Genomic DNA, 144179 nt, shown 5'->3' on the forward strand with positions numbered 1-144179 from the left:
AAAACTCCACCTTGTTGCTGACGCCCTAGGTACACGTTTGCCGACTACTCTGTCTAAAACATCTATTCTTTGAGGAGAATTTGAAAAAAAATTAGTAATATCACTCAAATCTGAGAAAAAAATTCTTACATCTTGATTTTGACTCGCTGCTTGTGCTACAATAAATTGAGTTGATGTGCATAGCAATGCACAAAAAAAGCATGCTTATAGGTTTGTTGCACAATTGTCTGCACACCAGCATGTTGTCCACTCATCACATTTGCACCATCATAACTTTGAGAAATGAGTTTTTCTGGAATTGTTATGACAGTATCCAAACTTGAAAAAATACATTTTGCAATCGATTGTGAATCATGACCCTCAGGATTATCGAACTTCCAAAATCTCTCTACTGGTTGACCATTTGATAAAATATACCGAAAAACTAAAACTAACTGAAATGCAGACGAAATGTCAGTTGTCTCATCTGCTATTAGAGAAACATATTGAGCATTTTTAATCTCCTGTTTGATATTTTCTTGGCACACAGAAAGCATGCAGTCCAGCAATTCATTTTGAATGTCTTTGGAGGTGCCTTTGAAAACTGTAGCACTATTTAAATGTTCTTTCAAAGCCGAATCAAGCTCTGCAGTAAAATTCACAAGGCCTTTGAAAATTCCCGGATTTAAAGCATTGTCGTCCTCTCGATGACCCCTAAGAGCTAACTCAAAAGCACCACAAAATTTAATGCAGTCTATAAGTTTGGAAAGCACATACCTATTTTTGGTGACTTGCTCATTATGTTTTCTGATGCTCAAACGATAAGCACTATCAAGCTGTTGACGAACATCAATTTTACCAAGTAAATTGAAATCCAATGAAGCACTAATATGCGCATGTGAGTTTTCATGCTTTTTAATTTTTTGAGTCAAATGAGCTAAATCACACACACCGTTCTTAATCCATGCTGGATCGCCTTTTTCACGAGCAAACAACAAGCACAGAAAACAATAAAGTTTGTTAGTTTCTTCACAACCACACAGCCAAGATGTCTTTTCATATTGTTGGTCTTTGAAATCTCTCTTGTATGTCCTGGATTTCGATGTAGAAGTCTGATGTATATCAATTGTCGGTGTAGGCCTACCACTTTCCTTAATCAATATTTTTCCTCGATTGATAAATTAGAGAACACTATCTCTTTTAAATAGCTAACTGAAACCTTCTTGAACCCTCCATTCTCACTTTTCAAAACACAAGAAAGAATGAAACCATTTAAATTTTAGCTCGAAATATCACGTTCACCTTAGCGCTTAGCTACATAACAGCTGTTTCATGTTGACGGAGGATGACATTCAGTTGATGAGTATTTGCTATTCCCAAAACGAGATATTGCTCAGCAAACCACGCATGTGTGTAGATACGTGCTCGTTAATCGTCAAATATCTAAACGAATAGTTCCCTTAACGCCGAACATTCGCTGCTTGTCGAATGACACAACATGTCTGGAGCCGGCTTATTGCTAGTTGAAAGTTAATCAGTAGGAGAAAAAGACAACATACATTGAATGAGTTATGGAATCATCGTGAAAGTAATATTATAAATTACTTTTTCCTCCACCTACTGTCTAAAGTACTGTAAAATCTGACAAAGCATTTATTGGAACGGTTCCACTTGTTACTCGTTCCGTTACTACGTAGACATCATGTCGTCATTTTGTCCATCTGCGCTGTCCAGTGACATCACAGTCAAGGTTCCACGTCACTGCCCCAATCAAGTTGGTTTTCTATATTATTCATCATATTATTCATCGTTTCAATTTTAATATTTTTATTATTCAATTTTTTGGAATTTATTTTGTCCTTTAGGCATCTTACTTTCTAGATATTTGCTATTTTTTCATCAAACGTTTTACGTACGTTTCGAACATATCCGGCATGTCCCTTTTTCAGCCGAGCATTAGCTGTTTCCTTGTCTTTGATCAAGTATAGTCGGAGAGTGCAATTTCGCTCCAGGTCTAAACTTTTCATCCATATTCATCTGATCTACGGAACGTTTTTAAAAAGTGAATTATTCTTTCAAATTAATTCGTTTATTCTATTCTTCAATTGTGATTCAAATATTCATCGATTTCTTCACTTATTTACGCTGATAAACTTTGTCAAGATCACAACCTCGTGGTGGCGTCTATCGCCATTCTTCTAACAATTGGCTTCACTCAAACTTTCAAGTTCATCATCTCTACCGTTTGGAAATCAATCTAAAAATTCCACAACTTGAAATTCGGATTATTTGTTTGGAATTCTACATGTTCTTGCTCACATTTCCACTGGGGGATTCGCCTACTGTTGGACGCTTCCATTCTTGTCATTGCATGGCCAGATCACATTGTCGCTTGCTGATGTCCTGTTCTTTGGGTACCGTGGATTCCTTGCCTGTCTGCCTAGCTGCATCTCTTCTTCAAAATTTTATTCAGGTTACGTAAATCGTTTTAATCAATTTTCATTTACGCATGTATTACATAACTGAATGAAAATACTACAGCGTGTCTATACTGGACCACGTTCTCTATTTCTAATTCAAACATTTTAATGTGCATTCATATGATTTTTGTATCTATCATTCAACTTTTTTTCGGCAATTAAGAACATTTAATTGTCCATACCTTTGGCAATCAAGCCTATCTTCATGAATTCAATATGCTACAGTGCATGTCTCATTGAGAGCACTGTCCTACATAACGTCAAGGTTATAATATGTACTTCATTCAATTTTGTTGATAGCTACCCTTTGCTTGCAAGCATATCCTCATATTTGAGTTGTTCAAGTGATGTCTATCTTGACATTTAATTCATTGAAGGCCTATGTCGCCTGTATTGATAGCTACACTTGGCTTGCAAGCGTATCCTCATATTTGAGTTGTTCAATTGATGTCTAACTTGACATTCAATTCATTGAAGGCCTATGTCGCCTGTATTGATAGCTACACTTGGCTTGCAAGCGTGTTCTCATATTTGAGTTGTTCTATTAATGTCTAACTTGACATTTAATTCACTGAAGGCCTATGCCGCCTATATTAGTGTATTCTATATTAACAACTATTTCATTGTATTTGACAGCTACCTTTAGCTCGATAAGTGATATTTTAAGGCCACCGACGCCTATTGATTGTTCAATTGATGCCTAACTTGACATTAAATTCACTGAAGGCCTATGCCGCCTATATTAATGTATTCTATATTAACAACTATTTCAATGTATATGACATTGACCTTTGAACTTACTTGTGTTAATGCCGACCAAGGCATTTTCATTTTTTTGAACTTACTTACCTGTGCTATTGTCGACCGAGACATCCAATCATTCTAAGATTATTTTTGTTAGTATTAATCAACATTTAACCATTTCTATTTATCGAGCACTATCTACAGCTTATTATCATTTATTACTATTCCTTTTTAAAAATCATTAAGATTGAATTTTTCAGCAGTAACTTTATTATTGTAGCACTCAATTTATATTCTCAATGCAGGTATCATTAATAATACCTTTCGATTATTGTCAGGCTTCAATGGTCATTGCTTTCAATTCTGGTGACAACATTGCCATGTTTCTTTACGAGCCAGAGCATCCAATTACAGAAGGCTGTTACTGGAGTCTTAAAAAAGTGAGGATAGGCCTACTGTTGTTAGGGGAAGAATTGTGACGAAAAAGTCGACGTTTTTACAGAGCATAGATGAACAGTATATCATATTATATTTACTAATTTCTAAATAAAATGTCAATAATATAAGACACACAATTAATAATTGACGATCTTACCAATGTAGTACAGTATCTAAGTAATAATTCATTTTTTAGAAATAAATCCTTTCAGCCTGTCCGTCCATTTGTAATCTATTCAAAAATTCATGGATGTACAAGCCTATTGGTACACTGATCTCTTTTTGAAAGATTTTATGCTAAATATAGAATGCGCTGTAGTCCAGTAGTCCCACTGTCGTTTACATTATTGTAAAGTAGGCCTAATCCCAGAAAACATTTGAAAACAGAAAATTTCTAATTTAGATTGTTTACAAACCAAATTGAATTCCAAAATAACACTCACTAATCACTTAAAACTATAAAATAATGATTAACTTTGAAAATTATTAAGATATAGTCTAATTTAGAATGATATACCATTTCATGTCAACAAATCAGATTATTTTGATCAAGTCGATTTAAATTTCTAGATACTATTCTCGTGAGATAAGCTGATTGATTGTAAATTGTTTAACAGTTGAACATAATTCTGTCTCTCTTCCACGCAGGCACTCGCATCTTCTGTTATCGACACACGACGGAATTATCATGTGTTTTTCCAAGGATGAATTATTAATATCCTTTCCATGACCTTCAGCTATTTTTCCCAGGGATGAGACATAGTGCAATCGAATTCTTATATCATTAACCTACTATGTTCCAAATCTCGTGTAAATCGTTAGAGCCGTTTTTGAGATCTGTTGGACATAAATTGCCATATAAAAACCAATGAATAACCAAATATATAATATAGGACTTATTTTATCTGTGATAATATATAGAAATTGCTCGCTTAATATAATAGGATATTTAAAATTGAATATGATCGTAGATAAAGGTTATGAACATAGTAAATAAAATAACTTCCAATAGAGTAATGCTAGTTTCAAAAAGTTTTTATGATGAAACTATAAGCAAACACAAATCTCTTTATTGCTTCTTTTTCCGTGATTCTAGTTTCCTTGGCTGTTCCCATCTATTGCATTTTGTTGCTTGTCGAATGATACCGTATCACGGTGGTTTGTATCATGTTTGCTGCCAGCGCTATCTAGTGTCACTTTTTACAACTACATTAAGCTTTTCTCTACTCGATTTTCCGTTGCTGCAACTTTGATCACTGCTTTTCATCGAATTTGAAGATCATTTTTGAAAATTTGACTATCAAGAAACCTTCTTTGTTGCATGGAGTGCTTACAAAATGAATTTCAATGCAATTGGCGCAAAATATATCACTGTAACTGACTTTATAGGTGCTGCCTCTCGCCAGAGTTTTGTGCAAATGTTTGTATGGGAAGGCACTTCACTTTATTGTTGAACTATATTTATTTATATGTTTTATAAATTTTTTTGGAGGATCATTGTGATTTAGAGTAATTTATAATTACTTTCACGATGATTCCATAACCCAATCAATGTACGTCGTCTTTCTTGCTTTCTTCTCCTACTGATTAACTGATTAACTTTTAACTAGCAGTAAGCCGGCTCCAGACATGTTGTGTCATTCGAGTTCGGCGAACTTTTCATTTAGACATTTGATGATTGACGAGCACGCATCTACACACATGCGTGGTATGCTGAGCAATATCTCGTTTTGGGAATAGCAAATACTCATCAACTGAATGTCATCCTCCGTCAACATGAAACAGCTGTTATGTAGCTAAGGTGAACGTGATATTTTCGAGCTCAAAATTTAAGTGGTTTCATTCTTTATTTTGTGAATTTAAAGTTGTTTTATGTTTTTACAAAAGTTCCACTATCAATCTATCCAAATTTAAAATTGTTTGTTCTAATTTAATCTATATTCTCATATTGTGATTCGGTGTAGAAATTGAAATGGACATAACCTATGTATAATATTTGGAATATTTGAAACAAAATTAGGAAATTGGAAAAGTTTTAGGCAATAGCCTGTTTTTTCTTTCTTGATCATTGTATTGTTGTGTTAACCAAAAAAATAAATAAACATTGATCTCGATATTGAAGATGCTCTTCATGCGTATTCTGCTTTTATAATAAACCAAACTAATGCTGCATTTACACCGGAGTTAACATGAGTTATTAACAAAACGTTATTAACTTGACTGAATCATCAAACATTTATCTTGACAAAAGTTAATAGCTCATGTTTCTAACAGAAAATTCCTTGTTATTAACAAGATCTTGTTATCAATATAATTGATTTCCATATTATGATCTCATATAACGAGACTATTCATATAACAGCCAGAATAAAAAGCAAAAAATTGTCTTCAAATTTGAATTGAAACATGTATGTGATCATTTAAATAATGAACTTCATCTGATCTAATGTAAATAAATTATAATGCGTTTACACCAGAGTTTAAAACAAAAGTTTTCAACATAAGTTAATAACATTTCCTTTTGGCTGCTAGTTTTGTTATCAACAAAAGTTAATAACTTTGTCATGTGTTTTGTCTGCAGCTGTAGTTATTAGGGAACAGCTGTAGTTGTAGGTGTAGTTGCTGGGCAAGGGGATTGCGGGGAAGATAGTAACCTGTTATTAACAAAAGTTACCGACTCTCGATGGATAACTTAAATCTTGATAATAACAAGGAATTTTCGGTTGAAAACATGAGTTATCAACATTTTTCAAGAGAATTTTTTGTCGATTCAGTCAAGTTGACAACGTTTTATTAATAACTCATGTTATCAACTCCGGTGTAAACGCAACTCAACATGATGTTATTAACTTTTGTAATTAACATCAGTTGATAACAAAAATGTTAAAAACTTGTGTTATTAACTTCGGTGTAAACGCAGCTCAACCCTATGTACCCGGGTCAATAACTGTATAGGACATGTAAAGCCCTAGAATTTTAACTTCAATTGATTAAAAAAAATATATGTAGAAATATTTAAATAGCTCAGTAACCTGGACGGGAATGGCTATTATCTAGTTTTCATCAAGATTTGAATTATTCATTAACTAGCAGGTAACCCGTGCTCAGCAAGGGTCTATTTTAAAAGTTGACTAATTAAAAACATGATCGAGTAGAATCTTGAAGAGCTTGAAGTAGGCCTAAAACCATTTTCGGTTAATTATATGCAAAATTTCAAGTTAATTTCAGTCCAGTAGTTGAGACGTGATGATGCCTGAAACATTATTTTCCTTTCCCGTGCGTGTATAAGCCAGATTTTTTCTATATTATAATATAGATAAGTTCTTCAACTTGGTACTAACATACGTGGGCATACAAGGAAAATCCACTAAATCCATAAAAGTAAATTTCTCAGGAAATCAATTTCTAATTTCTAACATCAATCATAATTTCCTTATAGTGATTTTTCACAAAATAATATCATACTGCAACACATCACAATATCATCACACAACTTTCCTCGCTCATTGAACTGCAAGCCTCATTCTCAAACGAGAATAATTTAGGGGAATAACATAATGACGATTGGCGGCAACATATTTGCAACTACGATCAGACTACTGAATATGTGTATATTATAATTGTTTTCAGAGTACTTTTTCCTCTGTGTAAATTGTGAAATTCGATTATTTTTTTAAAAGTCGTCAAAACAATTGTTTTACAGATGAAATATCTTGACTATGACTGTGTTCTTTTTATAAACGGATGGGGTGGAACCCCCATTAGTTTCCCAGGAAAAAGACTCATGTCAGTTGATAGGGCTTATGAATAGCTATCCATGGTATGAATTTGAAGAAAATCGTTAGAGCCATTTTCGAGAAATCCGTGAAAAACATGGTTTTTTAGTCATTAACCGCCATTTTTCTCATGAATATTACGGAGCTCCTGAAATTTCCCCAGAAATGAGACTCATGCCAGTTGATAGGGCTTATGGATAGCTATCCATAGTGTAAATTTGAAGAAAATCGTTGAAGCCGTTTTTGAGAAAAACGTGAAAAACATGGTTTTTCAGTAACTATCCGCCATTTTTTCCGCCATCTTGAATTGAATTTTATTGAATTTCTTATTGTCGGATCCTCATGGTATAAGGACCTTAAGTTTAAAATTTCAAGTCAATCGGTTAATTAGAAATGGAGTTATCGTGTTCACAGACAAACACACACACACACACACACACACACACACCACACACACACACACCCAAAAATCATGTTTTTGGACTCAGGGGACCTTGAAACGTATAGAAAACTTGAAATTGGGGTACCTTAATTTTTTTTGGAAAGCAATACTTTCCTTACCTATGGTAGTAGGGCAAGGAAAGTAAAAAGGGTAGGTACTGAGATTTGTATTTCTATTTTTATTACAAGTAGCCCTAAATAGAAAAGATACTGTCTGACTAGATATGCATTGACAAAGAATAAAATCAAGAGTTTTCCATCAATATTTTTGAAGTGAAACTGAACTTCTCCAGCTGGACACTTATACTATATAGGAGACTCCTAAATACTCTATTGTCTCTCAGCGTTCGGCAGTGCTAGAAAACTGAAAGTTGCAACATTTTAATCCACTCGACCAGCGTGGCTAATTTAGGACCATTTGAAATACAGTACTTCAGTATGGTATCACGTACATTAGATCATATTGTTCCATATTAGCTACAAATTCAAATAAAATAGTACCACGGATACTAGAATACTGTATTCTAGTATCCGTGGATAGTACCCTTTTCTGAAATTATTATAAAATAATAGAGTGAAAATACAAATTAATACAACTGCTGCTAAAATAATTTACTTAAAGATGATATTTAAAATAACAAAATTATTACCTAATGAAACGTTTATTTGAAATGTATTTTTGAAAACCTGAAGATGATGTGGAACATCGAAACTGGTCGTTGTTTTAGTTTGTATTTTTAATCTATTATTTTATATTAATTTCAAAAAAGGTACAGTAATTTTATAAATAAAAATACCGTAAGTAGCCCTGATTACATACACTTGAAGAAAATTCAAATAAATTTATATATTGTTCATTTATAAATTGCCCCTCAGCCTCAGTTAAGTTACATGAATCCCAGATAGTTCAAAATACTATACATAGGTGGATCTGCTTAAATTCGTTTCATGATGTTGAAGAGTTTCTTCAGCTAGCAAAATCTAGCATATATTTATGTAAGCTGGGTTTACTCCAAAGTTATTAACAAAACGGAACTTAAGAAACCCATATGCTCATCATGTGTATGATAAGTTATGTTCAATCTAATAGAATCTATAAGGATTAAGTTATTAACATTTTGTTAATAGCTTTGGTGTAAACGCAGCTTTACACAATGTTCAGCTACCGCTGAAACCAGTTGGCAGACTAGCATGAATTGACTGACTGACCAAATTAACTAGGCCCCCGGATCAAGAACATATCTATCTATCAATTAATATAGAAATAGCATAGTACCCTTAAAAACTTGTTTATACAAACACTACTAGTTTATGCTTTTAAGCCATTTTCAAGTGTCATTTTTTGAAAGCTAAAACTAGAAGTGTTTATATTAAAAAGTTTTTAAAAAAGGGTTTTTATGCTATATCTATTTTAATCAACAATTCAAGTAGACCTAATAACATTTTTTATCATCTTTCTATCTAAACTCTATATTATATCATCTACAGTGAGGTCCACGTTATAATGGCAGTGTTTGATTAGCAATGCTATTGCTATCCTTGTCTATCATTAAACAAAGCGGATAGCGCTATCTCTTTCTTGCTTTGCTCTCTTGCCAGATCGCCTTTCAACAATGTAGAATTAATTATTAATTAACAAAATATGTTATTTTAATTATGAAAATTCATTATTAAATTATTGAAAAATATTATTTCTTGCTTAATAAAATATAATTGATTATTTTAAACGAGAAGGAACCGTTAATAAACCTGTATCAGCTACTGTCCATAGAAGTTATTGACAAGACAGAGGATCGGCAACGTTGTTCTCCTATCTTTCTCCACTGTCATTATAACGTGGACCTCACTAAACTAATTGTTATTAAACTATCGAGAAAAAATATTTCCACAAAGTGTGATAATTATTATTATTGGACTCCCAAATGAAGACATCAGGTATAGGTTATACTAGGACGTGAAAAACAGGTAGTCAACAGCAGGTCGTGTTAGATGGCCGTGATAGTTTTTTCAAGGATGGGAAGGTGAAAGATGAAGTTAAAAAAATGTGGAGTTCAGAGGAGAAGAGGAGGAGAGGTGATGGAAATAAAAAGAGAGAGACGTTTGGAATGTGGTGGAAGGAAAGCATTTCCATGTGATCAACGTAGATGAGATGAGTTGGGGGGAAAGGATAGGGATGCACCTACAAACGATTGATAGTATAAAAAGAACGAGAACTAGAGAAGAGAATGGGACAATAATTATGTAAAAACGTAGGGCATACTCAACTCTGATAGTGCGGCTCTGAAGGGTAGCCTCCATGCCGTGTTCAGATGATAATAAGTAGTCTCGAAGCTGTGGGAATGGATGCAAGGGAGCCCGATGTTTTTGAAAATGTCGATAGAAAAGCTGTCCGGTGGGTAACACGGGTGCCTAGTCGGAGGAGGGGCTTTTTTGCCCACAAATCTATTTCTTGTAGGACGTTTTCTTCAGGTGTGCGTGGGAGAGAGAGAGTGGATTACCAGACGGCGCTTGGCTGAAGCCTCTCTGTAGCTGTGATCCTGTGAAGACTGTGGCTTTGCATCTGAAGCAGTTGGTGGATAGAAGAGAAGAAGCGGACAAACCTGCAGCGGTCACAGAGTTGATGCCTTGTCGTTGCACTGCAGTCGACAGGAATCTGCAGATTGCGCCCAGCGGTCACACGAGTTGATGCCTTGTCGTTGCACTGCAGTCGACAGGAATCTGCAGATTGCGCCCAGCGGTCACAATGTGTTTAGCCACTCACATATTGTACGTAACAAAGTGAAAGTCCGTGACGTCATTTCGCTCTCACTAGCAGCCGACATTACGTTCCCCGATTGAAGGAGCGAAATTCAAATTCACTCCAGTATCCTAAGGAAGCTCCAAGCAAAACACTACTGTATAAGCCAAGTTAATGAGATACATATTTCTATCCTATAATTCCATTCTAATTGATATTGAAAGATTGGGCTAGAACCATGATTGTACGATCATTCATTAAGATACAGTCATCTTGAATGAATGATCTTTGTTAAATTGGTTCTAGCAAACACATCGTATCAATAATTTTTATTCTAATGATTTGACTTTTCATTTCTGAATTTGTTTTCTGACAAAGACAATGTGGGTGATAGATAGATATACATTTTGAAAACTTGTAACCTTCGAACACTAATAACTTTGAAGCTCCGTCACTCAGCATACATATCACCACTGTTCTTATTCTCACTCATGGTGAGAGACTGAAAGAGTCAATATGTGCTAATTAGTAATTATAGGAGAGTTGACGGAGTGGTGGGGTTATGACAAACCAGGGGATTCCCGGTTCAACATACTGTCGGTTTAGGTTTAAATTCATTTTGTAAAAATACTTTTAAACAAAAAATATTTTTTTGACATTGAGCTGGAGCCTCAATGTACTGTATTTATGGTTCCAAGACTCATCACTAGTCGAGATAAATTAATGAAACACTTTCAGAGTCGAAAAGGAAGGAATGGTCGTTATAAAGCAGATGGTTATTGGAAAGTATATAATAACATTATCTCTTCGACAGATAGCGGGAAAAATAATAATGGTGACTAGCAGTGATGACGTCACTACGTAAACAGTGTATGTGTGTAAGGGAGCTATGTATTACTTCTATTTGACCGCTGGGCGCAATCCGCGTATGTCCGCAGTCGACTAGGAGAAAGAAAGATCAAATTGATGAGAGAGTACAACAGAACTATCTGCAGTTGGAAAGAGAACGACACTGAGTGATGACTGGAGAAAGAAAACGTCGTGAGATCTCAGCGGGACTGATACGGACCATTATTTCTCTATCTCTCACACCAACAACAACAGCCTTTTATTTGTATTCTTTCTCAGTTTTTATTCGTTCTTAATTCAATGAAGCCGCTGCAACCTTTGTGAAAGGGCCACCTTGACGAAATGATGCCTCGTATTGATGTTCGAAAATTCTGGCCCACCTACCTAATTCTACATCTCTCTCTATCTAATCTGTCACTTACCTGTAGGTGAGCTATTAGTTGTGCTAAGGTGGGGTAGAAATGCTGTCGATAATTCAACTTCTTCATCATCAATCAAATGTAATTGGCAAAGTGAAGTGCTCAAATGCTAATGAATATATTATAATAATTGTTAATTGATAAATAAATTATTTCATAGTACCCTTTTTTCCAAAACTTTTTTAAATGAACACTTGAAAATTATGAAACGTTTTGGAATATGGAATTATTTTTTTCAACAATTCAAATAGTTCTCTTGAAATACTTTATTGGAATATGATAACTGGGCTACTGTATTTAACGAAAAACAAATAATATATTGATAGTTGACAGAAATTATTTGGTTTATAGTTTGTTGACAATTGAATTTGATTGAGTTTATCCATACTGTTACCTAGAAAGGATGAAAACAAATATAATTTTCAAAAAATTGGGAGAATTTTTAGAAAGTGAAAATTGTAGCTTACTCTAGTCAATTAGTAACCAAGAACACAAGAGCACCGATTATCCAGACATCGGTTATCCGGATGACTTCTAATCCGAACGCCCTCTGGGTGATATAAAACAATTAGAATTCCCTAAAAACCTAATCTATTCTATATTTCTAGCTGCTAATTGGTCTGCCGCAATCAAGGTTCAATACAATATTCTAATGAATAAAAGATTTGAGTTACTGTACCTCATTGAATTACACAACATGGTGTCCATTTACTAGAATGTGAATGAAAGATAAGTGTATACAAGATTATATAACATACAACACATAGGTAGGCAAATACTAAGCACAGTCCCCCAGAATTCAAAGTTTCTATTACGTCTACATTTAAGAGCTAGGGTAAGATTGAGCTAGAATCGATTATCCGGAATATCAGTTATCCGAACAATGTCACGCATCAATTAGTTCGGGTAATCGGTGCTCTACTGTAGGCCTAAAAGAAAATTAGAAAGTGGGGTATAGGATACTGATTTAAAGATTAATCTCTATAACCTATAATCTCAGTAGGATATAATAATTATATTTTCATAGTTGAATATAATGATTATCATTTGTATTTGCTAGTTGTGGAATAAGTATAGCTAGGTAACGCAAGGTAGATCAGAACGGTTGCGATTCAAAATAATGATTTCAGAATGAGGAGCGTTGGTTATTAAAGGAGAGTATTGGTGGTCATCAACTAGCTCTATAGTAAGGTCCACGTTATAATGGCAGTAAAGAAAGATAATAGAAAAACGTTGCCAATTCTCTCCATTTTGCCACTGACTGTACACAGCTGTTACTCAATTCATCCCATTAAATTTAATCCAATAATAATGATCATTTCCTTGATAAAATAATCAATTTAATGTCAAATTAATCAAGTAAATATATTTTTTCATAATTTGATTCAAAAATTTGCTTCCATAACTGAGATCAGATTTTTATTTTCATACAAACCTGAAATGGCGGCTAATTTAAAAAGCTGTGATACACCAATCTGAATTTCAAAACAACAGAAATTGAGTTATTTGGTAGGAATTCTATTCCATTTTTTTTAAAATAATAGAAAATAGAAATCCTTTTAAAAAATAAGTAATTTCAATGGATTAATTCTGAAATAACTTTTCAATGTTATTTATACCGGTACGAGTAGGTCTACCCTATACGGGTAGGCTAACTGAAGCATGGATGAAGTCTAGGATGGTTAATTATCAACTTTTAAAATGTACTCAAGTATTTCGATAGAATGAAGAAAAAAAGTGGCGGCTGAGAATTTTTTGTTCAGTTTTGTACAGTCACTGTCAAAAGTAAATATAAAATATTCTGGCAAATAGACAACATTGCAAAGCGAGAGAGAGATAGTGCTATCTGTTTTGTTGTATGATAGAAAAGGACAGCAACAGTATTGTCAATCGTACACTGCCATTATAATGTGGACCTCACTATTTATAGGAACCATTGACAAATTTAGATCGGTCTATCCAAGTGTGAAGAACAAAAAATCATGCTGTTCATATTCTTTGAATTAATGTGTAGTCTGGCAGAAGACGCAGAGGCCATCCAACAAGATCTGATTTGAAAGTGGAGTCGATGTTTTTGAATAAGAGAGTAGGTGATCCGGCAAGCAGCACGGTGACTACCGTGTGATTCCCACGCGGTCGCAACGTCCAGGCGCCGTCCTGTAAAAGAATCAAGTCACATGGATAATCGGTTTACACGATTTTGAGCACTTGGCTCGCCCTTGACGACTCTAATCCTGAGAACGAATCAACAATGTTCGAGTTTAATGTACCACGCACGTGGTCTACGCTCTTATTGGAGACGAAACTACTCTACAAAATAGTACCACGGAATAAGCATAAAGTTTCCTTGACTGTTCCCATCTATTGCATTTTGTTGCTTGTCGAATGATACCGTATCACGGTGGTTTGTATCATGTTTGCTGCCAGCGCCATCTAGTGTCACTTTCTAAAACCACATTAAGCTTTTCTCTACTCGATTTTCCGTTGCTACAACTTTTATCACTGCTTTTTATCGAATTTGAAGATAATTTTTGAAAATTTGACTATCAATAAACCTTCTTTGTTGCATGGAGTGCTTACAAAATGAATTTCAATGCAATCGGCGCAGAATATATCACTGTAACTGACTTTATAGGTGCTGCCTCTCGCCAGAGTTTTGTGCAAATGTTTGTATGGGAAGGCACTTCACTTTATATGTTACAATAAATGCTTTGTCAGATTTTACAATTTATTTATAAATTTTTTTGGAGGATCATTGTGATTTAGAGTAATTTATAATTACTTTCACGATGATTCCATAACCCAATCAAAGTATGTCGTCTTTCTTGTTTCTTCTCCTACTGATTAACTTTTAACTAGCATTAAGCCGGCTCCAGACATGTGTCATTCGACAAGCAGCGAATGTTCGGCGTTCGGTCGGCGAACTATTTGTCTAGATATTTGACGTTTGTTGAACTATATTTATTTATATGTTTTATAAATTTTTTTGGAGAATCATTGTGATTTAGAGTAATTTATAATTACTTTCATGATGATTCCATAACCCAATCAATGTATGTCGTCTTTCTTCTCCTACTGATTAACTTTTAACTAGCATTAAGCCGGCTCCAGACATGTGTCATTCGACAAGCAGCGAATGTTCGGCGTTCGGTCGGCGAACTATTTGTCTAGATATTTGACGATTAACGAGCACACATCCACACACATGCGTGGTTTGCTGAGCAATTGCTCGTTTTGGGCGTAGGGTCCCAATTGACAGAATCCCAAACGACCGAAACGCTGTATTTTACCAAACGGCCGAAAACTAGTCTTTTCCTAATTGGCAGAACGCTTTCTGTCATTTGCGACAAACTAGAGAAACTTTCTGTCGTTTGGGAAACCACGGAATAAGCATAAAGTGTTTCTTTTAGTGTTTCTTTCCTCTGTTATAGTACCATTCAATGTTGGTTGGTGAGGAATTAAAGAAATGCATGCATACCATATTTGTGAAGTCAAAATAACGTTTCTGTTTTGGAATAGAGACCTTGGCCTTCTTGCATGTTAAAATACAAGCCAATAACTGAATACTTTCCTATTCGAATGACCAGTAGCTGACTACTTGTATTATTAGTCTATATTTTATCATGCAATAGGTCATGGTAGTATGACATGAATTTTATAATTGAAATTTAAAACATCTTTAGGCTAGGCGCACTCCAGTTAGTCTAGACATGATCAGACACGTTTAGTCACAATATTTCGCATAGTTGCTTATGAAGCAACACACACCGATTAGTCATTGTAATTAGACATGTCTTCATAAGCAACTATGTGAAGTATTGTGACTAAACGTGACTAGTCTTGTCATGACTAACCGGTGTACGCCCAGCCTAATTCCCAATCATGAACAGATACAAAAGAACAGTGTCAATATTCATTGAGGCGAACAAAACTTGAGAAAAGCAATAATTGAGAACAGTCATGAAACTCCAGACAGATCTGTAAACACTAGAAGGGATGATACAAAAAAGACTAAAACCGATAGAATCAGTGCAATATGTATTGTGATTCATTAAAAGAATCAGTGCAATGTATTGTGATTCATTAATAGAATCAGTGCAATGTATTGTGATTCATTAATAGAATCAGTACAATGTATTGTGATTCATTAATAGAATCAGTGCAATGTATTGTGATACATTAATAGAATCAGTGCAATGTATTGTGATTCAATAATAGAATCAGTGCAATGTATTGTGATTCATTAAAAGAATCAGTGCAATGTATTGTGATTCATTAATAGAATCAGTGCAATGTATTGTGATTCATTAATAGAATCAGTGCAATGTATTGTGATTCATTAATAGAATCAGTTCAATGCATTGTGATTCATTAATAGAATCAGTGCAATGTATTGTGATTCAATAATAGAATCAGTACAATGTATTGTGATTCATTAAAAGAATCAGTGCAATGTATTGTGATTCATTAATAGAATCAGTGCAATGTATTGTGATTCAATAATAGAATCAGTGCAATGTATTGTGATTCATTAAAAGAATCAGTGCAATGTATTGTGATTCATTAATAGAATCAGTGCAATGTATTGTGATTCATTAATAGAATCAGTTCAATGCATTGTGATTCATTAATAGAATCAGTGCAATGTATTGTGATTCATTAATAGAATCAGTACAATGTATTGTGATTCATTAATAGAATCAGTACAACGTATTGTGCAGTAGGAGTGGGCTATTATTAAATGCAGTACCTTAATTTAACAATTAAAAAGCTTGAAGTAGTTTTGAAATTCGATACTTACCTAAAGAAACCTTTCATCCCCATTTAGATGGGTTCACTTGATCAAGGTCACAAAAAGGATCAACCGAAAAACTATGATAGAGGAGTGTGGGAACACTATGGAAGTATGATAGGGCGATATAGGTTCCCGGAAGCTACTTTGGAACAGGATGTAAGGAAGGTAAGGCCAGCCTCACACTATTTTTTGAAATGGCTCTTCAATGTCTACAAATATGGAAGTGTGGTGTAGCAACCACATAGTAACAGAAGGATAATACAAATAATGTATTGTTTATAATAAAAACCAATTGAAAGCATTTGTCTATTGTCTCTGTTGAGTAAATGAATGTTTCCAAATAGAAAATGCTTACTAATAATACATGTTTGTGAATAAGAGGTACGTACGGTAACCGTCTTATTTTTACGATAATTTATTACCGACGACAATACTATGAATAATTGCACATCTATAATATAATTTTAACATGAATGGGGATTGGAACTTTCAGAAAATTAAATTTGGATTTGGAGTTCAAAATCAAAGACTATTACACTAATACACTAATAATACAACGATAACTAGTCAATGAATTTAAGAAACATTCTTTCTTAGAAAGAATAATTTAATACATAAATCTTATCTATTCAGATAAATTCCTTCAAGGGAAGATATAAAGTTATGCCAGAGTATATTTTTACTTTCCTTGCCCTATTACCAAAGGTAAGGGAAGTATTGCTTTCCGAAAAAAATAAGGTACAATATCTACATTTATATTCGTTTCAAGGTCCCCTGAGTCCAAAAAAGTGGTTTTTGGGTATTTTGGTATGGGTATTTTTGGTTGATTGGTGTGTGTGTGTGTGTGGTGTGTGTGTGTGTGTGTGTGTGTGTGTGTGTGTGTGTGTATATGAGTGTATGTGCGTCGATATCTCATCTCCAAATTAACGGAATGACTTGAAATTTGGAACTTAAGGTCCTTACACTATAAGGATCCATCACGAAATTTCGATCAAATGCAATTCAAAATGGCGGCTAAAATGTTGTCAAAAACAGGGTTTTTCGCGATTTTCTAAAAAACGGCTCCAACGATTTTGATCAAATTCATACCTAGAAAAGTCATTGATAAGCTCTATCAACTGCCTTAAGTCTCATATCTGTAAAAATTTCAGGAGTCCTGCACCATCTATGCAAAGTTTGATTGTAGACTCTTAATTATAAGGCTTCAGGTACAATTTAAACAAAACATTTCAAGTGGAAAAGATTGAGCATAAAAATCTCTACAATTAATGTTCAGTAGTATTTTCACCTAAAATTGAAAATAAGCTCAAAATTAGAGAGAATAAGATTATTCAATTGCAAACTGTTGGCAACTGTTGATTCTATTAAATCATTCACTATGAAGAGATAGCAGACTTCGTGTGTCTGCAGCGCTATTGTCCTGTCACCAGCTGGCTCAGATCTCAGAAAAGTAGACTTGAGATGCGCGGGAACACTAGCGTCAGTTGATCAAATTCCATAACGGCAAGGAAAGTTGTGTGAGTGCACCACACCAGATTTTTGTTATTTGGTACAGTACTCGAACACGTATCTCTTTTTTCTGCTGAGGTTGATGCTCACATGATAATATAGGCTTGTGCGTGGGTAATGAGACGGATGATGATGAGAGATGAGTGGAGCTACAGCTTGAGGTGGGTTCTGAACCACCAGGAAGCGATTTATAAACTCGAAATGGCCATCCTTACAAACCAAACGGGATTGAAGCATATCTTATCTATAGCTTATCAGTGCGATTACGAAACCAATCGTTTGCCTTCTGTTTTATTGGTCTATTCAATTGGTAGCGTACTACGAGTTAATTGGTACGATTATTCAAAAACTTAATATCTGGAGCCCACTTTTTGGAACTACAGTACAGCTCAATATACTGTATATGGAAATTATTGTCAGTGTTTAACAATTACTGTACTTAGAAATGTTTAACAATAATTGAAACATTGGGTACGTACTTCATTTTTCAGCCACACCACACCATATGGATGTTCCGTTCATATTGTTACAGAATTAGTTACATTATAAGAAATTCAGGCCCGGTTGGACAAAAGGCTGTCAATTTTCAATAATGATTGAATGCCTCTAGAACCAATCAGAGAGGCTTTACCGAAAAAGAGTCTTCTCTGATTGGTTCTCATGAAATTTAATCACGATTAAAATTGAACAGGCTTTTGTGCAACCGGCACTCAATGATGAACTGATGAAAGTCATCTGGTGTTTGACTGAATTCATCCAATTTGACCAATTTGAATTACAAGACAAAGAAGGAAGCTGTACTCTTGTCTTGTTCGAGCAGTTCACTTGAAAGAATATAAATTTCAATTCAAGTTAATTGACCTTGGCTTCTTGAACCTTCTTGTAACTTACACTCACACTGTTTCATCACTGAGGCAAATACTCGCGCAAGAACCACTACTGTATCATATGACAGCAATATTAGAGACATTCTAAAAAAATATTAACTTCATACTAGAGAAATACTTCTTCTTCTTCTTCTTCTTCTTCTTCTTCTTCTTCTTCTTCTTGTTCTTCTTCTTCTTCTTCTTCTCCTTCTCCTCCTCCTCCTCTTCCTCCTCTTACTCCTCCTCCTGCTCCTTCTCATCCTCTTCTTTTCTTCATCATCCTTCTTTCCCTTCTCCTACTCTTTCTTCTCCTCCACCTTCTTCTCCTCCTTCTACTCCTCTTTCTTCTCCTCCTCCTCCTTCTTCTCCTTCTTTTCCTCCTCCTTCCCCTTCTTCTTTTCCACCTGTTTCTACTTCTTCTCCATCTGGTTCTCCTCCACCTCCTCCGTCTTCCTCTTCTTCTTCTTCATCATACTAGTACGCGCCGGGAGCTCGCTCGTTATTCAAGTCACACCCTCACAAAATATTCTTGTCTTGGAACTGGTTCGCACTCAACATTCTCACATTGCTCCCAATTTGCCAATAAAACCAGCATAATATCATTCGTTGCTGAGTTCTAAAGATAGAATGAGTTATATATATGACACTTGATGAGACTACTGTTAGCTTACTGAGTTAAGTTCAATAATGTCTGTGCAATTTGACTCCAAAATTATTCAGTGCCTTAATGAACAATGAAGGATATGAAATGTAAATTGTACAGATGTTCCAGAACTCCCCCCAGTATGAATGACGCTGTAGATAAAAAATATTGTATGAAATAGATCATCACATCAATAAGTAGGCTACATGAGATCGGGAAATGAATAGTTATTAAAAGTATTGATTAAGTTTTATTAAAGAAACGTTCAATTTGAAGTGTAGAATTTTTCATTTAATTTCATCGTTGTCAGCTACTTACATCGTTCATTAAAGAAACGTTTAATTTAAAGAGTAGAATTTTTACCCATCCATGTTTTCTCATTTTATAGTCCTGTCACCTACATTATAGCCTGTATAATTTTTTTCTGTTTGTTGGAAAATTCGAGACTAATTTAATTTTTTGTGTAATGATCCAGGGCTATTGGATCCAAAAAAATCTCAATGTTTTTCTGGAATTTCTAGCGAAAGTAGCAATTAGGCTACTGTACTGTCGATCTATCGGGAAGATAAAATAATGATCAAGGTTGGTTGAATTTTCTAAGTTGGTGGTTTTGACTTTTGAGAGGATAGATTCGCCGCTTGCGGGGTCATTGTGCATTTTTTTTATACCTACACTTCTGAGCAGGATCTTTAACAGAAGAGATAGATAGCAAACTCGAGCAATTGACCCAAAATTTATTCTCAATTACATACATGCCTACTCAGTTTTAGTTTTCTTTGTACTCTGTTAATCAGAACCTCCCCTCCCCACTGACTCAAAAATGACTACATTTACAACGTTCGTCGAACGAAAATATGTTTTTTTCCTTTTTGTAAACCATGTTTATATTATTTGAATTCTTTACTTTGTAGGCCCAACGTAGCATAAATCTATCTTCTGTGGCGTGCACCAGGGATGCCCACCTGGTTGATTGAAGCACGGGGGTTTTTCGTCCTTACCTTAAAATAATTTTCTTGTTGTTGTCGGGTCAAAATAAAAAATCTTGGTTGGCCAAAATATGAAATGGTCAGCAGTGTTTAAAATTATTACTATTGACGAATTTTTCTAGGTTTCCCAATAATTCATTATTGTTGTGCGGGGGGGAGTAGAAGCTGGTTTTTATTGCTAAATTTAGGGGGGTTTGTCCTTGTTCTTTGGGGGGTGTCACTCCTGAGTAAACGTACGGTAACGTAACGAATCTCTATGTAACTTCATAGCTTATCCATGTAACACGCAATTCAATAAGTTACTCTATTATAAGTTCACGCAATTCTATGTACGTTAAATAATTCTATGCTATTATTATAAGCTATTCTATTTTCTATTATAAGTTCACATAAATCTAATCTCTATATCTATAAAAGGCTAAGCCCCGACAAACTGAAATCACACCACAGCCCAAACTACTAAGCCTAAAAACTTGTAATTTTGCACAACTGTTCATGGTAGCCTCAAAACATTCACTAAGAAAGGATTTTCAGAAATTTGCCCCCCTGAGGGAGCTGGGGCCCCCCCAAGATTTTGTACTTTTTAACCGCTCATTTCACAGCAAAGTCATAAGGAACTTTTTTGTTCAGCTATGAAAAAAACTTAGATCTATGCAGAAAAATTCCGACCAGGAGCACATTGGGGTCCAGGAGAGGGTATTTTTCGAAAATTTTAATGGAAAATCACACTCTAGCCCAAACTACTTAGCCTACAGACTTAAAATTTCGCAAAAATATTCTTGAAACATGCTAGATGCACACTAAGAACGGATTTTGAGATATTTTGCCTCTAAGGGTTTCAAAGGATGAAAAAGGATCCAACTAAGTAAGCTTATTAACATGGTACGGTGAACGCTATATGGAAATGAGATAATTTATTTATTGACATGACTGTGATATTCTAACATATGTTGTAATCATTGAAAATAACAAAATAATATGATAGAAATTAAAAAATAACATCTGTTCTATTATTGCTTTCTACCTGATTCCACTTAACCTCAATAATAATTGTTCTGATAATATTGATAAATATGTTTAATAATATTATTATCATTGTTATTAATATAATAAAAGTACTGTTTTGATAATTAATTATTATGTTGAATATAATAATGGTATTGTTTTGGTAATCAATGAATATTTTTTATTTTCACAGACTCTGTATAATATAATGGTGAATGTGGAACAGCTGCATCAAAGAAATTATCTCAAAAACATATGTTCAGGAAAACCATAATTTTGAACTTCGTTTTCCTATCTCTTGCAGTCGTTAACTATATCTATAATAATTATATAAAGTGAAAAGCACGTCTGAACTACTGGACTAATCAACTTGAAATTTTGCATATAGATTCTTTATTAACCAAGGATGGTTATAGGCCTATTTTCAATTCTTCAAAATTTCATTACGTCAAGTTTTACAACAGATCCTTGCGAAGCACGGGTTCCTGCTAGTAAATTATTAAAGTTAGAATGGCTGTGATCTTAAAAAATCATGGTCGTAATTCCAAGAACAGCAATTTTCAGTTTTAGGAAACAAGGCCCTGTGGCGCAACGGATAACGCGTCTGACTACGGATCAGAAGATTCCAGGTTCGAATCCTGGCAGGGTCGATTTTTTTTGTTCCTCTGCTTCGTGCTCTTTTGCGCTGATTTACAAGAAACTAGGCTGCAGTAATGTACAGTGGTAATAATTTTCATATTTTTTACGTCACTTCTACACTTAAAAAATTTTCTATGAAACTTCTCTCTACTAGAAGTCGACATTTCAAGTTGCTCTAACATTAAACAAAATTTGTGCTTCCTTAACTTGGCAAGGATAGAAGATACGGGAACTGATAACTTCAATAATTTAAATGGTCTCAATCTCTCTGTTAGAACAAGCTGAATAAGGATATTGATGATGGAAACTACGAAAAGAGTCATCAGCATTGAAAATTCAAAATTGTCAGAATTTTATAGATTGCTTTTTAGTTACAGTGGGATATATCGGATTGATTCTACTACTAGAGTGTTTAGAATTAAACTATGATATTAGAATCATACTATATCTATACTATTCTAAACTATATTTAGAATCAAACTATGATATTCGAGAGAATCTTGTCATTATTGTACTCTTCTTATTATTGATAAATCTTCAAAAGCTTGAATCATGCATTTTTTGGCGACAAAATTTCGCCTTCCACCCTGTAATATATTTGCAGTGGACCTACACTATAATCATTCGAACAGTATTGTAGAATATTTTCAAAGCTTCAAAATGACATCTAGTTTGAGGCTGTAAGTCCATTTTCCACGACAGGAACGGCATCGGAAAAAGAGAGAAAAGTTTGCAGCGGAACACGTTTTTCATCAAATTCCAATATTGTAAAAGCGTAAATCTCATGACTCCTTGATGGTACAGACTTCGAAATGGTATCAATCTCTTCCTATCATGTCTAGAGGAATGAGGAAGAATATTTATGATGGCAATCTCAAAAATACTTGTCATCATGAAAAAACAAGATGACGGCATGAAAGTTGTAGATTTTCAATGAATCAATCGCCTGTAATATTCTATTGATAGTGGGGATATCGGATCAACTGAGCCATTTGGTGATTAAATACTAACTAATTAGACTACAATATTCGAAAGAAATATCTCTTTTCAACTACTTGTTTCATTATTCATCTGAGTTTCTTGGGGACTAAGTGCCGGTTGCAAAACAATCGGTTAAACTTTAACCGTGATTAATTCCACGAGAACCAATCAGAGAAGTATTTTCAAAAACGCCTTCTCTGATTGGTTCTCGTAGCATTAATCACGGTTGAAATTTAACCGGCTGTTGTGCAACCGGGCCTTAATCTTATTTTCCTCTCTGACTCTGTAAATATCTGTACAGTGGACAAAAAATAATATTATTGGCAGAGTATTGTAGTTTTGATTATGGATACGTTCCAACATCAATAATCAACATAATTATGTTGATAGTATGTTGTTTAATCAACGTATTAATTAACGTATCCATAAACAAAGGTTGCAGTCTATTCCATAAGCTTTGAAATAATGACTAGTTAAATATAAAAAACCATGGGCTTTGTGGTTGGGTGTGTTGGAGAAGAGAAAAAAGAGAGGAAGATACCTAGCCAACTATGGTTTCCCATGTAATAGGCAGGCAAAGAAGAGAAAAGAAGTAATGAGGGAAAAAGGTAAGGGAGAAATGGGGGGAAGGAAGAAAACAGAGGAATAGGTACTCAAAATAAAGGTAAGCGAGTCCACTGAAAGAAGAAAAAACAATGCTGGAGCAGAAATCTCGAGTCATATATCAAAATGGAAGAAGAAATTACTGTATGTCCAGTTTTTTATATCCAGTTTAATTTTTCCGCTGATCTTATTGTCCATGAGAAAGTGATTTGGAATGAGGTTTATTATTTTAGTACCTATGTAAATTAACTGCCTCCTTATACATTCAATATTAGTGTTATAGGTTACATATTTGTTAGCAGTGGCCCTTAGATTATAATAATTAAGTGTAGAGTTTATTGTGAGAGGGAAATCGGATTTTTTAATTTAAGAAAATAAAGAAAAACAGCGTTTGTTGGATTTCGGAAGGAAGATTTTTCCGATATTTTTGTGTCAAGAACAGTAGAATATTAAGGACAGTTATCCAAATACAGGCAATAAAAGAAAACTCTGAAGATTTTGACGGTCATCTTGTTTTTGAGGTGTTTGCCTGTGATTTCGACTTATCACCATTGTGATACTTATTATACTAGTCCTAACGGAGAATTAGAGATAAATCGTGCACAGTTGTTACCCAAAAATCTGGTGTGGCGCACTCACACAACTTTCCTTGCCGTTATGAAAATTGATCACCTGACGCTAGTGTTCCCGCGCATCTCAAGTCTACTATTCAAAGATTTGAGCCAGCTGGTGACAGGGAGATAACGCTGGAGATACACGAGTTATGCTATCTCTTCATAGTGAATGATTTAATAGAATCAACAGTTTGCAATATTGGATAATCAAATCACATTTTCTCGAATTTCGAGCTTATTTTTAATTTTAGGTGAAAATGTTACTGAACATTAATTGTAGAGATTCTCATGCTCAATCTTTTCCACTCGAAATATTCTGTTCAAATTGTATCTGAAGTCTGATAATTGATAATCTAAAATCAAACTTTGCATAGATGGGGCGGAGCTCCTAAAATTTTTACAGATATGGGACTTGTGGCAGTTGATAGAGCTTATCGATTACTATTGTAGGTATAACTTTAATCAAAATCGTTGGAGCCGTTTTCGAGAAAATCGCGAAAACCCCTGTTTTTGACAACATTTTTACCGCCATCTTGAATCGCATTTGATCGAAATTGTTCGTGTCGGATCCTTATATTGTAAGGACCTTACGTTCCAAATTTCAAGTCATTCTGTTAATTGGGAGATGAGATATCGTGTACACATACACTCATACACACACACACACACACAACACACACACACACACACACACATACAGACCAATACCCAAAAACCACTTTTTTGGACTCAGGGGACCTTGAAACGTATAGAAATTTAGAAATTGGGGTACCTTAATATTGTTTTCGGAAAGCAATACTTTACTTACCTATGGTAATAGGGCAAGGAAAGTAAAAATTACCACGGAATGCCTTTTAGTCCATTTGCGTCCAGACTATTATCTACTGTGTTACTTTAGTCACTGTAATATTGAGAGATACGGCAAGCGCTATCTAGCAGTGAAAGAAGAAACTACTACCGTAATCAGACAAAACTGTGAGGTCCTGGAAATTTCAACTGAATTCCAGAATTTGAATATTGTAGGTCTTTATTGAAGAAAAGATTTAGATACATAACTTAATTCAACGCATTACAATAAAGAAACGAATAATAGCATCAACGCATCATACTTTTTTTTGTCTTTGACATTACTATTTATTAAATTTTGAAGATGAACAGTTTTCACAGAGTTTTGGACTGAGTATGCTATCACTCTATCACTCACACTCTTTTTACCATCGTAAATACTGCTTGATAATAATTGACAAGTAATAGAAATGTTGGATTCAGTTATGTTGTTAGGAAGCTGAGACACTTGAGAGATAATTATTAATAAAATTGAATTAAACCGAAAAATTTGAGCCGAAAATTCACAATCACAAGCTTCATCATAACAGCTACTGATATTGGGGAAAATACAGAAAAATTATTATTATAAAAAATAGGTGCATTCTAGATTTTACAGCATAAAAAAATAGTGTTTTCACTAGCAAAAAATTAAGTATAGTATAATATCCTTCCATTCTCCTCTATATTCATTGTTCTAATCATGATTCATTTTTGTAGTAGACCTACCTATTTCAATTATGCAGTACATGATTTTCATCAATGAATTAAACTGGAGAGTTCCATTGAAAAAATCTTGTTCAATCAGTTGAATCATGAAAAATCAAACCACTGATCTTAATAAATTGGAAAGAGAATAATAATTGTTCTCTATTTATAACTTACAGTAAGGCACTGTACATAATAATTATGTCATCTCTCTAACTCTATAAAATATTATGTACGGTAGTCATTAACCACTTACCAATTTCATCGTTTCTCCCATTGGTTCTCATGGCATTGGGTACTTGTTGAATGACGTCTTTTAATAAAATTTAAATTTAACAGACGCACAAGCAAACGGCAAACTGTGAAATAGTAATAAAGAATAATATTTTTTTATTTTCAATAAAAGTATACAACAAAGAAATACAGTTTGAAAAACTTGGTAATTGTAGAGCATTCTATATTTTCAAGAATTAACAAAATACAGTTTATTCAATGAATAAATCATATTTTGGATTTTTTATTAGTACATATTATTATTAAATAATTTTTGTTGTTTTTTTTTGAAAGTAAAAATGAGTTATTTTATGTTGTGAAAGTAGATTTTTTTTAACATTCAAATCAGCTGTTTCAAAGGTTTCATGTAAACATTAATAGAACAATATTATCATGTTTATGTAGAAAGGTTAGAATAAGTGTTTTCGTTAAGTAGATGCTTTTTATTTTGGAGTTTTAATAACAAATTTGTGGCTATGGATGAATTTATTGAAAAATAATGTGATTATAGTCGGCATAGTTGATTAATTGTCTGTTTCTCATGTGCAATGTTTGAATACAGTAGGAGGCAGGCAACATGAACATGGGACAAAACATGAAATTATTTCATCAGCACACTACGACCACTGGCTTTGCTAAACGAGGACAGAAGACAGGACAGGACACAAAACGTTGCCCGGTAGGAGGCTAGAATGAGGGGAACGGTAGGAGGGATGAGTGAGCGTCCCCTCCTTGCTGCATTCTAACCCCACCACCACCAGAACACCAGTTTACGTCGCTGCTTCAGAACAAAGTCTCAACTGAAGCCAGTCGTCTGAGTTGCTGACTGGGTAGCGCTATATCGAACGTTTTCTGTGTTTGTGATTCTAGTGTTTAGCCACCATGTTTGACGTTTTCGGCTCCGTCAAGGGGCTGTTGAAAATAGACTCAGTTTGTATCGATAATAATGTTTTCCGTTTACATTACAAAGCAACAGTTGTAATATTAGTAGCTTTCTCGTTGTTGGTGACATCAAGACAGTACATTGGCGACCCGATCGACTGCATCGTCGATGAAATTCCTCCAAATGTTATGGATACGTACTGTTGGATTTACTCGACGTTCACGATTCCGAATCGACTCGCTGGAACAATTGGTAAAGACATTATCCAGCCTGGTGTAGCTAGTCACGTTGAAGGTGAGGATGAAGTCAAATATCATAAATACTATCAGTGGGTATGCTTCGTATTGTTTTTCCAAGCCATGTTGTTTATGTTCCACGCTACCTTTGGAAAACGTGGGAAGGTGGTCGAATCAAGATGCTTGTAATGGATTTGAACTGCCCCGTTGTTACTGAAGAATGTAAAACTGATCGTAAGAAATTGTTGGTGGATTACTTTGCTCAGAACTTACGCACACAAAATTTCTATGCATTCCGATTTTTCATTTGTGAAATATTGAATTTCATCAATGTCATCGCACAAATATACTTCATGGACGTCTTCCTTGAGGGTGAATTCAGTACCTACGGTGCAGATGTCGTGAGATTTACTGAAATGGAACCTGAAGAACGTGAGGATCCCATGTCGAGAGTGTTTCCAAAAGTGACCAAGTGCACATTCTTCAAGTATGGTCCTTCAGGATCTGTACAAAAGTTTGACGGCCTGTGTGTTCTTCCACTGAATATTGTGAACGAAAAAATCTACGTTTTCCTGTGGTTTTGGTTCATCATCTTGACTGTGCTTACTGCTGTCTCACTGGTCTACCGTGCAGCTGTTGTGTTTGGCCCCAACATTCGTCTGTACCTGCTGCGTGCTCGCTCAAGGCTGTCTCCACAGGATCAAATTGAAACGATAGCAAAGAAGTGTCAAATTGGCGATTGGTTTGTACTGTATCAACTTGGTAAGAATATTGAACCTATCGTTTTCAAAGAATTAATTGCAGATTTAGCTAAGAAACTGGAAGGTAAAGAAACAGTTTGAAAGTAGAGTCGTGCCTTCAAATCAACTGAACAAGTCTCTTGTCTTGTTCAATCCAATCATTTGGAAATGTGTTCATTCAATGCCAGTTGCTGGAGTTATTCGATTTGGCATAAATATATAAACTTCAATCTATTCATTCCTAGATTATGATTAAGTTAGGAAAGCAGATACCTAACCTCAACTACGTGCCCGCATTCAACATTCCCTTTTTCCATTGATAGCTTACTTGGGAGGTAAGCTTTTACATTGCAATACATTTTAAAATAAAGAACTGCCCTTTTATCAAATGCAATTTATGATATATTGCATTTTCTTTTGATATTAAAACAAGTACCGTACCATACTCATTATTGTACTGTCTATGTGATGTAATAAGACTGGTTTATGTGGGAATTGAAATGAAAATTTTGGTAGGATTAGAGATTCTACAATCTGACAGTGCTTCCAAATCTTTCATAGGCTATAATATATTTTTTTTGGAAGAAATCATGTATTTTTATAAAAGCGTTGGTTTGTCAAGTAATTTTCAAGATGAGAATTCAAAATATGCTTCTCGTGTACATAATGTTTATGAAAGGTTATTTATAGCTAAATGGAGAATGATCAATATTTGTGATGATAGTGTCAATCATCTTTCCTCATAGCATAGATAATATAGGTTAGAAACAAGGTTGTTCAATAATTTTCATAACTCGATTTTCCCAATTCCCGTAAGGAATTCTGCTGTACATCGATCCTTATGATTAAGTGGTTTCAGAACAATTATTAAGGTTATTATCATAAAGCTATTAGTTTATTATTGATATGTTAGACACCCATTTGTATGTTGGGTTTTATTAGCCGCTTAATTTGTGTTACTTTTATGGCATTCTACATTTTAAAGTAGCATCTATCTCATATTTCAAGATATTATTTTTGAGTAGGGCACAGAAATGCTTTGCTAATTACCAAAAAGGGGGGCTTTTATCACAGTTAACACCTGTGCTGGCTAAAATTCTAGAGTTTTGGTTCTACATTCTAAATTACTTTTGATTTCAATTAGGCCCTGCTCAATATTAAATTGGTACAGTAACTTGATAGCCATTCAGCTCAATTTTGAAGATAAATGCACAACAATTTGAACTTGAAGCAATATTTTGGAAATCTATTCAATATTCAACTTGTATTTATGGATGCAATACCGATAGCATGCCCATCCAAGTTGAATAAATTGAGTGCATGTATTGAATGCTTGAGGGTGCGTGATGTTGGTGTTAGATTGTGTGTATTTTAATTTAGAATTATGGAAATATTGTGATCATAGATTATTTAGTTTAAATTGAATTGAATGATTATCTAATATATAAATATATTTAATTATTATGTGTAAATTAATTTCGCCAACTAGAAACTCATAATAAATTTGGCTTTCACAATTTATTGCTGCTAATAGTAATATTATTTCTGTATGTGTAGGTATCCTCCTATGCATGGTAATAGTAGTGATTTAGCGAATCAAGATTATGTGTAGTCAATCTTTCTCATGCCATAATAATCAACTATTATCTCGTTTTCTTTGCCATACTTATTAGCAAGAAGTGTTACATAGGTGAATCAACTTCCCATGTTATTTTTCTTGATTCAGTTCAGTTCATTGTCATAATAAACTTACATATTGATTCTACAGTAACTTACAATTAAACTAACTCACTTAACGTTGGATTGATATTTCTTTTTCTCTTGATATTAAAGAAAATAATTAATTTCGACTAAAAGTAGTAGTTGTTATCTAACAGTCTTTACTTCAATAACATACCTAATTTTAACAAATAATTTATTTTCTAAAATTGTTGAATATCCAGGCGATTGCCAATAGTTAATTGTTAAATTATTGAAAAAGCCTTTCATCTAGTTAGATAGTTTTGTTTGTTTTTTCTTTGATTCCTTGTGACAAAAGCAGTCTATAGGTAGAGTTTGTTAATTTAAAAAGTAAATATTGATCTTGTATAAAGGAATATTGTTGATGATCGATTTGTACATAGATTTATGGAATTGAGTGCCTTGAAATGTAATTACTCAAGTAAGGAGGGGGGAGGGGGTTTGCACAATCTGGTACTCTTTAAATAATTGATTCCAAATGAAAATTTCTTACTCCATGCATTCCTCATTGGGACCAACCCTAATTTAATTGAAGTACTTTTCAATTTACTGACAGCATTAAATATTTTTTTCTCCTTAGCACATTACTTCTGAACTTGTAATTCCGTATTCAATTATTCTATCTGCTATCGGTATCCATTTTTTCATGCTTTTAAATGTTCATTGTACCAAGACTTTTAGAATTGAGGCTTTTACTTGAATGATAAGGCAACACAATTATTATTTTACATTTGCACTGAATATTCGAAGACAGCCCAATCCTATCAAAGCAACAAGTTTGAATATAGATTTTAAACATTCCGCTGAGAAAGCAATGATCTCAAAATATAACTCATAAACTCATTGGGAATATTGTGAACATGAGTCGAAATCTACTAATTGAAGAAAATGCATTGATTTTATTGTGCTGTTCCACTTCCATTTTTTCCAATTGTAATAGCAAGAATATTATTTTAATTATGCGTCAGTGTTGAATAGTTATCTTTATCAAATTAGATATCATTCCAACCCAATAAATTTGTCAAAAAAATGTTGCAATAATTAATTGAATTACTGTATCAAGTAGAGGACTTTGTGTATGAAATGTTCTTTGAAATATGTCAGTAAACGTTCTGTTCATATCACATTCGAGTTGTTACACATTCAACTGCCAATATGTTTTTGAATGTACATTCCTTTTGTAAGCCTATTTGACAGATGTTTGTATACTGAATAATGTGGCACTATTCCATTTTTGAAGATTTTTATATAAATTTGTACAAACATTTATGAAGGAAAGTACCTTCCAATCTTTTGTAAAATATACATTATATACAATAAATTTACATTGCTTATCAATTTTGTTATTAATTTGTTCATACCAAGAAGTCATTTGTAAACTAATTTCAGTCCCTTCAAGGGCAAAAATGGTTACGTCTAAAATTATCCTAGTATGAAACTATTTCAACCCAAGAATAGATCAGTAGAGCATTTTCAAATTCATTCTAAAGTGTCATTTGAATTAGATTTTACAGAAGTGTACTTTTAAATTGATGTAAATGTATGGTTTGGTATGATTACTATGCAATGTTGGAAAATATGTTCAGCTTTCTGTTCAGATTTGGATTTTGAAACTTGTACACACATTTTGTCAACTCAACTAATCACAAGAACTATCAATGACTAGTTTTTGGGATATGAGTTGAATAGAAAGTGACATAATAGAAATTGAGTAGAAATTGTTGACAATTCATGATTCAATCTGATAGTTCATACCTGGCTAGTGTAGAGATAATTCTATTTCACATTCATTCTCATTTTATTGCTAATTTTATGGAAGTGCTACTGAGTTATGTTATTGAGTAATTTATAAGTGATTGAGACGATCCCAAGATATAACGAAAAATCAATCTTGCCATACATTTACACCGATTTAACTTTATGCATTTATTTCTGTAACTTCTGATTTTTAATGCCACCGATTAAAATTTGATTCACTATGCTCCTAATAATATTTTATGAGTATTCAACACAATGTATTGTTCCATGGATTCGTTGGCTGGTTGATTTATACGCTCATTCCATTTGCACAAACGTGGTAACAGACTTGCACAAATTAATAATTATTGTAAAAATGTGGATGCTTCAAGTTTGCACAAGATAAACAAGTTTGTGTGAAAGTTGTCCTATACAGGAGTTTTTCTCGTGGTTTGTGTATGGAATGAACGTATAAATGCTGGACAAACCTCAAATGAACAATAATTATTGAGAACAGATGTTATGTTCATACATTATGATCATTGAGAAAAATTAGGCTAGGCTCACACCAGTTAGACAAGACAAGACATGATCAGACACGTTCAGTCACAATACTTCACATATTTGCTTATGAAGATATGTCTAATTGCAATGACTAATCACTGTGGGTTGCGTCATGAGCAACTATGTGAAGTATTGTGACTAAACATGTCTGATCATGTATTGTCTTTACTAACTGGTGAGCGCCTAGCCATAGGTCTCTATTCTTATTCTATGGCATGATGCAAATACATTGGTTCTACAGTCTACCTAATAAAGTTGAGGAAAGTCTGTCTCTTCATTATATAGTGAGGTCCACGTTATAATGACAGTATTTGATCAACTTTGGTTTTGCTATCATTCGACAAAGCCAGTGGTACTATCCTTTTCTAGGTCCACAATCATGCCAATTATGTTTTTGACAGTGTAGGAATATGATTAAATAATGTCTTCTATCTTCATCCACTGTCATTATAACGTGGACCTCACTAATAGTCTAACTTTATTAGTTAAAAAATAATTCCATAGTACCCTTTAAGAAACTGTTTACTTAAAATACAATCACAACTACTAGTCCAATAGAAAAAAGTTTATTTTAAGAGAAATTAAAAATGGATTGAACATTCCAAAACTAGTTATTTATTTTATAAAAAAAAGTTTTTTAAAAAAGCGTTTTATGGAATTATCTTTTAATTAACAAATCAAGCAGCCCTAATGAAATAAATTAATAGGTTAAATTTCCAGTGTGGCGTTGAAGATAAAGAGCCATGACGTGATATCTTTATCAATTTTCATGAATTGAACAATGAATCAAATTTTTTAATTGGTACATCCATAGAATAAACAATCTATAGATTGTTTTTCTATGGTACAACGTTCATACAATGATTCAAAAAATAAAAGTACTGTCTACTACCTATACTTTATGAAGAGATAGATCTCAGGTGAACTCGCTTCTTGCTATCAAGTGCTGAATACCTACGTGAATTGCTGTAAAGTGTTGGTTTCTAAATTATTCCTTCTGAAACATTATTATTTGCATAATATATTTCTCCACTTATTCGTCTGAGAATAGATCCATCATTTGTCACATCCGCTTATGAATACGTACCAAATGAGAATACTTCAAATTTGCTCGTCATGAAGCGAGATGTGAAAAATGTCTTGCAGTTCTGACTTGAAGACAATAATTGTCAGCTGTCAGGTATTTACAATTTATTAAATACTTTCAATTGCTTTCCAATAAATTACTTGATAGCTTTTTAATATTTTTAATTGCTTTTCCAAGTACAGTGACTGAACTTGGGAAAATAATAAGACGTGAGTGCTGTGTAACTGATTGTCATGATAAATTTCAAAAAAATTGGGGAGCCACACTTTTACATAATGTTAAGCAACATTTTCTTTAATGAAACCTATTTAAAAAAATCTGGTGTGGTACACTCACACAACTTTCCTTGCTCATTGATCTATAAGCCTCATTAACGAGGATAATTTAGGGAATAATATTATGCCGATTGGCGGCTAAATAATTAAAACTACGATTATACTATTGTGATTGTGTTCAGAGTACATTTTCCTTTGTTTGAATTATGAAATTTGAGGATTTTTTAAAAGTTGTCAAAACAGCTGTTCTACAAGTAAAATATCGACATGTGTTCTTTTGAATAAACTGCTCTACCTACCTACCTCACGCACGAGAAGGAGGTTACAAAGTAAATTTCTCAAGGATGGGGTGGACCACCTGTTAATTTCTCAGGGAGGAGACTCATGCCAGTTAATAGAGCTGATATATAACTATTCAGGGTATGAATTTGAAAAAAATCGGTCGTCATTTTTGAGAAAATCGTGATAGAAATTTAACAAAATTCATTCTTCTCAGGAATATTACGGAGCTCCTGCAATTTTCCCAGAAATGAGACTCATGTCAGTTGATAGGGCTTATAAATAGCTATCTAGGGTATAAATTTGAAGAAAATCGTTAGAGCCGTTTTCGAGAAAAACGTGGTTTTTAGCCATTATCCGCCATTTTGAATGGAATTTTATTGAATTTCTTATTGTCTGATTCTCATGGTATAAGGACCTTAAGTTTAAAATTTCAAGTCAATCGGTTAATTAGGAATGGAGTTATAGTGCTCACAGACACACACACACACACAGACCAACACCCAAAAATCATGTTTTTGGACTCAGGGGACCTTGAAACGTATGGAAAACATGATATTAGGGTACCTTAAATTTTTTTGGAAAGCAATACTTTCCTTACCTATGGTAATAGGGCAAGGAAAGTAATAAGTGGGGTGTGATTGTCCTGAGCTCCTGACAGTCGGAGGCAGGGGTGCCCATCCCCTCCAATGGTCCATGTCGCAAAATTCCCCCCCAAATTCTTAAAATTTGGTATCCATTAAGGTACTTGAAAAATGTATATTGAAAAATCCCCCCCAAAATTCAGCCTCATGTCGCAACTTGCAACATCAGAACATGCTGTGGGCAAACTGGGCACCCCTGGTCGGAGGCAAGGTAAATTCATATTGATTGACATCAGTACACTGTTATTGGTTATCCCGTTTGAACTGTAAGCTTGAGTCCATTATCTGCTAACGTAGCCTACAGTTTATATGACGTGAAAAATCGATTTACAATGGTTTGGAATCCACCCAAACTAAAACTGTACTTGGTTTTTATTATTCCAGGTTTAATATGTTGTTATTAACCTATTACTCACGTATAAGTCTATGATTCACTGTTAAATTCTCAGTGGAATACTCTTCTGTATCATTCAATCATTCAGAATTACACTACTAATAGAAAAGTACCACTGGCAAAAATACCTTCTATAGACGGTAGCTGATACAGGCTTATTGATGTAGTATTAACGGTTCATTCTCGTTTAAAATAATCAATTGCAACCAAACGGTTCCAATTCTAATTTATACAACAGTTCAAATGTACACTATACCATTCGTTGAATATGGAGAATAAATAAATCAGGAATACATTTGCAGGACATTCCATGCCATTATCTATAATGAGTTATACAGTACGGTAGGCCTACTGGATGCATTTATTAAGAAATGGAGATAATACAGTAGATAAGACTATTGTGGGTGTTGGGTTATTCCAGACCTATACAAATCATAAGGAAACTTACAATATAGAAATCAGGTACCTAAATATAGTGAAATCCATTTGAAACTGTCATCAATTCTTATGAATAACAACAATGCTCCCCAATCAACCAGTGCTCTGACAGTTATAAATGAATCCTACCTCCTCAATTTTAGTTCTGGTTGAATGCATTGCCAGTTGCCAGCTTTCTCTGACTCTGTAACTGTGATCAATAACTTTGGTTTCCGGAAATTTCCAAGTGAACGATCATCGGGTCAACCACCCTTCAGTTATTAATATCATTAACAGTACTTCGTCCTGTTCAAAAGTTAGGAATGCAATTCTTAGAAGTGACATTACACCTGTAGTGAGGTCCACGTTATGATGGCAGTGGAGAAAGATAGGAGAAAAACGTTATCTTGTCAATCAATGCCTTCTATAGACGGTAGCTGATACAGGTTTATTGATGTAATATTAACGGTTCATTCTCGTTTAAAATATTCAATTATATTTTATTAAGCAGGGAATTATATTTTCAATAATTTCATAATTAAAATGAAATATTTTGTTAATTAATTATTAATTCTACATTGTTAAAAGTCGATCTGGCAACAGAGCAAAGCGAGGAAGAGATAGCGCTATCCACATTGTTGAATGATGGACAAGGATAGCAATACCATTGCCAATCAAACACTGCCATTATAACGTGAACCTCACTGTAGGCACAACTCTTGTACTCTTGTTCATAATGAATATCAAAATCGAATCACATTGATTACAAGTCAAATTAATTATGATCAACCGAATGAACTACCAAAAATTATTCATCAACAATAATTGACCGAGCGAAGTGAGGTCTAAGATTCAAGTCGACGGTTTGGCATTTCTCTTAATGTTTAAATGTTTGAATGTTTTTATGTTGCGCATTTATGGCGGAACGCGGTAAATAGATTTTCTTGAAATTTGACAGGTGCGCCAAATTGCGCGTCGACGTATATACAAGGTTTTTGAAAATTTTGCATTTCAAGGATAATATAAAAGGAAAAAGGAGCCTCCTTCATACGCCAATATTACCGTAAAAATCAGACTATAGAATATTATTCATCATAATTCAGCTGTCTAGTGGACTATAATACTACCCGCTCAAAAACATGGAACATCTTGAAAATGTATCTTTCCATTAACGTTAGTAGACATTTGACTATAATACTACCCGTTCAAAAACATCGAACATCTTGAAAATTGTATCTTTCCATCAACGTTGTAGACAGTTGCAGCCAGACCTGATAACGCTCACACTCACATTCCGGGACGACACGTCACGGTACGATATAGGACAGAAAGCTCTATGTTTATTTAGGACTTTTTCTAGACATTTTTAATTGATAAATTATTTATTAATTTTTGAGAAAACATAACAACAGGTCAATGTAACTCACTGAGCGCGAGGTCTACTGTTCACAGAACTACTAGTATAATAATTGATATTTCAGAAAAATGATAATTTTTTCTCAAGTCATTTCATAAAATACCGTTTGCTCTATTGTGCAAACACAACACCATTGTACCGATTTGATGATTACTCTCATCACAGTGGATTTTAAATTGATTGAACTTCCTATCCAAAATGGTGATACATTATACGCTAAATTCTCTGTAGAATTCCAATATTTCACAGGAATAAATGCTACTTTTTATGGGAATGAAATTTTATAACCCGAGTAGTGATAGCTTATTCAAGTTGCGAGGTGAAATGACAAAAAATTGTGGCTCGTCTCGGTTGAAATTTTTGAATAAATTGGGAAAATATACAGCAAGCAATAGCAAACTTCCACGGAGTCTCACGTTCCTTTGGAATGGCGTTCTGATTTTATTAATGAATAGGTCGAATAGAATTGTGCAATCTACTGATGTTGCAATATTCCTAGATAGATAAAAACTGCTTTGTCAGTCATTTTATGGAAATAATAAAATTGGCGAGTGTGTCTAAATCACAATTTAGAAGATCGCCTTTAAAAATTTCAATTAAATTTCAAACTTAACCTAGTTACATAAATATTCAAATATTATAAAACGGATGTTTCTTTCGAAATGATCGGCTACAAACAGACAATCGTTGTAATAATATCTACAAGGGAAAGGGGACTTCAGAATTGGAAGATAACACTAGGTACCTATTCTACATTGTTATATATTATTTTTTTAGGTCTCAGTAGTTACCAATAGCTTGTCTTCTGCTCGCGGTAAAAGTAGTCAGAGCGAAAACATAAAATTAGATTTCAAGCTAATTTCTTGATTCACTATTATGTACCGTATAATATGCACTATTTTTCCAAAGAATTTGAAAGCATTCTACTTCCAGAAAATGATTTTAAAATTAACCAACCATAATTATTCAATCTTGATTTTCATATTTCACACTTTGAAGTATGGTCCATCATTTTTATTCTCTCGAGGATTCATTCTTTAGTTATCTACAATGTTCATTCATTCCGATAATATCCTTGCTAAAAATAATCGATATGAAGTTAATGCTCATTAAGGTTGTGCACCATTCATGAAATTTCAAGGATACATTATATTGATCAAGGTATTGTTTATCAGATGACATACTTGATTGCTCAGAATATCAATTTTACATAAAATTATTCCAGTTAGGTATAACTCGAATTGAGTTATTTTCAAATGTGATAGATTTCCCTAGAAATAATGTTCTGAGAAATCAAGTACTGATAAACAATACCTTGAAGAATGCATATTTAAAATGTCACGGATTTATCTGCTACCAAATCTGAAATTATTTCAACTATCTAATTTCAGATATTCCAACATTCTCTCAGAATTACCTGGGTCATCAAAGGATGACCTGAAGTTTTCTAGTTTTTCATAGTATAAGATTTGTAGTAAAATAAAAATTAATAGTTAGTTCTTGAGGCTAGTTTTAATGACAATCAAAATTGAAAAAATATTTCGAGTTATCTCGAAAAGTAGAATTTTTAAAAAGAAGCTCCTCCTTGTATTGGGATTGGGAATTTATTTAATTTTGGTAACTTGATAGATAATCGTATCCAAATTGAACAACTTCAACAAATTTTTACTGCCACCAGTTAAAAGATTTACTGGCATATATTTTTAAAAATCTCGAAAAAAATTTTTTTAAAGAAATTCCTCCTTGGGAATTTATTTTATTTTGATAACTAGATAGATGATCGTATCCAAATTGTACAACTTGAACTTCTGCCACCAGTAAAAAGTTTCCAAAAGCGTGGCGTGATTAGTACTGTGAATCATAACCATTATACAAGACACAGTATTTTAATCGATAATGTGAAGCAATATTATTATCATTCAGACCAACAGAACGATAACACTAGCGATAAGCAGCAGGACATTTTTATAATCAGAATACCGTAACTATGTCTAGTCTAGAAACTGGAATTTATAATTGAAACAATTCAGCGATTCTGTCTATTTTCAGAAAATCAGAACACTGATAAGACTAATATTGTTATTTACATTACATGACTCATCGGCCTCATTACTTCCACTGTGCAGGATGTCTGGATCTATTACTGTAATCACTAAGCTTATACATAACAGTAGAATTGGTCAATTAATTAAAACATTCTTCATGAATGAGTTGAGTTTTATTCATTTCATCGAATTTGATAAATTCATAATACAGACGTCGTTATTATTCATCTGCCATTATGTTTAGTATTGTGTGTGGAGCGTATTGTAAGTGAGGCATTTTTCAAGTTTGAATGATTCGAATGCAATTGAATGCTTTTCAACTATAGGCACTCATGTATGAAATCTTTCATTCGCTTATTGATGATCTGAAGTCCGTGATGAAGCTGATAAAACAAGTTGTACCAGTACAAAATAAAAGTAGTATAGAATCTAATTTGCATTCATTTTCTCATGCGAGGAATAAATACAATCATCAGCGAACAAACTAGAAAGTATGAAGGTCATCCTTTTTTAGGTAGCTGACTACCACGCGTAGTGCTAGCTGCGAAACATCTGTCAGACATGTGAAGACTTGACTCAAACTAAAATTAATTTCCTTTGATTATTTATAATCTTTTCTCTGCATGCATTTCATAAATGATCTGTTAACACTGATAAATTCCCATCAATCAAAATTATTGTCCTATGCTATAATAGGTAGACTACTGACACAGATTATTGCAATGAATAATCGTTTGTACTTGTAGGTGTATAATGATAATTTATTTTTCATTGTTCTTAGTTCGCACCTACAGTACAGTATACATATACATGAACTTTGAGTAATGTGGATTAGTGGCAAGATTCCTGATAATGATTGTAATTAAAATTAAATGGTTTTTGAAATACAGTATGATGAACAGCGCTCCAGAGGTAGTTGACATTAATTTACTTTTACATAAAATTTGCTAGTAAAGTAAATTCAATCTATATAGTAATAAATAATGTAAACCGTCATTGATCTAGAGTAGATGTTTATTTCTACTCTTTCATCAAAGTATCTGCAGTCATTACACTGAAAATAAGGGAAGGTTTCCGAGCTCGGGATTCAGCTAAATTCTAGACTTTAAACAGCTGGAGTCAGAAAACTGGCTTTCCGAAACGGGGCGTAGTTGCAGTCCACGTTTATATAATATTTTCGAAAAACTAGAAAATTGAACACAAAATAAAATGAAGAGAAATAAAGTTTCAGCTATTTTGAATTATTTAGAAATGTTTCATTTCGTCAAGGAAATACGTTTCCAATTATAGAAATGAGAAAATAATGATCATCATAGAAATTGCGACTACGCCCCGTTTTGGAAAGCCAATTTTCTGACTTCAGCTGTTTAAAGTCTAGAACTTAGCTAAATCCCGAACTCGGAAACCGTCCCCAAGTGTAATTGGGTTGTAAATACAGTAGTAAATACTTTGCTACATATTATGGCCTAATGATCTTATGGCCCTTCTTGCAGTTTTCTCAGCTGAAATAATAGATTTTCCGGTATGAAATTATTGCATAATGTGAAATGTTGGTGGTGACCCTCTATAATCAACAGTGCACTGTTCAAACAGCCCCTATATGTTATCAAATGCAGTTGCAAGTGATGTTTACTCTCTGCAATTTAGACCTCTTGATAAATTTATCCTTGAACAAATAAATGGCAAAGGGGACATACACTAGCACACAGAGAGAATGTCGTGGAATGTCAGTGAGAGAGAAAGAGGGTTGGCGTGTTAGTATGTAAAGAGAGAGTGAGTGAGAGATAGGGAATGATAGAATGAGTTGAGAAATGAGAATGATCCCTCTCCCTCACTCTGGTGACGACTTAATTCACCTTGACAATGAAACTAATCTGCAACACCAGCAGACCCCCCACCACATTTACAATGAATCAAGTAGGCCTAGTCAATATTCCAAAAAATTATCCAACTTACTTGCTCCTATGAACAGTACGAGATCAGAAGGAAGATTCAAAATTACAATTATTTGAATAATTTCATTTTTTTTTGTTATTGAATGTTTTTTGTCAAATCACTTTTTTGAATAATGTAATTGAAACAAAGTGTGAATTATCCTTTTTTTATTTATCAGCTTTACTCACTGTAGCAAAGATCAAAGATAATCATTTGTTATCTGTACAAATAGAGTTGTATTTTGGGCTACTTATATAACCTCAACGATTGAAGGTAACGAATGAATCTGTAGCAGTAGCTACACCGAGGCACGGAAAACTTTACAACAGTATTATGATGATGTATTTGTATGCAGGTATCACTTAAATCTCTTGAATATATCAAGATAATTTACGTAGATCGGACTACATTTATTCAAGGATAATTCACCTTCTAGCCTCAACAGGGAAAACTTGGAGGTAGATGATGTTTTAAGGAAGATTCTGGTGTTCATCTTGAACCAAAATACAACTTACAATATATCCAATATCCATATCTCTAAACTGGTTTTGTTCAAAACACTCAGCGCAGTTACTTCTTATTTTCACAATGGTAGAAACGGGATACATGATATCAGGGCGTCGTAGAGGGAAACATAACATTTTAATGGATTTTTCTTGTACTCCATGTTGAGTTTGTATCTGTATTACTCTTTCAGATGGTAATCGGAAACATGAGAAAATACTTGTGCTGCTATTTCTAACTAAGAATCACTTGAGAACTGCTTTGAAATTCATGAAAATAATCTTATTTTGATAATTGAAGAGCAGTACATTACTCACAATTTTTTCTTGATATTACTTCATCATTAAAATTCGCAGAAAACAAATAGATAACAGGCGATTGCATTACATACCATTATCATTCTGTATTCTATCATTACTGCTATTACGATACGAGTAGCAGAGATAAGTATGACTTGAAAATAATAATTACAAGATCTAATAATGTCCCATCTATTATGCCCGGCGTAATTGTGAACATGAAAATAAATTGTATTATCCATGTTGTCAGTCGTTGTAATGTAGTATTTGATGGATTATGGTTTTGTCTTTTGTCACATCACAGAGTTACATAAACAGTAACGTGATTAGGCTCTTATAAAAGCTGCAGGAAATCTACAGGAATGCTGCAGGAGAGCTACAGGAGAGCTACAGGAAAGCTGCAAGAAAAGCATGAAACCACAGCTCGTACAACACACGATGGGAAGAGAGCAAGGCAGGTAGACAATTTCTTTGCATGGGAAACAATGAATATAAACTTTTAGTACGGGAATCATGCAAATACCACAGATTTATCAATTGCACATAATGCCTCATTAAAAATATTTGATCGCTGATACCGTTGCTTGTCAAATATCTATAATATATCTATATATAAGACAGTCTAAATAGTGTGTTTGTCTTTTCGGTCTCAAAATTTTATAGTTTTTCAAAGTTTGGAATTTTCTATTAATTGTGATTGATTTAATTTAATTTAGAAGTATTTTTTAATTTAAAAATGATTTTTGTGTGTTTTGAATTGTAAATTGAGTGTGTAATTGAAGAATGTTAGGTGACACCCATAACCTAGCTACATTTGGACTGTTGTATAAATTAGAATTGGAACCGTTTTGGGCTTATAAGCCTGTGGTACTTTTCTGTAAGTGTGTAATTCTGAATGAGTAAATAAATAAATAAATAATAAGAACAACCAATATTTATACTAACTTGGAATTTGTAGTTTAGCAATCAACAAAGCAACACAAAATTCTACAATATATATCAGCTCAGAAGAGCTTCTTCGACGGTGGAATTGATTGAGTACTTTATTTATGTAGATTACAATATATACTGGCTTATACACTTATATACAATAGCTTACAATACAGCAAAATTATAGATGAATTTTCAAAATATAAATTAAGAAAATAATTATTGAGCTGTATATGATATGAAAAAATCAATTTGTAATAACTATAGATAAAATAGATAATATTGTTATGCATGTACATAAATTGGCAGAGCTTTGGACATATCAATGTCCATTCTTCGGAAAGAATATTCAAAGTATCCTTCCCACTAACTCTCTACCAAAATGGAAGTGAGAAGTATTGATGCAGTGAGGCAAATCGTTTGAGTAATTCTGATAATTTTCTTTATTTTGATTATTGAATATATAAAGTATCATTGTGTAGAAGGAAAAATCAAAATACACATTGTCATTTTTCACTCTTCTCTCTTTAACTTGTTACATAAGACTCATGTATGCATACTTGGTTTGCAGCTCGTTTAGTGGAAGCAAAAAGAGGTCGACTTTATCTTTCCTTGGAGTTCTCTAATAAAACTAATGACTAGTATATTGGTATAAGGCCTACAGTTAAAGTAGTTTAAAACTACTCAATTAGTGCTCCACTAATTGGTTTTCTACTTATTGGAGTTTTACCCTATATATCGTTTGTAGAGTTCCACTCAAACACTTACTAATAATGCCAACATTAGAAAAAGATAACAAGTTTCTTGTCTTTGGTAATAAACTATTTATATCAGAGACAAACTTTGACAATTACTACTTAAATCTTATACAATTGGAGAAGTGATTGAACCATCAGATGGTGTGATATCTAATCACTCAGTGATAAGTTAGGTACAGTAACTTGTTCTCGGTAGACTTGTTCAAAAAATGGCCTGGTCTACCAATGGTTTCAAACTAGCTTCACGGTGAATTTTAAGTTTCAACTTGAAAGTCCTTTCATCTCTCATTATCAAACAAGTAGCCTATCATTGTTATCTACCTACATCTGCATACTGTAAATCTTTGAAAATATGATACCCAGTACAATCATAACCTTCATCTCTTCTCTCCATTCATGAAATCATTATGAATTAAACGTCTGTGTTATCATTCTTTCCCTCATCATCACTCAGACTTTAAATACTTATAGGAAGTGGCCTTTTTTTAAATAAATAAATAGATTGATAGGATTTCTAATCATTATGATCCCGCCCATTATACTTGAACTAGTCTGGGACTTTGACTTATTGGAGTATCATCCTTAGCTACTCATAGATAGATAGATAAATAAATGACTTTTATTTCCACTTTACAACATTACAAAAAGTGATGTGGGCGAAGTTGAGACAATGAGAGCCCCTTCTTACACTTAACCCACAAAGCCAAATCATAGTCAGATGAGTACTTTAAAATGTCAGCATTTTTATTGAATGAAGGATTCAAGTTTTGTTTCTAAGGACAGCAGATTTAGAGGAATCATACAAAATTCTAGGAATATTCTACATACTTCTTATTCAATGAGTGGACAGGAATTGAAGTTGAAAACTATCAACCGTGCATTTGGCTGTAAAAAGGCTTTCACATCGGACATCTCTACCCAAATTCTAACGGATAATATGTCGTATCTTTGCCCGTGGGGTCCCATCTGACCGAATCCCAAAAGGTCGAAGAGTATACTTTCCCATATGGTCGAATCCTATCTAGCCGATGAGATTCGATCAATTGCGACGAACTACAACATTTTTCTATCAAATGGGATTCGACTGTTTGAGAATCGGTCAGATGGGAAAATCAAATCTTTGACCTTTTGTGCGACAGTTGAGATTTTCGGCGAAATGGGATTACTATTAAAACTTTTCGATCATTTGGGATTCGACCATTTGGGAAAGTAAAAGTTTCAATTCTATCATTTGGGATTCTTCAATTTTCGATCTTTTGCGACAAAATAATAATTTTGACCAAATGGGAATCGGTCATTTGGCATGCCACCTCTTTGCCAGCCATTGGACAAGGGAGGCAATACTACAGTGAGATTCACTGAAACGGTCAGCGCTGAAACATTGATGTTTTGTATGAGGAGTAGGCCTACTGATCGTTTGATGTTAATATCTCTGATGACGATACTACAGTGAGGTTCTCTTGAAACGGCTAGGATTGGTTGTATGGGAAGCACTGATGCTATGCATTAGAAGCGCTGCGCTGACGGTGAGGAGTGTAGCTGGTTGTGGCACAGCGAAGGCAGGGCATCTCGTTGACCGCGAGGCATGCAGTAGTCCGCTAACCTGTTGAAGCCTGCAGCAAGATGAACCGAGCAGAAGGGTTGGTCTGTCCGTGCACCAGAACAAGAAGAAGCCACCAGCCACATCCGGTCGCAGATTCGCGGCTACGGGGACCGCCACCCAGCTACAGGCTGACCTTGGTCTCAGGGACCCCCTTTCCACAAAAACTCTCTCCACTCACTTCCTTTCTCTCCATTCTCTCTCTTTCCAGCATCTGCACCACCGCGACTAGCTGCATATCTGCACGTGTTACGTCACACGCCCCTCTCATACCCTCCCCCAACCAAGCACTAGCAACTTGTCGAACCCCCTCTTCCCCCCAAACCACCGGTCGCAGTGTTGCAAACTTGCAAAGCATTTCAGCTTCCAACCAGTCGACGTTGATTGTAAAATTGGCTTCAAAACTATTGTTGGGCGATTGGACTTTCAAATAAGCTATAATCAACACCTATTATTATTTTGATGCCGAGAATTCAATTGGATAGTATTTTGTATACACAGTATTATATTAGGCTACTGTTCAAATACATAATTTACTTATACTATGAATATTATAAAATTTCTACTTCATTTGGCTATACAAATAATATACAGAGTGAGTCATATGCAACCCCTCATTTCTTTAAAAACTGAAACTTCAATCAGCCGCCATTTTGGATACAGATAATAAAGAAAAATTTTATTAGTGCCATTTTTCTTGTTTTGAAAAGGCATTTGAAATGATGATTCACACAATGGGTGTTTACATTATAAGCAATAATAATATAAGCAATTCAAGTAGCCCCATTGGAATACTTTATTAGAAAATATATTCAAATATCCAACTTATGTAAGAGTTATTATCTTGTTTGTTGGACAATTGAAAATGAGATCAGCATGGTTAGCGATCTGAAGAAAGACGGTATCAAAATAGAATACTCTTCAACTTTTCAAGTAAAACACTGTTGGAATTCGTTTTCCATGTCTACATAAATTGTTGGTAGGTTTCTAACACAAATTGGATTTCTGTAAATAAATAAGGACTATTCATTCTCGAAATCTGTGTTTTAAAATTGAAAAACTAACTGCAACAATACTAGAATTACTCTGGTTAGCGACCTGCACAAGTTGATGGTACAGTGCTTCTGTTATCATTGTCCAATGGTCACTAACATTCTATGTTACATTCTATACTCACTGTGGTCACATTCACAATATTTATAGCTTCTGAACTTTGTCGAATTGTTCGACACTTGAAAGCATGTACCACATTTACCGTTACAACGCCTTTTAGTAGCTGTTAAGTGTGTTGACAGTTGGAAAAAGCCAATAAAATTGTCACTTCATGTCCATGTGCATTACCGTCTGCCGAGTTAAAACAATCAACTTGTTACACCTTCGTTCTAATTGTTTAATGCCAGGCAACGGTGTTGGAACTTATTTTCCAATTACTCAGTTGTTGAAACAATCTGACTTATCCAAAGAGTAATTTGTTAAACACTGTTTCGCAACATTAAACACCAATTTGCTACTTAACAAGTAGGTTTCTGTTATGAACTGTTTTGGCGATAAATGTCGAATCATGAAGCTAAAGCAAAAGTTTTTGAGTGTAGTAGCCTATCTTGTACATAAAGTCAAACCAAATGATTGTTTCCTGATTCACACTCATTTATCAAACTGTAACCATTACAGAAGATCTTCTGTTATTCTATTATTGTTTGTGACTATTTCAAACTTGATCAGACTATCTTGAGGAACAATTATAATTTTTTCCCTTGCAAATAAGATAACATCCAATAGAATGTGGCTCGAATACTGAGCAGAATCAGTGTATTTACACTGACACAATTTACACTTTCACAATAAATTCTACGTTGTGAGCCTTTTGGCCTTTAACATTATTTATCAATCAGCCTTGTCAAATTGATATAATGCAGAGTTTTTCATTATGCATGATGAATATTTCCTATCTCTTTCAAATTAAGCCTTTTTCAAGTTTTTTTTCCAAAATTATCTTTTTTGCCTTGTTTTATAACAAAACAATTTTTATTGAAAAAAGCTTGAAAATGGCTTGAAAGCCGAAACTAGTTGTATTAATATAAAATGTTTTTAAAAAAGGGTACGATGAAATTATTTCTTTATTAACAATTAAAGTAGCACTATTGGAATACTTCATTATAAAATATATTCAAATATCCAACTTATATATATTGTTTGTTGGACAATTTAAATGAGATCATGGTTAGCGTCCAAAGGATGGATAGCTATAAAGCTCCTAGCTCACTCGTAAATTAATACAATTTTTTCATAATATCAAGAGCCTCATTTTTATCTAATGTTATTCAATGATCCTTTAAATGAAGTGCATTTGAGAAACAATGGTGTGAGTTATTAGTGAACCATCAATAGGTGGATTCCTATAGTCCGTACAAAATTACTTCTGACTTGGGGGAATATGCGGTGCAGAGAAATGGAGGTGGATCAGCCAATTACAGTGGTTAATAGACCCATAGGTAAAAGTGCAGTTGCCAATTGTCAGTCGTCTGACTGCTTTCAGATAGGAAACTTCGCATATGTAGCATGAGCACATGAACAGTCACTAGAAAATGGAGAACGCTAACCGCTTCAAAATGGCAACATCGCGCCTCTGTATCCCTCCCGCTGTGTGCCTTCTCTGCTGCGCATGTCCATCCCAAGTAAGAAGTAATTTTGTACAGAGTATAGGCGCAACGTGAAGTGATTTGCAGTTCATGACTGTTTGTTCTCAAACCTAACCCCAAACAGACAATTCTTCATTTCAAAAGTAATCTTCCTTCAGCAGACTGTGGTTTGCGTATGCGATATTATTGTACCCGCGAGGAACCATTCCCCTTATTGCTGTGTCATAAACGTTCAATTTGGCAATGATAATGTTCAATAGTGAATAGATCAATAATACAAAACAAATTTGATAGAAACGCGATTTTTACACTCATGAATCAACGATTAGGCAAAGAAAAGTGGTCATCGAATACAAAATTGTTGCTGGCAAATCTTGTTTGCATGATTATTTATTTATTTACTTTTCTCTATCATGTCCAATTATCAGTGAAATACAATATAATAATATTCTACATTATATTAATATAAACACCTAGAACAATTATTATTAAACGAAAATCCAAATTAAATGCTGTAATTCACCCCGAAGACATCTGCTACTGCAAATATTGACAACAGGGTAAACAGCTAGATGGAAATTCGATTTAATTTGGATTTTCGTTTAATAATAATTTTTAATTCATTAGCATTTGAATAATTGCAATATCTCAGTAATTTCCATCTGTAAACACCTAGAACTTGAATTTCTATATAACACTGTTTAGGCTTAGTTATACGAAAACTGAGTCTGAAATAATAACACATCACTGAAAACGTTCTAAGCCAAGGATTGCTAACCAGGTACTATATTGTTCTGAACTTCCTTTTATTGTTTGCAAGCTAACCAAAGCTCACTTGGGTGAATACATTTTCAAACGGGGCCCTACACTTTATTGTTCTATAAAAATATTCCCCGGTTTTTAGCACGTGCAAATCACGATCAAGTCTCCCTGCCCATTTCTCGCTTCATGAATTTCTTTGTTCGATCGTTGATGGCTGCTCGGCGGTAAGCTTGGATCGGCTTGACGTTGACGTGGATAATTTAGTGGAAGGAGTCAACCAGAGCGGCCATGGTCAGACTAATGAGATGGAGGACATACAAGACAGGAGAGCCAGTTGCAACCTGATACAGGTCACCCCGCTTCATGAAGCAGACAGACAGCCAGCTTCTGTCAGACAGAGAGAGGAACAAGACGTGGTCATGGGACACCGCGGGTCCGTCCCAGTGCAGGGTCCCCGCCCGGTGTCATATGACACCCGACACAGCAAAACCCACATCTAGACGCTACATCACCACTTTTTCCATTTTTTTTTCATAATTTTATTATTATTTTATTTAGTCTGCTTACGCTTCGCTGGCGAGAGCAGCGCCCAAGTTACCGCCGCTCTTCCAAACTCCGTCAAAGGTGGTACACTTTGTCAAAGTCTATTGAGAAGTCACATTGAATAACTTGTGGCCAATCATAGTATGCCTAGAGCCTACTATAATATTAGTAGCCTGGAGTTACAAGAGTAGGAATTCGTCGTTCAATAATGCTTGTTTAGAATTCTGTATTCATTTATCTACTCTACTTTCTACAATTAATGAAATCAATTGAGAGCTTCACAAATTTTCTAACAATCTTGCTTGTTTGATAAAAAATCACATTGACATGTGACAGGAGTAGCAAAAGCTAATAATTATATTCTAAGAGCAAAGATACGTCACTAACCGACAGAAGATAAGACACTCTGAAAACATACTTATGATATAATATAAAGAGAGCAGTGCAATTGCACAATATTAGTGATATTGAAGCAGTGTAAGAGTAAATGAATGTAGCAGTGTAATTCTACACCCTATACTCTCTGGTTAGACCTCCTTCTTGAAAAATAATCCGCCCTTGATCCTTTGTATTATGGTTTTATTATTATCATTTTCTACAAAATTTCACATTTCACGTTCTTTGGAAATTATGAATGATTTTCTCCATAAGTCAAATTAATAAACAATCATTTCAATTTTCCCATTTGAATGATTTGTTTTCTCATTGATGATTGAGTAAATGAAGGTGAATTTTTAAGTGTAGCTATATAAATAATGTGAGCTATCATTTTCAATTTTGTTTTACGTTTGTGAGGAAACTTTTGAACAGCTATGAACTCATTACACCCCTGTAATATAGCAATCTCCCATCCAACAATTCAACCAAATGTCTTTTCAGTTTTTACCTCTTTCTAATCTTTATGAGATGTGTCGAAGCTTTTTTCTCTCCCTGCATCACAGAACATATTCATTTCCAATCCTAGCTCTCTTCAGGCCCTCTGTGCTCTCTCCAGAAAAATACCAATATGAATACGCGTTGAGAAGCATGCCCATGAATAAGCAAACCTACTAAGTGGCGGTCTCACGCCTCATGCATGATAAGAATAGAAAAATATTTGAACAAGAAAGCTTTGAGCTCCAGTTGAACATTCCTTCGAGAGCGATGTGTTTTTAAAGATGGAGTTTTTTCGGAGAACATGAATTATATTTTCTTAGTCTACTAGAACACCATCTTGTTCAGTTACCAAATTTGAGCAGAGAGAAGTTAGTACTTCTAAGGGAAGATCTTCCCTTATCTCTGGTATGAATCCTAACCTACTACCACAGAGATGGGATAGGTTCTCTGCAGTAGATGAACATATTAATATTATTCTATGCTACTAAACTTAATTATATCAATATCATACAATGTACGGCTATATTCACTAGGCTTCATGATATTCCCTCATAAGTTATAAACTAGAATGTTTACCTCGGTTGTTGACCGTTCTTCGAATTACTGTCAAAAACTCATTTTTCCAGCTCTTTTCGTTCTCAGCTTCTATTTTGAATTCTCAGCTAATTCGATCTATTAAATGAAGATAATCATTATCTTTATTGAAATTTGAACTTAATAAACTCTTGAAAAAATTAAAATCACTCACAATCTAGAATTCCAGACACTTATTACAATTGAACATAGTTCACTAAGATAAAATACATATTATTCATGCTGAAAAAAATTTGACTCGACTAGATTTATTACGCAAGATGTACATTCTGTATTTCCTTATTTGCGTCAGAACTACTTTTAACAATGAAATTTGAATCGCCAACAGCGGTGTGCTCTGACTTACGTAACACAGTAGAGTTGATTTTAAAATTTATGAAGTTGGATCGAGGAAAATTTCACAATTTATACGCAGCTCGAAACTTCTGGGCATGATGTGAGGAACGTGAGATTTTTATCACTTGCCGACGCCATTGTTCCAGATGGGAACTTGGAATTTGCATTCCATCCTATTCGCATACAACCAGTTGGTAGTCATTTCATACGTGCAAATCACCGGCATATTGGCACTCGAGAATCAAAAATACTGAACAAAATATAAAAATTCCATTGTGTGAGAAGTGTGCTTCTATGAAAATACGAATAATACCTTATGATAGAAGGAGTTATAAAGTGGGAGATGTTGACTTGAAACTACAATAATAAGTATCTCATTGTGATGGTATTGAATTGCTGCCTTTATTCAATTCTAGGAGGGCAAATTCTAGGGCGCAGTTTTTACACTTAACCCCCCAATACAATACTGATTCAAAAGCTAAAACATTGGGCCATATGAATAAAGTTGAGCATTTGCTTATACTTCTAAAATATGGAGCATTTGCTTCATTTTCTATGAATAAACGTGAGCAAAACATTTTGCTCATGCTCATCAAAAAAATAGTTTGAGCTTTTGCTCAAAATTGTATGAATAAACTAGAGCATTTGCTCAACTTTTGAAGCAAATGCTTCAAAAAAGGTGAGTCTAGTCTAGAGCAGCTTATCATCTTTTGCTCATTGTAAAACTATACCAGAAACTATACCAGATACGATCACAACCAATAGTTGAGAACTATAAAACTCTTATTAGATTCAACCATGATATAATATCACCATTATCTCTACAAAAGAATAAATACAAAAGATAGCTACCTGTTATAAAGATAGCCATCACAAAATTGGGGATAGGCATTTAAGAAGATGAGAGTGTGGACGATTATAAGAAGGCTATTGATATTATAAGAATATGCTGCAGATTATTATAGAGATGACATTTTTTCACGCTATTATTTCAAAATTCTAAACTCAACTAACCTACCAAAAACTCTATTCATAAATAGAAAACAGAGCAGACGACGCAAACACAAGCGGTGCACCCTACTTGCATATTTAGCGCTTCCGTGAGCTATAAAAACAAACCAAGGCTACAAAAGCGAATCAGCTGATGAAAAATCTCTAAAATACGTGAGCATTTGCTCCAGAGTTCAGGAGCATAAGGTAAGAGTATAAGGTAAAGCTTATAAATATAAAAATGAGCAAATGCTTTTGCTTCTACCTTTTGCTCATGAGCAAAACCTTATGCTCCATGCTCTTGCTCATGAGCATTTGCTCTGGTTTTATTCATATGGACCAATATATCACAAACTTCATCAACGAAGTTGAATTAATGAAGTATAAACACATATTTATATACACATACACACATGTTCCGAGTTAGGCAGCGTTCCTGACAAGCACACCACCTCTGATCCACCGCAAGACAGCTGCGCCGAACCGACGATGTCCCTCAATTAGTCTCAGATCAGTAGGCAGAGAATTCCATGAGCCAATAGTGGTCACAAGGAAAGATTTAATAAACATAACAGTCCAGTGAGCTGGGACAGCCAGTAGATGGGATCCGTGCCGTGTTCCACCACGACCAAAATCACTCATTATAGCGATACTCAACTGCGATATATATTCTGGGGTTTAGTTTTTCAAGATTTTATGCATTTTATCTACAATGAAAATGCATCAGAATATCTTGAAACAGGTTACAACTTTATTAGCACTGTATTTGAATAATTCGAAAGGAGAGAGATTTTATACTTGTTTACAAGAATGTTTATGAGGAATTCCCTTCAACACAATTTTGTCATGATGGGAAGGGTGGGAACAGCCCCCGCACCGTTCCAAACATTCCCAGAATTGAGGATATTGGGGTCATGGATTGTGCTATTAAATAGATTTTCCTCTTGTAATTGCGTCACATTTTCTCTTTCTCCAGTACCTCTCCCATCAACATTCTCCTATATACTCTATCTATGTTAAGAACGGAATGAAATCCTTCCTTATGTGAATGTGATAATCTAGATTCTTTGTTGATGTTGGAAATATTTCATCAAAGAATCGTTATTTACCTCTAAATAGTATAAAAATATGGTTGTCATATAAGTGGAAATAAATAGTCAAAATTCACACCCACTTCATTTCCATTCTCTATGAAAAGTTACAAATCATGATACAAATAACCAATATAAACCTTAACCCATCCAGATACTCAACTTAGCTAACTCTTGTATAGATATAGAATACGAAATCTATAGGGACTAATCTTCATAAGGAAAATCTCATTATCAAGCTTTTTTTACAAAAGAAAAAGAGCTTTGCAACTTTGTTCTCGGGCACCGCAACTGAAAACAAGTTTAGTTTTGAAGTGCTGTGTCGAGACAGTCATTTAAGAAACATTTAACTCGTTTGCCCGTTCTTTCTCTGTACTGTACTAGTCAAAGATCTCTTCCGACCATTGTACTGCATGGCATATTATACCCCCAGTAAACCTGAGCGGTAAGCGCTGTGCCAGACCGTGCAAAACGAAGCATACCAAAACGATTGACTCTCGGACGCGCTGGCTCAGTTTTTGCGAGAGTTTTCATCGCTGTTGGCGGGGTTTTACGAGCAAAACCCACCTACTAAGATGTGCCGACTCTTCCAGGGCAGGTTCACGTAAGTCGGCAGGTTGGAGTTCTCCCTGATTTACAACTCCCAGACTGTTGGAGAACGAAACTGAACGCCAGCCATATAATCTTCGGCATTTTTCAGAATCTGGATAATTGTGTAGATGGTACATCTTTGCCTCTTATGAATTGCTGGAATCATGTCTACTTTGAAGGTAGATAATCTTTTCAAAAACACTCTTTGTTCTTTCAGTTCAAGAGTGGACTGTCTAAATAATTCTATAACAACACCAGCTCAGTTCAGAACTCAAACCTTTATGGACTGGAGGTTTGTTTCAATGCTTCCTCAACTTCTTCCCCCTGCACAGGATTTTTCATAGCTTAGTATGGTAACCACATAAACAATATCATTTGGTTTAGTCTCCCTACACAGAATTTTTTCGTAGCTTGATATGATAACCACATAAACAATATCATTTGGTTTATTTCCCCTGCACAGGATCTTTTCTGTGCCTTAGTATGATTACCTCATAAACTAAATGATATGGTTTATGCAGGTTTATTTCCCCTGCACAGGATCTTTTCTGTGCCTTAGTATGATTACCTCATAAACCATATCATTTAGTTTACGTTAGGGCTCCAGGTAATGTGAGACTGAGAAATGATGGTAGACAATGTATAAGGGCTGTTCCGAATGTTAGGCCTAAGGTTGTTACCGAACCACCGCGAACCTATTTTGAAGCTTTCCAATATAGAGGAGCTTTCGTCATAGGTTCTGTATTAGTTACAGCTGACAGGATAAACTATTTCAAGTGTTAAACGGAATCACACACAGTTTCACGGTTCTAGGAACTTTAGGACCAGTACTTTTTGGGACCAATACCTTTTGGGACCAATGGGTTCCGACAAACAAAGGAGGGGTCTTCGCTGGTAGAATCGGGTGTTTCCAATATGTGGTTGGACATTGAACTTTAACACAAAGGCCTTGAGCACAAAATTTGTGAGTCAAGTAAGTTGCAGGCCTATTCAACTATATATAAATATTTATTCAATATACTTTATTTATTAGATTTTAAAGTTGAATTATCATTTCCGATAATTGATAAGGAGAATATAAATTTCTAGTTTTTATTAGATCAAGAAAATTGGATCTAATTACAAGTTGGAAAAAAGACCTTCTGAAGATGTCTGTGATAAAAATAGATTGTTAATCTACTCAGTACAAGGAACTATTTCTAAAAATGAATGTAAGAATGATTTTCATTCAGTGACAGAAGCGTGTGATCCTGTCGTAAGGGCCAACTATTGTTTGCTAATCACCTCACAGGTAGAGACCCCAGGCCTGGTCCCAAAATTCCTCTTTTCCCTTGTTGGTCCCAAAATTCCAGGTCTCAAAGTTCCTGTCACCCAGTTGGTTTCACTATCAGATTTACAAGTTCCATTGCTTCATGGAATCATGTAATCATACTGCCTTAAATTTACCACGCGTATTACAATACTGCAAAAAAATTGATTGAATATTTCAATGAAGAGAAAAAATATAAACCTACAAAGCTTATTGATAAATTATAACTAACAAGAAGTCACCTATTCTAAAAATAAAGTAGGCTATTATTATGTAAGTAGAAGAAATCACTTTATTTGTCAACTTCCTGGACTTATTACTATCAATTTCCTCATAGTAGGATGAGGCATGAATGAGTTTCATAAAAAGTATTCTGATAGTAAAATAATAATAATATAATAATAAATTTGACTTTATTTCTGCGTGAAAAAAATACAAAACATGTGAAAATTAAGAGTAATAGAAAACTAAGCATGCAGTATTATCATTCTGTTCCACTGTAGAAATACAATGAGGAAAAAAACAAAACAAAGAAGCAAAAAAAAAAAACAATACAGCAAATGGCTTACTCTACTAGAGCGAACGAAAAATACATCAAAAAGACTACTCTACTAGAGATACAATAAAATAACAGTGGACAGCAACTCAAGATAGAGATTCACAAGTTACAAAGATTATACAATTAGATTATCATTTTTTATGAAGGGAAAAACTGTGTACCTACAAGATATAACTATCATTATGAAATATGTTAGTATTAATGAAATATAAAACTAACAAATGAAATATAACTAACAAGAAGTCACCTATTCTAAAAATAAAATAGGCTATAATAATGTAAGTAGAAGTAATCACTTTGTTTGTCAACTTCCTGGAGTTATTACTATCAATTTCCTCGTAGTAGGATGAGGCATGAATGAGTTTCATAAAAAGTATTCTGATAGTAAAATGTACTGTTAAGCAAATAGGCTATTCCAATTAGCGTTCAAGCCAGTCGTTTCTGTCGCCTTTTATTTGCTCATATTCGCGGCAATAACGAGTCATTTCTTTTAATCACACCGGATACGGTTTGTCTGATTGAATAAATTTCCAGAACAGCGGAAGTTGAAAATGCAAGGAGATTCCGCCAGGTGCTGGAGAACCGACAAAGGCTTGCCTCCAGTGCTCCAGTCTGGATCCTCTGAAACAGAATGTTTGCCTAATGAGCATGTTTTTCACACATCACTTCTCTAATAAAAGGTGAGTCATTCAAACTTCATTTCTTATATGGATAAAGGTACTGAACGGATGGAAAGTGATATTAATGAGACTTGAAGAACAGTTCGAGAAGCTTATTCGAATTTTGCACTTCCTTTAGAAGCATGATAACTTTTGATTGAACAAGACTTGTCCCAGACAGGCTTCAAGTTTTTTACGAACTAATTCATAACAATCAAGAACTGGGCAAACAATATTGGGGACTCCACATCAATCTCAATTAATTTCATTTTTTCTTGAGAGAGCAATTCTAGAAGCAATTGGTAGGTACCGGGTTCGATTCCCGGGCTGGCAACTAATTTTTGGATAGTAGTTCTCATCGAATTTCCATCTAGGTGTTAACCCTGTTTTCAATGTCTGCAGTAGCAGAAGTCTTCGGGGTGATTTGCAGCATTTATTTAGGATTTTCGTTAAATAATAATTATATATTTATTAGCATTTGAATAAATATATTCTCTATTTAATTCCATCTGTAAACCACGAGTGGTAGTAATGACAACACACATGATCATGTCTGATCAGAAAGAAACTACAATAACATTGCGATTGATTATGAGTAAACAATTGAGTAAACAATGAGTTTAATGATCAAACAAATAATGAATTTATATAGGTTAGCTCAATATCCACAAGGGGATAGTCTTTGTTCCTGTCTTCTATCCATCTTCCTTCTTCAAATTAACATCAGTTGATACAATTTAAATAGTTTTATAGATAACTTGGTCTGTCTGTGATAGAAACGAAAATAGATAACTGTCAACAGTACTGTTCTTCAATGTTTGTTTCCATTACGAACTGCTTGTTGATAATCACTTTTGAACAATTAAATTACGACATAGCAGTCTGATATTTATAAATAAAAGCTATTAGCTTCTACCAGAGAAAACTCCTATAATTAATTCTGTGCTATTATTAATTCTGTGCTTCTACTCACATTTGTGGAGCGCTTTCGGACACTAGGCCCTTCCTCAACACAGGTTGACACTTCTGTTGTGGAATTCACAGTGTTTTAATTAATAGCGTTTTAATTATACTAGTAGTTCTGTGAACAGTAGACCTCACGCAGTATTCTCATCCACAAGTACCTGATTGAAACTATAGACCTTATGGAAATACAGCAATAGACTGGCTTCTCCACACATCTGTGTAATCACTTGTCAGCTGATTTATGATGAATAATTATAGAGTCTGATTTTTACTCTAATATTGGCGTATGAAGGAGGCTCCTTTTTCATTTATATCATTCTTGAAATGCAAAATTTCCAAAAACCTTGTATATACGTCGACGCGCAATTAAAAAAGGAACATACCTGTCAAATGTCATGAAAATCTATTATCGCGTTTCGCCGTAAATGCGCAACATATAATCATTTAAACATTCAAACATTTAAACATTAAGAGAAATTCCACACCGTCGACTTGATTCTTAGACTCAATTCGCTCGGTCAATTAACATATCAAAAGAGACCCCCACAACATCCTTAATGAACAAACAAATTTCAAATCCCACAGCCTCTTCAACCTTCTACTCCAATAACCTACAAATTCAAACATTCCCGCCACCCCCGCCGCCAACCATTCAAATAATCCCGTCACTCCTATACAACCCACGCTCCTTACTATATGTGAATCCCACAACGGAAGTGTCAACCAGTGTTGAGGAAGGGCCTAGTGTCCGATAGCACTCCACGAATATGCGTAGAAGCTTTTATTTATAAATATCAGATTGCTATGTCGTAATTTAATTTTTCAAAAGTGAACAGTACTGTATTTGATATTGGTTACTGATGATGGTTACTTGAGTTTTGTGAGGAAATTCTTGAATTTTGATCGACCTATGGAACCATTTGATTCGGCCATTTCCTCTTTCATACTCAAGACATCTCCTTCTCCGCCATATAGGTGACACAAAGCAATTGGCACATATTCATCCTCAAACCTCGCAGGATTGTGTTTCAAGCCCTTCATGCCTAACCTGAGTTTCTTTTATTTATTTTAATTATTATTATTTATCTTATGCTTTTAGACTTTTCTACTTTCTATTTAATGTTGTTAAATCGTTAGTTCAGATAGCTCACGAGAAGATGAAGTATTCTGAGTCGGGTACTTGTGCTATGTGAATCGTCGTTGATACAGTCTGACTATTTAACATATTTTTTATAGGCTAAACTTGAATTAATATAATATTTTATTTCTTATCTAAGCTTGAGTTATTGATTGTAGTTTTTACACTATTGTTACATGTATAGATTAGGTACTCTTTCCCCGCGCACGGATCAGCAGTCCATGCGAGAAATAGTTATTCCATGATTATTCTATTTTATTTTGTACAGTGTTTTATAATGGAAGAAAGAAATTGAATTGAATTGAATTCTATATGCCGGCTCCGCGACGGAGATTGGCGATCATCAATGCAATCTGGATTCTACTGACTGCAGCTTGGAACACGGATGCTGAATCAATGTGGAACCACTCACTCAGGTTTTTTAACCAGGATGCTCTCCTTCTGCCGGGCCGGCGTCTTCCTTTAATCTTGCCCTCCATGATACAGAGAAACTATATCTACACTGAATAATTGTTGTGTAGATTTAGTTACTTAAATAATTCATTTTAAGATTTAGCATGTATTTCTGGAGTTTGTTTGATTTCTGCATAAGTTGTTTTTGTTTTTCTTATTATTCTTTATTATTTTGTGTGGAGTGCGGTTTTGGGCAGTGTGCCTGTCGCATCCACACTGATTAACTACATTCACTACAATGTATCTTTTTTTCAATAAATTGAAATTGAAATTGTACTTTAATTATTATTTATTCATTTGAGTAAATTATCAAAATGATAGGGAAAGGAAAAATAAGGTAACTTTGTGCTATTCTTCTCCCAAATTTGGATAACACTTAGTCCGAAATAGGTTAAGTCTTGTAGTTCTTCATTTCACAAAATTTTCAGTCCTCAAGTATTTTCACAAAGTAGGTTTTCAAATCTAGATGCTTCAAAACTAAACATAGAAGAAATATTTCACATTTACTTCAGAGTATTGTTTGGGAAAAAGTGAAGAATTATAATCAATTCAAGTTTCACCATTGCCATTATTAGTTCACAATCGAACAATGGACTGAGCTAGGAGCAGCCAGCTAGTTTGTGCAGAATTTACGATTCGGGCTGTGAGGTGAGCCAATCGGCGGCAAAGGATCGGTAGGTAACTCAGTAGCTGGATTCGAAAACGAAAAATAAGTATTTGGTTGTCTGGCAGCGGCCTGTTTTGTATTGGGACAAGTTACGGCTTTGCACGAGAGCTGAAGCCAGTATGAAATTCTCTTTTAATAGGCAAAATGAAAAATGGCTACTACTTGACAAACTGGAACAGGGCCATAAATTAGTTGATTAGGCTCTTCTCCTCTTGACCACTCCTCATCCCATTTAACAACAATCTCTCCCTTCCCCTCCTACACAATCCCCCCCTAGTCATCATCAACCCGATTCCAACAACCGACATTCCACTGATCAAGCTCGCTGCTCCATCACATGATAGTGATGATGATGACGATGGAGATGATGATGATGGTGGTGATGGTGATAATGATGACGATTTTATCATCACAAGAAGTGGAAGGCTGACTGGCTTCTGTCCACAGTCCCCACTGCTCCTGTTTATAAATGAGCCGAATAATCATCAGGCTGACTTGAATCTTTAATCCGATTATCAAGAATTTGCTTCACACAACAAAAGTATTTTTTCACACTTGAACTTATGGTTATATGGTTACAATAGTGACAAAAGCAGATTATGTCTGGAATTTGTCAATTATTGTTGTCACAGAAAATAGATGATAGCTTGACCATTCCCTTGCACCCTATGTTACTTACAATCTTTGTGCTTTTTTGCTCCTTGTCAATGACAAGTGTCTTTCGTGCATACTTTTTCAAATCTATTCATTGCAAACTTTAAAAGATTAATACTTTTTGAGACTTTTAATAAATTCTTGAAGCTCATTTATCATTTTATAATATGATATTGTTATCAAGAAAACAAATCTATATAGGTTGTCTATATAGGTATTGGTATCCTTTTGAAAATTTTTGACTCAACATGTTTCAACATTAATGTAATTTTCAAGTGAGATTTTCAAGTTTTAGTACCGATTGCACAAAAGCCGGTTAAATTTTTATCGTGATTAATCCCACGAGAACCAATCACAGAAGCCGTGCTATCAAAAAGGCCTTCTCTGATTGGTTCTCGTGAAATTAATCACGGTTAAAATTTAACCGGAGTTTGTGCAACCGGGCCTTAATTTTCAAACATGTTATGAGTAAAATTTTTCAAAAAGGGTAGACTACTTGATTTTTATATTTATTGATAATGAGTACCCCTAATCAAAAAGTTAATATGATATTGTTGTATTATAGACACGTATAATGTCACCAACTGGTTCCATTCTTCCATGAATAAAATCGAATAATATCTTGAACAACAATTTTCCATGTTTGAATTGTTTTCATGATTATGAACGATCCAGTACCACAATCATAATAGTAGAATAAAATAATTTGAAGAAATATTTTGTCAAACAGAGGTTATCAGTATGTATGAGTATGTATATATCATCTGTACCCGTAGATAGTCTAAATTGACGAGAAGTCGCATAACTACGTTTGAAAGTTAACAATGAAGGTCATATTACAATGACTTATCATCCATAAAAATTCTATCGCTTCACAAGCACTTCTATTAGGCTTTTCATTCAAGGTTCAAGGTTCACTGATAATAGCTCATTGTTTTTAGCTGTTATCATTTTCATATCAACTTTTCTACAAAAATACAGAATAGTACTTATAAAGAAATAATTTATTTTATTTATTTTGAAATTCAGTTGAAACTGATATAATTATTCTTGTGAGAAAAATTTTCAAATAAAACATTCAATATGAGAAATTTGATGATGTAATAATTTTCTGTTGAAGTGTGCGTTGTCATTTGAGTTTGGGGTTATTTGAATCATGTGGAATTTGAGTTGCTTTTGTGCTTCATGAACCACCAACACAAAGATACAAATACTATAAAATACTGTATTATAGGAATGGAGGGAAATGGATTGCTTTTGAATGTACTAACTATCAGATTATTTCTATTTATTTAATGGACAAAACACAATTCATTTAAATGGAAGGACCAACAGACACCGTCCAAATTGTTCCTTCCCTGAATCTCGATTCATATTATTTATCTCTCCATTAGAATACACAAAACTGAACGGTACTTTCTCCATATAACTACCAAATTCCATTCAAACGAACAAGAATTGATGAGTCATCCTGATTATTCATAGAGGAATCAGAAAGTCCCGACGCAAGAAAACTTTTATCTCTGGAATAGAATGTAGTAGATCAATCATTATAGACAGAAATTTGCTGAGAAGTAAGAACAATTCTTTCCCAATTCAATTACTTCTACTTCATTCCATACAAAATCACGGATGTCTCTCTTTGTGAGGGCAGATCACGTAATACAATAATAATAATTATTCATAATTGAGACTCCTGTTGAAATCGAATCAATGCAACCAAGAAGTAGTTATAGTTTTGTTGCTTATACATCCAGTAGCCTGTTGCCCAAATTACGGTGTATTGCAAGATAATGAAATGAAAGTATGCCAGATTCCAGATTATTCTGTTTTTCCCACCCAGACGGGATTCTGTAGACTAGTATACAACAACTGCTTACAACAACAAAAATTAAAAAGGGTAGAAAATATGGGTAGGTTTTTTATTTCTTGATAATTAAGAGTAGCCCTAACCAAGAAGTTAATGCTAACAGCACAGTTTGAATCACTGTAGCATAGTTCTGGAGTATATAGAAATAGATTTGACGATTCGTTACAAAGCTCTACTAAACAGGTAACATAGTTGTATTCTTCACAAGTAAAGAGAGTTTCTCATCATATGACAAACAAAAATATACAAACAAGTAACAAGTAGTTCATGGTGTAATAGAAGCACTGATTTTTTTATTGTGCTTAGAAGAGCTTAAATCCTTTAATTAGCTCGTAGTACGGTAATTATTCATCCATCTATTTTGTTTCAGAGTATTCTAGCTTTGATTATGGATACGTTAAGTTATTTGATGTATCCATAATCAAAGATTCTAGTTACATCGCTCCAAAGATTGTAAACTGCATCCCGAACAAGCTCATCGGTGTACCTATTAAGTTTGTTCCAATAAATATTAAAAACTGGATACTTCACAACTATTACTTCCATCTTAATATTTTATGAGTTCAAATTTTTTTCTGCTTTTAAAACTATTCATTATTGTCAGGATCAATTCACAATTGATAGCATTTATTTTAAATATACTTAACTTACCATTAGTTTGGATAAAAGGATTCCATTTTAAATTATTAGTTTAAGATTTAGAAACAGCTAAGTCTCTACTCCTACTGGCGAACAAGTGTTTCACTTATGCCAGTAGTTCTTCACCTCCAGCCGTATTTTTCAGATAATTGATATAGATATTTAGAATAATAATTATTGTTTTTTTCTGATTGTCACATCTTTGAACTGTTTTCTGTGTTTTGGTGAAATAAATTGAATTAAAAAAAACTACTAAAATATAGATTGGTGTATGTTAATAACTATCAATTTATTAAAAAAGAAATAATTTCATAGTACCCTATGGTTTTCACTACTTTTTTATATAAAACATAACTAGTTTCGGCGTTCATTGTTTTGTTTTATATAGAAAAGTTTTGTGAACAAAATGGTACAATGAAATAATTTATTTAATAATCAACAAATCAGGTAGCCCTATATTGAAATACTTTATTAGGAACTATCAAATCACTTACTGAAAGTCTGATCATATCAAAAGGGTGTCTGTATGGGATGAAGAGAGGTGCATTGACGAAACAGAAATAAGAAAATGTCAAAATTCATAAATGCTGAAACATAAATGAATAATAAAACATGAACGAGAGTGGAAGAATGGTAATATTAAACTGAAATAGAGAGGCAGATTAACCACTCTACACTTTTCAAAGTTTTCCTCACTCACTAACAACTCAAAATTGCTTGTCCAAGTCGGTTCTTGCGAAATCTATCCTAAAATATTTCGACATAATACAAAATGCTTCACAGGTAGGGATCTCTCTTTTCAGGTTAATCCTGCAACAGACACTTTGGTATAAACAGATGCTCATAAGTAACATTTATGGAAGGCTGTCTGGCTCAACATGAGTTATATAATTATGTATTTGATTACTGCAGTACAAAGTGTTTGAACCTTATTGTGATAGGGAACAATTTGATCGGTGGTTGTATGGAAAATACCACTTGCTTGAGACGCTGTAGGCAAGGGGCAATTTTCCAACATGGAATAAACTGCGGCTTGCCCTATCACATTTGCATATAATGAGCATACTTTATTACATTGAGCTCCATACAATGACCTGTTGTCACCTGGTGCCAGAGCTGTAAACGATATAGATAACTTATGGCTGGTAAGTAATAATCAATACATGGTACAACTACTTCGCCTCCAGAATGGTCAATAGAAATTGGAACTGATTTTCAACCAACTCGACTACTCAATAGGTAAAATATTTCAATGTTCGAGAGGAGATGGAATGCAGAGGTTTGCGAGAGGATGACAGGAGAGATAAGGAGCAATGGCGGAGGGATGCGATTCTAGTTGCAAAAACTTGCAAAGAAAAAATATTGCAGATAAAATTCAATAAATGCAAAATTTTGAACTTGACGACAAAGCAAGAATTCGTTAGGATTGCGAATTTGATTAAAAATGCGCTTTCTACGGTGTTCAACAAACCAGAAAATCCAAATTATATTATCAAGATCCTAGATGAAAAAAGCAGATTGATATTCGGTAAAACTCTGGAATAATATGATGAGATAAGATTAATGGCTTCTTTGACAGTTGAACACAGTTGATCAACAATCATGATTCCAATTTCAGTTTCAGTTAATACACAAGATCAACAGTGAACGGTGTTCAACTGTTCAAATCATACTCGGATTCCTTGAAAGGAAACTTAGTAGAGAATAGAAAGAAAAATAAAAATCTATTAAGTGATAAAACAATTCAAAAAGGGTACTGAGATTTTTATTTTTCTTCCTATTTATATTACTGAGTAAAGAACTATGGTGCACAAGATCAAGATCCAAGATCGCAATATGTATTCTCTCTTCAATGATACAGAATGTAAAATATATTTAAAATATATAATGCTTCACTAGTTGATTGCACAAAATGACTTTTCTGAGGTCTTGGGACTTGAAATATCAATATTATATTATTCCATAGATTTTTTTCTTTTTTCGGAGATGGTGACTGAAGAATCAATACCATTTTAATGTACCTCTAGAAAATAATTTGAAAATTATTGTTTACCATTTTACTGCATCTCTAGAAAATTGTTTTTTTTTTAATTTAAAATACATCATCATTTGCAGAAATCTGACGTTTGTTATGGGCATGCTTCATTATGACTCATCTTGCACTACCTCGTGCTCCACAACAATGTTGCTGATTCCAGCTCACTGTGGCTCAATTCGTTTGCGAGACGTTCTAATCTGGAAAAGTTGTGACCGGTCGAAAGTTATGTGCTAAGTGGACGTTGCAGTGGAACGAGTAAGTGGCTGCTTGGAATCTGCCGCGCAAGTCGAAGGGAATAAATATCTCAATCCGATCAGCACAGGCAAAAGAAAGAGGGATTATTCTTTGCCGATCCCAGCCAATCCCGGCTGCTCCTCGGGAGTAGTGGTCACGGCATAGAGGGGCGGTTGACCAGCATGAGAAGATTCTCTACTCCTTCTTTTTCTTCTTCTCCTACTTCTCTTTCTCCTTCTTCTTCTCTTCAGGGACGCCCGCCTGGATTACCTGTCTGGCTGGGCAGCTAACTGGAAAGAATGAAGGGCCATCTTCTCTTTCTTCTCCTCCTTCATCCTCATCCTCTTCTTCTTCTTCTTCTTCTTCTTCTTCTTCTTCTTCTCCTCCTTCTACTTCTTCATCTTCTTCATCCTCACTTTGCGAGCGCGTCATCCCCTATCTTCATCCTCCTCCAACTCGTGCTCTTTCCCTCTTCTTATTTCGCTCTCTCTGGTCGAATAGCGGCTGCACGGTAGCAACTGGAAGGCAAGTACACGTTCCTCCTCCTACAAACGCGAAAGGATCCGCTCCAAGAGCTTCACTCCAGCGAGACCTCTTCAACTGCAAGTCAAGCTACTTCCACAACATGGCACTTTGCCTCCTGTGTCTGACCATTATCTGTTTTTTTTCTATGGTTCCATTGTACACTTGAATCCCATATCTTTGCTCAATATAGGTGCAATATTACAAATAATGATTGAAATTGGTAATTGATCCATTAAAATCAAATTTTTATCAAAATTGTACACGTGAAATTCTAACCTTATTTCGGACTTTTTCACCTATAAATTTGGAAGAAAAATAGCACAAGGACTATCTTATTATTTCATCTTTCAATGTTATTACATTAGTGTCATTTGCATTGTAAATAAATAAATAAATAAAAATCGTTTATCCTAAAAAAACATTTAAAATGTTATAAAAACATCAATTCGATAGTCAATTAGTTCTATTCCAGAAGTCACTCAAGACGTCACAGTGGTCCTTCATATTAATTGGATTATTACTTTATTATGTAGTATTCTTAAGTTTTGTTTTTTCTGAGTTTTTAAGATTTTTGTATTTTAGGTGTAATACTTTCTCCAGCATTATCCAATTTAAATTGTATATCTCTAATTGAAGAGACTTGAAATGTTGTCAAAATCCACTTTATTTGAATAAAAATTATATTTTAAATATTATCCCTGTAAAATAAAAATTAATATTTTAAATTTTATCCCTGTGAAATATTAATTTTTATTTAAATAAAGTGGATTTTTGACAACATTTCAAGTCTCTTCAATTATGGAAAAGTTCCACAATATCAACATTCACGCTACAAACTTTTATATCTCTACTTGACTAGAATTGAAACATAATAAGTTAACTGCAACTCATTTCCAATACGCAAGGAATTTTATGTTGGCAGTGCCAAATATTACATTGATAACTATTGTTATGCAAGTGTCAATCAATATTTGTAGGTAATTATACAGTGTATACTTCGGTAATTGTATTGTACAGATATGTATTTGTAATTTATGGCAATAAATTCAATTCAATTCCGTCAATTGTTCAATTCTATATGATAATTGAAAAGTCATACTACATTCTTTATAATTTATTATTACAATTAGTACATCATTGAAATGATAGGTGGAGGAAAAATAACGTAACTTTGTACTATCCCTACACATAGTAGCCTGAGTACCGGTAAATGGAAATAGATATCTCAATTCGATCAGCAACGGCACATGAAAGATATTATTATTATTTAGACGTGATTCGGATGGACACGTTAAGTGGTCGGTCCCTGCTGCCTAAGAAGCGGTTGTTAGGTTATGTAGGATGCCCTGAAATTGATCAGTTGTGACCTGAAAACTCTGACATCAGACCTGAGCCAGTCAGGTCTCTCGATATTATTAAATTATTATTATTTGGAAAAATTATTTCATTATTCCTCATTTAGATACTAACCATTCCCAATGTACTCTTTCTTTCAGTGTGTGTGTGTGTGTGTGTGCTCGGTAAGGCTGTTTGGAATAACTTGGATAATGTAGATTATGGAAATAGTCACAAATAATATTTTTTTTCAACCACAGTTCAATAGATGTGTGTGATGCCATGGAATGGACGGTCTAATATCAGCAATTGCACGGTAGTTTGTACAGCATTACCAAGCATATCACGATTTACCTGGAAAAGAGTGTTATTAGTATTGTTGATACTGTAATCACGAAATAGACCAGCCAAACTTTTGTATAGAAAATGACATATTCGTTCGTATGGAAAATGACTGTTAGTAGGAACAGTGATTAGTATTTTCATTGTCAATGTCATTGCATGAGTGGAATCATGGTTCTACGACCTCTAAACTCTACTGTACTCTGCTGAGTTTCAGTACATGGCTGTCTAGTACCTAATTTCATAGCCTTGAACATGCATACCACCCTCTGTTACTGTGAACTTTGGGAAAAAGAAACTTTCTACATTAATTTGATTTTGTACTTGTGTGAATAAATGAAATGACATGTGAGTATCAATGCTTTGAAGCTGTTTTTTTGACAATTGTGAAGAAGAATCAATCATATTATCCTTCAAATTATTCTTATCATTCTATCATAAAGTGGGGCTTCAATTGCTACTGCTATTGGTTGCTAATTGCAATCGAATTGGCCAGGATCATTTATAATGCATTGTCAATCCAAATTCCAACTGAATACAATTCAGTACCCCCAATTCTGTAACTTAATAATGTTGAGTAAGCTGTAATACGTGAGAGTACATACAGAAGATTAAAGCTCATGAAAGGATTACTTAATAAGTGTGAATAAGAGTTATTCAAATGTTGTAATCCTATTTTGTGGTAGACTGGACAACAACGGTGATGAAGCACAAGATTGATTCAGTGGTCATATGGAGGTGCTAATGAGCAGAAGGCGAAGAATAAGAAACTGCAAGTTGTATCAATACAAGAAGAAGAAGGAGCAGGAGAAAGAGGAAGAGAAAGATGAGGAGGAAAAGAAGAAGGAAAAGGAAATGGAGAAGGAGGAGGAGTAGGTGGCGAAGAAGGAGAAGAAGAAGGGAAAAAAGAAGACTAAGAAGATGATGATAATGATGATGAGGAGCAGGAGGAGGAAAAGAATAAGGAAAAGGAGGAGGAGGAGAATGAAGGGGGTGAAGGAGGAGGAGGAGGTGGAAGAGGAGGAGTAGGTGCCGAAGAAGGAGAAGCATAAGGAGAAGAAGAATAAAAAAGGAGGAGGAGGAGGAGGAGGAGGAGGAGAAGGAGAAGGAGAAGGAGAAGGAGAAGAAGAAGAAGAAGAAGAAGAAGAAGAAGAAGAAGAAGAAGAAGAAGAAGAAGAGAAGAAGAAGAAGAAGAAGAAGAAGACGACGAAGAAGAAGAAGAAGAAGTAGGAGAAGAAGAGGAAAAGTTGGATCTGAAGTAGAGCCAAGTTTGAAGCACAGACATGCTTGCTTGCCTGTTCACCACCTCACCTGACCAAGTGCAGTTGGCCCTTAACAATGTCATTAATCAACCTCCCCTAGCCCCACCACCCCTCATCCTGGAATGCAGTCGCCAGCCGCACTATCAGATATGCTCCTCAAGGGAAAAGGGAAAAGGGAAATTCCCTCCCGCCTCCTCGATAAACTGAACAAAAGATTTTCAAACACTAATGGACGACTCATTGCTGGACAAAGGCCACCTCACCTTCACACATGTCAGTAATGAACAAGAACAAGTCCACTGCATGATTTGGACTATGCAGACACTATTTGTGGAGATGTGAAGATGATGTTATGTTACTAGGAGAGCTGATAAATAGTCTATAGAGAATTATTTGAAGTTCAATTTGATAATTATTTCTTTTGATGTTGAATTAGTTTGGATTTTCAATAATATTTATTGTAATAGTGCTTTAATTCTGAACAGAATGGCGGTCTTGTTGAGGGGTTCAGTTTGTGTTGCCATTTATGGGTGAACGAGAGACCTAGAATTTCTACCACTAATATACTAGACAGATACTACCAATGTACATAAAATTCAATGTACGTAGAATGCAATGTATTCTAGGTACCTTGCTGAAATACATTCTAGGTATACTTCTATCATAAGCTGAAATCAGCAGTATGTAACCTTACATTTCAAGAATTAGGCTATACCACTTTGATTCTCATCCTTCCAAAAAAAAAAAAAAATATTTTCTTGTCAGTAGGCCACGAAGGCAATAGTCAACGAATGTACATTGAAATAAATAAACAGTACCTGACAGTTACGTAATACTATAATCTCCGTATATATTCATAACACTCTAATCTCCGACAAGAAGATGAATCAAGAAACACTCATTTTTCTCGCAAATAGCTCGTCACAATATAATTTGATCCATATTGAATTGGTTTCGATTATTAATAATACAATAGTACTTATTGTAATAGTGCTGTGTTGGAAGAATATGAGTAACGTCATTTGTGTTCATAATCATACAGTAGGCCTATCATGAATTCAAAAGAATTCTACACTATTAATAAATTGATGAGGATGTAAAATTGTCCAATCAATCAATCATAACAATCGATCATTCAAAGTAATCAATCATACTTCATGGACTTCATACTTCATTCGTACAGTATTTCTATCACTGCTAATGCTGATTTTTCTCATTTCAAAGTGAGTAGCATTTTAATGTTGATGGGATAAAATCAAGACATTGCAGCAGCAAGTGGTTTTATTAGAAATAAATTAGAAATCCATTTCAGAAACTATTATTGAGAAAGAGTAACGTTTTCCCAAGAAATGGTCAGGGAATATTATTCTTTTAAATCTAGCTTGTTCAAAGTTTGCTCATTTCTCATGCACGTCTAGAGATTGGATACATAATGAAGACGTTAACAGAAACGGTAAACAGCCGATGAGTGTGTTTCTGAGAATCTCAGATTCATTTTCGAAGAGGTGAAATATTGGACAAGCATTGATGACAAGCACTGCTGCATACTACACTCATACCGAAGCGGTGAGTATCTGTCCAACATTAAAATTCTCCGACATGACAAGTTACCGACTTGTTGTTCACTGATGGAACAGTGGAAGTGCTGGCATACGATTCACAATGTGACCCTCATAAGATTGAGACATTTCAATGTGAGTTTTTTCAGAAATAAAAAGAAAAGCTCACCGATTCAACCTCTCCCAAACAACTCCACAGAAATGTCCCGGGATTTTTCCCCTCGTCTATGAATAAATTATCTTCTTCTTTACTTTGTCTCTGTTTATAATTCCATTAGTCCGTGCCTTGTTCAACCTTGAAATATTTTCAAGTTCACATTTGGAGATTGTTGACACAGTCAATGGAGCTGAAAAAGTTTTGTCTGGAGCTGCAGCCTAAGCACCTTCATCGATAGCACATTATCGATATTTACTCGTGCATGCCTTTCAGATCGGCTTCTATAGCGATCAACAGTCTGTGCAACCAAAGGTCCGTTTGCACAATAGCCTGTTCAATTTTAATCATGATTAAATTTCACGGACACCAATCAGAGATGGTTTTTTGAGAAGAAGACTTCTCTGATTGGTTCTCGTGGCATTAAATCGAGATTAAAAGATAACATACTTCTGTGCAACCGGGTGTTTGTCTAGTTAAACACACATAGATTTTTGCACGTACGATTTTTTTCATCCTTATAAATTTCTTTAGATCAAACATAACTTGGCAATCATAATTATTATGAATATCAGGGCCGAGCTTCGCTCTGGAGTACAAAAGCATAAAAACTTTATTACGAAAGAAGAAATAATAGTCTAATACGGTAACATTTATAGTTCATACAGAAATTTTCTATCTAATCACAGTAAATTTAAATCAATTCCCAGAGGAAGCAAAAATTTCCCTCATAGAAAAAGCCGATAAAATTTTAATCTTGATTAATTTCACGTGAACCAAAACAGGGAAGACCATTTCAAGAAAAGTAAATTCGTATGGCTTTTGTTGGTGGGGAGTCCCTTGCGGGAAGGTCCCACCGCCTGAATATATAATTTAAGCCGTCAATGGGCCTTACGACTGTCATACTTCAGCCGGGACCGACTGTTTAACGTGCCCATCCGATAACACGGGAGTGATCTGGTTAAAAAACGTTTGGTTGTTAGAGGGTTTGAACCCGGGATCTCTATGCTGCTACGCAAGCACTCTATCCACTAGCCCACGGATCACTCCATCATTTCAAAAAGATGGATACTAGAATTAATCAGGATTGAAAATAACCCGGCTTTTCTGCAACCGGCACTAAGTACCTGATTGAATGATTACGAAAGTTCAACAGCTGAGTCATAATTTTGACACAGTCCCACACACATGAGCTCGCTCGCTCACTCACTTCCATCATCAACAGATTATTATCAGCTGTTTTTCCAAGGATGAATAATAATTATCCTTCTAATGTCCATCAGCAAGTTTTCCAAGGGATGAGACCTAGTGCAGTCGAATTTTCATATTATAAACCTACTATGTTCTGAAATTCGTGAGAATCGTTAGAGCCGTTTTCGAGATCCGGTGGAGTACAAACATAAAAACAGAAATTGCTTGTTTAATAGTAAAGGATGTATATCTGAACACATTGTTTGTCAAGATCCATTCAATCGAATTTATTCGACGGCAAAAAATCGTACGACCAAAAATCGATGTGTGTGTAACTGACTTGAATGTTCTAAGGGATCAACTAAAATTGGTTTGAAACATTCAAATATGATAGTAGATAAACAATTTCTAATACAGTGTTCTACTTATAACATTTGGATGCCCACTATCCAGAACAATACTAGTCCAAGTCAGTCCTTGATTTTAAGATTTATTTATTTAATCATTCAGAATCACACAACATACAGAAAGATTCAGAGGAGTCCTTGTTTCAGTATTCAGAGGGGTATTTTCTTAAAATATGAATTATATTCCACTGAGAGTATATGACAAAATTGATGTATTCTTCAAATTTCTCAACTCTAGATTGAAAAACTTGCAGTTCCCACACTGTTCCACTCTGAAGATAACCTCATCACATGAATTACTCTTGTATTCCACTGAGAGTATATGGAAAAATTGATGTTTTTTTTTCAAATTTCTCAACTCAAGCTTCAAAAACTTACCGTTCCCATACTGTTTCACTCTCAGGATAACCTCATTACATGAATTACTCTTGAATCTTCAACTTGACTTCCAGACAGTAAGCATAGAGCGACTAAAGTAAGTAGTAAAAATTCTATTTGATTTACCTTTGAAATCTAGTTGCTGTCGAATTGATTCCATGCATTCAACATTGTTCTAAAAACTTCAATCAATTTATCTCCGATGTTCTCATACGTCGATTCATCAAACCGTTCATATTGAACGCAGGTGGGTGGCGTGGCATGGTTTCACTGATTAGAGTGGGTTGTATAAGTTGGAGCAGTATAAGAAGAGAGAGAGAAGAGATTAGTGAGTCAGTGTGTGAGGAAGCAGGAAAGGAAGAGGATGCAAGGCAAATTAGACTGCCCATTTATTTAGGTGGAATGTTGTCGGCCTGTGCTGGCACTAGCTGTATAGTTATTCTATCATCAGTAACACTGTGAGAACCGCTCATCACATGACTAGGCATTGCTTCTCTCTTTGTACGCCTGTGAAGGTGGAGCAGTCTACTTTCGACCTTATATTGGAGCTTTTGATACAGTTTGTCGTTCGATACCATGTTTGAGGTTTGAGTTGGGATTATTATAGCTCATTCTAGAATAATAACTTTCATTAATTAGTGAGCATATACGTTTCTATTAAGTAGATTTCCAATAATTTGATGTGATTATATATATATAACTGAGTGAAGAATACATTAGACTAATTAAAATGAGGATTGTGTTTGAAATATTGTTTCTCATCCTACAATAATAGCTTTCAATAGTTAGCAGAAGATATACTTTCCTACTGAGTAGATTTTCTATTATTTGTTGGAGAAATATATGTAACTGAGGGGATTTTCTATACATCTAAAGATATGGACTAATCAGAAAATCCCTAGTTGTTCGGTCCGGGGGCGGCGGAAGTTGAAATAAGGCAACTGTCCATGCCTGACTGCTGTATCCCTTGAGGTGCGTACAGATTTACGCGCCGCGAACATGAGCAATTCACTTTTAATCAGCTGATGCCAAGCTTTTTATATATGTATCTTACCGTTTCTGTAAAAATACAGATATAATAAGCTGATTAAAAGTGAATTGCTCATGTTCGCGGCGCGTATATCTGTACGTACCTTTATTATGAAATTACGGCATGCTAGGCTCTTGACTCAAATAGCTGGCGAAACCTCAGCTGATTGATAAACTGTTTTTGCTGTGCATAGTATTGTCTTAATGCTATGGAAAGTGTAAATAGATCCAGGGAGCAAGCTGTGAGTCCATGACTGAAGTGGAGCAATTATTGTACATTAGTGAAATTATAAGGAGGCAACAGAGATACCTTGATTGAAGAATAAATTTTCTGTGAAATAAATGACATCATGTGGACATTTTTCACAATAAATTTGCCAAAGAAGTGAACAGAATCTTGAACATAATTGAAGACCTGAGTGTAGACAATGCTCTATTGAATGAGCTTCCATGAGCCTCGTTTTGACTTATTCTTCAGTTTTCTGCAATTTATCCTCTTCCAACGAATATTTCATATTGATAGAAGATTTCATCTTGTGTCACTAGTTTAAAAATCGTTATGTCCTCCTTCATCATCAATCTCTAATTTGTCATCTTTCAATGAATATCCTATATTGATTGAAAATTTTATCATGTGTGACTTCTTTTAGAATGTTTTTATCACCGTGCGAGTATGTTACTTTGAATCTCGAAGGGTTTTATTACTGATCATTTGTTCCATCCCTTGCGCCTCCTTGTTTGTCTCTTTGAGACTTGTGTCAGAGCTCAGAGAGCTCCTCAAGGTCTATGTCTAGAGGTATCTATCTGCTATTGTCCAATGACCGCTGTCCTTATGGTGAGACCTCTCATATGATACAAAGACGTATTTTCAGATCAACAGGCAGCAGATCATCCACGATTGAAACCATGCTTCCTGTTTTCAGAGCAAACTACTGACAGATGCAGATAGAAAACATGTTGATTGTGTTGAAAACCACCCTTGGCCGTAGACCCAACATCTGCTCTGCTCCAGGGTTATTCAGATAAATATTGCAGGTGAAGGGATTCAAATTAGTTGAAAAGGGCAGCTGTTGCTTCTGGTTCAAGGGGAGGAAAATATACCTCACCCTTTTTACAAACCCTATTGGACTGTCGCGTGCTATTTTGTCTGGTTGGAAACATAGTTGCATGTGTGTATTACAGTCATCTTGTATGTTTTAACATGGAAAAAAATACAAAGAGATTATCATATCCTCTTTGGTTTCGATTCAATTTGTGTATTTTATACATGCAGAAGCTCTGGACAAACTGAGAAAAAATATCTAAGTTATTCTCTATACTAAAACAATATATGTCCAGTCCAATTATAATACATTGATAAATGTATTCAATAACAAATTTATTTGTCAAGTACTAGTACTGTAGTTATCATTGCTAGAATGGTTCATTTGCTATCAGGGAATGTATTTTACTCACAAGAGAATCTAGCTCCATTTCATACAAGGAGCACATTCTAAACCATTTATATAGCTAGTAATGATGACATTATTGGAGACTATAGTCTGTAGTTTATTGACCGAGCGAAGCGAGGTCTATGATTCAAGTCGACGGTTTGGTATTTCTCTTAATGTTTATATGTTTTTATGTTGCGCATTTCCGGCGAAACGCGGTAGTAGATATTCATGAAATTTGACAGGTGTGTTCCTTTTTTAATTGCGCGTCGACGTATATACAAGGTTTATAAAGGATAATATAAAAGGAAAAAGGAACTTCCTTCATACGCCAATATTAGGGTAAAAATCAGACTATAGAATTATTCATCATGAATCAGGTATTTGTGGATGAGAATACTGCGTGAGATCTACTGTTCACAGAACTACTAGTATAGCTAGGAATTATGACATTATAGGAGACTATAGTTTCTGTAATTTATTATACTGTATTATAGTTTACAGTTCACATATAACTTCAGTACTTAAAAAGATACAGTATATAGTTTCAGTATATTTATAACTTCAGTACAAGAAGAGAGAGAGTTATTATTTAATACATTTTAAAATCACTCTGAACATTCTGAAGTGGGATGAGGGGGCAAAAAACGTTCAATACTCAAAGATGTCTAACCATTTTTTATTCGATTTTCATTAATTTGAATTGATATGAAGAGACTGAATCAGTTTTAGAGCACTGAATCCACCTGATGTAATCTGAAATTAATAGCAGAAGGCAGTAAGCATTAGTTCCATGCAATTTATCGTCTGAAACATTAACTCCAGACCACCCGTGCATACTACACTAATTCCACCGCTTACCTCATTCCATGCATTGAGAAGTCCTGACTCGTTCCCCTTTGTATTTATAACTAATTGACCAGTCCAATGATTTTTTTATAATATAATATCCATGTTCAAATTGCTCCTGTGAATAATCAATATAATTTTATTACAAGTAATACGTATGTTAATTCTTCATGTTTCATTTCAGAATTTTGACTGTAAATATTTATTGGATTTCGTAGAGGGTAAAATGAAGCTCACAGATAGTTTAATAGGAGGAAAGCTAAGCTGGAGTTGGATGGAATTTTTCGTTCAAAGATATCATACAGCGTTTCATCCATCATTAGAAGTGATTAAATACAAGAATTCAACATCCCAAAGTACTATTTTTATTTATATTTAATTCAAATCATACATGATTTGTATTACTGTATTAATCTCGAGTTTAATATACCCAAGTACTACTGTTATTTATATTTAACTCAAATCATACATGAATTGTATTACTGTATTAATCTCAAGTAGAATTATTAATTTGGACTGAATACTGTATACTTTTGTAATTCCAGTAGGTTATTAATTTGCTAGAATATTGATATACTCTTCAGTGTTAACCATCATCGTTTGGATTCGTAGACTGATCCTGTGCACTACAACGTAAATGAGCTTCAAGAAGGAATTAAAACTCACCAAATAGAAAGTTTCGATTTTTCAATTTCTAACATTGATCAAAAATGAATATTGATTTTCCCAGTTTCTAGTAAAAACAGTAAAACTTATTTTGGATGTTGTATATAAGCGATAAATCCAGTAGAACTCACACTGGATGAGAGGTGACTCATTCTACACTTAAAGCAATTATTATTACTGCTGTCGGTAAAGTCTTTGGCATGGAGTAAAAATGAAAAAAATCCTGCCATATTGAACACCCGATGAATTATGGAAAGGAACATTGTAATAGTCATTAATTGATCGATAATAACGCATTATAGTTTCCACCTTCAGTGTTTTCAGCATGCACGGCTTGAAAACAGCGTAAATTGGTTGCAAATCACAAACAACGCTTCAATAACACAAAAGAAAAGACGACAACCTCCATATATAAGTGCAGGATAATATGTATAGGTATATGTTATCCACAATATAGGTATGAAAACCATAACAACCGCTCCGAGGACCTGACATCATAATGATATCCTTTGCAAGAATGCTCCTGACTCGCGGCTTACAGCTATCAATTAAATATCAATACAGCGAACAGCTTTTCGATTAGGTGCTGTAATAAGCCGCATTAGTCCAGTCCAAATGCTGAATCATACGATTAAATTATATGATCCACTAACAAACAATTGAAACTGCTTGTTGATTTATTTGCTCTTCCATTCTCAACAATTTGTGATTGAATTTTCATTCTTTGGTTATAGCACAGAGAATAGAAACATTTTGTTGGTCCTTACCCTGTGGTTATAAAGACGAGAGATCTATAGGAAGAAAAATGAAAATCTCAGAACCCTTTTTGAATTATTCAATCACAACATGTTTCGGACATTGATGCCATTTTCAAGTCAGAAATCTATATATATGAGTGATCCTCTATTCGGTAACCGGTATTTTTTATTGGAAAACTCATTAAAACTAATGAATAGACCTACTCATTGACGCCCACATACAGTACTTCGTACAAATATATCATATGTTAACACAGATAACTGATAGGGATTGAACACAATCCAAGAGTTATCTTAATTCCTTTTCCTCCTTGAACTCAAAAGAATGATACGAATATTATTCAAACAGTATTAAAGTGAGGATGCAATGTGCGAATGTGGAATGACTAAAAACTATGAACACCTCATGACTTGACCAAATATGGAAATACATTTTACGATGAAGGATATTATTTTAGAGAATGACAAAGCATTTTCTGCGGCTAAATTTTGGAATAGTATTTGACTCTGTGTGTCCCCAGACACGAAAGAAGAAGAGAAGTATTAAATTCCCCAGACACGAAAGAAGAAGAAGTATTAAATTCCCCAGACACGAAAGAAGAAGAAGAAGTATTAAATTTATTAATAATAATTGTAGGCCTATTCATTATTTTGTTTTTCGGGAGTTGGGTCACTGCACCTCTGGTAAATTACTAAATACAAAAATAAGAGAGACGAACTGAATCAAGCATCATTTCCAAAAATTATGAATCAATCCAAGCAATGATTTCAGTTAATGAGAATGACGAATAGACGAGCAATGTAAGGAAATATGACACGGGTGGAAATAGCTGAGCCATGAGTCGAGTGTCGAGTGCAAGCATATGCCAACGTTTAGTTGGAGTTCAAGGCCAATCGTCGCCAGGACAGCGTCGACTGTGATTGGCAAATATCTGCGGACAATGAGCCACTGCGATTCGATCGATAGCTTCGGAAATAATTAGCTGAAAAAAGTTGCAATGACTGAAACAAAAGCTTCTCTATCAGCTGCGCACAAATTAAGTCTTTGGAATGAGGCGGCCTCCTGCTGATTGTGATTGCAAGGGCCAGACGAGGCCAATGCTTCTAGCCCAGTCAATGAAGGCAAAAAATAGGCATTTGTCGGAACTAATTAGTGAAAAGCTGAAACTTTGCCCAATGTTACATTAGTATAAGAGAAGTTCCCCTACAAAAGTCCCCGACCCTACCCCTCTTGCTTCCCCCCCCACCCCCTTTTTAAGTTAAAATGTCGATGTTTACTGGAAGCTCGATATCTCAGTACCAATCATCGAATAGAGTTGAATTTTTTTTAGAAAGGTTGCTAATATAATGGTCTACAATAATGGGTCTATGCTTTTTCACGATAAAAATGATAGTTATCCTGATATAAACAAAAACATCTAAAAAAATGAACTTTTTTCAACTAGACTCATTTTTGTTTCCCAATTTACTTATTTGTAAGCAATTTTATCGAAAAAAACTTGAATGAAAGTTTAAGATCTATTCTTTCTCAATCCAACGATATAAATCTTGCTTACAAAAAATCGGAAATGTCGCTCTGGGAGGGGGAATAGCAACGCGCTACACTTTTACGCTACGAGCTACACGGTCCCCTCACATCAAGCTCGCACAAGCCATGCGTCTATTTGAAAAAACGAGAGATTCTCAGTTATATTTTATTCTTCAATACTCATAGTTCAGATTGATAGAATAGTTTTTATGTTCAATAGAAAAGTAGCTTGTTTTTGTGGCTTTAAGTTCATAAAATTATATTGTTAGATTTTAAGAGAACCATTGTGACTAGATGTTGTATAGAATGCATAATATGGATATTTTTGAAGATACAAATGCAGAGTGAGGCTCATAGCATAACTATATAACATATAACTATATTATATACAAAAGACTAAGTATTTTGTATGCTACATTTTGACAATACAGTGGTGAGCTGGGCCCATAGAAATAGATGACATCTATTATTATGGCTGGGCCGGGCAGTAGGGGTGCGGCGCTAACGTTGCTCCTCTCAATATTGTTTTTGTTGCTAAATAAAGAAAAGAAACTCGTTCTTTGCATTCTCGTATGAGTGGCATTCTCATCCCTCATGTCAGTTTCAGAGGGAAGTTTGCCAAGTTCGGACGTGCGTGGTAGACTTTTCGTAGTGAAGCACGTGGTAGATTTTTCGTAATTTTTCGTTGTGAAGCACGTGGTAGATTTTTCGTAATTTTTCGTAGTGAAGCACGTGGTAGATTTTTCGTAATTTTTCGTAGTGAAACACGTGGTAGATTTTTCGTAATTTTTCGTAGTGAAGCACATGGTAGATTTTTCGTAATTTTTCATAGTGAAACACGTGGTAGATTTTTCGTAATTTTTCATAGTGAAACACGTGTAGATTTTTCGTAGTTAGTGCATTGATGGTGACAATTTTTTCACACAGTTCGATTATGAATTTATTTATTTGTGATCCCTTCTGAGTGATTACACACAAAAATATAGTTTTGTAGAAATATCAGTTCGGCGTGATGTGCTCCTGTTACTCCAAACAAGTTTGAAACAATTAGTGATGGATGAATCGGACTTAAATTGTTTAATTTGTGGTAACAAACTAGATGACAATATTGTAGTTGTAAAGAATGGAATCAATGCTATTTCTGAAGCCAGCAAAAAAGAAGAGACAGTTTACATGAAAAACTACGAGGAAAGAGTACTATTAAATTACACAAGTTATGTAGGCAACAATACACAGACCTTCGAGTATTCAAGCAGCTATAAAGACACTAGATGAACAAAATGAACCCAGTACATCAACCACTGGAGTTACTCGTAGAACCCATCAGGACAATTTTGATTTTAAGTTGTGTTGTTTTATTTGTGGAAAATCAGCAAATTACAGCTCTAAAATTCCAACTCAATATAGAAAACCATTTCACGAAGTAACGACGATCGAGTTCAAAGAAAGTTTTTTACAAAAGTGCAACGTTAGGAGTGACATATGGGGTGAAAATGTAAAAGCCCGACTTCTAAGTGCAATAGACTTAGTAGCAGCAGAAGCGCGCTATCACAAACATTGCTACACAGAATTTACTAAATCCAAACCGATTGAAACACAAAAAGGTAGACCTCAAACCAAATTAGCTTCTACATTTACCAAAGTATGTAACTATATAGAAAACAATGATGAGTGCCAATATACTATAAAAGAAGTTCAGGATATTTTTAAATCTTTAGCTGATGATGATGCTGCTTATTCTGACAAACACTTAGGAAAGCTTCTCCAAGAGCATTTCAAAGAGAGACTAACATTAAGAAATGTTTCTGGTAAAAAGAATGTTTTCTGCCTTACTGACAATGTGCATAAATTGTGGACAATTGGTATAGAAACAGGGTTCTTGATCTAGAAGAAGAGAAGAAGAGGATTGTTTCAGCTGCTGCCTCAATAATAAGAGAAGACATACAAAGGAAAACCTATGACTTCAATTCGTATCCAGATTTGGAAACAATTAAATCAGGTGGAAAAAATCTCATCCCCGAGACTCTTGAAATGTTCATGTCACAGGTTACAAAGAAGAGGAATTCAATTGAATCACAAAAAGTCAATAAGAAATGTATTGTTATAAGTCATGCTATAATATCTGCTGTGAGACCAAGATCATTCCTTTCACCTATACAGACAAGCCTAGCTTTGACTTTACATCGACTGTATGGTTCTAAACATTCAATAAACATGTTGTCTTCAATGGGAGTGTGTGCATCATACAACGAAGCTTCGACTTACATAACGTCACTAGTCAGTGCTGGCTCCCCAATTATTGAACCTGATGGATTTCTTCAACACGTTTTTGGCAATGCCGACGTAAATATTCGAACCTTAGATGGACTAGGAACTTTTCATTCCATGGGAGGCATTCAGTGCATCACACCAGGTTCTTGTGTCCAAACTCAAACTACTGTGAAGAGGATTTCAAGTGGATCATTTCAAAACATTGAAAGTATTCGTGAGTATGTGTATCCAATGAAGAAAAGAAATGCTGGTCTGTCTAACATGATCATTGAAGACTTGGATAAACTGAAAGAAGTTGGAAGTGTGTCATGTTTACCTTCAGAATATTTGCATCCCCTCAACTTCGTATGGCTTTCTCATGTACACTCACAGCCTGGGTGGAGTGGATTTATGACCAACCTAATGACAAACTCAGCAGAATGTCAAACGACATACATTATGGCAGTACCATTTATTAATTTGGATCCCAGCAATATGTCAACCATCTACACAGCATTGCTTTTTGCAGCTGACCAAAGTAAGAAACAAAATCAAACCTGTATTGTTACATTTGATCAGCCTCTTTTCTTAAAAGCTATGGATATAGTAGGTGCCTCTGATAAAGACAGTAAAATATCGAAAACTGTTTTGATAGGAACACAAAATGCTTAACATCAAAGGAAGAATTTTTAGGCAACAGAAGAAACAAGAAGAAGCTTATATTTTCAGTTTCTGAAGAGCTTATAAGTTCAAATATCAATACAATTGTTGCAAAAGACGATGCTGATATTTCCATTGTGACGACTGGAATAGAGGAGCTGAAGAGACACAAACTGTTATGTTGTATGGTACAGACACTGATTTGTTGATACTGTTGATAGCTCTTGCCCCTGAGAATCAAGAAATCTACTTCTGCAAACAGATAACAGGAAGATTGCATGGAAAAGTGTTCTACAGCATTTCAAAGATAATAGATAAGGTGAAAAATACAAGGAAGCTTTTACTGTTTGCTTATGCAATATCAGGCTGTGATACAACTTCTTCTTTTTTCGGCCTTGGAAAAATAAAATCTTTAGAAATTGTTCAAAAATCAGAAGAAGCTCAAAGACAAGCATCAGTGTTCATTTGTGAAAATTCATCTAAAGAAGAACTGAAAAGAAATGGTGAAGATTTTATTCTGAATTTGTATGGCCAGAAAAAGCACACAAGCCTCAATGAAGCACGTTACTTCATGTTTACAAAACTAGCAAGAAAATCAAAACTCAGATCTAATTTTGATCTTGCTAAGCTTCATCCAACGTCTGAAGCTGCACATCAACATATATTTAGAGTGTATTTGCAAGTGCAGACATGGCTTGGAAATAGAATGGATGCTACAGATTGGGGCTGGAAGATGGAAATGGTGAAGAAAAATGGTGATCACAAGAAAAGTTTAAAACCGGTACAAAGCACCAAACCCTTTGCACCTGATGACCTTCTGCACCTTGTGTCTTGTAGCTGTAAGACATCATGTCTTAAATATTGTGGGTGTCGGAAAGTGGGACTTGATTGCTCTGCCATGTGTGAGCACTGTGATGGTCTTTCTTAGTCCTAATATTGATTGATCACGATATTGAATTGGATTGTCAAGAACAGTAAAAGAAGGAAGAGAAGAAGAAGAAGAAGAAGAGAAGAAGAAGAAGAAGAGAAGAAGAAGAAGAAGAAGAAAAGAAGAAGAAGAAGAAGAAGAAGAAGAAGAAAAGAAGAAGAAGAAGAAGAAGAAAAGGAAATGAGGAGGAGGAGGAAGAAGAGAAGAGGAAGAAGAGGAGGAGGGGAGAAGAAGAGGAGGAGGGGAGGAGAAGGAAAAAAAGGGAGAGTGATTTTGAGAGAATGACTATTGTATATAGTGTGAATATTAATTTAAGTGGTGGGTGGGCGGTACGTGATGGTGTTTGACACCTGCCGGTTTGAGCCAGTCCGGGACACGGCGGGTCCATAGGTGGTGGATGATGGAACAACCCTAAATGAGGGTTAGGAATAATCCCCCGAACCAAAACTGGCTCTCTTTATATGCTTTTGAAATGCTTCTACTGCCAAACACTGAGATCTAATTTTGGGGGTTGAGGGACCCCCTCTACCCCCTTCTTCATGGTTTAATGAGCTTGGTAGTATCAAATTTGAGCTAAGCGCCCAAAAATACATATAAAACAACTGAAGAAAGATTTTCCGTCCGAGTGAATGTGTTAATCATATAACATGCAATAATAATGATGATAATGAAGGGTCGCGTCAAAGCGTAGCGCGTTGCTATTCCCCCTCCTAACGCAATATTTCTTATCGTTGGTATGCTAAATTATACATCGTTGGATTGAGACAGAATAGATCTATAACCTTTGTTGGAGGCTTTTCTCGATAAAATGGCATACAAGAAAGTTAATTGAGAAATAATAAAAAATTTAGTTGTAAAAATGCAATTTTTTTAGATATATTTATTTTTATCAGGATAACTGTTGGGTTATCGTGAAAGTGAATAAAATCATTATTTTAGACTATTATATTACCAACCATTTGAAAAAAAAATCAACTCTATCCGATGATTGGTACCTGAGATATCGCGTTTGTAGTAACTACCTGTTTTTTCCAACTTCAAAGGGGGGTGGGGGGGGAAGCAAGAGGGGGAACTTTGGGACTTTTGTGTACAAACTTCTCTTATACCAATATAACATTGGGTAAAGTTTCAGCTTTTCACTAATTAGTTCCGACACAAAACCTTTATTGACTGGGCTATTCCTTCATGTGGATGATGATGATGATGTTGATATTTATGATGATATTGATGTTGATGTAGATATGATGACGATGATGTTGATGGTGAATTTGATGTTGATGTTGATGATATTACTATTCCCACTTGGCTCTTCTTGAAACGAACAAGCAAATAACATGCCAAACACTCTGAAACAAATTCAACTCTTCATTATCATAGCAGAGTGTTGATTTAATAGTCTCATTTAGAAAGATTTGGTGGTTTCAAATTACCACGTGACAAGATTAATACGTAATTAAAATCGTGATCCCAAGAAGTATAAAAACTACTGGGAGGAACTGGGAAGCATCTAGGTTTTTTTACAGAATAAATCTTTACATAATAACTACTGCAAACACAGTTTTCATAGAAATAACAGTTATTCAAATTGAAATGAAACATTGAAAAATCTGGAAATCGAAATAATTAAAGTGTGTTAAATGACACACCTCCAAGATGGAACTGTAGGTTTTTGTTATTAATAATTTTTCCCCGAAGAAATTATGATAGTCTCTCTAGATTCCAGAGGTTAATTATTATAATTTTCTGTAAATCGTCAAGTGATAGGTTACTATAGTGATAGTGATGCACGAACAGCGCGGTAATAATTGTTCTGTTCAAGCACTTTCCTTCCTAAAACAAATTTTATTAGTTTTGATTGGAAACGTCAGTATTTAATGAAGAAGTTCACAACATACTCAACCAAACGTAGCCTTCGTTATCCTGATTCTTCACGGATATTCCCAAAGGATAACAGGAAACGGAACTCTACCATAGACCCACTTCTTGAGATGAAAGGATGCTGTATTTTTACTACATCATTCTCAATAGAATTCTCAACAAAGGAGCAAGTAGTGTATTGTTACGCTTTTTCTAGATTGCTGCCGTGTTGGCAGGTGCGAATATCGGTAGTCTACGTTTACACAGACGAGATGAGAAACGTCTATACTACAATCATGTTTCGTTATGAAGGCCTATTCAGTGACCACGTGATTTAGCAGGTAACTGAAAGAAAAAACTGTGTAACAGGGGAGCGGCTACCCGGCTACCATCTACAACTACAATTATTTACAATCTACACATGCGAACGTATGCTGCGGTTACTGTGAATCACTGAGTGGCAGAAGCTGAAACCCATGAAAAAAAATCCAACCATCGCGTGCCTAACCCCGGTATGCTCTACATTTCCATGAGAAAATCAATCCAAAACTATGATAATAACACATATTTGAACAGTACCAGAATTGATGGTGAACTACCATCTGTTGTGAGGCCAACTAGTGAACTGTGGCAAGCATTTATATGCCATCTAGCCCGGGGTCAAAAAGCAACGCATGGGTTACCCTGATGTTACCAATTATTCCCAGCGCTATCCAGTAAAGTACTCTGCCTTGAAATTTGGCGCATCACGCGAGTTCTGGCGCTCTGGGCGAAATGAAAATCTCAAGCAACACGAGAGATTGGTGACTGATTGAGCAAAGTAAAACACAATTGGCCAGCTGGTTGGCTGTTTACTTTGTAAACGAGTTCTATGACTATGGAAATCGGTTCTGTTTTCTGCCTGTGATAATTATTGTTGAAGGAGATTTTCCAACTCTGGTTGTGAAAATGTTTTAAGCTTCAGGGTGAGTTGACACTGTAATTAGAACAAGATTTTCCAGTTTTGGAAATGTCATCTTCAGCTAAATTAGGCCTACTTGAGACATTTTTAAGTATTGTGAAATAGAAGTAGCAGCCTTGAAGAAATTATCTGATTTCAGCGATATCTGTTTGGTTATGAAGCCAATTCTTGTAAGATTTTTGCTTTTCATTTATTGCATCTCTGATTTCACTATTCCAAATATTCAATCCTTTCCGGTTTTGACGCTTATCTTATCGACGCTGATGTATATCAGCGATATCGTTGTGAAATAACTAATGTTTGAATCATGAGCAAAAAAAAAACAAACAAAAAATAAATATGAGTGTGATATACTCGTAAAAACAAGAAATGTACATTGTAAAGAGGAATCATAGATAGAAGAACAATTTGGTTCAAATTTGATTCAAGAAGAAAAATGTGAAGAATGTTTCAAGCTAAAAATTGAATTGGGTATTACGACAGAGAAAATATAGCATCTATATGCTTATATGCTGATATTACTTGAGTGAAAGAAAAATCAAGGTATTGACTATCACAATGAATATTAAAAAGCTGATCTGACAAATTTCATTTTGATGAAGAAAGTACAGTATGTTTTAGGTGTAGCTGCACATCACATATTATAGAAAAAGGCAAACTAATTAGATCAACCAAGTGGAATTCGGCTTTGTATAAATAAAATAGATATACTGTATTAATTATCTTGAAAAATCAGGAAGTTGAAGAATTGAGTGAGAGAATCAGTGAAGTAGATCAGGAGATGAACTTCATATTGGTTAGAAAAATGAAATGAATACATCCTTTATCAGGCGGAGTTGGGAAAGGTGGGTGGTAAATGATAGAGGAATACCGGTAGTGACTGACTGACCATTTATCCATTGAGAGATCCATGAATAATTGTATGAAATCCCAATCTTCGTTGTCCCCTTTATAGTGGTGATAGATACTGGCCTTGGATGGGAAACGGTAACAATGGGATAAAACTACAAAGAAGTATTTGCCAATAAAACGAAAATATGTCAGTAGGAACTGGAACACTTCTCAAGGCTTTGATTGATCGCGTTTTTGTGAAATCTCCTTGAGTATTAAATAGAGCGTTTTATTGTAAATCAACTTCCCTTTTGTTATTCTTCAATGATTGTTTAGCTGCAGGGAAATTCATTCACATCCAATATCAGATGAAGTTCTGGGGAGTTCTGTATCTTCATATTAGGAAAGATAGACTTAAAAATAGGATATTATCCTATCCCCTTGTTTTTCTTCAACTGTCTTCTTCTTCTTCTGTGGAGAAGACACTTCAGTGAAGAAAATTCACTTCAATGGATTCGGCTAATATTCGTCAATGAGGAATTGCAGAATATTGTCTCATCCTAGTTGTATAGTCGTGCATTTTGATCTCGTATAGCAGCATCTTGGTCATCATCGCAAGACATCGTGAAGGAATATTATGGAACTAGCCGTCAGGCTCGCTTCGCTCGCCATATCCGTCTAGGGCTCCGCCCCCTGGTCTCCCGACTGGATCGTTCAAAAATGAGATCAGCGGGCTCGCTTCACTCGCCTGCATGTAGACCTCAGCGGAACCTCTGTACCGAATTCTGGACCCCCGACTGGATTGTCCAAAAATGAGATCAGCGATTTCGCTTCGCTCGTCTGCATGTAGACCTCATCGGAACCTCTGTACAGAATATGAACATATTATGTCAATTTGATCTCGAATTAACACCTGTTACTATATCGGCGTATCTATCTATATCTTTGGCAAATAAAATTCTTCCACCTCAGTTAAACCTGTGTACTGAATTTATTTTAATATATTTCCATCAATTATTGAAAAAGGTGAGAAAACGCAGAAAAGCTGAGAAAACTCTAATTTTGGCTAATTGGATAAATTGGTATTTAGGAGGTCCTGGATAAATGCATTTCAATCTTCAACTTGGTGCCAACCTAACAAAGTCAACTCAACTTAATGCCAACCTGACAAAATTTTTAATTTAGTTACCAGAACAACTGTTTCGAAGAGGTACTCTCTCTAGATTATAGTTCTATATTAACATTAGGTATGGACATTTCAATTATCATAATTTTAAGATATTGGAATAAGAAGAATATACATGCTAAAATAACTTTAAACCCTTAAAAACCACCCTTAGAGTTAAAATATCGCCAAAAGATTTCTTAGTGCGCCTCTAAAGGGCCAACTGAATATACCTACCAAATTTGAACGTTTTTGGTCCGGTAGATTTTTAGTTCTGCGAGTGAGTGAGTGAGTGAGTCAGTCAGTCAGTAAGTCAGTGAGTGAGTGCCATTTCGCTTTTATATATATAGATATGGTTTCAATATTTGGATGTGGGTAACTCATCATTTTTTATTATGTCTGTCTAACATCATAATGCATTGATGATAATTATTGTTGGACTAAGATATGTAAAGGTGCCAATAGAGCAAACAAGTCGCGATAAAGATCGATGCCACGAACTGCTAAAAAGAATGGAGTAATTGATATAGATATATTCATATGATAGACATAGATATAGAAGGTCGATAGTGGGCTGAAATCTACATATCAAACTGACCGTTCTGTACGTAGGGTAGGCTACCCTAAGACTATTTTCTCCTTCGTTAACTCGTTAACAATCGTAATTGTAACTTAATCTAATCTAATCGTAATACTCTAATTCATCGTAATTGTAGCAAGTATTCTAGTACAAACATGAAGTATGTTTCTTTCACTAATTATGATTGAAAAACTTGAATGAAATGACACGTGAAAGTAATCACAAATCTTCAATTTTATTCTCGATTCAAGGTTGGCTTCACAAGTGCAATTACAATTGACTAAGCAAGTAGCATTTGCTCTAATCATAAGGCACATTCAAGTATTCTTGAAACGTAATTTCAAATAAGAGTAATCAACTTCATTTGCAATGCTCTCTAATTTACTGTGGGAACGAGAGCGAACATTACTATTTTTGAAGAGAAGCTGTGAGAAAATGTGAGAGTGATAAACTGTGGTAGTAAGAGAGATGAATATACTGCATCTCAAATTCTCAAATGATAATAAGGAAAGGTCACTGTCCGGTCGAATTATTCAAATCTATTCCCACTGCTTCTCATTTCTACAGCTCTCCCAAGTGTATGCTGCTGGTATCTTGTATCAACTGCAAAAAGAAAGAAGTGTGCAGACTAAGTAGATTGGTAGGTTTTCTTATTACTTCACTTTTTGAATAACTAGAAGCAAGACAAATATCATTTCAATCCATGTGAATTAATATGCTTAGCAATTATGAATGAAAAATCAAACCAAAAATTAAGATCCTGTAATTCAGTTGGATTATATGCTCATCAGCCGACATCTGATATATTAGATTTTAGATTATTACTCCTATTATAGGAGGCACATATTATAGTATATTATAATACTCCTATAATAGGAGTGATAATCTAAAATCTAATATCAGATGTCGGCTGATGAGTATATAATCCAACTGAAGGAGTAATAATCTAAAATCTAATATCAGATGTCGGCTGATGAGTATAATTATAATCCAACTGAATTACAGGATCTTAATTTTTGGTTTGATTTTTCATTCATAATTTGATAATTTGTTCATTGAGCTTATTCATTTTTACTTTCTCATCTGTGGTCTACGATTTTTAAAGTAAATATGAAAGCTCCATATTGCAAAATGTGAGAATATGATTATTTATTTTGCTGAATATATTTTATGTGTTTGATACTCTTCTGAATATATTACTGTATTATTATTTTTTTAAATCTCAACTCATTGCTAGCGAGCAGACTAATTGTCTATGCTAGCAATGTCATTAAAATAATTGAAAGTCTCCTGCAATTTTAATTAAATGTAGATTTACTTTTTTTTGACTGTACGACATGAATTAGCTAGCGCCCAAGTTTATACTTATGAGAGCCACAGAAAATATATTTGACTTTTGTAAACAATGTAAATAGCATTATATAATAAACAATCATTAAGATGATTTTTGATTGGAGAAGAACTTCTTGAATATCTTCATAAACCACCCACTTGTCCATTAATAGACTGGTAATTTAATGTTTCAAATAAATTGTAGTATCATTTTAATCTATATTGAATTAGATTTTATTTTTTCCAGGCTTGCGCGTAGCTAATGTGAGGAATGGAAATGAAACGACTGCTAAGGTGGGTTCCAAACTACCGAGAAGCGACTCACAAACTGATATATTAAGATCATATTATTTAGCGGAATATCCTCTGAGAGTAGTCACATGTCCAACGAGGATAGCAAGCCATACCTCCTAACCTATCTTATTAACATTATAGAACATTTTGAAATGTAGAAATGTACTTCCATTCATTTATTAATAATCATCACATTACATCAAAGTTTTGGGAATAATCCCATTTGATAAGTAGTTTGCCAGTACTAATAATAATATTTTTACAATCACAAAATGAAATATTTAGTCAGGTAGTGTCAAGTATATTTTGATGTATATTACATTCCAGTTCCAGTTGACTATTAAATTCAAATCGTTGATAAAGGAGATGTAGATTTATGATTTCCAATTCACCAATAAATTTCCAGTTTTAAAAATATCCAATTTAATATTGAGGGAGTTGGTGCAGGCTTACGCGTAGGTAGCCTACAATACTTGTACCCCTCAACCAATTCTATCTTCATGGAACGCACTAGGCTCGAACAACAGTAGTCAACTGAAAAAGAAATGCTTGAAATAATATTTTGATTACTGATAATCAAAATAATCGTTGTAATTTGTGAGAATGGAAGGTTCCTATCTGCAAGCAGCAGGCTATTAGCCGGCTAGCTAAATATATCCTGCACTGCACAATGTGGCAACGTTGCTAAGGTACCAGTCCAGTCGGCAACAAGTTTGGCCTAATGTGAGATATGGCCAAAGGGCATGTGAAAAGGGTTAGGCTGCAATCCTCCACTCTCTAGTCTCTACTCTAGTACACTATGGAAGCAAGACAGGACCACAACAGGCCACCTGTATTCGCACCTGTGTTACGCAGCTACCCAAATTTAAAATCCAATATTTTTTTGTTTTCTCTTCTCGGAACTACCTAGTCACCAACATTAGCATCAGAATAAGTCCCCACTACAACACCATCCACGACTATGCTTTGTCCTTTTTTTAAAATATGTAATCTCTTTTTTCACTCCATAGCGTCGCTTCACGTTCTCAGGATGTTATTTCTTTATTTGGTCAAAGCTGTAAAAGGATTAGTCATTTTTCTTCCATCTTCTACCTTACAAAAACATTCTTTCAATATACATTTTTTGTTCGAAGCTTCGAAGTTGTAGAGCTATTTATCAAACTTCCTTATGTATTACGGCCTTGGAAGACTCTTGCAGCTTTTCACTGTAAACTGTACAGTACTGAATGCATCGTAATGCTCAACAATAGGTTGTAATCCACCTGAAATTAACTTTGCAGCTATCTCCTACCATTAGAGATTTTACAATGTAATATAACTGCGGTGCATCATTAAAGTTTTACTTCCCCTTTATCGTAAAGAGTTAATTTTATAGTTCAATCATTGTTTATAGCAGTATTTTGAATTATCATCTTATTCAGAGAGCTGAGTCATACTTTGGAATAAGACCCTTTCGACATTTTGATTGTGTTTTATCAATTAACAGTTTTACTATCCAGCAATTATGTTGTCCTGGATTTTCATCTCCTAGAATTTATAATTTTTCTAGTGTCTATCCAAGAATGAAGAGATGCTATTCAGATGACTGATAAACAGTGAGCCACAACTACTGTGCATCACAATAATGTCCTACCACTAGATCATTGTTATTCACTTATAGTGGTCCATCACTCAATACTATATTATATATTTAGAGGTGCACACTGCACACAACCAACCCCCTACCATGGAAGCATCCTCCACTAAATCTATTAAAAATTCAGCTTTTATCCCCCCTATACAAGCCCCCCCCCCTGTGGGCACTCCTTATGAATTCGTCCTCATGCAACATGAAATGTCAACAAAGAGATCTTTCTCAAGTACCTCGATGTCATCAATGTTCATTTTGCCTGGTTATTATATTTTGTATTGAAGTGTGGCGAAATAGGAAACATCAGTATTTTATACAATATTATTTAACAATATAATTCTATCGCTAATCTACATCTCCTGTGCTATTATCGTGGAATCATTTTTACTTCATTCATTTAATCCATTGATAATAACAAATCATTATATTATACGATAATATGATTGGGAGAAGACAACAGACATTGCCTAGAACTGTCTTTCTCCCAAATTTTGAATAAATATACAAGTTTCGAATAAAGAATGAGGTTATGTTTTCACGTTTCTCTTTCAAGTACAATTTTCACTCCAAAACTAACGACTAAACTAGAAATTTTAAACTTTGATTATTGAAAACATCTAGGTTTCATCAGATTCCGCTGGATTTGTGATGATATCCTGATGTCACAATGTTGTGGCTAGATGAGAATTGAATAGTGCCCAGTATCCTTCAGGTTCTCACCATTGAAACGTACATCCCCATCTCTGGCTTTGTGTGATATGCAGTGTGGAATGGTGGAGGAGTATGGAACAGGCGTAGCTGGAAGAGGGTGAGAGCTGAAAAGACAAGAAAGCAGTGCTGCAGAAGAGACAGCAAGTAAAAAGAAGTCATCAACGAAGAGAAGAGATGAATTGTACATCGAAATGAAGAGAATGGTTCGGTTAGGTGTAGAGGGAGGGAGGAGGAGGAGGAATATGTTTTTGGAGTGACTTGTACCCATCGATGGTAGACTTGGCTGCCTGCAAAGAAAAGAAAAGCAGGAGAAGAGTGAGAAGTGATGAAGAGGAGTGGAGAAGAAGAATGAGAAGACCATTGTCTGCAGGATGCCACCTGCATACAGTACATGATGCAGTGTTGCCAACCCAGTCAGCGGTGGATGGGCCAGCAGCAGCTCACCTTTTAAACAACGCCAGGTTGGCTCTTTCTCTTTGGCTTTGGTTTGACTTTGACTCAACTATCAAACCAGCTGGTAATGCTCCTTCTTTCCATCTCAGCCACACCACAACCCACAACCAGCTGGATTTTGCCCTTCCCTCACTATCATACACGCTGCACTGGCATCAAATATTATTAACTGTTCTTGTCACACTCAACTCAACACGTAATTTCAATTCTTGCTGCAATCAAGAGATAAGATTTTCGTTGAATGTTGAGTTACATAAATTTATCCATTCACAGTACGATGGCCTCAGCTCCCATCGTCATGGAATGTGATGATAATATTATTTGAATCACAGCGCTCATGATGCATGTTGCATGATATATTCTGTGTATTATTTTTCGTTTCAATTGGTAAACAATATTATTTGTCTTCTGGTGTAATTCTGAATTAGTAGCTCATCATACATCATCATAGCAAGGTTCTTGATCCATTCAAAGAGGATCAATTTCGAATATGATCACAAATTAATAGTTCATTGTAGGAAACTGAATGACTATATTATCATTATATTTTCTATCTCATATTATTTGTGTCATTCCACTTTACTTGTTTTATCAAGCGATGATCTTTCTTTCTTGAATAGGGAATAATTTCCACAGAAATATAGTAGAACTGTAGTTCCCAAAAATAATATTTTCCATAATGCAACTAAGCAAAAAACTATGCCACTAAGCACTATTCATTGTCCAGAGTCACTGATAACAACCAGAATGGAAGCTACCAATGAAACAGCTGCAGAAAGATCATCAGCTGTTGAATCCCTTCCCTTTGCTTCTGCATCAGTTTCCACTTGTCCACTTAGTTTCGCTCTCCTGTTCTAGTAGTACACAAGTACTATAGTTGTAAGTTGCAACTCCTATAGTACCTATAGTGCTATATAAGTTCACTTCCAGTTTAACACTGATTAAAACTGTACAGTTAACTCTCCAGGTAACTCTTCACCAGGTTATTCCTTTCACAGGTTATTTTAAAGAAATTGATTCAATGAGTCTAAATGATTGACTGCACTAAATGAATGCAGTCGATGCTTTTTCACAAACGCTGTGTAATATTTAATTTGTAACTTAGTGCTACTACTGAGATACTCTTTCACTGAAATATATATAAAATCCCGTTTGATTTTTTTATTTCAGTAGAAATTATAAACACTGTATAACTACAAATTCGTATTAATTCATTCCAAACACCAATATAAATTTACTAGAACCAAGATCTGTTTCAGTAAATTTACATCAGTCAAAATTTCATTATATTGCATCAGTCAATCAAAGGTTGAAAGGGCCTTATCTAACTGTGTCACCACGGTCGTCACTCATCAGCTTCTATAATCCTTTAAAAATTAATTGTTTACATTATAAATTGATTTTAAGAATGAATTGATTGCCACTTGAGAAATATTACAGATTTTACAATAATTTCATAGTTGGATGCAATGTAATTGCAATGGTGCAAGAGAGCGTCTTGACCACAGATGAATGACGTCACAAACCGCACCTGTTCTGTTGGATGTGAATGTCCCAGCGCTAGGACTGTACCGAGTGGCATGAAGCTTGACCTGTAGTCTTTCCCCTTCCCGTCGCGGGTCGCGGTACAGGGTGCATTCTTTGGCCTATTAATCACATACACGGACTCGAGACCCCCGGCAACCCGGAGGACCAGTCTGCCCCCCGTGACTCCCCCACCCCTTGACCACCGATCGACCGTATTTCGGAGGCAACTCAATAAACGATGGCATTCACCATTCTGCTCGCCTCTCAACTCACGAAGCCCGTTCCCGATTCCCATGAGGATCCAAAGCACAAGCATCAAGCTCTCAAGCCTCAACTTGATGCTCTCTTTAGCAGCACCGCCCACTAGCGCTGCCAACGTCTGCCCTCTGAACTACCGAACACTTAATCTGTAATTGGCAGTGTGCGCCAGTTTCTGTTTCCTTTTCTCCACTCTTTACAACACTAATAGCTGCTGCATTTGTGCACTCTTCAGTATTTCAGCACCCAAATCATTGTTATTTTATCAACGTTCTATGAAAATACATGTCACGATGAATGATCATCGCTACAAATTGTAAAATTTTGCTCTTCCCCGTCATTTTTTTCAACTCCCGCAGATATTAATACGTCATAGTTAGATCCTATGGGAGGTTTTTCATTTGCTTTCCCCTTCAATTGAAATAAATTCAGTGACTACATATTTCGCGTCTCTTCACCTCAAGATATAACCGAGTATAACTCTACAATTGAATGATCATCGCTAAAAATTGTAAAATTCCTTATACTGTAATGTGTTTTATTCAAATCTTCACGATCGGTACATACAGGCATTGATAATACATACTTTCAGGCATTGATCATCTAAATCCTTTCATGTGAAATTCTATGATTAGCTGAGAATGCATCTAGAATATTCTTTGCATTTCATAATTCACGATTGAAAAGATTGACAGCCCAAATTACTATCTTCTGAACTTACTACCTAATTATATAAATATTCTCTAAGAAGATCGGAATTGGATTTTTCCCTTGTTAGTAGTCATAATGGGCTTGCTTTCCATAATTACATTAGATAAAACAAGTAGGCCTACATGTATTCATCAGTCAGATACTGCACTGATGTTTTTTAAACACAGGATTTTCGTTCCAGAACAGAAAAAGTTACTTTTTTCAAGAAATTTTCCTCCTTGATTATTCCTGTCAGTTTTCATTATTTTTGAAACTGATACATCCATCTCGGAAATTGTTGATAGTGTGAATACATTATTTTTGGGAACATTTTCCACTCTGTAACCATTCTAAAGAATAGCGAAAGGGCATAATACTGAAGAATCATCAAACCAGAAAAACAAAAGAATGATTTCTCTCAAAGATATGCATGATGGGATGAGTGGTATTCGTTTCATCCTGTATTTCAGTTCATCCTTATTAGCTGTTTGATCAATGTTTCCGTTCTTTGTGTCTATTATCTGACATCATCAAATAGCTTCGAATAATACCTACATATTTCCATTGAGAAGCAAAAATCAGCGTTTTCGTTCTTTGTGTTTATCAAATGTCTTTGAAATTATCAAATAATTTCGTATAGTGTTGGTATTATTACTGCCATTACAAAACAAAAGCTTGACCTTTCTAACCTACCCTTTTACCTTTGAAAAATATTTAAACAGACCTTTCTAACCTACCCTTTTACCTTTGAAAAATATTTAAACAGAATCTTTCAGGCTATGTTAATCTATTAAAATTATAGGCAGGATGAACTAAAATCCAGAAGAAGTGAGACCCTCCCGTTGTAATTGAGCGGCAGTGGCAGCAGCATCAGCATCAGTAGCAGGAACGACGTCCTTGATGTGTTGATGGTTGTTCGGGTGCCTCCCCGCCTTTTCAAAACAACAACATTTTTTCTCAATTCCAACTGACAAGATACCATCCCCCTCTCACCTATCATCTGCTCTCCTTGTCTTATTCTATCATTACCTCTCATCACAGTGGGCCTATCTGAGAATGAGCCCATTCTAGAGGAATGTACCTTCGTATAAGTGGTAATGACCTTCCGGGCATGGCTACTGTTCTCCCAAAGCCAGAGCTGCCTTCTGTTCAAAATAATAAAAATCAAATTCTCTCTAAAACAACAAGCCATCAGACGGCATTCCAGATACCTTAACTACCAACTAGAATCAAGTAGCTTGTACAAAAATTCTCACATTATTGGGATTATAGCGTGTGGTCTGGATACAGTCATTCCTAGCAATGAAAAAAATTTTCTTGAACAAAGGTGAGAGGTGAATTTCTCACGGCTCTAGTTATTTCTCTCCATATGCGTTTTGATTTCGCTCATTTTCCGTGATCAATTCCGGATCTCGTCATAGTAATTTCAGTGTATGTGGCCTCATTCTCTTGAAGTTGCAAGTTTTTGCATTTCAAGGATAATATGAAAGGAAAAAGGAGCCTCCTTCATACGCCAATATTAGAGTAAAAATCAGACTATAGATTTATTCATCATAAATCAGCTGACAAGTGATTACACAGATGTGTGGAGAAGCCAGTCTATTGCTGTACTTCCATAAGGTCTATAGTTTCAATCAGATACTTGTGGATGAGAATACTGCGTGAGGTCTACTGTTCACAGAACTACTAGTAAGTTTAATGTAAGTTTGCAGTAAGTTCTGAATACGAGTATAAAGGTGCGTACAGATATACGCGCTGCGAACATGAGCAATTCACTTTTAATCAGCTGATTATATCTGTATTTTTACAGAAACGGTAAGATACAGATATAAAAAGCTTGGCATCAGCTTATTAAAAGTGAATTGCTCATGTTCGCGGCGCGTATATCTGTACGCACCTTTATACTCGTATTCACAACTTACTGCAAACTTACATTAAACTTACTAGTAGTTCTGTGAAAAGCTAATACATAGTTCTGAGAAACGCTAATACATAGCCCTTCCAGTTTAATGTCTTGAGATAAAATCCACTCAACGAAAATTATTTCAATTGCACAATCATCTTCATCCGTTATCTCAAAGCTCTCTAACTAAAGATTGATTTAATTGTTATCTATTTGTCTAATACAACTAGCCAAATATTCCCACAAACCTAAAGAGTAAAGACCTATAATGTTTATACAAAAGCTTAGATTACATTCTAATTTCTGTGTCACTAGTACATTGTGTTAGTGATTGGTTATCATCAATTTTCGATTACCAACACTCCAACCACTTATATAACATCTTCTGTAATGCGGCCTTTGTAATAAACGTGTTATTCAATCAAACTCGGAGATGATACTTTTATGGTATCTTTGTTGTGGAGAATTCGTTCAAAGATTTATATCATTAATTTTTATTATTCTTTATGTTTGTATGTAATATTTTTGAATTTAACATTTTTCAATATTACTATATTGCTATCATAAGTTGAATGGGGTAAAACCTATCTGGATGGGGGCATGGAACGGTCAAGAGAGAACAATACCCCTCCTTCAACGTTGGTTGAATGGGAAATAATAACTGTCAACCCATGTCAATGCTCAACCAATATTAAACAATAGATCTCTTAATGCCCCCATCCAGATAGGTTCAGCAGCATAAAATATATTTTCAAAACCTACTCCAAAATCCACCACTCTGGTCCGCAACTTACAACTCGACATAATATGTATGAAAAATATCAACTAGCACAAGGAAATAATTTATTTTATAATATTAGAATAGATTCAAAATTGTGTTCCATAATGATGGAATTCAACTATTTTTCTAAATTTAATAGGAATGACTTGAAAATTCTGTTTTGGAACAATATCTACATCTCTGATAACCTGATACGAGTTATAAAATCGTTATATACTAAAATAATTTATTGCGTGAAACACACCATTTAATTGCAGGATTGATTTGGTTTTTACCACACGACGAACATAATATCCTTTGATTAGCAATTCGATTGTACATCAATAAAAACTGATATATGCCTTCTCGGTTTAGATCTTTGTCACATCTTGATAAGCTCTTCAAGAACTCCTTGTTACACCAAAAGTTACAGAGTATAGACAGTCTAATACTTTGATGGACCTGAATTATTACTTTGATGGACCTGTACAGACCACGGAAATGGGAATCCACAAGTAAAAGTCTAAGGGTGGAATAACGTCACTAAACATAACAGGAGGGGGGCATATGCTTCATTGCACAAGGGTCGAAAATGTGCTAAATCTACCTGCCAAAGGGTCTCGCAGTTGTATTGTTCTAGCTTGACCGTCCCATGCCCTCATTGAGATAGGTTTTACCCGTTGAATGAGTGAGAATCAATAGCTTGATCTTCGAACGACTAACAACCTGCTCATATACATCAGGACCGATAACCTTTGTACGTTTCATTACTTTCCTTGCCCTATTACCATAGGTAAGGGAAGTATTGCTTCCCAAAAAAATTCAAGGTACCATAATTTAATGTTTTCTATAAGTTTCAAGGTCCCCTGAGTTCAAAACATGATTTTTGGGTATTGGTGTGTATGTGTGTGTGTGTGTGTGTGTGTGTGTATGAGAGTATGTGCGTCTGTTTACACGATATCTCATCTCCCAATTAACGGAATGACTTGAAATTCGGAACTTAAGGTCCTTACACTATAAGGATCCGACACGAACAACTTCGATCGAATGCGATTCAAGATGGCGGCTAAAATGGCGAAAACGTTGTAAAAAACAGGGTTTTTCGCGATTTTCTCTAAAATGTCTTCAACGATTTTGATCAAATTCATACCCAAAATAGTCATCGATAAGCTCTATCAACTGCCACAAGTCTCATATCTGTAAAAATGTCGGGAGCTCCGCCCCATCAATGCAAAGTCCGATTTTAGATTCCCAATTATCAGGCTTCAGATACAATTTAAACAAAAAAAATCGAGTGAAGTAGATTGAGCATGAAAATCTCTACAATTGATGTCCAGTAACATTTTCGCCTAAAATTGAAAATAAGCTTTAAATTCGAGAAAATGTGATTATTCAATTGCAAATTATTGTTTGTTCTATTAAATCATTCATTATGAAGAGATAGCAGACCTCATGTGTGTCTCCAGCGTTATTGCCATGTCACCAGCTGGCTTAGATCTTTGAATAGTAGACTTGAGATGCGCGGGAACACTAGCGTCAGGGTGATCAATTTTCATAACGGCAAGGAAAGTTGTGTGAGTGCGCCGCACCAGATTTCTGTAATTGGATAGAATATTACTATTGACCTCTGCATTTGGATTGTAGAAGGCAGGTGACCGGACCTTTGGGACCAACTAGGAAAAAGAGGAATTTTGGTACCAAGTCTGGGATCTCTACCTGCGAGGTGATTAGCAAACAATAGTCGACCCTTTCGAAAGGTTCACACGCTTCTGTCACTGAATGAAAGCCATTCATAGATTCATTTTTAGAAATAGTTCCTTGTACTGAGTAGATAAACAATCTATTTTTATTACAGACATCTTTGGAAGGCCACTTTTCCAACATGTTAATTTAGTGAATATAGTGAGTATATTATGAGAATATTTAATGAGTATATTGAATTTATATATTTGAATAGGCCTGTAACTGACTTGCTAATTCTATGAGTTCAACACCTTTGTGTTGAAGAACAATGTCCAACCACATGTTGGAGACACCTTATTCTACCTGCGAAGACCCATCCTCTCTTATGTCGAAACCCTTTAGTCCCAAAATGTATTGGTCCCAAAGTTCCTAGAGCCTAGAAGGCATACTGCACTTCGGCAAAACCTTTCGAGCCAAACATACTTTAGAAGACAAGAATCTCGGAGTGTAGAATTATTTTATTTTTTGAAACATCGTTATTAGCTGGCTTAGTCAGCACTCGGCAGACCAGGATATGATTAATTTTCGTTGTGAGAGCTTGGAAGGACTTGCAACTTGCCTTCTCACCCAGTTCGCGATCCTCAGCAATGATTCACTGAAGTGGACGGCACGATGATAGATAGGACAGACCTTGAGCGTTGAGACAACCAACTCGTGGGCCAACCACGGCCACTCACGGCTCATTCATCTCTCACAGACAACAGAGCGACTTCGGACGCGGAATTCGGCTCGGAAGGAATCTCGACTTGAGTGGCCCCTCCTTCTCATCACTGCTCTTCACACTATACTCATCCAACATCTACAATCATTTTCTCCTTCTCCTCCGTCCTACTTCTCCATCTATTTCTCTCTCTTCTCCATCATCTTTTTCTCTTTCTTCTCTCTCCTCAATCATTCTCTCATCTTCGACTGACTGCTGGACCATCGGACGCTACCATCTTACTCAATGGAAGAAGGCTCTCAATGAAAACTATGAATGAGAATTTGTACGATGTTCTCCATTGGGATTCCTCTCGGTTCAATATTGAGTGGGAAACAATAGTTCAAAAATAATAAAACAGTAGAAAATTGTCGTTTATGAAAATTGGAACTTATAAAAATATCGAACACCAGGTACATTACTAAATTTATACTAATAGTAACATTGTTGAAAGTTAGTTTACAAGATATCGATAATGGTGTGTTACTATCAAAACCAGTATCTCGATTTTTAATAAATCTGCTACTCTAGACTATCCATTAGTTACTAGCACAGAATACAAATATTGCTGTATTTGTATTCTGTGTTATTAGCTAAGCCTAATAGTCTAGGTAAGCTCCTCAAATCAAACAAGTTAAATAATATCTTGCATATCTGCAGTTCTGTCTTCTATTGTTCAAGCTGCATTAGATATCTCGCCATGAAGACTGAGAGAGCATATTTATTTTATTAATACCTATTGATTGTTTATGAATTTTCAAGTGCTAAAGGATATTCCTGTTGGCGATCTCATGGATTCCAAGGTAGAAGGAATATATCATGGAAAATTAATGACTAAATCATTAAGAAGAAAAGAGGAAAGTAGTAATTACAAAGAAAAGTTCCAGAGAATTCTCCTTTTTCCTCATAACTCAAGTTTTGGTTTGGAACGCTCTTGTATCCAAGCCCTAGCCTTGATAAATAAATGGTTTATTCATTAGGAATAAGGAAAAGTTGATACTGGCTTGAAGTTGACTGAGTCAATACAAGGAATAAAAAGCCTTTTGTGATATGTCTGCAGAAAAACGTCACTATAAGTAGGCCTACAGTCCCAGAATTGTGAATTGAATTATCCAGTAAATGGAATCAGAACTAGAACTTTTCATCTGGAGGAATAGAAGTTTACTTTACTTCATAAAAGTTTCAAGTCTAAGCAAATCATGCGAATACTTTCTTAGCATGCCAATGTATGCTGCTTTATGATAAGAGCTTGAAGAACGTGCCTTATCTACAAGGAAAAACTAATAATAAATTATATTCAACAATAAAGATAAGGTAACTCTTCAATACTCAGATGACCATGTGGAGAATACAAATAAAATTCCATTATTCCAAAAACAAAAGAACAAAGAGATATACAGTTGTTTTTTATTATTTATACCAAAACTCTTAAATTTTCTTATCGTTTTGACATAGAGTTTCAATCTCATATTTTTCTTCATCTCAATCTCGTCTCACACATTCACCAGGACTGTAAAGTTACAAAAAACAGAAATGTCCTGTGTAAACTGCTCACTGTTGATTAAATAATTATTGAGTAAATACATGCGCAAATAAGTAAAGCGAACTTTGCATAACTAAATGAGACGGATCCACTGACGTAGGCCCACTGATGATTGTCTCATGTCTGTTGACATATGAATTGGGTGTTTCGGTGTCACGCATTGCTGAATTCCGGCGTTTTTTTTTCAAAATAAATTAGATACTGCATAACTCTTCGATACTTATGTTCTTTCAAAGCTTTCAACCAACGGGACAACGACTAGAATAGGATCCAATAGGACATTATATGCTACCCCCGTTGGATGGGTGACCGCTTGAGCCAACTCCTCTCAATATGATTCATGAGTTGTAAAATCGCTTCGAGGTGGTTCAGAACCCATCTAAAACTGTTAACTGTATGTCCGTTTATCTCTCATTATAATATGCCTCAATACCCACACACAATCCTAGAACTCATGTGAGCATCACCCTCAGAAGAAAAAACTAGGACTAGAATCGAGCAATCTATAAACTATAGCTATTCAGCCACGAATGGATGTATAATACTGTAGAAGAGAATCTATCAGTTTGTATCTAATAGAAATAATTGCAATAAATGCTTTGGTACAGCTGGACTAGAAATGTCAGGATAATAGTTCCCTTTGTATTGGTTGATTTATGCATCAGTGGAGTTCTAAGTGTTGATATAATTTTTCTAATCAAACTGTACTTTGGTTGTTACTTGTAATGATTACATAAACTGTTTGAAAATCCAGTAAAGTTGAAAACGGTACTCAAACTTGAGAAGCAAAACCAATCCATTGAACACAAACCAAGCGGCTCCTCGGATGAAGGAGGTGTCGTTCAAATATTTTACCTGGGAAAAGGTAACCTGAAAGACAAACAAAGGTGGTGACCAATGCATGCAGGCAGACCTGTCAGGTTGAAAGCCTGAAAAGGAGAGCTTACTTGGTGCACGTGAACAAACAACAGTCCTGCTCACAATGACTATGCAGGCGAGAGGCTCGTTCACCACACAAATGATCAGCTACAACAAAGGATGCTGGTCTCACAAATGCACTTCAATACACTAATTCTCAAGAAATCTACACAATATGATTTGAGAATAGAATTTTACAATAGATTTAGAATTCAAAAATAGAGTGGACACCACCAGGATAGGTAGAGTGGACACCACCAGAGAAAAAGTCTGTAATTTGAAATGATGATGAAAGTTTATTTAGATGTATGCTCGTTCACCACACAAATGATCAGCTAGGCCTACAACAAAGGATGGTCTCACAAATGGACTTCAATACACTAATTCTCAAGAAATCGATACAATATGACTTTAGAATAGAATTTTACAATAGATTTAGAATTCAAAAATAGAGTGGACACCACCAGGATAGGTAGAGTGGACACCAACAGAAAAAAGTCTGTAATTTGAAATGTTGATGAAAGTTTATTTAGATGTATGAATAAAATAGATTTTAGTCCTCTTGTATGCACACTGAGCCTTTCTTTTAATGGTGTTCATGAGTTATGGCTTTCGGAAAATAATGTATTGCAAGAAGGGTCATGAAAATATCAAAGTGTGCAGATCAAGCGTTTAATAGGAGCGTGATCGACTGATCTTTTGGTAGATTCATTTCCGCTTCTTATTTAGCAATAGATCGGTGACCTTTGGAAATCTGCAATTTTAGTTCTAATGATTTGAATAGTAACGCCAACCAAATAAAGATTAGATTGGAAATGTCTCCAAGATTTGCACATCCACAAACCATGTTTATAAATACTTGTGTATCTTGAACAAATAAATGAATATTTGACAATAATAGATATCTTACAACTCTATGTAAACTAAAGCTGTAGACTATTTCAGTATTCATCTATATCACACAGAAAGCTCACATTCTAATTCCAAAGAGAGATCTCCTTTTCTCAGAATGCGGTTATTGGTGAGAATTACTCTCATACAATATTCTGATATCAAAAAGTTAATAAAAAATTAGGGATGGGTATCGGATTAAAAAATATCAATATTCTGATATCAAAAAGTCAATAAATAATATCAATTCTGATATCAAAAAGACAATAAAAATATCAATATACTGATATCAGAAACTTAATGATATTTAAGAATTAGTGATGTAAAGAAGTAGTAATTCTTCCAAATAGTGAATAGTAAATAATAGTAATTCTTCCAATCCTCATTGCTGATATAATAAAGCATTGCTGCAGTGCAGATCAGTTATCAGTTGTGAAGATCTTGGTATTGACTGGATTTTCTACTTGAGAAACGGCAATGGAGAATAAATTGACTATTACAAGACAAACGAGCTTTTTACTTGAAATTGTAAATTCTATTCAGTAAACACTGTCTGGTGGATAATAACGTTTTTCGATTGTCAGAGGATGTTACGCACAATCAAGAAATTGCAAGGATATTATTTAGTTATCTGTTGACATAAAATTAAATGAAAGATCACAGAGTAATAAGTAGGTAGCAGAGCGAATGAGGAGAAAAAGTAATTGAAATCCTAATCCACAAATATTCATGAGTCCTGAGTGGAAAATTGGATCGCTGAGAACAAGAAGTATATTCAACAGCTGCAAATCACAAGCTGATAATAATAACGAGCAACGTGCTTTTTGAATTGTTCACCAATGAAAGAATTTCCCACGCTCTTGAAACCTTGAAATGAAAATGTTATCTTGATCGGTAGCCTAGTAGAAGTGGAAGTGATTTCTCTTGAGGTAGATTGAGAGGAAACTATTAACTTTCGCTGAGAAAACAGCCTACAACAATGAGACTATGCTCAGTTCTCGGATTTTCCAATTAGTCAACTGAAATAGTATGTAAACACATTATTCTGCGTTCATTACTATCCAATATTATACTCGCAGTATTCGATCTGATTCTCCAATTCATATCAAATTTTCCCATATTATCAATCATGAATAATATTCAGGATATGGGGTTTTTGGATGTGACTGAACAAAGAACATTGAAATTGAACAGTAAAGATGAAAAAGGTTATTCATTTGCTCAAATTAATTTAAATGGATTGTATCATAGTTAGAGTATTCTAAACATTTTTCATACTCAGAGTTTGAATGATACATTCATGTGAATGCTTTCTCTATGTTAGTAGAACATTTTATACTACATATTCACTCTATATTGATCTGAATTGATCACTCTACTCCAGAGGTTCCCAAACTTTTTTGACCCACGGCTCCCTTTGAGTACAGATATGGCTTGGCGGCGCACCTAGTATAATTTATTTATATCGCATTGCATTTTTCTTTATAATCAATTTTTTAGTTTAAATTCTTAATAGTAATTCATTGTTAACTTACTTTAAGTAAGATTGGTAATATTTTTTTCACGTCACACACACAGACTGATCCGCACTGTTTTGTAGTGTGAGTCTTTGGTAGACAACGGCGGCGCACCTGGCACTAGTTTGCGGCGTCCAGTTTGGGAACCTCTGATCTACTCTCTGTATTGATCTTATATCTAATATCTACATTTTTCAACCACGAGTTTATTGGTACAATATATCAGTATATGGTATTATTTGATAAATCAACAGAATAATTGTAATTGCTCATGGCACCTCCATGCTGCTCCTTTCAATTAACTACGTGGGGTCGATTTAAAATAATTTTCATCTCAAAGACTAGGTTTTCTCATTGCTCTCCAAAAGACCAATAGTTTCACTTTCTATCAGGTTGACTGAACCAATTATTACTAGAAAATTTTACTTCTTATCAAGGATTCAACATTCTCAAATTGAAATTTCAAGGTTTGTTCATGAAATATATCCTGCAATTGTTGATTGTATGATACCTATAGCTACATTTGGACTGTCGTATAAATTATAATATGAACAGTTTTGGGGATAGAGCCTGTGGTACTTTTTTGGAAGTTGTGTTATGTTGAATGATTGATTAATTGATGATTTGTTGAATTTTGAGTTTTTTCAGCAGGTAGAACGACCAACTTGACAGTAGTTAGAGAGCGGATTAGAGGGAACTGACTCTAGCAGTCTATTGTTAATAATAATAAATTAATTGATGATTTGTTGAATTTTTAGTTTTTCAGCAGGTAGAACGACCAACGCTACCAACTTGACAGTAGTCAGAGAGCGCGGATCAGAGGGAAACAGCTGGCTGACGCAACGAAGAGCGATTGATTCTGTCGGTTGCTGCAGAGCTGCAGTGGAGTCGGGATTGGGATTTGGGATTGGAACGCGCTCGCGTAAAGAGGAAGTCAGCGAGGCAGAAGTCGGGAAGAGGTCGATGACCTCTTTACACTGTACGGCAGTAGCAGCCAATCACACGACGCCGAGCCTGAGCCAAGACCGTCTGGTATTCTTCCAAGAGCCATCTTCTTCTCTCGCCAAGCTCACAGTTCACAGCCTCTCTTTGTTCAATTGAACAGGTACGCACTTATCTCAAACGATTCTTCCCTGTTCAGAAGAAGGAGCCGGATCAGGAATAAGCTACGAGTGATCCTATTTATAAAGTTGACGAACTGGTCCTACCTGGAAAACTGAACAAAGATGGAAGCCGTTTCCAGATGGGTTGCACTGATCGATTTGGTTTTTTGCTGCTTTGTATGCTCCACAGCCGATCAGGCTACCACTACACTACCATCTTTTGTTTTTGTTTACCAGTAGCTGTTGCTGTTCGATCCAGTTCAATTTTCAAACTTGATCAGAATGTTTATCATGAACCAAGAAAATAAAATTAATTGTTGTATAGTTGAGTTGAGCATGTTAAAGTGTATTTATTTATTTAAAATGCAAATGACACTAATGTAATAACATTAGCAGATTAAATAATAAGGTAGTCCTTGTGCTATTTTTCTTCCAAATTTATAGGCGACAAAGTCCAAGATAAGGTAAGAATTTCACGTGTACAATTTTTATAAAATGTTAGTCCAAAATAAACTTGAGAACTTTGAATCAAGATGGCTTGAATTGAAAGATAAATTAGAAATATTCCACTCGCTTACCACTTGCAACGAATAATTTTGAGTTTTTTAAGAAAATTTGGAATCATTGAAGAAACACAAACTTGTGAACACTGAAGTTGATTATTATTTACAGCTTTTGAAAATTCTCAGTTTTTTAATTTGTAAGTTTTATCATTTCATAGTTCACTCCTCAACCACAAGCATTAGCCCATGTGAGGACAGTGAGTATGGAATGTAACATACATGCTAAATTCTATACACACTGTGTCAGGAGCCTTCTTTAAACTGATTGTATATTTTTGTTATATGTTGTTGAGAACGAAGAAGAATAAAACCTAATTTCATAGTATATTTTTTAAATATTTAATAGTATTATTTACATTATTTAATATTATTTTTTATACTCTTCATACAATTTGTCTCCCAATCTGCTGCTGTCTTCCAATATTACATATTTTTTATACTCTTCATCCAATTTGTCTCCAATATTACATGTAAAAATACTACAATTTTGAGTAGGAGATATCTATGTTTAACTGATGGAATTATTTATTTATGTATTTATTCATTTATTCATTTATTGACACACTTTACAATTAACAATAATAAATAATACACAAAACATTACAAAACAATAATATAAAGTGGTTAGGTAACCTCATTAAATACCATTAATATTGTCATTTTAATCAGGAATAAATAATTTTTCTCTTACTTTTTCAGCATACCAGTATTAATTCCATTTTTTAATATTGTTTCAGAAGTATTTTTCATGTTTTGAAACTAACTTAAAGGACTACCACTAAATGCTTACCTGTTGATAACCTATTTTAAGTTTTGTCAAAACTCAAAGGTACCGGTATGTATCTGATGAACTCATTTGCTTGTTATAGAGTAATGCTTGATTGGTAAATCATATTTGTTACACTTCTGTCAAATAATAAGGTGATGGTTAGTAGTTCATAAATTCTTCCAATAGCCAAGAAACAATCATTTTTCTTTCTATACTGTTGCTCTCTTGTACTTCGTTTTGTCATCATATAATGAATTTCAGCATAATATTTTTCTTCATTAATCGTATTTTCTTTAGACATCCTGTAGTATATAAAGAGACACCCTGAGAACAGATGATATAAAAAAAATTGCTGGTGATCTATATAACCATCGGTGATTATTCTATAAGTCATTATCATCATTATTATTTCAATATCCTCAGATATTGGCCAATATCATCTGAAAATAATCAGGAGTCAGTCTATCACACAAAATCATTGACAATAAAAATGACAGCTGGAGACTAAACAAGATTTGTTCATTTGCGTAATCAATGCAATTCGTAGTCTTTCCCAGAAGAAGTTTTGACTGGTGAATAATGTTGCACTTGGAAGTTGATAAGAGTTCGGGTTTAGTAGCACATATATTCTGATAATTTTCAAGAAACGCTGCCAAAAATATACAGTCATCATGTTTTCTGGTTGAATTTTCCACTATACAGGCTGAAGACATTATACATATATATATTTTGTTTATCTTTTTTCTCTGTATAGGGCTTCTTGTAATATAAATATAAAGAAAACATGTTTCGGACATTTATGCCATTAAATGTCCGTATAAGTGACAAATCACTTTGTCACTTAAAAGATGTTGAAATTCTATTTTGCTAATGTAGAGAAGGTATACATGTAACCGAGTGGTGATTCCTGAAAGATAAGCAAAACACCCGCATGATGTGAGCAGAGAGAGAAAATTCAGAAAAATTATTTAGTCACGGTTGATTCTCATTGTAAATTTTGTGCCTGTCAATTGTGTATCGGAATTTAAAAGATGAATTACATCAAGAATTACAAGACACAGAAAGAAACAATGTTTCAAGTTCCAGAGACTTCTTGAATAGCATATTCCAACTTGTATCAACTGAATATAATGAATTCTGGTAATACAAATTGAGTCAGAGTAAGGAAAAAAATGTTGTTACAATAATTTATTCAGTGAAATCGATAATAACTCGATAGTGATTCAGGAATCTATTCATGTATGCATAGCTTTTCGAATTCTTTGAACAGCAATGCCAATTATTGTCACTGGCAATATTAATGTAACATAAAGTCTCTTATCAAGTCTAGACATCTAGGCTCATTTGAAATACCAAAAGAATTTCTCATAGTCAAGACATAAAAGTTATGACTTCCTGACTAGATTAGTTGGAGGAGGAAGGATTATTTTGAATGAAAATCTATTACTAGACTGACGATACAATAATGTTTTATAAATTGAATGATTTGTTGTCTATCATAATATTATAACCTAGCTGAGGCGGCTGAGAACAACGGACCTTCAACTTTGAGATTCTTCAAAAGTATAATTGTTTCAATGGAAATTACCTTTCAACTGTGATACACATCACCTTTCAATGTGTATTGAAAGAAGCAGGCTTATATTTTAGGAGCAGGCCTAATTTTTGCAGTATACCTGATGCAATCATCAGATTCAATTGCAGCTACAAGCTAGAGGTTTATGGTTATTGCTGCCTGTATTCTGATTGTGGCCAATCAATTATTGAGGTATTTATTTATATGTTTACTAGTACTGTTGATTGGAATCTACTGGTACCGTATGAGAGGTACCGTATAATCAGAAAGGCAGGTGAACTTCTGGTACTGCGGTCACAACCCTACTACTTGCTCACCATAGAGAAATGATGGCATCTTTTAGATTTTAGAAGAAGAAGATCATGGATATGCTATTCTTTCTCGATGATAGTACTCACACTTTAAGATGTATAGGATTGCGCCGTCAAATATGGTTGGTATTAGTATTAGTTCAAATTTCCCTTATTCGCACTGTAGAGTGTAGTAGACACTAGAATAATACACTCTCAACTTTGTACTGTGTTCTATCATATATTATATGGGATAGGTGACTTGCAGAGACGTCATTTCGACAGATCAGCCATGGCGAATGTGTCCTGTCCATTGTTGTATTGAGATCATTATTCCTCCAATTACCATTTTGGAACAAAGAGCACTTTCGTTGAGACAGAAAAAAATCACACCGACATATCTGACGTCGGCAGCAGATCGCAAAGCAACAAATTCAATTCTTGGTCGTGTTTTCGGCTTTATTTATTCGGTTTTCTTAATGCCAGACGCCGGTCCTCGTGTTATCCAAGATTAAATCACCAACTGAAAGATCCAATCGTCCAATTTATAAGGCTGCATAGAACAAAGCCTCATCGAATAGTGTGGTGGGCGAGAAAAGAGCGAGAGAGGAGAATGATGATGGAGAAGGAGAGGAGTTGAATAGTGGAGAATAAATGCGCGAGAGAATAGCTCGTCGAAAGGAAGGAAGATCGATAGCGAACAGGGAAGGATCGAGGAGAAAGCAAAATTGCAACAAAGGCCTTATCTACCTACGCTATACATTCATTAAAACAGAACAGGTTTCTACCGAATTGTCCGGTGAAAAAGTACACGGGCCAAGAACCTGTTCAACCCATAGAAGCTGGCTATAAAATGTGACTTGAAAATTCATTAACATTTTTCTTTTTTTCAATTACAAGCTGAGAAACTCGAGAGCACCTTTGTGGCGCAGAAAATTTTCAATCACAGAACGTTGAACCATTTGGAAAAACCTAGAATTGTAATAAGAAATACTTTCTAGAAAATACATTCTCTCAAATCTCAATAGATGTTGCTCCCTTAACTCCTTGAATGTTTTGCACTTGGTCACTCAATTATGATCAAGTATCTATAATATCATGCTTTGTCGTAACTGTTATGAACACTGTCAAACTAAGTCGAACCTCTCTATAACGAACCTCCACTTAACGAAATCCTCTACAAAACAAATTTTTACCTGGTCACATGACATTTTAGAGTTTTAGCTGCCTATTTACCTCTGTTTAACGAATTTCGGACCTCTCAACAACAACGTTTTCTCTTGACTTCAACATACAAAATGTAGTGTATAGAGGAAGCAGACGGTAATTTTCAAGGAATTGTTTAGTTTCAGTAGAAAGGTCAATAGACTAAAAATAATGGCAATTCAGGTAGGAAGAAGATAGGGTGGTAAACAGTCAATAGAGCTTGAAACACATGTCGGAAATTGAATACAAGTTACTAGAAATTGAATTGCAAGAACTTGTCATTTCTAGACCAGGCAGGTGAACGACTGGAGTTTCCCATTCTTGCTTTTGTCACACATTTTAATTCTTTGAACTGACTATGATCATGGCTGTGACGAACCTTAGGAGATGAATCCGTCAGATCAAGAAGTTCTAGTAGCTTTCAAAATTATCAGGCAAAGATTAAAACTGAAAAATAGTGTACCAGACAACATGTTTGACTGTTTGAATAGATGTGAGTCATTCATTGAACATAATGTTTTATTCAAATGCAAAATTCAACCGAAAATTACTCACTTTTTCAAATAAAACATTAAAAAATAGGAAAGTCGAGTTATTATATTATTATATATATTATTCTTAGAAGAAAGTGATGAAATGAATAGTATTGCTGTTTATTGTCAGTACTATTTGCTTTTGAAATTAATTTAATGTCTCCGTTTGTTTGAAATGGATAAATTTAAAATAAAAACATCAAAACTTAGAATCTCAAACAAAGGAAAGTGATGCAATTTAATTGATGAATTGATGGTTTTAGAAATTGAAATCGAAAGCATGAGAAAATAAAAAGAGTACTTTCAAACATGAGTGTTCTGTATTGAATTCATGATAACTGGGTCGAACTGAGTGATGGCCTCATAAGACATTGACCCAGATATCATCACTCATCCTTCTTGTTTGAACTCTGCATTAAAAAACTGCATAGGCTGCAGGCCACTTCAAGCTGACATGCACTCGAGTTGATGCCGATGCACTACCTCCTATATTATCTATCAAGATGCTCCTGTCCCCTCTTATAAATCTGAAAGGATGTGGGAGGATTCAAGGACAAAACTTAGGAAATAATATAATTGAATGTGCTAAATACCGATACCTTCCAACCTATCTCGTCTTAGTTTGAAATGGATTGGGAAAAATTTAGAGAAATTATTGTATCAAATTGAATGAATTTTTTATTTGTATATAAAATAAAAGTGAGAACCCGTGAAATAAATCAATTTCCAAATTCTATATTAAACTAGTAAATTATAAAAAAATAAATGTCTGATCTGTCAATGTTCTGACTTTTATATTGTTCACTGTGATGAATAAGTTATATAACTTGTTATAGTTCGTTATCAATCACAATTAATCAACTACAGCATTAAGGATTTCCTTTGAAATGATCGATATTCAACCTGCTTTACAAAGCATTGACACTCAAAAGGAACAAAGACTACCCAAGAACAATAGTGACAATTTTGTGACAATGATAACTATTGATTATTAATCTATTTTTTAAATTAATACAATACCTTACTACCTTTTTCGCTCTAGAAGAATTTTTGACCCAACTACTAAACATTACTTATTCTAAAATCTATGGAAAAATATGTCAAACAAGCGTTTGTCAACACCATTCAACATTAATTTCAATGTAATTTGAATACTTCAAATATTTCAATGTAATAAGTTGTATGCTTATTAAATACAGTTAGTTGTGAGAAAATATTTGTTATTGGGGTCAGTGCACTTAATTCTGCGCAATAATGTTGGATACCTCTATCATCAATTGAATTTAACTCTTTAATCATAGGTCAGTTGCGATTTTAATGTAGCAATAAATTATTATTATCTGCCAATCACAATCTAGAATGAGGGTTTGGAATCAATAAAGTTGTTCTAAAAAAGAGCTAATAAATTTCTCAAAGATATTTCAAATTATAAAAAAATAAGGGATAAATTGGAATCATATTTTACGATCACTTACATTGCTATTTATTGTATGAAATGAAAATATTATCTTTGTTGTAAAAAAGAGCTTAATCAATAATATTCTCAATGACATATCAAATTAATGAAGAAATGAGCGATAAATGATAACCACATATTTTACGATCACTTACACTGCTATTTATTGAAAAATTATCTTTCTTGTGATGCAAATGAAGGCGTTATTTAGCAAATTTGATATACTATTCAGTATTCATGATAGTGTTCATCTAATCTATCGAACTTCTTGTATTATATTCTGAATATCAAAAATCGTAATTTGAATTGAATCTAGAACTAAAATTGTAAACAGTGTCATAGTGGTCACTGTGACTACTTGGTCTTTAGGCTTATATTGTCAAGATTCACTAATACCACAGATCTAACCTATGTTCACCTAAGCTGATACTTAAAAAATCTCCTCAAACTAGAACAAAGAGGTAACGAACATGAAAAATCAATTCGATGTGCAGTAATTTTATTCAGTGAGAAACAATGCTACATTCTTATCTCCACATTAATTGAACTGAAGTTGTCTATTTTGTTTCAAGTTTTTACTAAGTTTTCGTTCTATACAGAGTGGACTATATAGTCAATGAAGAACTGAACTATTGTCTGAAAGTGAAAAAATATTTTAAATGAAGGAATTTCAGTGAATAATGCCTAATCTCCTGGGGCCATCAAACTCGTAGGCTGGAATCCCTTTCTGGACCACCCACCAATCTCCACTGACCTACCTCGCAGCCTTGCTTAGCTCATCTCATCTCATGTGATCTCCTTCCAAGAATGCATTTAAAAAAGAAGTTTCTTTTCACTTTTCGTTGACGACTTGATCAAAAACGTCATTTATTTAGCTATTTATTTATTTAATTTCTAAGAGCGTCTGAGCCAGGTGGAGCGTCACAGATTTGCATAAATTGACGGAAGTATGGTTAGTTGATATATGAGACAAATGATTTAATATATTAGACAATTTTTTGAAACCCTTTCTTGTCTCTTCTGATTATGAAATGTAATTTTTCTGAAAAATACCCTACTAAGTGTGATCGAATGCTATCCACCCAAAAGGACAGCAAAATGTATTGAAATTAATAAGGTTTATGACTAGCCTATAATTGATTCATTGTTACTATTTGTTACAACAATAATAATTCTCCTATCAAGTTCAATAATAGTCGTTATTAATATGACGAATTCCACCTTTAGTAGCTACTATTTAAAATATCTAGGGCGCAGACACTCAGACTTATAGCTTTTGAATCTGAAAATACTGATCTTGAGTGGCTAAGTTTTGTAGAGATTATTAATAAGTACTGTATTGAAAATATTTACCGATCTTGAAGTGCTTAATTCTCATTTCTAATAAAATCTAAGATAAAATCATATCATAAAATGTAATCGATAGGCTTTGATCATTGTTCGGAATCCAAGAAAGGTTTCTGCATCATCTTTTGCAAACAACACTGAGGATCGTAACAATAAGGACCTCAATGTAAATGACATTGTTTGCCCTCCTACGGAATATTCTCAAAAATTTGAATATTCACAATACTGTTATGTATCTACTATATTATAAATATGTACAACGGTACTGTTAAGAAAATAACAGACATCACCTCATCAGCACATTTTATTAGCCTACCCACGCCAAATAGGATAAGAATAGGATTTCAATTGTTAATTTTCTTTGCTAACGTTCAAGCAAGCTTTTGTGGACATCAACATATCATCCTGAAAATTCAGAAGACCTATATAACTTATATGCATCGGATATATACAAGACGGTTGCATGTTATATGCATCGGATGTATATGGACTGCCTTAAGAAGGAGTGAAGGACCATGGGAGTAGGCTATCTACTAGGCCTAAGTTCAAAATCACCTCACTATTCTATATCCACGGTTTTATAGAAGAAAATAATACTGTGTGAGACCTTCTTCTATATACCGTGTACTATACCCGTATAGGCTGTATACCAGTCATGACTGGTGACAGAATGACTCAATTCAATACATTTTTTTTCTGGGGCAGAATCATAGATGAGAATGAAAACAAGTAACAACAATCAATGAAATTGATGTTGGAGATTCAATTTCCATAAATAATCAGTAAAATTATACTAAACTAATGCTGTAGTAGTATGGCTGGAATGCAATCGATTGAGTATCGAGTTGTTTACTCAACCTAGCTGAGAACCCTTGTCTGAAATAACAATTTGGAGAAAGTTTGGCATCACTTCAATGTTCAACGGTTAACGGTTCAGTCAATAGTTGACCAACGTTTATTTCTTGATAATTGCATTTCAAATACCACAGAGTGTAATCGCCAATCCACCGACCATTACTGAATAATCGAGAAATATCGGTGTGAAGTTTATGAATCACTGCATCGCTGCATTCTTCTAGCACAGACCACAATGGCTGTAGTTGTTGGGGTCAATCCACAGGTTGGAGTCTTGGAGTTGGAGGTTGCATCATGGAACGCCAGCTGGTGACTGGAATGTGAAATTGTTTAGTTCGGTCGGCCGCTACCAGGCAGCGCCACTAGACGGCCAGCAACGTCCCTGAAATGTGAAATAGTGCACTGAATTATTCATTCTTCAACAGGTTTTACTTACATTGCAGTTATCCTTTCACATTATCTATGAATTATTGTGTAATTGCATTGTATCAGTTGAACTGACTGTATTGTGTTGGAAATATGACCAAACAAAATACAGATCAAAGGCTGCAAACTTGAATAGCTCATACCATAGAAAAATGGAATAATACAATATAATACATACACACATACCCCTCGAAAAATGTTCTTTTTTAAATAATTTTTGGTGATCACCTGTAATTTATTATTTCTCAATGTCGTCATGTTAAAGACGGTTCCTGAAAGTTTTGCCCTCTTTAAAATATTTTTTTTTTCAAATCTCCTCTACTATTAATACCTACACTCTTGTATCTTGTAACTATATGTAATACCTTTCTCTTGTATCCTCTTCATTCATCATAGGCACTGTTTCCTATAAATATCATCTCATTACTAGATAAGTTTGAGCTAGATTCAATATTTCATGTTCTAAAAATCTTTGTAATTTGTAATATCATTTTAGTTGTGTTGGTTGTGATATTATGAAATAAATTAAAATAAGGTGTCGGAGTGGACCCAATTGTAAAAGTCAGGCACCCCTAGAAAATTAAAAAAAATTTGGCTTCCACTTCAAATTACTCTATATCCAATTCAAAAGATTACACTAAATTTAGAAACGTATCACGTGGAAATTAATAAAAATATGAGGAGAGAACATTGCAGATTGATAATTGATCACTGAGGATGATGACAATCTCTGCTCTATGTCGCTAGGACGATAAAATGTTCACATGATGCTAATCATTCTCATTAATTATTAAAGACCTACCCGTAACATTCCTCTATGTACCAGCATCCGACTATGAAATTACAGGAAATGTCATCTGTGACACTGACAACGAACTTGACACTGAGTTTTAAACTGAGAGGAAATGGCAGCTATGTTTTACAAAGCAGCGAGTAATGAATGAATAATATTACTCTCTACAAATTGCTAGCCTATAAACTATATAAATGACTGAAAATAGACAATTAATCACAGCTAAATGGAATCTTGGCTAATAGGTACCAGGAATTGGGAGTTGTGACGTTCTGGCAATTGGAATTGGTCCACTATTTGGCATGTAGTCTTTAAGTTACAATAAAATAATTGAGATAAACTCACAGGAACTCCGGTTTAACTTTCAGAGCCTACAGTTAGAAGTAAAACAGGAAACCATCAGAATAAATCATAAAATTTAATGTTTTAAAAGAAAAAAGAATTTGTACTTCCTTGACCAAGCAATATAATAGTTTAGACACTCTGAGTTTTTTCTCTTGATATTGAATATCCGATACTCCATTCTTTTACACAGAGTGATCAAAATGACAACCCAAATGACAACACTTCTCTCAGGTTTTGATTATGATTGCGCGATTTGTCAAACCTTCGTGTTAAAACTCTACGTCTTGATCCGATCCGAATCGTCCGACTAGACTTTCAACATCCGACCCATCATCCAAGAATCCCATTCACGTTCCGACATATAGGATCCCAAGAGTAATATATACTATCCTTGGTCGGATCCAACATTGACTGCTGGACCACAAGCTGGACCACTAGACGGATAATGAATGAAAATCTGATTTATGAATTATTATCAAAAGTGATGCAATCAACAAGAAATGTGCTCATTATGTGGAATATACGATGTCCTTGCAATAAAGATAAAGATATGAGTATACTCCAGAAACCATTTAAAATCAATTTATGTATCCTCTCAATCATGAATTTGAGAACTGGCTTATCATAATTTTGAGAAAATTTACTGTCCCGAATCAAAACCAGACCTCATATTCTAGTGTCCTATGATCTGTGGATTAGTATGGCGAAAGAGACTGCAATTTAGGAGATAAGCTGTACTGAAATAACTTCACAGAGATAAGAAAGCTTGTATAACGAAAACCATTCCTTACAAGTTATTATCGTACATTAATATTGAAACTGCGTCTTTTATCTTATTATTGAACCAAAAATTCATTCTTGCGAGCATTTTTAGATTTCTGTTATCACTTTAGGCCTAACAGCATTAGCTCAATAGTTACTATCTATGAGTGTGTTATGCAACCATTTCCAAAACTGTATTTCCAAATCTAGAAGCTAGATATGGAATCTTGAAACTAGGGAGCCATTCAAATGAAATCGTAGTATTCCTAGCCAGCTACAGTAATATAATTGGAGTTTTGAGAGAAACTACTTTGAAATTGAACGTTTTACACTAGAAACATAACCTATTTTTTGGACATTTTATTAATTTATCAAAATTTGGGAATGGAATAGATTTTGGCCAAGCTTGTTGTTCCTTCCTAATCATATTTTATATGATTTGTGATTCTGTCCACAAATAAATAAATAAATAAATACTTCCGCTTGACAGGTAGATGCACAAATAAGTCGGATAAAGATGAATATTGAAACTTGAACTTCTCATATTCAATGAAAAATTACGATCGAAATTGAAAGATGCTAGTTTTCTATAGACGATGCTAGTTTTCAGTGCATACTCCCTAAACAAAGAGAACAACTACTTTTTTACTTATCATCTAAAACTTAAAACTCGATATTTCATTCAGCTGCTGAAATTGCAATGCTTCAAATGTAGCTCACAGTACATCTTATGTTACTGGTTAAGATTTCATGTGACAATCCTGGTACATTCCATATTTCTGATCAAAGATCATTGATAAATTCGAAAGTCCGTAACCCACCTATACGTTAGACGTTACCTCTCATCATCACCCCTCTCATTACCCATGCTAAAGTGTCAGCACAATGTGGCCCATGTGGGGATCTATGCATCATCCTCAACAAAAACATTATTACTCTGATTGAACAAATAGGCTGAAGAAATAGCTTCTGATGTTCTGATATACTTTTAATGTGTTATAGGACCTGTACCATAGAGAAAAGAAGATATTCCATGGTGAAGTTCGCTTATGTTCCAAATTTCAATCCGATTTTTGTTAACTCATGCCGATTACTGTAGACTACTTTCTTTTATCACTGTCTTGGCCAAGTAAGGGCCGTTTGCAAAGTGTAAGTTTGAGCTGAAGCTTAATCCAAATCTGGATTTTTTTTGGTTCAAACTAAAATTACGTTTGCACAGTATCAGTTTAAACTCTAGGAAAGTTTAAACCTCCAAAGCAGGAGGTTTAAACCAAAAAATATTGGATTAACTTTGACATCTGTAAAGATTTGATGGGGTGGGGAAACAGCTGATAGTAAATTATTTTTCGACGGTTGTTTTTATTGCTTCTGTGAACGATAATAATTATTTCGGTTCTAGTGAATCATTACTTGAATGTAAAAATAATTATAATGGAGGAATTGATAGAAGTTTTTAATGCGATCGATGCAGATGACTGCAAATAAATTTTTAAACTGAGAAAAATTAGGCAAAAAACGAATTATTTAAATTTCTGGGATGATAAAGAATTTTTTCAACGGTTTTGCTTGAGTAAAGCAACTGCCAATTTAGTATTTGATTAAATACACCATTTGATAGAAAATAAGACAGTGGTTTTCGATTAGAAAACATGTTTTAATAACACATAACTGAGATATTTTCCTTTCGAGAGATTTCTAATAAACAAGGAAGACCAAAGAACTTAGAGATGCACAGACTCACATGCAGCGCTAGTGTCGTATTTGGAATTGAAATCCGCCATTGAGGGGGCAACCCATAAGATTATTACATACCAATGCCACCAATGCCTTTGTGATCTTTAGTATTACAAATATTATATATATAATATCTCGTGCTAAAATACCCCAATGGCGGCCTTCAATTTCAAGTAAGAGCTATCATTGGGAAGGCATAGGCATTGTGGATCTATATCTCTTTATTAAGGTCTTTGAGGAAGACCATAGTAGATTCAAGCGTACCAAAATAACTTTTTTATCTTACATTCTAAATTTTTTTTGGGTGCCAACTAAACATAAATTTTTAAAGAATTTCTTCATCGCTTTTCACTTTTATTACCGTACAGATAACAGCTCTGTGGATTTTGAACAAGAAAATAGTAGCTACATAACCTCAATTTACTGATGGTTTGTAAACAAATGACAAATTTCCTGTCAAAATCAGCCTTCCTGATATTATAAACAATGACATTCTATTACCAACTTAACGCTAAACTAGTTTAACTTAAACTGGATCAGTAAATGCACTGAGAAAACCGATTCAAGTTTAAACTTTCAGATTAACTTAAACTCGAGTTTAGCAATCTATACTGTGCAAACGGCCCTAAGAGTGTAAGAACGGCACAGTATGAGAGACTATCGGCGTCAGATAGCTTCAAGAAAAAGAACTACTATAACTATCGGCTTGTTTTATGAAATTTGGAACATAAACACCCTATACCATGGGATATCTCTTAATGCTATCTTCCGTCTATAGTAGTATTGAATGAGACATCTATAATATTTATGGAATCACGACTATATTCATCTTAAATTAATTTTAAAAAATTCTTAGTAACTTACAGTTTCAAGTTTGCCACAACTCAATTTTCTTTCACAAACTACTAAGGTTGAAGATGCTGAATGATAGTTTTCCACCTGTTTTCAAGGTTTTCCATGCAATAGGCTGGTTAAACCGACCTTGAGGGAATATTGCTTGAGGAATGCAATTATGCTGCATTCTCACACTGCTCAACCCAACAGCTACTGCAGTTATGAGAAAGCTCATAGTACTTTGTTCGACCATAAAAAATTATAGTACAGTACTTCAGCTAAGAACGTCAATATCGTATCAGTAGACAGATCGGAGGACTGGTTTGCTCTCGCAGATACCATTAATGGAAGTAAAGGCTGCATGGAAACTGTGTTTGAACAGATATCCATGAGTTTATGCTTATTGCATCGCAGCATGCACATCCCTATTGGGACACCAGTGATCATTGACATGTAGAGATCTTCACTGTCACTTGTATTGGAGCCAAATCACTCCAACATTAATGCTGTCTTTCATGGCTTTATTTGGAATATGAGTACAAAAATGTATCTGATACAAGATTATGAGAGAAGAATTCAAGATACTAGTTAATAATTATTAAGAAACTTAGATGAGTCGTCTAACATACAAGGCAAATAGAATTGAATTGTGTTTTTCGAGCTGATTAGTTACATTAGTATGCTTAAAAACATGTAATATGTTTATTTAATTGTATATAGGGTTGAAATCAATTCTTATCACAGGTAAGTCGGTCAGATAGGCGAGTGCAAAGGCTAAAAATAAACTTTTTATTGGTGATATTATTCAAAGTTTTTCGATTTGTATATCATCAAGCTATCAAAATGAAAAAGTTTTCTCAGGAAAACATTTTTTTCCAATCATTACTTTTTGAGATATGAGCGCCTGAACTTTGAATTTCTGGGACAGAACATTTCAAATTCGGTAAGATATAAATCCATGAAATTTAGTGGATGGATTCTTCATGGTATATTGTTGATCTAGTGAAATGAAAATATCAATTTTTGAAAAAGTTGTTCAATTTACCAAAAATAACTTTTAGTTGAGTTATTTTTGGTTATTTTTAGTAAATTGAATAACTATCTCAAAAATTGATATTTTCAGAAAAGTTTTGTTTTACTAGATCAACAATATTCTCTAAAACTCATGGATTTATCTCTTACCGAATTTGAAATGTTCTGTCCCAAAAATTCAAACTTTAGGCACTCATATCTCAAAAAGTAATGATCAGAAAAAAATGTTCTCCTGAGAAACCTTTTTCATTTTGATAGCTTGATGATATACAAATCGAAAACTTTGAAAAATATCACTAGTAAAAAGTTCATTATTTTTAGCCTTTGCAGGCACAGCGTTACACCCTTCAGTCTGCTAGTGCTACCTGGTCGTGGGTTCGAATCACTCCGAAACCCATCGAATAGGCATGAACGTTTGATCATCTCATCGAATCAACCTCGCATTTCCCATTACCCACGCACAAGCAAAAAGCTCATGTGGGTATCATCTGCAATAATAAAGAAAACCAAAGCCCCAATTTTCTCCCCAAATCGTAAACAATTAAGATATGACCATGACGAATATTTCAAACGACAGGTATAATATTTCATAAGCTGATATTATAATAGGGTTATTCTGAGACATGATCACCCCTCCAGCACCTGAAACATTGGATGGATTTTTTAATAATAAGGTTGTTCAAAGTCAAACGTCATCATCTCTCTAACTCCTAGAAAGTGTGAATTTCTGTCACTTCAAATGACAGGAGATATTGAACTAAAATGTTTGTGACCGTAGAGACCACTTTAGAAATTGAATTGTTACATCACACTATAGTGAGGTCCACGTTATAATGACAGTATTTAATCAAATTTGGTTTTGCTATCCTTGTCTATCATTCGACAAAGCCGGTGTTACTATCATTTTCTAGGTTCACAACGATGCCAATTATGTTTTTGACAGTGTGGAAATATAATTAATTAATGCAGAGAATCGGCATCACTATTCTTCTATCTTAATCCACTGCCATTATAACGTGGACCTCACTATATGTGAATTTAATTACCATAGACTCAAACCTGTAAGCTTGTAGCCAACATATACAGAGAGGTTCCATTCAGAAATATCAATCATCTGCCAGAAGGTGCAACACAATTTGGTGTATGCAAGGAACAAGACACAAGCCAAGATAGCAGATCACTCTATAGATAAAATAATACTTCTTTAGTTTGTATCAAAATAGTTCACAGTCAATTCAAATGAAACACTGGAAGTGATGGGAAATTCTACATTTTCTGTCGAGACAGGCCAAACGTATGACATTTTGTTAATTAATTTGAGGTATGGTAAAACTTCAATAGAAAACCTAAAGTATTTAGGGAATGTACAATCTCTCTAGGAATCTTACAGGGAAGCTTTTCCTGAATACTGGATGGAAGGACGCTTTGAGTTTCACCTAGGCTTGAAGATGTGACACCGTGCTTTTTTGTTTCCAACGTACAGAGATTTTCCGTAGAGAATCGGCGATTTCCGTTACGAGGTTCATTCGTTTGCTGCAACCTTTACAGCCAATCAAGCGCCAACTGTAGCAAACGCTGTTCAACCGTTCCAAATGCCCAGCACTGCTGTTGCCGAGCGTTTCCTACAGAATTTTCTTGTGCTTTTCAAACAGCGTACTAGGTTCTAAAAGAGCAGAGTAAGGGACTGTGAAGAGAAACAATTCTGATTGAGATTGGTAGTTTCCTTCCCAACATTGATGACATGATTACTTTTCTATTTTAATGTGATTTTTCAATTTGAATTTATTATTCCAAGATAATCAACATGTTGCTGTACTAGAATAGATAACTTTGCTTTATTTCATTAGGTACTATTCTATGATCCTTTTTCGATTACGATGCTCTGTAAGCGGACTTTGTGAAAAAGCTACTCTGATCAGAGTACCTACTCAGAGAGGTCAGAGAGACCTACTCACTACCACTAATGTCCATAAACTGTTAATCTATATAAATAAAAATTGAGCCTCAAATATTGACATTCAATAACTTTTTGATGTGTGCATCGAATTTGATGATTTTTTTCAGTTGTGTTTGTTATGTCCAGGAGCAGGTTTATGGCCTATCAAATTAATGTTCCGATTTCAGGACTCTTTTCTACGGTCCTTCAAAGTTTACATGTAATCCTTATGGGAGAAGATTTGTGAGCTGACCACACACAGAAATAAAAATCAGCTGTTATAATCATTGCGTCATCCAACAACAGTCAGAAGATCTGATTTTTTTAAATTTTCTCTCTACTGATTCACAAAATGTTAATTGTTGGATAATTTTCATAAAAATATAGTGCATCAGATTAAGCTAAGGCTAAGCACACCTGAGGAGGCGCGGCGTGGTGATACAAAGTGTGTTGATCTTATGGAGATTGCCTTATCACACCGTTCCACGCTATGCCCGTTTCAGTGTGTGTGAGTTCTTCCACTCAAGCAAGAAGCACCTGGATGCAAAATGCCACATCGCGCCTCCTCAGGTGTGCATCCAGCTAAAGTTTGTCATGAGATGTATTAACTATTTGGCGGTACGAAGTTCGCCGGGCCAGCTAGTCAATAATAAATTGTGACTGTGAAATAAAGTTCATCAATGTGATTCTTTCAACCTCATAACATCTTGGTACAAACATATTCATTTGAACAATGTTTTGAGCATTACGCTTTTAACCACTTTAAAGTAAGTTGACATGGGACTAATATTACTTCTATTACTATGATAATAACATTGATGAAAAAAATGTCAACAAACAATAAATTTGTACATTCGAACAATTCACCAATAATCTAAACTAGCTGACGTGTTAGAAATATAAATAGAAAACATTATCATTGCCATGACGTCAATTATTGTTCCATCATCTTGACTTTTTATTCATTTTGAAATAGATTTACGACCTCTCATACACCGTTTCAAAACTTGAAATACAAGTCTCTTTGAATTCTTTCTCTACTATCAAGTACCAAGCTTCCAATAGAAGCTTTTGAAGACACCAAGGGTTTCCATAGTCTTTTCGAAAGCGTTTTTCCAACTATTTACAAGAGCGCTTTACATTCACCTTTGAAATGACCATGATCCATCAAATTTGTGTAGCTAATACCTGCTCACGGTAGAAATAAGTGGACATAGACTGATTGCTCCTGTTGAAAAGTCCTAGTTTATAAGAACAGGTAAATATTGAGCACGCACATAGTATTCTACCTGTTGTTTGGAGTAAATTACAAGTGATTATATCTTGTTTCTGAAAGAATAATTACGTGTTTCAGTTCGGCTTTGTTCATAGTTACTAATTAGTAACTCATTGTATGCTAAATAGAATCCATCTTAGAAATACTCACTATAGACTATACTATTCAAATCCTGTTGTTGTCAAAATTCCACTGTTATGATATCGGTTTGAATTGTTCAATACCCATGTGAGGAACCTTCTTCAATCTATGATACTGTAAGTCACTGATATTATTGCATTGTTACGGTTTTTGAAGAAGAAGAAGAAAATATTATTACAATAATGGTTTTATTCAGGGTCTGTATAATAAGTAACCGGACTGACCTCGGGAAAATGTTTCTGGGCAAATTTTTCACAAAGAGTTTGTGCCACTCGGCAAAACTATAAACGACCAGTACTACAGAGAGGTGCTCCGTCGACTAACCGCCCAGATTCATCGAGTCCGTCCGGGGATTGCCGATTCGTGGATCCTCCATCACGACAATGCTCCGTCACACACCTGCCTGCTCGTCACCGAGCAATTAGCCAAACAGTCGAGGGTAACGTTGCCACATCCTCCTTACAGCCTGGATATGGACTTGTTTTTGTTCCCCAAGATCAAGAGACAACTTAAGGGGACGCGGTTCGGGACTCTGGAAAACGTTCAACGTGCTACGACGAGGGCTCTAGACACCATAGAGGCTGCCGACTTCCAGGGAGCGTTCAGGTATTTGAAAATCCGGTATCAGCGTGTTATCAAATCCAATAGGGACTACTTTGAAGATATCTAATGAAAAATTGTACATATTTTACCCATAAAAATTTCCTGAGGTCAGTCCGGTTACTTATTATACAGAAGACTATGTATTCTCCGAGTGAATATTGTATGTAATTTCTTAAAATAATTTGCTATGTGATTCGCATGTGTGTCTCTAAGTGACATTTTATTTAGTTCTGTGTTATATCTGGACATAATTGAACGTTGAGGCGATGATCATAGACAATGGAAGTTTGGTTTATGAGACTCGTGTATATCAATGCTCAAATTGGTTAACGGTATACAACATATTCTTAAAAGTTTAGGTTGAATGCTATGGATACCGTTTGAACACAAGCATTTATTTATAAGCGAATATTTGTCTTTTATGCGATGAACTATTGATTCGTGATCAATATTCAGTCTATATTTCAGAATTGAAATAACTGTTTGCTGTGTAAATCATACAATGATAACATTCCACAAAGATAGAGAGATCAGTTGAATTTGTTATGTATTTATAGGATTAAATAATAATGATAACGCAATCGAATAAATAATCATGCTTGTAGATTAAGGAAATCTTAGCATGAATTCAATTTTCATTTTTTTCAATTTATTAAAAACACACAAAACAAGACAAAACAAAATAACAAAGAATTACAAAACAAATAAAATACAATAAAATGTTACAAATATAAAAAAATTAAAACTTAAACAATACAAGTCTGTGATATCCTATAGGCGTACTGAATTATCTGATCCCTCATCTCGAATTTAAAGTAAAGTAGAGTTTTAAAAATCTTCTGAGAGATTTCAAGCCTTGCAGGTAGAATAGTTATTTATGCAGTAGGAGCTATTTTGCCATTAAACGGGAGCTCTTTCTCATTAGTGGAACCCTGTGGAAACCCCTTATTGGAAACATGGTGGATCGGTGAAGGTGGCTTCAAGTTCAAGCTTGAGATTGTTGTATCTATTGCATTTAATTCGATGGTGGGGCATAGTGGAACGCTACGTGCCCTACCGTTTAAATACATGCATTTCATTCAAAACCCCCAATATAGCTATCCTTCTTGTTTCCACCCTTTAACGGAGGAAAGTACTTCAGTGCCATCCCTTGATGTATATCATATTTCCCCTCCACCTGTGTTTTTAAATTCTATTCAGCTTTATCATCATCATCATCATCATCATAATCATGGTATGTCGGATGTACATAATAGTTTATAGTCTTTTCATTAGTTTTCTTGATTTTAGTACTTCAGTCTACTGTTCCGTAGAATGAAATTTGACTCACGAAGGATAAAAAATAAACATCGTTCTATTAAATGAGGAAGATTATATTAGAAATTGCAGATAACCAAACGCTGGAATATTATTAGACTACTGTATAACAATCATTCCAAATATCAAATGAAAGCTATATAAATAGAACTAAAGACTTCTGAAACTGCAAATATTAACCGAACAAATATTTTCGGATAGTTTTCTTCAAATATTTTTCTGCTATCTAGTTCTTGGTCAATATTTTAAGTAGCAGAGGTCCTTAGTTCTATTTAAATAGCTTTCATTAAGTATTTGGAATAATTATTATACAGTAATGTTTCTATTAGTTATTCTGATATTTATTTGCATATCTACAAATACTAGGAATACATTAGATATCTAGGAAGAATTCTACAATACTAAGACGATATTGCACAATACAAGAATTCAATATTGAAGATCCATGTTTCAATCATTCAGTCAAGCTAGACTTGACTTACACGCTTGCACGTATTATCTTGCTCTCCCTTACTACCAATATTATTCTACCAAATACATATTGATATACTCTAATCTACTTGTATCACAATATCATCAAAATCAGGTCTCACAATCAAATTTATTGTTTCGTAATATCTATTCATGCAACAAGCAGGTTCTTCGTTAATCATGTTTCACTCTGAGAGTAGTATAGTATAATCTCTGGTTTCTATACTCTATACTCATTCTTTACTCTCTCTAGACTAAAGCCTGGTTTTCACTAGTAGAGTTAGTGGTCGAGTAACTGGCATACTAACTCTACCGAGCCAACTATACTCTACTTACTTGGTCGAGTGGCTGTTTTTACTACAATTGAGAATAGTAGGTAAAGTGTGTTGTCTAGTGAACAGAACTAAACTTAAAATGTCAATACTTTTTAATAAATTAACACTTGAACATCTATTAACATTTTAATAAATTAAAACTTTTTTATAAATTAATACTTTTCATTTATAAAATAGAATCATAGTCACTCGAGTTTAAAAGGTACTTTTTCTTTTCTTTTTAAAATGTACTTATATATATATATATATATATATATATATATATATATATATATATATATTAGGATTTTACGGTGTATCGCCGCCTTCCTTCTTTTAGTCGGATTTTCCATGTTTGTCGGTCATTCCACTCCCCATCTGTGAGATTTCTAGCCTCCATGGCATCGTCCACCTCGTCTCGCCAAGATCGCCTTGGCCTCCCTCGCTTCCGTCTACCCAATGGGCTCCAATCCGTCACAATTGCAATCCACTTACTTGCACTGGCCCTTCTCGCGTGCCCATACCATACCAGTCTCTTGTCCTCAAAGAACTTCATTATATCCGATTGAACTTTCATTCTGCTCCTAATCTCTTCATTCCGTAGTCTATCCAACCTGGTGACACCCGCAATACTCCATTTCCACAGCCAGAATCTTACCCCTACTTCGCTTGTTCGTCACCCATACTTCCGCACCATATGTCATTATGCTTCTGACTATTGTATGGAATATCATCTGTTTGGTCTTTCTGTGGATACTCTTACTCCAGATTATGGGATGCAGTTGTCTTATACAACTTCTAGTCTGCCCTAGCCTTCTCTTTATTTCTTCATCTGTACCCCCGTTTTGCGTAATAGTATAACCCAAGTATTTAAATTTATCTGTGCCTTTAATTTCAACGTCATCGTCTACTTTAAGATTCTGCGTGACTTTACTATTTGTTTGCAAGTACTCCGTCTTGTCTAGGTTCATTTCGAGCCCCGCCTCCTTGTATTCTTCCTTCAGCCTACGCATAAAAAAAAGTAAATTCGTATGGCTTTTGTTGGTGGGTAGTCCCTTGCGGGAAGGTCCCACCGCCTGAATATATAATTTAAGCCGTCAATGGGCCTTACGACTGTCATACTTCAGCCGGGACCGACAGTTTAACGTGCCCATCCGATAACACGGGAGTGATCTGGTTAAAAAAACTTTTGGTAATGAGAGGGTTTGAACCCGGGATCTCTATGCTGCTACGCAAGCACTCTATCCACTAGACCACGGATCACTCCAGCCTACGCATCATGTAACTACTTTTTTATTCTAATAATAAATTAAGAATACACATTATAACAACTAGTTTCATTGTTTACACAATCGTCAGGTTATAGGTTCAGGTTATTCTATTTCATAAATAAAAGAAAGTAGCCCTGCATTCCAACATTTTAATACTTTTTAATAAATAACAATGGTTCTTAAACTTGATAGCCTACGGCACGACTCTACTCTACTGGACTGTTTTCATTAGCATAGTAGTGGTAGAGTAGAGTGAGAAGCGGTGGTGGGGGGAAGGCAAGTGGTAGAGTACTATCGCACGGTGCTATACCACTCTACTCTACTAAAAACTAGTACTCTACCATGACTCTACTCTACCATGATCGTTTTAATTGGGAGAGTTCACAAGATAGTTAGAACTTGCCCAGGGAACTCTATCACTGAAGCTCTACTAATGAAAACCAGGTTTAACACTATGACCATGTTCAATAAAAATGAATAAATGTTTATTTCATCAAGACAATAAAATACAATAATTACACTTTTATCACTCAAATTACAATAGAAAGTACCATACAATATTTTTGTTATGATCGAACAAAAATCGAACGTATCAGAAATCAACTGGATGTTTGTTTTATAAATGAAACTAGCCGTCAGGCTCGCTTCGCTTGCCATATCCGTCTAGCCAGGTGGCTCCGCCCCCTGGACCTCCGACTGGATCGTCCGAAAATGAGATCAGCGGGCTCGCTTCGCTCGCCTGCATGTAGACCTGAGCGGAACCTCTGTACCAAATTTGAACGTATTATGTCAATTTGATCTCGAAAAACACCTGTTACTATATCGGCGTATCTTTGGCAAACAAAATTCTTCCACCTCAGCTGAACCTGTGTACTGAATTTCTTTTAATATATTTCCATCAATTATTGAAAAAGGTGAAGAAACGCAGAAAAGCTGAGAAAACGCTAATTTTGGCTAACTGGATAAATAGGTATTTAGGAGGTCCTGGATAAATACATTTAAATCTTCAACTTGGTGCCAACCTAACAAAGTCAACTCAACTTAATGCCAACCTGACAAAATTTTTAATTTAGTTACCAGAACAACTGTTTCGAAGAGTACTCTCTCTAGATTATAATTCTATATTAACATATGGTATGGACATTTCAATTATAATTTTAAGATATTGGAATAAGAAGAATATACATGCTAAAAGAACTTTAAACCCTTAAAAACCACCCTTAGAGTTAAAATATCGCCAAAAGATTTCTTAGTGCGCCTCTAAAGGGCCAACTGAATATACCTACCAAATTTGAACGTTTTTGGTCCGGTTGAATTTTAGTTCTGCGAGTGATGAGGTGATCGCACAACTTAGGAAAAGGATTGGTTTGTTCTGAATATATCGTAGACAGGACTGTAACAATGATACTCTGAAATTCGTCTACCAGAACTAGATTGTCAAGCCTGTACTTGAAACCAGTACAAATATTAGCCAAGGTTTGTTGGCATAGACTGGTTATAAGTTACATCTACTGTTGTGTGTATCTAGGACATGAAGTGGCTCGTGACTCGTGACACTCAACAATTTTTGATCTCGACTGATTGCAACATGCGCTCAACTAACTTCAATAAGTAGCAACAGCAGTTCTGCTTCCAACCCATTAAGGACATAGTCATAGCATTTAACTTTCATTTAGCTCTAGATTGTCTAACAATGCCTACTTTCAACGAGCTCTGTCATAGAAAGGGTATCTGAGGTCAATGAATATTGTTTTGAAAGTTGTCGGTTCAATGATTGCTATTTTTCAAAGCGTTTATTACTCTTTGAGACACATAAATTAGATTGGATTTAATTGAAAATACAATCGCCAGAGCCTACTCAAAGATAACATAATATTCAATGATTATGTATTCTATGATGACGAACTTTGTTCATTTTAGGTTGAAAACAGAATGTAATTTAACGTTATTGAAAGAAAACTTTGTAAATTTTGTTCGACGCCTCCATCTACGTTTAAATTCCTGAATACTCCAATACTAAAACTCCAAGCTGTAGCCAATAAATTCTAAAATTGACAGTTTCTCGCTTTGCGTCCTATCTCGCTGTATCTCAAACTATTAAGAAATTAAGCTTTTCATCAAATTCATCTATGAGCCACAAGCTATAACGTTTTAAATTTAGAATTCTCAAAATTCAAAATTACAAAATTACAAATTACCTACTCAGCAACAGCAAGTCAGCAAGTCACAATATTCAACCGAGAGGACTCTTGGCTGCTATTGCTGAGATAGAACGTTTTGTTGTGAAAATAATTCTAATATGTACCGTAATCCATTCTTCGGTTCGTATTTTCTATCCTCCTTGCACAGTATAAAATGCCAGCATACAGCGTAGACTATATGCCAAATATTTCCAAAATGATGTCAAATTATATGCAGAGAATTATCAGTTTAATATTTCCAAGAATATTTAAAATGTTAAGAAAATCTAAAATGCTGTGTCTGGCTTGATTCCTCAAGTGGACATAGAATATTAGCAAAGTTTCCAAAAATAATAATAAATTATATGCACAGTAAAATTTTTCTAATATTTCATTTGTTCAGAAAATCTGAAATGCTGTGTCTGGCTTGATTCCTCAAGTACAGTAGAAAGCTAGAAAGTAATTTGTTGAATACATTTCAAGGACTCATTACTCTAGCCAGACTTGAACGATAATAAGCACAAAGGAATAAAACGCAATATTGACTAACAATAAATTAGTTTGTGGTACGTATCATTCATTTTCTCAACACAAATTGTCCAATCGGAGAGCATTATTTTGCGCAGATTAAACCGGCGTCAGTCACCATTCAAGCGTTTATTGGCGAAACCGTTAACCACTTGCTTGATAGACACTGAGGCCAATTATAAATACAGTACTTTCACCATTGTCCTGTGTTTAATGCTGTCGTCAATTGATCGATTATCATCACTTACGGAAACTTGTCTGCAAATAAAATAGAAGAGAAAGCTGTGACATAAAAGGGGTGATAAAAGAATAGGTCCACAACAAGAGAGTCGAGAGTGAGGAGTGAGAGACTACTTCTTTGGGATCCAGATTCCAGAGAGTTTCCAAGTTTTCTAATGAAAAGAACTGGAGGTTGGAGAGTAAAAAGTTGTTGACGACAGAGATGGGACAAAAATTCTACTAATACTACATCCAGTGGCGAATGCTGACTGAAACCTATTGAGCATGTGAAGATGACAAGAGGAATCTTGAGGTTCTTGGAAATTTTGTTAGAGTGAAAACCTAGAAGACATCCCTATTTCGGACTTTTTAATGTTATCTAAATTTGGGAGAGAAATAGTACGACATATTCTTAATTTTTTCTCTCCGATCTGTGCTTCTTTTTGAAAAAGGATGAATTTATAAAATAAAATAGGCCTGAGGAAAAAAATATGTCTACCCTAGATGTGATGCTTTCTTGAAAACACTTTCTGGGTCTCTCGATACCCTAGTCTCCTCATAAAAACTGGATTTCTCGAATTCCTCAATAAATCGATCACACAGATAACATATTAACACTTTAAAAATCTTGAAATCTTCATCCAGGAAGATGGCGGACCTGCCGAAAGATCTCGTTATCACAGTGAGTGATTAATTCATTTACTGGGAAAAAACTGACTGCTAGTCGTTCTTTTTAATTGCAAAAAGTTATTTAACACTTTAATATTACTGAGTGATATATTTTATTGACTGTTAGATTCTCAATTCCCAACAATGTGGAAAACATTTTTTCAACAAGGTGATAATAATCCTGATAATACAAATTTATCCTCACGTGAAGAATTATAGAGGGAATTAGGAAAGGCCTAAATAAATATTTAACTAGTTGCTCGCCAATAAGAATAGTATTATCAATCATCTTATCAATTCAATGCAAATTTAATTAGCATTAGAGCTCTCACATTCAAATGACCTTGTATTTGACGTCATGTGTATGCAGATGATCTACAATCTACGGCCATTTTTGTAAAGTGTTGATAATACAGAACTGGACATTTGATCTCTCACGTCTTGAATATCTCTCAACCACTCCTACTTGACATTTGGTAAGAAACGTAGATCTCAGGAGCTTACAACACTGGTGGATAAAGTTTCTTCACTAAATTTCTTATAAGGAAAAACTACTGCTCTACTACAACTAATAAGCTACTCTGCTGAAATAATTCAAAACTGTTTTATTTTTCTTACCGCAAATATTATGTCAATCATTTTGGTGGTTTGCTGGCACAAGCAGTGCATGACTAGAGTTATGTAACGAATTAGCTCTCACAATTTAAAATTCATTTCATTTGTCCAGAATATTATTTGAATAATCGAACAATTATGTAATTATTTCATGCATTTATTTCTCTTCGTCTTCCGTCAATTTCATCCCACATTCCTGGATCTTTAATATTTCCTACCAATGGATGAACATGCGCAGTTCTCCAATGATCATCGCAATCCCCCCCCCTCCTCTCACTGCAAAGGCGTTGCAGTAATTTGCCTTATATGATAAATTGAGCAATATAAATAGAATTCAAATACAATATATATGGAATATGCAATGTAGAAGATAGTTAATTTCATGTGATCATATCAGATCAAATTGATTCAATTATACATTTTTTAAAGTTGGATAAAATTCATTTAAACAAAGTCATTTTAAGATCTGTATGTTTGAATTGTGAAATGACTGGAAAAGTGTAATATATCCCACGAAACATGATTGTCTTTTTAGACAAAGTCTCCTAACAAGTAAACTGGATTGAATGGAACGATTAAAAGATAACATTATATTTAAATTGAGTGAATCTGTCAACATCTCTTTCATTTGATTTCACCCTTCAACATGGAAAGATTTCTTGGATATAACAATTATTTCTAGTTCATTATAATTCAAATATTCTATTCTATCACTAGATTCGATTAATTGTAACTTTTGGTAAATCTTATATAATAAATTGAACGCTAGTGCTTTTACTTCCAATTATTTTCGAAGCACTTAAAGCTTCCGTTTGAAGTATCATCAACGTTTAGAGCTTAGAAGCTCACCAATTCAACTGATAGGCAAGTGAAGCCAACGAAATGTAGGCTTTTGGAAGGAGAAACGTTTTTGGGCACCCTCCTAACTTAGTAAAAAAGGGAAGGCACTTCCTGTAACTGACCTTGGCCTTGGATTGGGGAAGGTTTCAGAGAAGGGCGGCTGTTACAATAAATTAGTGCCTCATAGGTTGCATAGGGCCTTCTAAAACTCTACACAGAAATAGAAGGGCTCTTGTCGAGGACTTAGGCCTATATATAACATATTATGATTGTATACTACATTTTTATACTATACCTTATAAATATATATGTTATAATATATTATATACTTCATATACATGGGTGTAAACCCATAGCGACCCCTGCCAGGAGAGAAAATTCCAGAAGACACTACTCGACTCGTTCATACCGGCACGTAGACCTCGTCTTATCTCGATCTATATCCAGCTTTCTTTTCCCCCACAACACGCCACATTTCTGTGGGATTCTACTTTTGGATATTGCCTTTATACACCAAGGAACCATATATTTGTGATTAGTGTAGCTCCCGGCTAATGGATCGTCTACTAACACAAATCTCTAATATTAGTTTGTGTATCACATCGCTTGGATAGCAAAAGGCAAAATTGATTTAAATAACTTTTAATAAAGACAAATTATTTGATAATTGGTTCCTACAGTTATTCATCCTCTGATAAGGCAAAACTAATCTTTACAACCTTCAGTAATTGATCAAGTTTCAATTTTTTTCTTTATAGCTTATATCTTATTTACTATTTAGTTTAGCTTCTATAACTTGATTAATATTACCTTAATCCTATTAACAATCACATTATCCACTATTTATTCTTACCTTTTCATCTTATTTACTAGTATTTCTAAGTGAAAACTCCCATTGAATTTGAAAGGACTATAGTAGAATATCCTTGAGAAAATAAATGATAGGAAATTAACTAATAATAATTGTAGTGGATGTTACTTGCAACACAGTCAGACATTTAAGGCTGTGCAAAGACTAAAAATAAACTTTCTACTGGTAGCCTAATATTTTTCATAGTTTTTCGATTTTTATATTATCAAGCTATCAAAATGAAAAAGTGTATTCAGGAAAACATTTTTTTTCCGATCATTACTTTTTGAGATATGAGCGCCTAAGGTCAAATTTTTAAGACAGAACATTTCAAATTCGGTAAGAAATAAATCCATGAGATTTAGTGGATAAATTCTTCATGGTATTGATGGTTGAATAAAACAAAACTCTCCTGAAAATATCATTTTTTGATAAAGTTATTCAATTTACTAAAATTGACCAATTTGAAATTTTAAGTTATTTTTGGTCAATTTTAGTAAATTGAATAACTTTCTCAAAAAATTGAATTTTTAAAACATTTTTGTTTTATTAAATCAACAATACCATGAAGAATTTATCGTCTGAGTTTCATGGATTTATCTCTTACCGAATTTGAAATGTTCTGTCCCAGAAGTTTGAACTTTAGGCGCTCATATCTCAAAAAGCAATGATCGGAAATAAAAGGTTTTTCTGAGAAAACTTTTTTTTTGATAGCTTGATGATATACAAATCAAAAAACTTTGAAAAATATCACCAGTAGAAAGTTTATTTTTATCCTTTGCACAGCCTTAAAACAAGGAAAAGCTTAACAATATTATTTTAGATTGTTAGTAATATATTTTATTTGAATTTGTATACCCGTTGGCCGATAGTCTTATTATTTGGTTTTCTTTGGAATCATCTAAAAACAGTTAATAATTTGATTTTGAATATCGAATTTGGAAGACAAGATTGTTAGTACAATATAATAACTGGGAATCGAAAAGGTATCCAAGATGCATGTGTAGGTCTGCAGCTGTAGATCTACTTGGATGCATTGCACTTCACTATCAAAACTCCTTCCATTATCCACAGGTGAGGCTCTCCTTTGTTCAGTCAGGTTGCCTTCTTAAAAAGGAGAAAAACATTGAATTGTAAGAGATTTTCTCAATGTATCCTCGGTTTTGTGAGCAAGCAATGCATTTGAAGACTGTTTGTAGTTGGTAGCTGGTCTGAAGCTGTATGACCATAATAGGACAGCAGACAGCGTGGAATGCATTTGTCGGGTCAAGAAGCTGGAGACGTGTCTGAGTGAACGTTCACTAAACGGCATGCGGCGAGTTAAGCGAGCCTTCTGGTTAAATTTCTCCATCAAACCGTTCAGTCTTGTATGTATGAGTGGAAGTTGAATGTTAACTTTTCCTACTGGTAGAGGATTTCTGTTGGAGAATTATAAGAGATTTGGATAACGGTATTACTGCAGCTTAATGTCATTTATCATCTGGGCTAAATGGGTGTCGTCTGAGAACCGGTTATAACCACGGGATTTCCACAATTTCAACCTCTGTTTGTTGTTGTTATGAGGATATTTATAATATTATTATTGAAAACATGATTGATTGTTATTGATGAGGTGATGAGGCCTGAATAAAAATATGAAATATGAATAAAATTGATTCTCTAACAATGTAATACCATATTAAACCTTCTAATCATTGAGAGGAAATAATTCCGGGAATTGTAGTATTATTTCTAACGTAGCCTGAGCTGGCAGTAAAGGAGTATTGAGCAGAGAGTATAGAATGTGAGAAATGATAGAATTACATTCTATCATCACTGGTATTGAGTCACACTATAGGTGACTACACACAACTTGGCCTATAATCGTTGAGAGGTAAAATATAATTAAGGTACAATCATAGTGGATTCAATGTATCATCAAGGGAAATTCATGAAACATTCAAGGAGGTATTATAATATTATGAAGTTTTTTTCATTAATATTATTGCCTTATTTTGGAGCAAGCACGTAACACATTTTCTCTCAAGATTGATTTTTCCCTCGAATTATAGGATAGGTTAACCAAATAGTACATTATTACACTAACCATTAGTACTTAAATATACACTGTTAGTATCCCTCTAGTATAGTATTGTATCATTTTTTACTATAATTCATGTATTATTATCAGGATTTCAAACGTTAATCGACATTCTCAATAATTATAAGTCAGAGTAAATAATTCATAATTTTTTTCATAATTTTCACAAAGTAGCTCTGATTGGGAGAGAAAAACTAAGGATATTTCTTTTACTATTACTCTCCCAAATTTAGATAACATTTTAAAAGTCCGAAATAGGGTTATGGTTTCACTTTTCTAAAATATAGTCCATTCTTACTAAAAAACAACAAAAACTAAGAATATTAAATTTCGATGGTTGAAAACAGAATAAAAAAACAAAAATATCAAACTCAAATCACCATTAATTGGAACATTTTTGCGTAATTTGACAAAATTTAGAGCCAGAAAAACACAACTCACTATTCAGAACAGCTGTTTAATTATTAATATCTCTGAGAGTTAAGTTAGTCTATTTAACTTATTCAATAAAAGTTCATTAGGTACTATTTATATTCATTTATATTTTTTTTCGCTTCATGATAATTATTTCACTGTATCATATTCCATATTATATTTCAATAGTGGTGTTTAAAAATGCACTGAAAAGCAGTGGAACAAAAACCTAGCACTATTTGAAAAACAAGTTTCAAAAATGTTTTCATGATTCCGTGTATAAGAACGTATTCCAAACGTGGAATACATGTTTAATTCATGCATTTTCTACAATGCAGTATTGTACTGAACTTACCTTATACAGTACGAATTGAGAAACTTTAAAGCACGATAAGCCAGTAGGTGCTGCTACCTAGCAGCAGGTCGAGACAATACGACGACCCATAACTTGTCTTTTATTTTCTTGTAAGTGGCAGTTCTTCTTTTTCTTCTCCCTTCAATTTCCATTTTCTTTTTCATCTTCCATTTGACCTTCCTCTTCGGTCCAGGGACTCCGCTTCAGACGGCTACGGTACTATCCGCCCTCTGGAGCATATCATCATCAACCCTCTCACTTTGTCACGTTCTCTTATCAATCACTCTTTACTCTCTCTCTTTTTTCTTCCTAGACTTTAACCCTATTTCCCTTTCTCTATATCACATTCTATCTCTTATTCTTGCTATCAAACTAACTCTCTCCTTGTCACATCACTCTCTTTTCTTATCCAACCTCTTCTCTTTCTCATCACCTTATCATCTTCCTACTTCCACATCTTCCCCACACATTTCATCTTTTGTACTCCTTATGTACCTTTCTCTCTCACCACCACTATCACATCTCCTTCCTATTCCTCTAACGTACTTTCTTTGTTTATCACTACTCGTCTACCTTCTTCTCATTTTCCGTTCCTTCCTCAACTTGTAGCTCTTTCACTTCATTCCTTTCTTTATCATCTCATCCCTCTCATTTTATCCACCTTACTTTCTTTCTCCCTCTATCATCACTCATCTCTCTTCAACCTATCTCACTATTTCTTTCTTTGCTTGCAGCTCCTTTCATTCCTATCTAATCTCCCCAGCCACCGTAAATAACAATACCTTTCAGACTATCCTTCTGAAGTAGAAAAAGTAGAGAGAGAGAAGTTCTTGAAGACTTGAAGTTACACTAGTACACTGCTGTATAGATGGAAGAAATATACCGTTCAACTACTATTTTTTGTAAAAGAAAACTTTATACTCGGTGGCTTAGACTGAGGCTGTGGTTTTATATCATGTTAGTGTATACTGAACTAAACCAATACATGTTTATGTTGAAACACTGTCACTTACTATTTCAAACTCAAGGTATAAAAACTCCTCTGGTTGCAATTCAATAGCAATCAGAGAAATTATTATTATCATTAATGGATACATTTATAATATAATTTTAAGTATTATATTCTACCTTTAATAACTAACTAACCTTTATAACTAAAATTATAAAATAAATTTTTATACATGTTTCAGAAAAGAATATTAAGATCACCCCGACATATATTATTATAGTGAGGTATCATAATTAGGACTAGTTTATTATTAGCAACTTTTGGATGTATATTATAGTAATAATTATGGACATGTTTTGTCAATAAACTCCTCTGGTTGTAATTCACTGACAATCAGAGAAATGAGAGGAATTATTATTATGTTTATTATTAATATCATTATTATTAATGGATAAATTAATTTTATACAGCATCTTCAGAGTTATTCTCTAAGGACTCTCGAGTTCAAAATTCGCTAAAACTTTTTGTCTGCGGCAATTTTTGCATGTATTTTCCATATCAATTTATAGAATTGATCCTGTTATAAAACAATAAGTAGAGGACAAATTCTAGAATTTCGCATACATTCCCACATTAGCAAAGTCAGTTTTGTTCGGATGGTGTTATCAGAAATAAATGTTCCAATAATTAATTAGTCTCATGTAAGGAACCCATTTGTTACCCGTCAAATACTCTTGTTAAATGTGAATAGTACTGCTAATGAGCTACGGATTGAATTTGAACTATTCATTTCATAATAATTCAAGTGCTTGCCTCTTTAGAAGGAGATGTGTGATTAATGAGGAACTACTCAATGGAGTATTCAGTTTTTGTTTCACTATCATTAGAGAAGAATGGTTTACTATCTACATAATATGGCATAACATTAGATCTTCTGACTAGTTGACTAATTAAGAGTAATTTAGTATCTTGAAACTGGCTGTGATTTTTTTAAAATTTGGAATGGTAATCAATCTCAGGTGCTTTGTCTCAAAATCATTCATATTAAAGTTTTAGACCTACGTTGCGGATCCACAAAACTATGGTGAATAAAGGTAGGCGCACACAGATCATCATCGGACGGACGGCACGCATCGGACGATTAGATTTCATGCATTGTTTTCGATTGGAGTGCGCATACCCATTCGATGCGGATAAAAACAATGCATCAAATCCAATCGGACGATTAGATTTCTAATCAAATCGTCCGACTCATCAAATCTAATCGTCCGACTCATCAAATCTAATCGTCCGATACGTCCGATGCGTGCCGTCCGTCCGAGGACGATCTGTGTGCGCCTACCTTAAGACGGAGAACTTTATTCTAGTTATGACGAAGTGGAAATGAGCAGTTATCAGTAAAATGTTATATTTATTTATTTATAAGTTGATACATACAATATCATTCTCAACTATGAATGATTGGGAAAGCCCAAAGCTGTTCTTTTCCAAATTTATGAGGGACTCATCATACTACTTGCTTTCATTATCGTTGTACCTTTGATACACTTTTCTGTTCTTTTTTCAGCGATCTTTTAGATTTGAGAATCGTGATTTCTGAAAAATAACTTATACTCAAATTACAAGTAAATTGAACTCAGCTATCTAACCCACATGCCAAGTAATTGATAACGGAACACATAACAGTAAAGATCTTCTTAATGCTTCAGTAATGCTTCGTATTTGATACGATTATACCATTTCAGGCAGTTTGGCACTGTTTGCTTCCTGTCAATCCATAAAATCCAGTCACCAGCACACCTTGAAAATAACTAGCGTTAGATTTAACCGGAAAGATTTGATCAACCGGAAAGAACCAATTGGAAAATATTGTAAACGATTTTCTCACTGGGGCGTAGCTCATCAGGCATTGTGAGGTGTCACATTATTATTGTCCCAGAACGGGTGTCACACATAGGAAATGCATTAGCACCGCCCCTTCCATGATAGTTCGAAACGTGTGGTTCTGTGAGATCATCAATGTTGGACAATCCCACTCTATAACTGTAGGTCATGTCTCTGTATCGACAGTTATCAATAGAGGTGGTGTAGTTTCTACGAGTGAGTCAATCAAATTCATAAAAATTGAACAATAATAATTTTTTATGTCACTATTTTTTTTTCAATTCATCAATTTATTATTATGAATTGTGTTTTTGAAGGAATAGAATACAATTGAGTTTATTGAGATGGAATATTTCTGGATTCGGTGACATTCAAAATAAAATTTAATAGATGACTACTGATCCACAGGTTATTGACCCATCAGCAAACTCGTGAGTGTCTCCCACGTAACGTGAGCAAGAAATTCATTGTCGTGAGCATGAACGTTACAAACTTGAAACGTTGTTATAAAACTTTGCATCTTGATTTTCGTAGTTTCATTTCTCCACAATCTAGGTCAACAGAATACAGTTTTTCAATATTAGAGTAGTTTTCCCTGGTATGACTTAATTATATTATGGAGAATTTCCTTTTCCAATATTATGGGAAACAGTTAAGATTTCTGATTTCTTCAAAATATGATCTAATTGGGAATAACCATGATCAAAAATCAACTTGACTTTTTATTATAAAAAATTGTTAACTCGGACTGCATATAGCACCACAGATACAATTCCTGTATGTGATGGCTCTCAGTTTCTGATTTCAAACACTCAAATGAGTGTCAGTGCCAGACTTTATAATTGGATAATGAGAGTTAAGTTTAATGATAATGGATTTCGAACTACTTGAAAGTTTGATTACTGGCCTCAAAAACTGTATATACCATCCAAACGGAGCACTGAATTAAAAAAAATATTGACTTAGGCTTATACCTATAAAATTATCAAATTATTTTTTTTAAACTAACTATATCATCTATCTTTAAATATCATAAAATTGAAAAAGTTTCCTAATTTTATCCATAAAGCCCGGGCCACATTTATCATGCAGCGTTCCCATCCTACCTATGTCCGATATTTCTGTGTGGTGGAGGGGTGGTGGTGAGACAGATCACATTGTGTGGAAAACATCACTTCAGGCCGTTCTCATTACTGATGTGATCGGATCGGAGTGGGATCGGGAAACTGCACGATACTTGTGACCCGGGCTTCAGCCTGCTAAGTGATTAGACACCATGCTAATATTTCCAAATAGGTTGCCCAATCTAAAAACTTCGTTCCAACTAAAAAACCTAGTAATCACCATCTCTATTATTTGATTTCATCTATTCATAGAATTCAAGTTCTTGGTTACTTTGTTCTCTTCAGAAGACCCTATTTCAAGCATGTGAATTTGATGAGTACTTTGTTTGGATAGACTCAAATAGACTTCTGTGACATCTGCTTTGAAGTTACGTTATAGCATTGCATAGTATAAACACTATCTTGAATAGAGTAGTGTGTGTTATCACGTGTTTGCCATGTTAGTACACATGCAGAACATATGAGCTGAATTAGGCAATCCTATTTCGTAATTCTGGTGGGCTCTTTGTCTATCTTTGTTGAAGAGTGAGTATGTGTGTAAAGTTGAAGAGCAATACAAGGCGGATGAAGAAGTAGGTCCACCGTTGAACTGAAGCTGTTATTCTATTAAGATCATTTGCTGTAATGTCCCCTTTTGAAGTTCCAGCCAGTAAGATTCATTTTGAACTTTCAGTATAGTTCGAGTGGGAAGCAATGATGCTACTTATGAGGAATACTGACAGTTTGAAGTGAATCTCACTGGTCAGTTAGCGACAAACAAACGGTTTCAGGACGATAACTACTTTTTCAAGGTTCGTAATTCACGGGAGTTAATTTCGATCCAGATCATCCGGCAACGGAGAACTGTTTTGTGAGAGACTGCGCCCAATAGTCAGTTTTGTAGTGGTGTGACATCAAACTTCCTGCAGCTATAGAAAAACCTTGAAAATAGCTCTATCATTGGACATACTTATGTATTTCCTTATAACTGAGGAATTCAATTATTTCTTTTTTCACTCAGTTTTTCACGGACATACAACATACTTCATAACACTCCTACATTTGGATGAATATTTTTTAAGGCGTTTGTTATTTGAGAGTTGAATAGACCAACTAAAATTGTGTATTATCCCAGTTTTTGGAATATTATAATCATGTCATCAAACGAATTTGGGCCTTATTATCTTATAAACTTAGTGTACGCTTCTTCAACCTCTTTCTATGCTGGTTTTCAGTAAATTATTGTTTTCAATTTGTTCAATTCCAATAACCCTCATCTTCCCACTTTGCTCGATCTAACACTGCTATCCCCTGCCAAGGAAGTTTTATAGACTTTTCATGAAAGTTTTTGACCGAGCGAAGTGAGGTCTAAGATTCAAGTCGACGGTTTTGCATTTATCTTTATGTTTATATTTATGTTCCGCATTTACAGCGAAACGCAGCAATAGATTTCCATTAAATTTGACAGGTATGTTCCTTTTTGAATTTCGCGTCAACGTATACATACGGTTTTTTGAAATTTTGTATTTTAAGGATAATACAAAAGGAAAAGGAGTCTTCTTTGAACGCCAATATTACCGTAAAAATCAGACTTTAGAATTATTCATCAAAAATCAGCTGTCTAGTGGACTATAATACTACCCGTTCAAAAACATCGAACATCTTGAAAATGTATCTTTTCATCAACGTTAGTAGACAGTTGTCTACTAACATGTTTTTCCATAAGCTGAGGCCATGATTCTAGTATTTGCAGTTTGGAGTTATTGATAGAAAACATTTTTTTAGATTTTTCTTTTAATCTGATGATTAAAATTGCAACAAATATTATTGAAAAGAAATTGATTTCTAAAATCATGAAAAGTGAGAAATTAAGTTTGTAGGAAATCAGCATTATGGTAGTTTATTTTGTTAATTTCAACACACCAATTTTTCGCCAACACGACAACACAGAATGTTCTCTGATGGGTTGATTGGATTGGCGTATCGACGGCAGCTAGACCTGATAACAGCGCTCACACTCACATTCCGGGACGACACGTCACGGTACGATAGGACAAAAAGCTCTATGTTTGTTTATTTAGGATTTTTTCTAGAAATTTTTAATTGATTAATTATTTATTAATTTTTGAGAAAACATAACAACAGGTCAATGTAACTTACTGAGCGCGAGGTCTACTGTTCACAGAACTACTAGTAGATCTGGAACTGTTTTATTTGGATACTGCTTTGCCCCAACCTTCTCCTAGCCTAGCCTTCAATTCACCTCTCTCTAACCCATTCTCATTAATCCCGAGAACTAGTGTGCAACGGAGTAACTGACTGTGTTCAGTCTACAACGAAAACTTGATACCGTGGAACTGAATGGCTCAACTTCACATTTGTTTCAGTTTCACTCCAAGAAATGGTGATAATAGGTATTTGATGAACTGAGAACTTGACGAACTAAGACCCTCCCTCCCAGGACGATAAGTATTTACCGATGATTCAAGTATTTACCGATGAATTTAAATTGAAAGGATGCCTTCATTCCAATCCTGGGAGGGCGAAGTTAGGGCACAGTAGGCCCTCTCTCACTCAAGCTGCTGAGTATAGTAGAAAGAAGGTATGTGATGAATTCGGTGGTAGCTCTTGCACGCTGCTACAGTCCTGCAGCGATTCGGTGGAGAGAAGATCATTGAAAGATAATGTAATGGTCCGGTAAGTGGCGTGACAGTCGGAATAAATTGAAGAGACGATTGATAGAAGAAGCTGCTTCGCCGACGACCGGGCATCTTTAGTATTCCTCGTGTTGTGTCTGCCCAACACAATAAAATAAGAATCTGTACTAGAGAGGAAGCTGATAAAAAGAGAATAAAGATCACGAGACATGCGCAGACGTGAGCGAGGAAAACGTGAACGGTTTCTGAATGACGTTGGCAGGGGTCCCACCAGCAGTCGTGTACTAGAGTCCTGACCAACGAGATACCAACGTACTTAGAACCCTAGAAGCATAGAAGAACAAGTCTTATATCTTTTTATATATTTCTCCATATAGTTCTATAGTTCTCTATAGTTTCTCTATGCTTGAAGCCTGACTAGATAGTCTTGACTTCGTGTAACTGTCGTTCACTTAAAAATGAATAATGTGTCTATTGCAGGATGGATATATGCACGAAGAAGAACTGAGCAGGAGGGAGTCATGTAGGGACATCTTCCATTTTCTCGGTTGTCAATTATAAGTTTCTAGTCAATAAATAAAGAACATGAGAAGTCCGTAATTATACAAAAATAATAATTGGAGTGAAACTTACTTTTTATTTTTCTTTACTTGTCTAAACATCAAACTTTATGCATAGTATTAAGTACTAGAATTTTTTTTTAGTGTCTCAAGAATGTTTAGTGAGAATTCAAAATTTCGTCTCCTATTAGGCATCTCCTATGTCAAGACACTATATTTACTCATGAATTCCTTCAATTTTGAGTCAATCCAATGTTGGTTTGATGTGCAAAGTAGAAAATAAGCTGAACGAAATCTTCAAATACAAATCCCTCCACACTAGGACGGCCTTCTATAGTTCAACTCATAGCTCATCATTGATATCGATCTTATTTTGAGCTCGATGATGCTCAAGTAGCCATAGAGAAAGAATACTACCTACTTTTACTTTGCGTAAAGCATACTTTTTCTCATGTATTTTCCTCTTTTATCAACTTTATTTCCTTGAAAAAATAAAAGTGCTTGTTTTGCTATCAGTTGGATGGAGAAATATCAATTAGCCGACATATTCATCAGAACCCTTTCATAACTTCTATTCAATTCATTGATAAGAAGTTTGCTTCAGTTGGATTTTTCACAGTTCTCAACAGAAACCACTTCATATTTGTATATGATTGAGATTAGAGAAACGTTTTCATGCTACCTTCGTTTTCATGATCTTTCTCTTGTTCGATCCAGCTCTTGTAGGCCTACTGACATTTTTTCACGGTAGGAAAAATATCGCATTCACGAAAATCATACGGTGACGTATAGCCATACTATATAACACAAACATGCTCTGACATGCAAGCTTTCTGTTTCTGCTTTACAATAACTAGTAGTTCTGTGAACAGTAGACCTCACGCAGTAATCTCATCCACAAGTACCTTATTGAAACTGTAGACCTAATCGAAATACAGCAATAGACTGGCTTCTCCACACATCTGTGTCACTTGTCAGCTGATTTATGATGAATAAATTCTATAGTCTGATTTTTACTCTAATATTGGCGTATGAAGGGGGCTCCTTTTTTCTTTTATATTATCCTTGAAATGTAAAATTTCCAAAAACCTTGTATATACATCGACGCGCAATTTAAAAAGGAGCATACCTGTCAAATTTCATGGAAATCTATTACCGCGTTTCGCCGTAAATGCGCAACATATAAATATTTAAACATTAAGAGAAATGTCGAACCGTCGACTTGAATCTTAGACCTCACTTCGCTCGGTCAATAATTATCAAAACATTTGAATAATACAAGCAAAAACCTAACCTACCCTTCAACCTTTCAAACCCTTTAGGTTTGTTCATCTTTCTATTTATATTTTACAGTTTGGCTATACGTCAGCTTGCGAATTTCGGGGATGAGATATTTTGATTTTCTT

At 34.6% G+C, this 144179-nt stretch overlaps 2 protein-coding genes, 1 long non-coding RNA gene and 1 other non-coding gene across 7 annotated transcripts; 3 read left to right on the forward strand and 1 right to left on the reverse strand.

The window, feature by feature from the left end:
- Positions 1-22244: 22244 nt before the first annotated feature.
- Trnar-acg lies at positions 22245-22317 on the forward strand. Its single transcript has one exon. It is a non-coding gene; the product is annotated as a tRNA-Arg (tRNA).
- Positions 22318-27089: 4772 nt separating this feature from the next.
- Positions 27090-31247, forward strand: LOC111053567 (innexin inx2). Its single transcript, XM_022340481.2, is given in 2 exon segments — positions 27090-27556; positions 27559-31247. Coding segments are annotated over 2 exon segments (1077 nt in total). The 5' UTR covers positions 27090-27192; the 3' UTR covers positions 28272-31247.
- Positions 31248-40874: 9627 nt separating this feature from the next.
- On the forward strand, positions 40875-105888 carry LOC120352453. 4 transcript variants are annotated; one of them, XM_039433037.1, is made up of 3 exons: positions 40875-41964; positions 55619-55764; positions 104676-105888. In XM_039433037.1, exons 2-3 carry the CDS (start codon positions 55727-55729, stop codon positions 105016-105018), a joined length of 381 nt encoding a protein of 126 aa, XP_039288971.1. In that variant the 5' UTR covers positions 40875-41964; positions 55619-55726; the 3' UTR covers positions 105019-105888. The 4 variants fall into 4 exon arrangements, 2 of the variants coding, with proteins under 2 accessions (XP_039288971.1, XP_039288972.1); XM_039433038.1 differs by lacking the exon at positions 40875-41964 and adding an exon at positions 88627-88673 and having other exon boundaries at positions 55636-55764; XR_005571847.1 differs by lacking the exons at positions 40875-41964; positions 104676-105888 and adding an exon at positions 58116-58565 and having other exon boundaries at positions 55631-55764.
- A 7797-nt stretch (positions 105889-113685) lies between these two features.
- Positions 113686-114994, reverse strand: LOC120352454. The gene is made up of 2 exons (XR_005571849.1): positions 114844-114994; positions 113686-113997 (listed from the first exon to the last, which is right to left on the reverse strand). It is a non-coding gene; the product is annotated as an uncharacterized LOC120352454 (long non-coding RNA).
- Between the last annotated feature and the right edge of the window lie 29185 nt (positions 114995-144179).

The sequence above is a fragment of the Nilaparvata lugens genome, chromosome 7 (assembly GCF_014356525.2).
Source record: "Nilaparvata lugens isolate BPH chromosome 7, ASM1435652v1, whole genome shotgun sequence".
Taxonomy (NCBI): Eukaryota; Metazoa; Arthropoda; class Insecta; order Hemiptera; family Delphacidae; genus Nilaparvata; species Nilaparvata lugens.

What these genes read in the sequence shown, in the direction of transcription:
- LOC120352453 (XM_039433037.1), top strand. Translation starts at nt 55,727, where the DNA reads ATGAGCATGTTTTTCACACATCACTTCTCTAATAAAAG. An exon ending in CATCACTTCTCTAATAAAAG is followed by an intron (nt 55,765 to 104,675) that starts GTGAGTCATTCA and finishes TTGAATTTTTAG; the next exon opens with TTTTTCAGCAGGTAGAACGA.